The 130,223-nt window shown below is 35.6% G+C and overlaps 10 protein-coding genes and 3 long non-coding RNA genes across 23 annotated transcripts; 11 read left to right on the plus strand and 2 right to left on the minus strand.

Annotated features, from left to right (window-relative positions):
- The first annotated feature begins 3,544 nt into the window (after nt 1–3,544).
- LOC135746685 (von Willebrand factor A domain-containing protein 7-like) lies at nt 3,545–16,576 on the plus strand. Its single transcript, XM_065265340.2, has 16 exons — nt 3,545–3,736; nt 3,839–4,117; nt 4,239–4,332; nt 5,539–5,667; nt 6,319–6,505; nt 6,593–6,762; nt 6,885–6,991; nt 7,176–7,292; nt 7,629–7,808; nt 11,153–11,288; nt 11,610–11,756; nt 12,125–12,217; nt 12,309–12,577; nt 15,112–15,245; nt 15,656–15,815; nt 16,104–16,576. Exons 1-16 carry the CDS (start codon nt 3,545–3,547, stop codon nt 16,497–16,499), a joined length of 2,790 nt encoding a protein of 929 aa, XP_065121412.1. The 3' UTR covers nt 16,500–16,576.
- Nucleotides 16,577–20,387: 3,811 nt separating this feature from the next.
- On the plus strand, nt 20,388–29,688 carry LOC135746798 (von Willebrand factor A domain-containing protein 7-like). Its single transcript, XM_065265495.2, has 16 exons — nt 20,388–20,573; nt 20,704–20,982; nt 21,084–21,177; nt 21,762–21,890; nt 23,660–23,846; nt 24,036–24,205; nt 24,330–24,436; nt 24,553–24,669; nt 25,007–25,186; nt 25,802–25,934; nt 26,258–26,407; nt 26,672–26,764; nt 27,542–27,810; nt 28,127–28,260; nt 28,599–28,761; nt 29,042–29,688. The coding sequence occupies exons 1-16, from the start codon at nt 20,388–20,390 to the stop codon at nt 29,354–29,356; spliced, it is 2,706 nt and encodes a 901-aa protein (XP_065121567.1). The 3' UTR covers nt 29,357–29,688.
- Nucleotides 29,689–32,365: 2,677 nt separating this feature from the next.
- LOC135746760 (uncharacterized) lies at nt 32,366–39,385 on the minus strand. The gene is made up of 4 exons (XM_065265440.2): nt 38,788–39,385; nt 38,241–38,383; nt 36,345–36,456; nt 32,366–36,037 (listed from the first exon to the last, which is right to left on the minus strand). The coding sequence occupies exons 1-4, from the start codon at nt 39,074–39,076 to the stop codon at nt 33,975–33,977; spliced, it is 2,607 nt and encodes an 868-aa protein (XP_065121512.1). The 5' UTR covers nt 39,077–39,385; the 3' UTR covers nt 32,366–33,974.
- Nucleotides 39,386–39,438: 53 nt separating this feature from the next.
- LOC135746653 (uncharacterized) lies at nt 39,439–45,694 on the plus strand. 2 transcript variants are annotated; one of them, XM_065265308.2, is made up of 4 exons: nt 39,439–40,580; nt 41,231–41,358; nt 41,462–41,570; nt 43,785–45,694. In XM_065265308.2, the coding sequence occupies exons 1-4, from the start codon at nt 40,310–40,312 to the stop codon at nt 44,834–44,836; spliced, it is 1,560 nt and encodes a 519-aa protein (XP_065121380.1). In that variant the 5' UTR covers nt 39,439–40,309; the 3' UTR covers nt 44,837–45,694. The 2 variants fall into 2 exon arrangements, with proteins under 2 accessions (XP_065121380.1, XP_065121379.1); XM_065265307.2 differs by having other exon boundaries at nt 39,440–40,580; nt 43,782–45,694.
- A 1,453-nt stretch (nt 45,695–47,147) lies between these two features.
- Nucleotides 47,148–51,139, plus strand: LOC135785924 (uncharacterized). The gene is made up of 3 exons (XM_065295554.2): nt 47,148–47,896; nt 48,223–48,347; nt 49,785–51,139. Exons 1-3 carry the CDS (start codon nt 47,614–47,616, stop codon nt 50,877–50,879), a joined length of 1,503 nt encoding a protein of 500 aa, XP_065151626.2. The 5' UTR covers nt 47,148–47,613; the 3' UTR covers nt 50,880–51,139.
- A 3,447-nt stretch (nt 51,140–54,586) lies between these two features.
- LOC135746672 (uncharacterized) lies at nt 54,587–61,714 on the plus strand. Of its 2 annotated transcripts, XM_065265328.2 has the most exons (7): nt 54,587–54,716; nt 55,317–55,694; nt 55,818–56,335; nt 60,446–60,523; nt 60,614–60,703; nt 60,824–60,928; nt 61,590–61,714. In XM_065265328.2, exons 2-7 carry the CDS (start codon nt 55,400–55,402, stop codon nt 61,671–61,673), a joined length of 1,170 nt encoding a protein of 389 aa, XP_065121400.1. In that variant the 5' UTR covers nt 54,587–54,716; nt 55,317–55,399; the 3' UTR covers nt 61,674–61,714. The 2 variants fall into 2 exon arrangements, with proteins under 2 accessions (XP_065121400.1, XP_065121399.1); XM_065265327.1 differs by lacking the exons at nt 60,446–60,523; nt 60,614–60,703; nt 60,824–60,928; nt 61,590–61,714 and having other exon boundaries at nt 55,818–57,707.
- An 859-nt stretch (nt 61,715–62,573) lies between these two features.
- On the plus strand, nt 62,574–69,046 carry LOC135746723 (uncharacterized). 3 transcript variants are annotated; one of them, XM_065265387.1, is made up of 7 exons: nt 62,574–62,682; nt 63,487–63,918; nt 64,198–64,300; nt 65,970–66,896; nt 67,941–68,008; nt 68,126–68,169; nt 68,316–69,046. In XM_065265387.1, the coding sequence occupies exons 2-7, from the start codon at nt 63,607–63,609 to the stop codon at nt 68,392–68,394; spliced, it is 1,533 nt and encodes a 510-aa protein (XP_065121459.1). In that variant the 5' UTR covers nt 62,574–62,682; nt 63,487–63,606; the 3' UTR covers nt 68,395–69,046. The 3 variants fall into 3 exon arrangements, with proteins under 3 accessions (XP_065121459.1, XP_065121461.1, XP_065121460.1); XM_065265389.1 differs by having other exon boundaries at nt 64,198–64,282; XM_065265388.1 differs by having other exon boundaries at nt 62,584–62,682; nt 63,531–63,918.
- A 4,063-nt stretch (nt 69,047–73,109) lies between these two features.
- LOC135746773 (uncharacterized) lies at nt 73,110–79,332 on the plus strand. Of its 2 annotated transcripts, none has more exons than XM_065265467.2 (6): nt 73,110–73,178; nt 75,298–75,369; nt 75,748–76,053; nt 76,269–76,586; nt 76,664–76,945; nt 77,070–79,332. In XM_065265467.2, exons 2-6 carry the CDS (start codon nt 75,318–75,320, stop codon nt 77,420–77,422), a joined length of 1,311 nt encoding a protein of 436 aa, XP_065121539.1. In that variant the 5' UTR covers nt 73,110–73,178; nt 75,298–75,317; the 3' UTR covers nt 77,423–79,332. The 2 variants fall into 2 exon arrangements, with proteins under 2 accessions (XP_065121539.1, XP_065121541.1); XM_065265469.2 differs by lacking the exon at nt 73,110–73,178 and adding an exon at nt 73,208–73,375.
- Nucleotides 79,333–81,607: 2,275 nt separating this feature from the next.
- Nucleotides 81,608–83,923, plus strand: scpp9 (secretory calcium-binding phosphoprotein 9). The gene is made up of 9 exons (XM_065265341.2): nt 81,608–81,650; nt 82,353–82,408; nt 82,500–82,514; nt 82,592–82,729; nt 83,218–83,325; nt 83,413–83,475; nt 83,568–83,633; nt 83,725–83,775; nt 83,853–83,923. The coding sequence occupies exons 1-9, from the start codon at nt 81,608–81,610 to the stop codon at nt 83,898–83,900; spliced, it is 588 nt and encodes a 195-aa protein (XP_065121413.2). The 3' UTR covers nt 83,901–83,923.
- Nucleotides 83,924–88,065: 4,142 nt separating this feature from the next.
- odam (odontogenic, ameloblast associated) lies at nt 88,066–92,934 on the plus strand. The gene is made up of 7 exons (XM_065295930.2): nt 88,066–88,131; nt 88,228–88,272; nt 88,623–88,685; nt 92,022–92,219; nt 92,310–92,435; nt 92,687–92,767; nt 92,902–92,934. The coding sequence occupies exons 1-7, from the start codon at nt 88,066–88,068 to the stop codon at nt 92,932–92,934; spliced, it is 612 nt and encodes a 203-aa protein (XP_065152002.2).
- Nucleotides 88,813–91,937, plus strand: LOC135760331 (uncharacterized). Of its 6 annotated transcripts, XR_012336610.1 has the most exons (5): nt 88,813–89,895; nt 90,058–90,121; nt 90,524–90,679; nt 90,772–90,864; nt 90,975–91,937. It is a non-coding gene; the product is annotated as an uncharacterized lncRNA (long non-coding RNA). The 6 variants fall into 6 exon arrangements; XR_012336607.1 differs by having other exon boundaries at nt 88,813–90,121; XR_012336606.1 differs by having other exon boundaries at nt 90,058–90,679.
- A 290-nt stretch (nt 92,935–93,224) lies between the features above and the next one.
- Nucleotides 93,225–94,480, minus strand: LOC135746831 (uncharacterized). The gene is made up of 8 exons (XR_010531635.1): nt 94,455–94,480; nt 94,348–94,377; nt 94,205–94,231; nt 94,028–94,063; nt 93,864–93,899; nt 93,699–93,716; nt 93,510–93,575; nt 93,225–93,420 (listed from the first exon to the last, which is right to left on the minus strand). It is a non-coding gene; the product is annotated as an uncharacterized lncRNA (long non-coding RNA).
- A 4,419-nt stretch (nt 94,481–98,899) lies between these two features.
- Nucleotides 98,900–100,915, plus strand: LOC141282063 (uncharacterized). The gene is made up of 2 exons (XR_012336611.1): nt 98,900–99,541; nt 99,643–100,915. It is a non-coding gene; the product is annotated as an uncharacterized lncRNA (long non-coding RNA).
- The last annotated feature ends 29,308 nt before the right edge of the window (nt 100,916–130,223 follow it).

Consider the following 130,223-nt stretch of genomic DNA (forward strand, 5'->3'; position numbering starts at 1 on the left):
ATAAACAGTGTTAAGTGTGTGAACTGAAAGAAAATAAAGAAAATTGTTAAACTGGTATTCAACTTTGCCAACATAGCTTTACAAATAACACAAATTTAAGTCCAACAAATAAGAATCCTATATATATATATATATATATATATATATATATATATATATATATATATATGTATATATTAATATATATATATAATATATAATTAATATATGTATATATATATATATATATATATATATATATATATATATATATGTGTGTGTGTGTGTATATATATTTGTCCAAGAAATAAGCATATATATATATTCGTGATCACTTTGTACAATACGCTTATTTGTGTATATATATATATACATACATATACATACATATATATATATATATATACATATACATACATATATATATATATATATATATATATATATATATATATATATATATATATATATATATATATATATATATATATATATATATATATATATATATATATATATATATATATATACATATACATATATATATATATATATATACACATATACAGTCCAACAAATAAGCGTATTGTACAAAGTGATCACAAAGTAGATGAGGAAAACTAGGATACCATGTGTATTTAATACGCCGCCATTGTTGTTTACAATGCGTGGAATGGTGCGCTATGATTTGTTAACTGGATTTTGCATTCTGCGGAGAAGGAGCCCCTACGAAAATTAACTATGGTTTTACTTTAATAAAACAAAACATGGTTACTGTAGTAAAACCATGGTAACCACAAAAGAACCATGGTTTTGACAACTATTTTTTTTAAAAACCATCGTTAAACCATGGTTAGTGTGGTAAAACCATAGTTAAATAGTAATCGATACACCAAGAAACCATGGTTACTACACTATAACCACAGTAAAACCATGGTTTATTTTCATAAGGGAAGACTGGCGTTTAGCGCGTTTGGGGAAAAAGGAAGAACATATTACAGAATAACACAACAGATATTGGAGTTTGCATAAAATTAAGAATTTACTTTTTAATACTGACCTGATACAATACTGATTTTGGCAATAACAAATTTTTTTAAATGGCGTTTATTGTAAACTAAGCAAACTTTTCATAAACATATACTGACCAAAATTATATACACACAACATTAATTAATAACACAACACTTTTGTTTTTGCCCCCATTTGCCCCAATTTTTCATGAGCAGTAAATTTTCTATGTACACAAAAGGCCTATTTCTTTAAAATATTGTTCATAAATATGTCTAAATGGGGCGTATACACCAAACAAGAGTTCAACAATTTGTGTGAGTAATTAGATTATACATAGTTTTATCACACAGCACAATCCCACAGATATTGCAAGTTTTGAGGGAGTGTTCAATTAAAAAAGACCATACGGTGCTTTTTGGTGGTCTAAAAGGAAGTGCAATATGACGTTTACACTGATCCCCTTTTATAAATTCAGAGATCTGGATTCGGATGGCAATTCAATTACCACATGACCTTGGTGTTAATCAAAAAACAGTAGGTAATTTAGTCAGGATTTTTACGCGTGTGAGCAGAGAAAAACACAGGCATTCTGAATTCAAACAACAATAAAATGACTGACTACCCCATATAAATGACGAAAATACCTTATGTAATCCCAAAAAAACAATTACCATCCGAATAGGGCTTTAGACACATTTGTGAACAATATTTAAAAAATAAAGGCCTTTTGTACAGCGGGGAAAATAAGTATTTGACACATCAGCATTTTTATCAGTAGGGGGATTTCTAAGTGGGCTATTGACACAAAATTTCGACCAGATGTAGCCATCAAGCCAAATATTAAATTCATACAGAGAAATCAGAACATTTAAGTATACAAGTTGAGTCATAATAAATAAAGTGAAATGACACAGAGAATAAGTATTGAACACATGAAAATAACAAGGTGCAAATGGCATACAGTAGCAAGCCAGGTGATCACCTAAAATCTGTCAGTATTAATTATAGTTGAAATACATTTACATTTACATTTAGCGCTTGCAAATGAGTAAACAATAGAGGCAATTAGAGCAACACAAGAACAGCAATACACGTGCATAAAAAAGTGCATGAAATATGTCAACTTCATTTCATAAGTTATAATTTCTAGTCCAGATAAATAATAGTAGGTTGAAATGACTTGTAAATCTGAGTTGATTAAACAACAACAACATAAAAAAATGTAAGGCAGCAAATATTTCTTACAGTGTATTTAAACTATAGTTAGTGAAATAAACCTAAATTAATACACTAGTCAACATTTAAAGTGGATCAAAACCTTTAATAATAGTTTAAATAAAACCGATCTTTTTTTGATCCACTTCAAATGTTGACTAGTATAAATTAAACAGTACTTTCTTACTTTTACTTAGGTAAAAAGTACTATTACGCAAGAAAGCATACAATTTCATATAAATAGGTATTAAATAAAACATTTTATGCCGTATATGCAGGAATAAACAAACAGTATGATTCAATAATGTAGAATGTAATGAAGTAAAGTTTTCCCAAGACAAACACTCTGATAAAGTACAGATACATTGAATATTTAATTAAGTGGAGTAAAAACATTTAAGTATTGTCCACATCTTGTGTATACTGATGTTGTTGTGCCAAATAGACGAAAAGCATAAACCACCACCAGTGTGTTATATATGTAAGGGCCATTGTAAATTGTACAGCAGTAAGCTAACCTCACCTGAACCAATGACTTTAAAATAATATTTTCCTATCTTTCAGAACATCCGGTCTAAGACAGCATCTGCAAAATGACAAATTATTAACTAGATAATATAATAATAAGAGTTCATATAGTAATAAGTTAAGGTATGGAATATTTGTGATCACTTCACTGTTTCATCTGTTAAGATAACTCTCCGCCAATCAGTAGCCTTTAAGTACAGTGTATGTGACTCATTTGCATTCTGTGATTACAATGATATCATAAACTTTGATCTCTGTGGCCTGAACTTGTGGGTAAAGGTGTGGTCTTGTTGTGACAATTTGTTTCCAAAGATCATAATACACCAAAACACCTTGTATATATAATACTGTATTTACTTGACATGGAGCATTTAATGTAACCCAAGGTTGTTTTACCCCCCAAATCTTAGACAACAGAAACTAAAAGCCCATACTTTCAACCCTACTGTTTATCATCTAATTTTTTGTGCATTCTTTGATAATGTTCCTATTATGGTTAATTATTTGCTAAGGTTTGACAACTTATGGACACTTAGATATGACGTGTAGGCCTACTACTATATATATATATATAAGATCAGTGCATCCCAAGCATTCATATTCAGAGGGTTTTGAAGAGCAACACAAGCAAAAGGACAATTAAAAGGTGTGTGGAAAAGCTTTAATACCTCTTTTGTATTTCTATAAACACAGTGTACACTTTTTTGGCTATTTGTCTTTCTCTTACAAAGCTGATTCAGATATTCTGAACACTAGGGCTTTTATTGAATGATTTACTTATGAGAAAATGTTTTTCTATTTAATTCAGATGATCATAAAGTCATCACTGTCCACTGTAGCGGTGGTCGCTCTATTGGTCTCCAGCACACATGCTTTCATGTCATTTTTGGTGGGTAATGAAAACACCCATGTGACCATTACTAGTCGTGCCATTATGGCAAAGCTCTATGAGGTGTGTGAAGCAGTTGCTAAATCCGAGGGAAGATCATTCAATCCAACGGTGAGTAGTGTTTGAATAGATTAAAAATAATTTTGGTATTTTGCCGCTTTTTAAAGATCATCAGTTTATTTTGGGATGTACTGTTCCTTTAACCACACACAGGGGCCATCAGTAGAGGAACTGTTACATGCCTGCCTGGGGATGGAGACAGGTGAGGGTTCAGGTGCCAGATTCCGGGCAGCGTTGAATCAAATCTACATGCAGAATGTTATTGTGGACCGTGACTTCATGACCAGCGCACCGCACCATTTCAACAACGAGGCCTTCAGCGAGGGACACAACCTCATCATTCAGGGAATAAAAGCCATTAAAGATAATGTCCGCAATGACAACATTCATTCTGCCCGAGAAACGCTGGGGCGAGTGTGTCACACACTCCAGGTTGGAAGAAGTAGATTTATTACCTTAATAATATTTATGAAACATAAAAACATTTTATGTGAACAAGATGATGTTCAATGACGTTGTAAACCAATGAAATCGATTAATCTTTTTTTTTAAGGATTTCTACAGCCATAGTAACTGGGTTGAACTGGGTAAAAAAAGTCCATATGCCAATCTCATCAGACCAGATCTCAACATTGAGAACATAGCAGGTAAACAGCCAATGGGTACAATGATCAGAGAAATTAGCTTATGCAATTCTGTGGGTTTTTAGTGTTGATATGGCCGATGTTCACATGTAAAAGCTTATAAAATCAGTATTTAGTATGATAAGTAGAGGTAAGAAGCCGAACTGATAAGATGAATAACAGGGAACGAGTCACGCAAATGAGTAAATATGTGACCCTTGGCTATACAGTCTCACGGAGGTTCGTGATATAGTCACATACAAATTTTCACTTTTTTTGTGAACTATGTGATTATCAAATAATGGTTACTCAACTGCTTTTTCCTATTTTCAGACCATTGTCACTTCGGTTTAGGGTTAAATTTGATGTTTGCATTAGAATGTCACTTTGTGTATTGGTTTATACTAGTTTTTTTCTGATTAATTTTTTTATATGTCGCCTGGCGTGGGGGTTAGAGTTGGGTTTGGGTAAGGATGTCATTTAATGTAAATCTAACCCTAAACAGAAGCAACAATGGTAAGAAAATAGGAAAAAACAGTTGAGATACCAATACCCCTGCTGAAAAAAAACAATAAAACCATTACAGAAAATTCTAATGGTTTCCATTAAAATACCAATAGGAACCATTAGCTTTACCATTAAAACCACAACACTGTAGTGTGTTTTAAGCCATATTCCATTAGAACCAATAAAATTCCAAATAAAACCAATCGAATTTCTGTGAAGGTGTCTATTGTTTGTCTATTGTGAGACTGGGTTGCCTTGGACCACAAAACCAGTCATATTAGAACATGTATATTTAGCAATAGCCGATAATACATTGTATGGGTCAAAATTATACATTTTTATGCCAAATATCATTAGGATATTAAGTGTAGTTCATGTTCCATCATGATATTTTGTAAATATATAAAAAATGTATTTATTATTAGTAATATTTGTTGCTAAGGACGTTGTTTGGACAACTTTAAAGGCGATTTTCTCAATATTTAGATTTTTTGCACTCTCAGATTCCAGATTTTCAAATAGTTGTATCTTGGCCAGATATTTCCCTATCTTAACAAACCATACATCAACGGAAAGCTTGTTTATTCAGATTTTAGATGATGTATAACCCTTTTAAAACAAAAGTCTACTGCTGCATTTTCTATCTGAGTGCATGTGTTTTTTATTGATGTATGCTTCTCTTCAGCTGTGGTTGGATTGAATGTAAACACTGTATATTTTTAGATCGTACAATGCCAACATGCAGTGACTGTGCCAGTGGCAACTGCCCAAACAATCTGCTGCCTGCCATTCTCAATGGGAAGTACCTTACTTCAGGATACATGGGGTTATACTCTCCTGACAAACCTCAAGGTGAGATTAGAAAGACATGACCACACATACTGTAGAAGAATTTAAAAAAAAGTTTAACTTAAAGAGACATTCCACTTTAAAAAAAAAAATGCTCATTTTTCAGCTCCCCTAGAGTTAAACATTTGATTCTCAATGTTCTGGAATACATTCAGCTGATCTCCGGGTCTGGCGCTAGCACTTTTAGCATAGCTTTGCACAATTCATAAAATCTGATTAGTCCATTAGCATTGTGGTTAAAAAATAACAAAAGAGTTTCAATATGTTTCCTATTTAAAACTTGACTCTTCTGTAAGTTACATTGTGTACTAACAGAAGAGTCAAGTTTTAAATTAAAACTCAATTATATATAAAATAAACCTGAATCACGTTTAACCTATTTACTTTATTACATTTTTTATCCCTTTAAGAGATTGTTTTGTTTTTGGGGAAAAATTCACTTAATTTCAATCATTTTGTTCCGAAACAAGAACAAGACATTTTGGTTCTGTGGTAAATGTGTATCTATTAAATACTTTATAAATATTTGTACTGGAACACAAGACAAAAATACTAAGAACTCCTTTATTGCAGTGCTTGTAGTACAATAAATGGCCTGAACATTGTCTGTATCGATTTGCTTCCTTCCATTTGTTTTTCCTGTCTTTGTGAAAGGTAAATGCAGTCATGGTGGGGATGCTGATCTCAGTAGTGCCCAGATTCCTCGTGGTGGGATCAGTAAGGATGAGATGCATTCTTATAATGCTGATCTGCACAATACTGCTGTAAACCTGGCAGCTGAGGCCACCACAGAGCTGTTAGAGGACATTCGTGCTGCTATAGGCAACAATGACTTTCTACGGTATGGGGTACCTTTTGATACCTCTTGACATACATTTGTGTATACAAACATCATATTTATTGCTCTATTTCTTTTTACCTCTGTCAGGTTAATGGGAATCACAAGATCAGTAGTGCTGGCTTTTGTGATTGATACCACAGCCAGTATGGCAGTTCACTTGGACAATATCAAGAAAGTCGCTGGTGATGTCATTGACAAGAAAAAGGGAACTCAAGATGAACCATCTGAATATATTCTGGTGTCGTGTAATGAGCCAGGTGACTTTGAAATCCTTTATTAAAAACTCAACAGTTGGGTTTTCTTCAGTAGTGTCCTAAAAAATGTATTACACACTATGTAATAATATAAATGTATTAATAGATTCTTTATGAATTTGTAGATTTTGGACCGCTGATAAGGACCACAAATCCAGATGTGATGAAGGCAGAGATTTCTAATCTCAAAGCTAGCAGCGGTGGAAAGGGAATGTGCCTGTCATCTCTTCGGGTATTGTACTGTCACATCATCATCATATGTAAATAGCATAAAATTAAATTGTTTACTTGTAGCCTATATCTTTATCTTGAAAACTTATACTTCATGAATATTACAAAAAGTAAAAGTGGTACATCAGTGTAAACTGGAATCACCCAATATCTTCTCTCTCTCTTACCTTCGGTTGGTCCTGCAGTTGGCTTTGACAGGTGCTCCGCCCTCTTTGCATATATATGTGTTTACGGAGGATTCACCTAATGATATAGGACTAGAGAAAAGCATCACCACCCTTATCCGTAGCACCAAATCAACGGTAAATGTATTTTGCTTCAGGAAAAAATGCAGTTCTAGATATAGTTATTGCATTTATTTAAAACTTTATATGGATTAGTTTTAATTTGAGTACGTTTTGCTATCGGAAGTGGCATGTACTTTTAGGAATCTAAATAGTTTTTGTTGATACGTGATCAAACTTAAATCAACCTTTAAACATTCAAAACGACACTGTTTAGTTTTTGTTTATGTCCTAATTTTAAGACGCCTTTAAATAAAATGTGCTTTACAGATTGAGTTGGAAATGTTGTTTAATCACACACGATTCACCATCCAACAGTTTCATAATGTTTTCACCTCACTGCTTTTTGTTTAGGTATCTTTCATTGTTCCTCTATTTGTAAGGAAGACAATGGCTTCGGTGGCAGAGCCACGTTCAGAGTTTCAGGTGTATCATGATCTGGCTTTGGCTTCTGGAGGTCAAGCTATCGAGGTCCGCAGGACCATGCTTACTCAAACCACTGACATCATTGCTGATACCTGTACTTCAAAGCTGGTAAAATGTCTAATACTCAACTGAAAACAAAATGCAACAAAAGTAGAAATTTCACCCATTGACTTCAAAGAGACTAACTAACACTTAAACTAAGGCGTAGCATCTATGTACATATATATCTATGGTCTGAGTTAGTTCAATTGTGCAGAGACGGGTACTAATTCGCATATTCATTATCCGCATATCCTGGCTGGAGGCCTGGATGGACACTTCGGCCGAAGGGAGGGTTAGAAGAGCTCTCAGTATACTACCTTTGTGTATGGTTGTGTGTGGTTAAGACATAAGTCCCTTTCACACATACAGTCTTTACTGGTAATTTACTGGTAAATTGCAGTTAACAGATCATGTGTGAACAGAACCTTTCCGGTAAATCAGTGCTCCCAATTTACCAGTAAGACAGGTTGTAAGATTACCAGTAATTTACCGGTAAGCGCTATGTGTGAACGAAAAATATAGGATTACCGGCATTTAGAACGGACGACGTCAGACCGCGCTGACAGCTTCGGGCCAATCATAATGATTTAAAACAGATGACACGTTTACGCCCAGATTGTTTACGGACCTTTCCACACATGCGGTGCTTGAAAGTCGAGCACACCTGAAGTTTACGTCCACATTTCTTCACCAAAGTTGTTTAAAACATCTTACCACCTACTTGTCGAATTGCCGACGTCCTTAGCACGCCCTATGTGAAGCCTAATGTGCAAAAAGTACTGTTGTTTAAAACGCCATCGGCGTTGCAATGTTGTTTGGTCATGCAATGTTGTTTGGTCATGAGCAACTTCGCGACTGTCAGAGTTTACCACAGACGTGAAAACAACAAAATACGGACCGTGGATATGAACGACGTGGATTGTTTACAAATACAACACTGAGCTCGCCGCGCGCCACAGGTACTTCCGCTTTCTCAACGAATTTACCGGTATTTTGATACTGATGTGTGAATGATGTCTTACTGGTAAAAAGACGGAATGTCACTGCGTGTGTGAACAGCACATTTTTGTATTTACTGGTAAATTCATTCTGGTAAATTCATGGTAATTTACCAGTATTACTGTGTGAAAGAGGCTATAGTGACAGACAGTCCTCTAACTTTTGTTTGGTCTTTAATCGTCAATGATCATTTTTGTTTTTGATTTTGATATTAATTTTGCTAGTAGCTTAAAATCGATATTGGCTTAAAATACCTATATAATGTAGATATTCGTATGAAAAGTACTGGAATATTGATTTAAAACCAGTGGTCTTCACTATTTTTTTCATGAGAGCCACACTGATAGGTCAGGGTCAATAGGAGAGCCGCCTTTACCGCAAAGTATCAGAAGTTACATCCAGTCATAATACAACTCCAAATCAGAAAAAGTTGGGACACTGTAGAAATTGTGAGTTAAAAAGGAATGGAATAATTTACAAATCTCATAAACTTATATTTTATTTACAATATAGTATAAATAACATATCAAATGTTGAAAGTGAGACATTTTGAAATGTCATGCCAAATATCAGCTCATTTTGGATTTCATGAGAGCTACACATTCCAAAAACAGTTGGGACAGGTAGCAATAAGAGGCCGGAAAATTTAAATGTATATATAAGGAACAGCTTAAGGACTAATTTGCAACTTATTAGGTCAATTGGCAACATGATTGGGTATAAAAGAGCCTCTCCGAGTGTCAGTGTCTCTCAGTGGTCAAGATGGGCAGAGAATCACCAATTCCCCCAATGCTGCGACCAAAAATTGTTTTCAGAGTTTCTCAGAGAAAAATTGCAAAGAGTTTAAAGTTATCATCATCTACAGTGCATAATATCATCCAAAGATTCAGAGAATTTGGAACAATCTCTGTGCGTAAGAGTCAAGGCCGGAAAACCATACTGGATGCCCGTGATCTTCAGCCCTTAGACGGCACTGCATCACATACAGGAATGCTACTGAAATGAAAATCATAACATGGGCTCTGGAATACTTCCAGAAAACATTGTCGGTGAACACAATCCACCGTGCCATTCGCTGTTGCCATCTAAACATGACCCAGAAGCGCAGGCCTTTTCTCTGGGCCACGGTTAATTTAAAATGGACTTTGGCAAAGTGGAAAACTGTTCTGTGGTCAGACGAATCAAAATTTGAAGTTCTTTTTGGAAAACTGGGACGCCATTTCATCCGGACTAAAGAGGACAAGGACATCCCAAGTTGTTATTAGCACTCATTTCAGAAACCTGCATCTCTGATGGTTTGGGGTTGCATGAGTGCGTGTGGCATGGGCAGCTTACACATCTGGAAAGGCACCATCAATGCTGAAAGGTTTATCTAAGTTTTAGAGCAACATTTGCTCCCATTCAGATGCCGTCTCTTTCAGGGAAGACCTTGCATTTTTCAACATGACAATGCCAGACCACATACTGCATCAATTACAACATCAAGACTGCATAGAAGAAGGATCTGAGTACTGAAATGGCCAGCCTACAGTCCCGATCTGTCACCAACAGAAAACATTTGGAGCTTCATAAAGAGGAAGATGGACAAAGAAGACCTAAGGGGTTGTGTATACCAAAACTTTTACGCCCGCGGCCGGCGCATGTTTTCAATTGTTTCCAATGGAAGCTCTGCGTTTTTCAAATAAGCCAGCAGCTAGCTGGTTTTTTTCCGCGCTGAAAACCGGCGCTCTGCGTTTTTTCCGCGCTCGGCGCTGAGCGTCGAGAGTTGAAAGAGATTCAACTTTGGGAGAAAAGCTCCGCTCGTCAATGTCAGTTCTCACACGGCCGCCCAATCACAGTGGAGGAGGGGCGGGACATTACCACAGCAACCAACCGCCTCGCAGCTGAAGTATCACAGCTATTTTCAGCCGCGTTTAAAAGTTTTGGTGTGTCCAGCCCCTAAGACAGTTCAGCAAATAGAAGCCTGTTTTAGACAAGAATGGGAAAACATTCCTATTCCTAAACATCAGTCCTCCTCCAGCTGTTCCTTATATGTACATTTAACTTTTCCGGCCTCTTATTGTTACCTGTCCCAACTTTTTTTGGAATGTGTAGCTCTCATGAAATCCAAAATGAGCCAATATTTGGCATGACATTTCAAAATGTCTAACTTTCTACATTTAATATGTTATATATATTCTATTGTAAATTAAAATATAAGTTTTTGAGATTTGTAAATTATTCCATTCCTTTTTTACTCACAATTTCTACAGTGTCCCAACTTTTTCTGATTTGGGGTTGTAGCATGTCTGCTTATCAATACGTCAATCTGTTGCAATGCAATAAATACAAGGGCAAATCATTCTTTATCATTTAACAGTCAAATTTGTAACTGTAAATTATAAGCACAAACACTTTCTTTCTTGTGTCAGGTCACAATTCTGCAGCGCTCCAGGAACCCTGGACGTGTTGAGAGTTTTCCCTTTCTGCTAGATGAGTTTGTATCTAACGTCACCATCTACATCACAGGAAATAACCTCCTGCTATTCACCATACGCAGCCCTTCAGGTAAATTCAGAGGCCATTTTATTACAGTAATGTTCTTTTACTCGGTTCAAAGCAAATCATTCAAATTATGTTTCCATTGTCTAATTCAGTGTTTCCCAATCCTGGTCCTCGAGGCCCCCCTCCCAGAAAGTTTTAGATGTCTTCTTATTTTACACACCCGATTTAACTCATCAGCTTGTTAGGGAGACATGTTTACCATTTTGGAAGGAGGCTGATAAGTTGAATATAAGGAGACATCTAAAACCTTCTGGGAGGGGGGCCTCAAGGACCAGGATTGGGAAACACTGGTCTAATTGATCTTGCGCTTTGTTCTTGCTCTAGGTGTGTCTCAAAGTAATGCAGAATCTGGGAAGTTGGGATCAAATGTTAGAGTGGGAAACCTGGAACGATTTAAGTTGAAAGTAACTGAGATGGGCGTGTGGTACATTGACATGAGGTCAACCCAACCCTACTCAATAAAAGTTACCGGTGAGCCATTTACTGTCTTTGCTATCCTAATAAATGCAGGGTCATCTAATGAAGGCTGACATGTTGAGATTACCTGACCAGCTTCTTTCTTTAACTCTCTACCCCGCACCATTTTTGCTAATTTCTTGCTCAATGTATTAATGTATCACATCACTAGGCGTCCAAGAGGACTTGCATATCAAGAACAACAAAAAAAATTACAGAGTGCACCTTTAAATAGTTTGCCTAAATCTCAGTTTTATGTTGTTTGGGTGACCTGAATAGAATAGTTAAATAATAAAAATAGATACTTAGGTGTTAGATACTTGGTTTAGAGTGTTTTGTGTCTTTACAGTGAAAAATTAAACCAAGAGAGACATTTTTTCCAGGTCAGAGCACAATTACATTCATTTATGACTTTGTGGAAGAATTCAAAGGACCCCATCCTGGTTATGCCGTCATTGATGAACGGCCACTAGCAGGTTAGAATCGTTCTCGTGTGTTTTTATTAAATATTTTTTAAATGAAGATAACTATTATTACTTGGAAGATGATTGTTTGGTTTTAATGTAGGCCTGCCGGCTAAGCTGCTGCTAACGCTGACTGATGAGAAAGGTCCAGAAGTTTTGGAAGTGCAGGAGGTTTCTCTTGTGGAGGTTTCTGGGAACACTGTATCTACTGAAACCGTAGAGAAAATCAATGATGGAGAAGTCCTAGTTACAGTAAAAGAGTTCCCAGAGGGTGAGTTTGCGGTACTGCTAAATGGGATAAACAAAATCTCCAATAGCCCGTTCCAACGACAGACTACCATACAGATGTCTCCATCCAAACTCACCATCAAGGTACAAACGGCATCTTTTATTACGACATACACTTTTGTTTATTTTTCAAAAATTCTTTTATTTCTATAACATTCTTTTTGCACAAACATCCACAAAAGAAAATGTTATAGGTGAAATGTTGCACTTTCATAGCTCAGGAGATTTGGAGTTTTCAGTTCCCTTTTGTTGGGTTCCCTATGGTGCGTCCGACAGCTGATTCTTTGGGAACGCCTACAGTGTGATGGCGTCTGAGTATGTACATCAAATTCTACCAATGGTTGGGCGTGACATCACAGGCAGAAGCCAGAGAGCATAAAAGGTTAAAAAGGAACACCCACTTTAGCTTGTTTTTGCCTCAGCGGCTATATGTGGTATGTGTATCAGAGTGTCTGAATAGTTTAACTGTATGGCTGATTAATGAAAGCCACAAAAAAAAGAAAATGATAACTTTAGGCAGTACATTCCTCCTTACCTTTTTCATTACTGGGGATGATTATGCATAATATATGCTGTGTTTTTAGGAGCTGAGCACACGTCGCCCCCTCAAGAGTGGCGTGTGTTCACTGTGAGAATCTGCCGGTTAAAGTGCTCCGCTCTCGCTGCTCGCTCTTTGAGGAGGGCGGGCGGCTTTGCGTTCCTCAGGGCTCAGCTAATCCACAGACCTTCCATAGGCAGGCTCAAAAAGAGAGTGTTGGCACTAGTGCTCCCCCTCGTAGAGATTTTGGGGCAGGCTGGCACTAGCAAAGGAAAGCCTGAGCTCTAAAAAGAAGTGTGGTTTAGGGTTATTGTGGGCTTCCCCCCCGGGGGGTGTGAGATTTCTCCACAGTTCACGGTTTCTCACACCTCTCAGTGCCCTCACAGGTTGTATCTGTTGACTCCACCTCATGCAGTACGGAGCACAGTGAACTCCCAAGGGACAGCGACCAGCCTTGATTGGTTGGTTTAATTAATGAATGTTATGTTGGCTTGGCAAAGCATACCAAACATATCTCAATGGGTTCTATGCACAATAAGGTGCGGTTACAGGATTCAGTTTGCTCAGCCCCCCCCCCCCCCCCATTTGAAGGGGTGCTGAATACAGTTTTGGGAATACTGAAATTGAAAATACTGACTGGTAGACATATTGTGTCAAGGATTAGATCCGAGGACTGGTTTGTGACGATAGATCTAAAAAGATGTTTATTTCCACATATTGATTCTTTTTATTTCCACCTTCACGCAGGTGATCACATTTTGGGGATAATATAAAACTTGACAATGATGCAGGCCCGGATGTCTCCTTCTTGTCACATCCATTTTCACAGAAGTGGACAAGATGAAGCTAGATCAAAACCAGTTTTTTTTCCTGAGGGGCAACCCTTTTCACATGTTCAGGGTTACACGTGCATGTCTTCATGCCCTAAGAATATGGAAATATGTTGGATTTCTGTCTAAAAGCCCGAAGTTAGGTGCAGTCTGTCACTGCATGACATCTCTTTAAGGCTGAGGATCAGTTATGGAAGGCCAAAAGGGACTAAACTGTCCCATCAGCTAAATGCCAGGGATAGTGTAGTTCTCCAGCATAGAGAACCTCTTTTCTAGGCACAGTATGGATTTCAATGACTGCAGGCTTGGTTGTCTCCTGCACGTATAGAATCCATCCTTTTTCCATGGGGTTCCCTAAGGGGCAACCTGTTTCGCATGATCAACGTCACATGGAAATGCTTTTGTGCCATTGTATTATGGAAGAAATCATGGTTCCTTTCCCAAGAAGGCCAATAGTGGGAACATCCATCGTCACATCAGGCTTACAACGGATGCATCGAGGTTTAATAGAGACATTTGTAAAATCTTTTCCTCAGGAAAAAAATCTGAGACGCAGGACACTTAAGCAAACTTTCTGATTGCTCTCCAATTGTTTTCATTGCTATTAATGAGAAATAAATATTCAAATAGAGTAATTATAGAGATCCATCCAAAATTAAAATTCTGGCTATATCTGAAATAGCTCCATAATAGTGCACTGTTTGAGGGAGCATCAATTTTTACACTGGTAAAAAGTTGGTTCAACTTAATGTAAGTTACTTGGTTGACTTAAAATTTTGAGTTAATTCAACTTAAAAATATTTGTTGACACAAAGCACCTTTGTTGAATGAACTAAACATTTTAAGGCAAGCAGATAACTTGAATTTCTTGAGTTGAACCGACAATTCTTTATTTACAGTGTAGTGGTGTCTGAAATCATAGTGGACATTATTGAGTGCACTCATTCAACACCACTACACAAAACAATTATCAGTGTACAACTGTTGTATAGATTCACCAAGGTTCACACTTAATAAATTATCGCATTTCGATGGAAGATTTAAACACAACCTCTGTCATCATTCACTTACCCTCAAGTTTTGAACAAACCTGTATTCTTGTATTCTGTATTTTGTGTTTCGTTGCTCTGCTAAACACAAAGTAATAGAATAGTCTACTATATGGAAATCAATGGGTTTTCAAAACTGTTTGGTTACTCAAATATATAAATATATAAAATTTCTCTTTTGCTTTATCTTTCCCATGACAGGTAATGGCAGATGGGTCGATGCATCCTGGACAAAAATATGACCTCCCTTATACTTTAACAACCAATGGAGCCAGTGGTGTCTACACAATTCGTGCAATGAATGACAAAGACTACATCATGAAACATACCTCAAAGTAAATTCTACACCTAATTTTAACTCTTAAATTACACTTTATGAATGCACTACATTAACTCTTACACTACACTGGCAGCATAGTGGCTCAGTGGGTAGCACTGTTGCCTTACTGCAAAATGCTCCCTGGTTTGAGTCTTGGCTTGGTCAGGAGGTCTTTCTGTGTGGAGCATGCTCTCCCAGAGTCAGCATGGGTTTATTTCAAGTACTATGGTTTCCTTTCACAGTCTAAAGACATGCAGGTTAGGTACATTGGAGATGGCAAATTGTCCTTCCCCAACCTTTGTATAAATTCACTTGTGTGTAGATTAATGAATATGGCCATAGATGCTGGAATGATGCTACTACACAAATAAACAAACATTTCTTTTACATGACATTTAATATGTTTCTGTTTTGTCACCATCACAGGCTTAATCTTGTGAGTGGAGGGAGTGCTGTAGGGATTGTGTCTCTGAGTCCTCCTGCTGACACTGTTTCAGGAACAGACGTGACTCTCATCATTGAGGCCGAGGGTCCGGGGGGCATCGATTATAATTATGCTGTGCTTCGCCTTTCTGTTGTCTCCGAGGTAACCTGAAATGGTTTCGGATAGGCCGCATTTGCAACTTGTTTTAATATGATCTGATCAATAGTCCATGTTTGCGTGTACCTGGATTAGTTCAATATCATAATTTACTCACCCATAAGTTGTTACAAAACTGCTCAAAATATATTTCTTTGCATTCAGCAGGACAAAGAAATTCATACAGTGTTTGCAACCAAACAGTTTTTGACTTTCACAGTATTATGCAAGTCAGTGGTGCTCCTGCTCCTATTTTTCTCATAGGGTTTAACTTTTCTTTTCTCCTCCATCCAGGTGACCGACTTCACACCTCCACAATGCAAATGGTTTAGTCAACAGGGACATTGCACAGGCTACCCTTGTGACATTTCAAATTGGACCGTGTCTGTTAACATCACAGATGGAAATGGTGTCGAAAGCGTTAGCGTTCTGCAGGGCGGTGGATACTTTAATCAGACACCAGCAGATGATGGTGTTATATCCATGGTGTTGGGTCATTATGAGTCTTCATGTTGTAGACTTTCTGTGGCTTTGCGCACAATAGACAATGCGGGAAATACTGATATATGCACTTATATCTACGAAAATGACCTCAGTGCTGGCTCCGCCCTCAGTGGAATGACCCTCACTCTGTGGGCATGTCTGCTTGCATCAGCCATGATTGTGCTATGTGACACCTTTAATTTGTGATATAACAGGGCCAAACTAATTCACAATGGAGTATACAATGGGATAGTGTTCTGGATAGGGTTTAGATTAATCTTGGACTAGGCCTTAGTAATATTAGGCCATTTAAGAAGTTTTTACAGACAAAACCTACAAAAAATACATTCTTGAGATAAAACATTGACAATGATTTATGTAAAGATTTATCAGTGCCATTTTTTTTAAATCAATTTGGCTCAAACATGCATTTTAGTCTGGGACTAAGATAAGCCCTGTCCAGGATAAATTGAATCACTTTGTTTAAAAGCCAAATAATGTCTAAAATAGTGTAAAAGCAAAGGATCACAACTCAAGCGGTATGGCTTTTTAAAACCCACAAACCTCAAAGATAGACTTTTATGTGGCCACAAGTGACATGCAGAAATAAAGATTGTGAATCACGTAATTATAGCTCAGTAACATAGGTCTGAATTTTTTAATTATTATTTAACATGCTAATAATGTAAGAGTTTTCTAAGATAAACTGTGGTAAGATCTAAATGATTTTATTTATAAGTGTTATTATTTAATAAGAATATATGAGGTTACACCAAGAAAGTATTTTTAAGTAAGCTTAAGGTTATTTTAAAGTCAAGGACCATAGTATAGGGCTGTCAATAGTTTAAAATTTTTCATCTAGATTAATCGCGTGATTGTTATGAGTTAACTCGTTATTAATCGCAAATTCATAATCTCACATTTTTATCTGTTTTAAATTCATTTAATTTAACTTTTTCAAGTTTTTAATACTCTAATCAACATGGTGTGGACAAATATATAGATGCTTCATGCACTAGCCTATTTATATTTTTGACAGAACCATCAGCTATTGTTTTGTATATGAATTTTCCTTTCAGAAGAAACTTTTCTTTCTCTATTTCTGTTTGCTGCTTCAACTTTCATGCCCGGTGCTGGAAAATTTAGTCGGAATGAGCATTTTCAAAAACGTGTTATCTATATTTTGACATTCTCAATTAAAAACTTCAAAACGATTCATTTAGACAGCACCAGTCACATTTACTTTCTAAGGCTGTGTCTCAATTTATCCAACTATGAGCGCTAGACCAAACAGCAATTGCGCGTTGCATTAATAGCACATTAATAAAACTTGTGGCGTTAACATGAATTTGCGTTTATGTACTCCAGTGTATGCCAATCATTTTACTGTTAAACTTACATCTAAATCCCCAGTATGTCCCATGCTATGTGTTGACAACTGTTATTGTGTAGGTTCTAATTGACTGTCATCTATTTTATAAAGGGGGTGGAGTAACAGGTGTGCAATAATAAAAAAAAGCCGCTACTCTCTTGTGCAGGCTAAACGGCAGATAATGTCTGTGTTGTAAGTCTTTTATCCTTCATCATGAATTACCGGTTGGCAGCGCCAACAGGTTATGGGGCCCAGTAAAGAGTTTGGGAACCGATGAATCGTTTATGTTTCGATGGAGAGGAAAATAATTATGAACTGTGGGAAACAAAGTTTCTGGCACATTTGCGTCTTCTTGAAATCCAATATATTGGGTGAAGCCACTGCCATGGATCCCAAGGGTTCATTAGAGTTTCCCAATCCTGGTCCTCGAGGCCCCCCTCCCAGAAAGTTTTAGATGTCTCCTTATTTAAAGGAATAGTCTACCCTTTTGCCATATTAAACTATGTTATTACCTCAACCTAGACAAATGAATACATACCTATCTTTTTCAATGCGTGCACTGTACAGTGTGTTGTGAATGTGTAGCATTTAGCCTAGCCCCATTCATTCCTATGGTACCAAAAAAAGTTTTATTTTGTTGCACCATACTTACTGGTATAACTCCTCATGTAACAATCTTTAAATAGGGAAAACACGGAAGTGTTTTAAAAAAGATCACTATGCTGATAGCCACATATGATAAGTTTGTATATGTAGTCAGGAAGGAGGTAAAACCTCAGTTTCAAACTAGACAGGACTAAAGTAATTCCACAAAAAATGAAAGTTAAGGGTGAAGTCTGTACAAAGAGAGTGATCAAGGTACTAGATATCCAAAAAGAGAAAGAAGATCCCTTAGTACTATGCAGATTATGATTATAAGGTTATAGATGATATTGACTATTGCTAGGAATTGATTATTGCTATCTTATTACACGGCTCTCTGGAATGCTTGATTCTGATTGGTCAGTTGAGACATTTGCAGGTTCGTTCTTTTCAAATAATAACCGCTCCAAAATAATAACGCATAGCCGGACTACTTGCACGAGTAAAATCGCTCCGCGCCAATAAAGATCAATAAAGATTACTGTCTGTTTGGCGCCATCTTGTGACAAACACTGGACAACCACGACAAGACACAGACAGCTTACTGAGACTGAACTTGACAAAATAGAGCATGACAGCTACGAAGCCAACACACAAAAAAATACAGAATTGGCATTAAAACTTCTCAAAGACTGGCTAAAAGAGAAAAAATGGAGACAGACAAGTATGAAGCAGAGGATCTTAATAAGGTATTACGATCATTTTATGCATCTGTGCAAAGTTTCGCGGAAGGATAAAATGTTAATTTAAAAAAAATATGCCAATAAAATGTTTCAAATTCATATTCATGTCCAGTTTTTTTCTTATTTGGCAAGTAGCCGTGTAATAAGCGGGATAATGTAGAGGCAGCCGGTAGTTATTGGGAAATAAGCCCCTTCAGTGTGATACAAGACCCTCCGCTTCGCGTCGGGTCCTGATCACACTGTCGGGGCTTATTTCCCAATAACTACCGGCTGCCTCTACATTATCCCTTACGTGTTGCATGTAATGTTCCCCAAACACTAAATGAACCCTTAGGCTCTTTAAAATCAGAACAGTGGGTTAAAGCTATGGAGGATGAAATGAACTCTCTGAAAGAGAAAAATACCTTTACATTAACAACCCTATCAGAAGGTAAACAGGCAGTGGGGTGCAGATGGATTTATGCTTTAAAGGAAAATTCTGATGGGAGAATATATAGGACCAGGTATGTGGCAAAGGTTGATAGTCAAGTGGCAGATATTGATTATAATTTTCACCTACTGCTGATATACCTTTGGTACGTGTCTTAATGCAGCTTGCATGGCAATATAATTTAAAACTGCATATCTGCATGCTCCTATATATTGTGAAATCTATATGGAGGATCATGAAAGTTTTGAAGTTGAGTCAAAAACAAAGCGTAGGCTAAATAAATCATTGTATGGTCTGAAACAATAAGGACAAAATTGGAACAAGATGTTGCACGATTTCTTGATTGAAAATTATTTTGTAAAAAATTTAGCCGATTATTGGTACTGGGTAAACGAGTGAAAAAGTCAAGACACGACTCATTGTCAAAATTTCAGTGTCCATCACTGTAGTTCATCCAAAACAAACCAGAAATGAGACTCAAAGTGTTAAATAACGGAATTATCCTTTAATAAATGCTGTAGAAGTACTGTTCATTGTTAGTTCATGTTGTCCAGTGTGTTAACTATCTTAACAAATACAACTCTACTGTAAAGTGTTTTTTTTGTGTGTACTTCCTTAATAATGTACCTGATATGGTTAATCATTTGCTGAGGTTTTACAACTTTTGGACACTTAGATATGACGCGTAGGGCTACTACTATACATATATATCATCAGTGCATCACAAGCATTCATATTCTGTTTTATTGAAGACCAACAGAAGCAACAGATGGTTTGAAATTAAAAGGACAATCAAATGGTTTGCAAGAAAAGCTTTAATTCATCTTATGTATTTCTATAAACACAATGTACACTTTTTTTTGTCTATTTATCTTTCTCTGACAAGACTGATTACAGATATTCGAGCACTATGGCTTTTTAACTTATTTACTTTTTATTTTGTCTAAATGTTTTTCTACTTAATTCAGATGAAGTCATCACTGTCCACTGTAGCGGTGGTCGCTCTATTGGTCTCCAGCACACATGCTTTCATGTCTGTTTTGGTGGGTAATGAAAACACCCATGTGACCATTACTAGTCGTACCATTATGGCAAAGCTCTATGAGGTGTGTGAAGCAGTTGCTAAATATGAGGGAAGACCATTTAAACCCACGGTGAGTAGTGTTCGAATAGATTTAAAATAGTTTATTTGATCTGTTTTCTCAATTAAAAAATAATTGTATTATTTTGCTGCTTTTCAAAGATCTTTATTTTGGGATGTACTCTTTCTTTAACCACACACAGGGGCCATCAGCAGAGGAACTGCTATATGCCTGCCTGGGCACTAAGACAGGTGAAGTTTCAGGTGCCAGATTCCGGACAGCGTTGAATCAAATCTACACGCAGAATGTCATTGTGGACCGTGACTTCATGACCAGCGCACCGCATCATTTCAACAACGAGGCCTTCAGCGAGGGACACGACCTCATCATTCATGGAATAAAAGCCATTTTAGATCATGTCCGCACCGACAACCTTCAGTCTGCCCGAGAAACGCTGGGGCGAGTGTGTCACACACTGCAGGTTTGGAAGAAGTATAGACTCTTTAACATTTTAATTGATAAATATGGTAATCAATGTAACAAGTAACCAATGAAATCAATGAATCTTTATATCTTTTTAAGGATTTCTACAGCCATAGTAACTGGGTTGAACTGGGTAACAAAAGTCCATATGCCAATCTCATCAGACCAGATCTAAACATTGAGAACATAGCAGGTAAACAGCCAATGGGTACTATGATCAGAGAAATTAGATTATGCAATTCTGTGGGTTTTAAGTGTTGATATGGCCAATGTTCATGTGTAATAGCTTATAAAGTCAGTCTTTAATATGATAAGTAGAGGTAAAAAGCCGAACTGATAAGATAATATGTCACATGATTAATAAAATAATATGTGACCCAAGTCACAGCAATAGCCAATAATACATTGTATGGGTTAAAATGATAAAAAAATGTATCCCAAAAATCTTTAGGATATTAAGTGAATATCATGTTCCATAAAGATATTTTGTAATTTTCCTACCATAAATGTAGCAAAAATATGTGTTCACTGTATTAAAAAAATGCTGTTAAGCAGCTATTTGCCAGTAACTTACTGTAGGTTTAAATTTATGATATTTACTGGCAACAGTTTGTTCAAAGTTAAATTAATTTCTTCTAGAGTGTTCCAACAGACTTCATTTGGACAACTTTAAAGGCGATTTTCTCAGTATTTTCATTTTCATGTGTTTTTTATTGATGTTTGCTGCTCTTCAGCTGTGGTTGGACTGTATGTAAATGCTATATATTTATGTGTTAGATAGTACAATGCCAACATGCAGTGACTGTGCCAGTGGCAACTGTCCAAACAGTTTGCTGCCTGCCACTCTCAATGGGAAGTACCTTACTTCAGGATACATGGGATTCGACTCTCCTGACAAACCTCCAGGTGAGGTGACAGAATTACCTATCATCGAAGAGTTTGCACATTTATTGTAACTTGTTAACTTTGCAGTTTTAGTTGTGGAAAAGTTTGAATACTTAAACACTAAAAATTGCTGTTTTTTAACCTAGTGCTGAGTCAAAAACGTGTATAAATCAGGGGTGGGGAACCCTGGTCCTGGAGGGCCACTGTCCTGCAGAGTTTAGTTCCAACCCAAATTAAACACACCTGAAAAATCTAATTCAAGTCTTTAGGATTACTTGAAAATGAAATTCAGGTGTGTTTGATGAGGGTTGGAACTAAACTCTGCAGTACAGTGGCCCTCCAGAACCCAGGGTTCCCGACTCCTGGTATAAATAGAGAACACCAATCAAACTTTTAATAAAGAAGTTTGTGTGTAAAATCAGAATATGCTGTTTTAAATAGTAATTAATTTCTTACTGTAATTAATACAAAATACAAACATGTAGCTCAAATAATATTGTAGCCCAGTTTGTGCTGAACTCAGTTTTATGAGACTTTTGCCATTATTATGTTTTAAAGCATCTGAAAAAACCCACAAATATCAGTGCAGGTAAAAACTGCTCAAAGATGCAAAATCAGCCAAGACCCCAGAGGGTTAAAACTAAAAGCTACACATCATGTTGAGAATCAATGAAATTCAGGAACAGAGAAAGAAAGTAATTGAGATCTATCAGTCTGGGAAAAGTCAGAAAGCCATTTCTAAAGCTCTGGACTCCAGCGAACCACAGTGAAATTCACAAATGGCGAAAACAGTGGTGAGTCTTCCCAGGAGTGGCTGGCCAACCAAAATTACCTCAGGAGTGCAGCGACGAGTCATCCAAGAGTTAACAAAAGACCCCACAACAACATCCAAAGAACTACAGGCATCACTTGCCTCAGTTAAGGTTGTAGTTTATTACTTACCATAAGAAATAGACTGGGAAAAAATGGCCTTCACGGAAGAGTTCCAAGACGAAAACCACTGCTGAGCAAAAATAACAAAAATGCTCATCTCAGTTTTGTCAAAAAACATCTTGATGATCCCCAAGACTTTTGGGAAAGTTTAACTTTTTGGAGGGTCTGTGTCCCATTACATCTGGCGTTAAAGTAACAGAGCATTTGAGAAAAAGAACATTATACCAACAGTAAAACATAGTGGTGTTAGTGTGAGGGTCTGGGGCTGTTTTGCTGCTTCAAGACCTAGAAGACTTTCTGTGATAAATGGAAACATGATCAATGTCCAGCCATCTGTTTGTGACCTCAAGCTGAAGTGAACCTGCAGCAAAACAATGATCCAAAACACACCAGCAAGTCCACTTCTGAATGGCTGAAGAAAAACAAAATAAAGACTTTGAAGTGGCCTAGTCAAAGTCCTGACCTCAATCCTATTGCTGTGGCAGTTCATGTTGGAAAACCCTCCAATGTGGCTGAATTACAACAATTCTGCAAAGATGAGTGGAACAAAATTCCTCCACGGACTCACTGCAAATACTTGATAACAGTTGCTGCTGCTAAGGGTGGCCCAACCAGTTACTAGGTTTAGGGTCAAACACTTTTCACACAGGGTCATGCGGGTTTGGATTTTGTTTTCCCTTCATAATAAAAAGGTTCATTTAAAAATTACATGTTGTGTTTACTTTTGTACCGGAAAACAAGACAAAAATACTAATTGGGTATTACAAAAATGCCTAAACATTTGTTCCTACACATTAGGTTACATATATTTTTTGCAACATTTTCATAAATCTAATTTTTTCATGTCTTTGTGAAAGGTAAATGCAGTCATGGTGGGGATGCTGATCTCAGTAGTGCCCAGATTCCTCGTGGTGGGATCAGTAAGGATGAGATGCATTCTTATAATGCTGATCTGCACAATACTGCTGTAAACCTGGCAGCTGAGGCCACCACAGAGCTGTTAGAGGACATTCGTGCTGCTATAGGCAACAATGACTTTCTACGGTATGGGGTACCTTTGTATACCTCTTAGCAAACATTGTGTATACTTATATTGGCCATCACTGTTAAATTCAGAGGCACAAAATCTAGAAAGAGCAAAAGTACGGCAGAGAAAGAGCATTTAGAAACACAGATGATACAAAAGTATCCACATAATATTTTGTGGTTTGTGGTTCTTTTTACCTCTGTCAGGTTAATGGGAATCACAAGATCAGTAGTGCTGGCTTTTGTGATTGATACCACAGCCAGTATGGCAGTTCACTTGGACAATATCAAGAAAGTCGCTGGTGATGTCATTGACAAGAAAAAGGGAACTCAAGATGAACCATCTGAATATATTCTGGTGTCGTGTAATGAGCCAGGTGACTTCGAAAATCCTTCATTAAAAACCCAACAGTTGGGTTTTCTTCAGTAGTGTCCTAAAAAAATGTATTACACACTATGTAATAATATAAATGTATTAATAGATTCTTTATGAATTTGTAGAATTTGGACCACTGATAAGGACCACAAATCCAGATGTGATGAAGGCCGAGATTTTTCATCTCAAAGCTAGCGACGGTGGAAAGGGAATGTGCCTGTCATCTCTTCGGGTACTGTCACATCATCATATGTAAATGGCATTAGAAATAAATTGTTTACTTCATGAATGTTACAAAAAGTAGTACATCAGTAATCACCCAATATCTCCTCTCTCTCTGTCCTGCAGTTGGCTTTGATAGGTGCTCCGCCCTCTTCGCATATATATGTGTTTACAGATGATTCACCTAATGATATAGGACTAGAGAAAAGCATCACCACCCTCATCCGTAGCACCAAATCAACGGTAAATGTGTTTTGCTTCAGAAAAAATGCAGTTAAATTCTAGATATAGTTACTGCATTTATTTACAACTTTATGGTGATTAGTTTTAGTTTGAGTACGTTTTGCTATCGGAAGTGGCATGTACTTTTAGAAATCTATATTGTTTTTGTTGATAGGTGATAACTTAAATCAAACCTTTAAACATTAAAAAGTATAATGTTTAGTTTTTGCTTATGTCCTACTTTTTAAACGACTTTAGATTTCTTGCTTTACAGATTGAGTTTGAAATGTTGCTTAATCACACACGATTCACCATCCAACAGTTTCATAACATTTTCATCTCACTGCTTTTTGTTCAGGTATCTTTCATTGTTCCACTACGGCTAAGGAAGACAATGGCTTTGGTGTCACAGCCACGTTCAGAGTTTCAGGTGTATCATGATCTGGCTTTGGCTTCTGGAGGTCAAGCCATCGAGGTCTCCAGGACCATGCTTACTCAAACCACTGACATCATTGCTGATTCCTGCACTTCAAAGCTGGTACTTCTGTGCTGCTCACACACACAATGTGAAAACTGTAACCTTTTCACATCAGTGCTAAAAATGTGTATGCATTGTGAAACCAGACTAAACAGCTGTGAAACTGCCGAATTGGCATCTATGTACATATATATCTATGATCTGGGTTGGTGCAATTAAGTGGAGGAAGGAATTCATTTGCATATTCATAGATTGGGATATTCTAATCGAGGAAAAGGTGTAGAGATACATTTAAGCTGTTTAAAAACTTTAACATATGCTATGATGCTCAACGATGAGTTATAAGTGGAAAAATGATGCACTACAGGGGGACTTTAAAATGGCTATAAACGTTTAGTACAATACAGTTTGTCAGTGAATATCAGTAATGGTGCTGCTTTGGAATCGTGTATGGTTGTGCTAGATATAGTGACAGTCCTGTATCTATTGTTTTTATTGTCAATGATTATTTTTGCTTTTAAAGTTTATAATATTAATTTGGCTAATGGCTTAAGGTCATTATCGTCTTAAAATCCCCAAATGCGGAATGCATTGGAATAGTGAGTTAAACTAAAGCTTGTCTTACTTATGTAGTTTTTATGATTATAAGCACAAACACTTTCTTTCTTGTGTCAGGTCACAATTCTGCAGCGCTCCAGGAACCCTGGACGTGTTGAGAGTTTTCCCTTTTTGCTAGATAAATCCATATCTAACGCCGCCATCTACATCACAGGAAGTAACCTGCTATTCACTATACGCAGCCCTTCAGGTAAATTCAGAGGCCATTTTACTACAGTAATGCTTTAACTTGGTTCAAATCAAACCATTAATAGCAAACAAAGTAACACTTTATGTGTCTTTGTTACACATGCTACATGTAATTATTATAGTAATAACAGTTAATTATGCATAATTACATGCAACTAACCCTAAACCAAACCCTAATCCCAACCCTATTTTAAGTACATGTTGTTAATGATTATTACTTAGTACTTCATTGTATAATTACACTGTAACAGGTATACCGTAAAATAAAGTGTGACTGCAAAAAATTACTCTTCTATTGCCTAATAGATCTTGTTCTTGCTCTAGGTGTGTCTCAAACTAATACAGAACCCTATGGGAAGTTGGGAACAAATGTAAGAGTGGGAAACCTGGAACGATTTCAGTTAAAAGCAACTGAGATGGGCGTATGGTACATTGACATGATGTCAACCCAACCCTACACAATAAAAGTTACCGGTGAGCCATTTACTGTCTTTGCCAATCTTTCTCGAGCATGAGCGTCCAAGATGAATTGCATATCAAGCACAACAAAAAATTACAGAGTGCACCTTTAAATAGTTTGTCTAAATCTCACTTTTATGTTGTTTGGGCGACCTGAATAGAATAGTATTTTTAAGAATAATAAACTTGAGTTTGGGACACTCTGGAGTGCTAGATATTTTCGTTTACAGTGTTTTGTGTCTTTAGTGAAAAATTAACCAAGAGAGACTTTTTTTTCAGGTCACAGCACAATTACATTCATTTATGACTTTGTGGAGGAATTCAAAGGACCCCATCCTGGTTTTGCCGTCATTAATGAACGGCCACCGGCAGGTTTGAATTGTTCTCATGTGTTATCATTAAAGGAACTGTAAGTAGGATTTTAAGTGTTTTATTAATCAAAATCAATGTCTTTATTCATAACTATGTCCTCGTTGGTGTCAAATAACCTCTGCCACACTGTAAAAAATACTTTGCTGCCTTAAAATTTTTTGTTGAATCAACTCGGATTTATCAGTCATTTCAACTAACTATTATTATTCTTGACTAGAGATGAGTTGTTATAACTACAGGTGAGTTGTTATAACTTATAAAATATAGTTGAGAAAAGTCAACTTAAATTTATAAGTTGTGACAACTAATCTCTGTTGACATGACTTGTAAATCTGAGTTGATTTAACAAAAAATTTTAAGGCAGCAAAGTTTTTTTACAGTGCAGTGATCAGCTTTGTAAGTTTAGAATTTCTTCTCTTTACTTACATTGAACGGGTAAGTCCAAGGAGGCTTCCATGTCGTTGCGCGGTAATGATAAACTATAATAGCAGAAAGGAACAAAAAGCACTAGCCTACCAACACATTTCCACAACGAGTTTTCATTCAGAACACGCAAACTAGTTAAAACGGACAAGGAGATGAGTGATTACATAACGGCTACCGTAGTTGCAACACGCATTTGGAAAAACGAGGCGCTAGAGAGCACTATTCATTTGAATGCAAAATACAATTTCAACACTAGATTTGGGAAAATCCTACTTATTGTCCCTTCAAAGATTTGTCAAATTAAGAAAATTATTATTATCTTAAGAAGTTGATTGTTTGGTCTTAATGTAGGCCTGCCGGCTAAGCTGCTGCTAACGCTGACCGGAGAGAAAGGTCCAGAAGTTTTGGAAGTGCAGGAGGTTTCTCTTGTGGAGGTTTCTGGGAACACTGTATCTACTGGAACCGTGGAGAAAATGAATAATGGAGAAGTCCTAGTTACAGTGAAAGAGTTCCCAGAGGGTGAGTTTGTGGTACTGCTAAAGGGGAAGGATAAAATCTCCAATAGCCCGTTCCAACGACAGACTACCACACAGATGTCTCCATCCAAACTCACCATCAAGGTACAAATGGCATTCTTTATAAGCACATACACTTTTGTCCATTTTTCAACAAAAAATTTAATAACACTCTATTCACAAACATAGTAAGATTCTAAAATTGCTTATAGGATAAATAAAATTAGAAACAAATAAGACAACTGTTTAAATACATAAAGAGTATAAGCCCCCATGTTGATTCCAAACCGAGGCTGTGATGGATGGACATCCAGAGTGTGTGCTTTAAAGGGGACATATCATGAAACTCTGATAAAATGCCAGGTCATATTGTGACCATTTTTATCCAATTTTCCATTTCTCTTTTCCTTTCCCATGACAGGTAATTGCAGATGGGTCCATGCATCCCGGAGAAAAATATGAGCTCCATTATACTTTAACAACCAATGGAGCCAGTGGTGTCTACACAATTCGTGCAATGAACGACAAAGACTATGTCATGGAACATACCTCAAAGTAAACTCTTCACCTAATTTTAACTCTTACATTACACTTACATGGATGGGCAGCACAGTAGGTAGCACTGTTGCCTCAAGAGTCTTGGCTTGGTCAGGGGGTCTTTCTTTGTGGAGTTTGTATGCTCTCCTGTGTCGGCGTGGGTTTACTTTGGTTTTCTTACACAGTCAGGTTCACATGCAGGTTAGATGAATTGGAGATGCCAAATTGTCCTTTCCCAATCTGTGTATAGATTCACTTGTGTGTAGATGAATGAATATAGTCATAGATTGTGCTAATAATAAACAAATAAACATTACTCTTACATGAAATTTAATATGTTTTTTGTTTGATCACAGGCTTAATCTTGTTAGTGGAGGGAGTGCTGTAGGGATTGTGTCTCTGAGTCCTCCTGATGACACTTTCATCATTGGAAAAGACGCGACTCTCGTCATTGAGGCCGAGGGTCCGGGAGGCATCGATTATAATTATGCTGTGCTTCGCCTTCCTATCGTCTCCAAGGTAACCTCAAATGGTTTCGGACAGCCCGCATTTGCAACTTGTTTTAACATGAGTTACGAATGATCTCATCACCAGTCCATCCATGTTTGGGTGTACCTGAGTAAGGTAGCTTCTATTAAGAATAATCATTTACTGACCCTCATGTTGTTACAAAACTGTATGAATTTCTTTGCTCTGCTTAATGCAAAATCACTTTTGACTGTGAATAATATAAATTTGTATTGTGTATAAGGAATATTATTTCTCATAGGCTTTAACTTTTCTTCTCCCTTTCATCCAGGTTGTCGACTTCACACCTCCACAATGCAAATGGTTTAGTCAACAGGGACATTGCATAAGCTACCCTTGCGACTATTCAACTTGGGAAGTGTCCGTCATCATCACTGATGACATCACAGGTGTTGAAAGCGTTACCGCTCTGATGGGCGGTGGATATTTAATTCAGACACCAGCAGAAGATGGTGGTATATCTATGGTGATGGGTTATTATAAGTCTTCATGCTGTAGACTTTCTGCGGCTTTGCGCATAATTGACAAGGCGGGTAATACTGATATATGCACTTATATGTATGAAAGAGACCCCAATGCTGGCTAGGGCTGTGTATTGCCAACAATTTCCCGATATGATACATATACTGCCATGATATGATGCAGATCAAAATACGGGACAATTTTGAATTACATTTTTGTTCAGTATTTAGTAGCATTATTATCTGTTTATTGTACATTAAATAAGCAGTGTTGTAACAGTTGTGTTTTTGCCTTTACTTTTTTAGCTTTTGGGGGGACTCGTAGAAAGATCTAAAATCTCAGAGCTACAACTTAACTTTTGTTGATTCAAAGCATTTTACGAAGATAGTGCCTTACATTGTATTCTTCTCTCATATAATTCGTCTATATCTATGATTATATGCAAAAACATGCATTCAGAATAAATAGGCTATCATTACTCTACAGAAATTATTATTATTAATGTGTATTTTGAAGTAGCTCCAAATCTCTTCTCCTAGAAACATAATTTTCACCTGCAGGTTTTTGTCATCTTTCTTCACAAATGTGTTCCTGTATTATTAAATAGTGGCTTATAAAGTAACGTGCACTTCATTGATTTTTAAGGTAACTTAAGGATATTTTACAGTCAAGGACTGTCTTCAACATTAATAGGCAGCGTCTTCATTTCAGTGAAATATTTGAATTATCAACACCATAATAAATGTTGAAAATTGAATTCAGTAACACAAATTTAGAATATCAATAGGATCTTATAAAAATGGGCAATTACTTTTATATAAACAATAAAAAAGTAATGTACTCCAGTGTATGCCAATTATTCTGCAGTATGGAGACCCATGTATTATAACATTACACTGCCACCTAGTGCTTGAACTGATTTGCAACCTTTTCCCTTTCCCTGTTTGTTTATTTGCTGTAAATTAAACCTTTATAAAAAATTTAAGCCAACAAAATGGTGATTTTTTACAGTGGTTCCCAAACTTTTTCAGTGTGCGGCCCCCCCTTTTGTACAGTGCATTTTTTCGCGGCCCCCCAAAAGAAAATTTATGATAAAAACAGTTTTAAAATGTAATATTTTAATTAAACAAAACATAATAAATAATACCTAGTAGTGCTGTTGGTTAGTTGGCTTATTATTTTTAAGGTTTAATTACACAGAATTCATGATAAATGAATGTATTTTATAAAATGTCATAAAACTGGGGGGTAAACGAAGTTTGCATTTCTTTTCAATTAAATTTACATTATAATATATCATTCCTTTTCCAAAACGACTTACAAGGAAAGAGTAGGAGGAATAGAATAGTGCTTGTATTACTTGAACAGGTGTAGACGAAAGTGTTGTCTATTCTTTAAGATGGTTAATAATAACTTTTTAAACTTTTGCAATTTATTATTAAAACAAATTGACACAGAATCAATGTTTGAACCGATAACTATACGGTATTGCCATTTATTAAACGAAAAGCAGCTAAAGTCGAATTAAAAAGTTGCTAAATGTCCTTGACGCCATATGCTATTTAGCATCAAAGCTGGGTAGTAACGTATGACATGTACTTGTAAATAAATTACTTTACTACATACTTTTTATTGTTACAGATTCCGTTACATGGATTCCATTAAATATTATTTTCTTATTTTTCTCTACTTTTTTAAATCTTTGAATTTTTTCATGAGCTTACATAAACTTTTATAAGCCGACTGATACCCAGGGATGGGCCTAAAGTTTTTGTATTGCTTATTCTATTTTCCAAGAATGGTGTAAATCTTCACAGTATACTATATTCATTATAGCATTAAAGGTCAAACGATTTAGAGTAATAAATATAAGAAGTTTGGATATATTCTCCATTGATTACATCAGATTTTATATCTAATGTGTTAAATATATAATGTGTTAATGATATTACTGTGGTGAAACAGTGTGAAATCTGATCTGAATATTAGGCATACAATAAGCCCACACAGGGTTTCTATTTCACAGGTGATAAGTTTATTCTTTAACAACTTTATGTTGTTATTTTGTGGTTAAGTTCACCACACACATCTGTGATATCCTGTCATCGCCCTTCACATTCAGCAAAACATTATAAATGTGCCTGCAGTATTCACGTATTAATGAACCTGTCTTAGACACAAAATCGTATTGTTTGAGGCAGATCATTGCTTTCTGTATTAACCATGATTTTGTAAATTAAGCGGTTATTTTACACTGGTGTCCGACTACAGAAAACATCTACAGTTTGAATGACTTCTGTAATAATTTCACAACAATTGTCAATAATTTTGTATGGAAAACACTTGGCTTCTATTCTGCTTTTTACAAACTTGGTGTTTTATAAAATTGTAAAATATTACACAACTACACAATGTAAATATATAACAGACACAAGTAAATCTATTCATGATCATTTAAAGAGCACAAATCGTCCGATTCACAATCTAATATTTCCTTTGTGTGTATTAGTATGTTTACGATATGCAAAAGGTACAAACCCCAAAGTAAACGCTGACTCGAGTTAATCTCTTTTCTTGGACTACAACAAAGGAAACAGTTTTTATTTTTTTTACTTCCTGGGCCTGTTGACGTGTACAAGACCGACATTATCATATTTCATCCCGCTTCGGACTTAGCCTGTAAGTAAACTCCTGTTAGCACTGCATTGTGCGTGAATCTTTCATACATGGTAAGGAGCGTCACATTTCCGGCTGACGTCAGAAGTATTCAGGCCAATCACAACCTACAGATTAGCTGGCCAATCAGGGACACAGCGCTTTTCAAATCGATGAGTTTTGTACAAAATCAAAGCTTTTGAGGAAGAGAGGATATTTGGAGCTATAAAAATTTACGGTATTTGGCAATAAATTGTTTTTATCCATAAACCACGCAAACACATTGTATTATACCAAATACACAAAATAATGTTTTTAGCAATTAAATAGGTGCCCTTTAAACATCAAGTGGTTATTTGATCATAGCAATGACCTTTGGAATGTTGCTATTGTTTCATTTACTTATTTCATTTATTTATAAAATATTTGTGTGTGTGTTCTTATGAGCAAACAAAAAGTTATATCAGCAGGATTTTTTTTAAAAGAAAAATGTTTTTGCTGAGGTTTATTCATGATATCAAATGGAATGTCAAATGCACTAACAAACATAATCTTAACATTTAAGATTAAAATATATTTTTTTGTTCTACTGTAAATCAAAACAGTACATATTACAATAGTACTTAAATATGTGACATCAAATAAACACAGGTCAAATGTAATCTAAATGTAATCAAAAAGTACTCCGATTACGTTTCACACAGTGTGTAATCTAAGAGATTAGGTTACTGACTACAAATTTTGCCATGTAGTTTATAATCAGTAACTGATTTAGACACAACCCAGCTCTGTTCAGCATCTTAATGACGTCATCATATTTGCATTATGTAATTCCCCTAGGTAGTTAAAGAGTAACCAAACCCCTGGTCAGACCCTGACTTCACCCACTGGCAATATTTAAAAAATGCAAGAAAAGTGGGGGCGAGCTGAGCTCGTACCAAGGGCGTGGTGAGCTTGAACTTGCTTACGTAGGATCATACCGCTTACATCACGCGGTACCGCAACATTCAACAGGAAAATTAAACTGCAGTAGCCACCGTTCAACCTGAAGAGGGCAGCCTTCAGACGTTTTTACACCATATACTGTAGCATTGAAACACTTTATACCCAAATGTCATAAAAGTTACTCAAGCAGCCCCATTCTTACAGATCATTAACTAAAAAATGTTGGTTAAGGGTTTAGTTACTCTTTAAAGTTATAAAACATAACCTGTCTGACATTGTGATTATTACAGCAGATAATGTAACATTGTAGAGCTGTTTGAAGTTGTACATTTGCAAATATATTGAGTTTTGATAAAACAAACGTGTTTATCCTAATTAGGCATTTGTTAAATTATAATTGAATGCCACATCATCATTTATCCGTCTCTGATAAAAAAAAATTTTTAATACATAAATGACTATAATTGATAGAAATGTAGCATATTTAAAATGGCAAGTATGCAGATTTCTATTCTGCTTGCTAAATCAATAAAAAAACACATTTAACTTCACATTTTTAAACATGGATTGGGGTAAAACATGTTGGTTATGGAACCCCTAAGGGGCAAAAATTTTATAAAGTTTAATTTCGCGTGCACACGTGAAACTATCGCATGCACACGTGAAACTAAACTTTAAAAAAAAATTCTGCACATGAAGGTTTCGCATGACCACGCGAAAGTTTCACGTGAGCATGCGAAAGTTTCACGTGAGCACATGAAACTAAACTTTAGATTTTTTTACTCCAATGTCACCTTAGGGGCTCGGTAGTTGGGCAATAGGCAGCAAGCTTATTTTAAAATAGGCAAAGTCATTGAAAAAGAAGATATTTTGATAAACGATGGTAAGTGGTACCCACTGACATCCATAGTAGGAAAGAAAAATACCATGGAAGTCAGTGGGTACCTACAACTGTGTGCTTACCATAATTTTTCATAATAACTTCTTTTGTGTTCAACAGAATAAAGAAACTCATACAAGCATGATGACATCATTTTCATTTTTGGGTGAACTGTCCCTTTAACTGCCACAAACCTTGAAGTTTTCTGTAAAATAATATTTGGTTAATAAAAATGGTTTAATAAACAATGCATTTATAGATTTTACTTTGCTTCATGTAACACATGTTGCGAGTTAACATGTTTCTTCAGATGGGCCGACTGAGTAAACCGTTTTCCACATTCCTTGCACTCGAAGGGTCTCTCCCCCGTGTGGATAAGCTTGTGTCGTTTAAAATTACCTAGATCCACGAATCCTTTTTCACAATGGGGGCAAACGTAGCGTTTCTCTCCTCTATGGCCTTGCAAATGCATATTCAGAGCAACTCTATGTTTAAACTTCTTCCCGCATTGAGTGCACGCGAACGGCTTCTCGCCCGTGTGCATACGCATGTGAGTCGAGCGGTCCGCTTTAGCCAAGAACCTCTTGCCACAAACTTTACAAGGAAAGGGCCTTTCTCCGGAATGGATGAGCTGATGTTTGGTAAGGGTGAAGTGATAAACAAAACTCTTTCCGCACTGCTCACACTGATAACGTTTCTCCTCCGCATGGACCTTTACGTGCCGGTTAAGTCCTCGAACACTGGGAAAGGCCTTTCCGCACTGGGAGCAGGTAAATGGCCTTTCACCTGTATGTAGTCTCATGTGGTTCTCCAAGGCGGATGCATTGCTGAGGACTCTTCCACACTCGGAGCATGTAGTAGTCCTATGGAATGTTTTGCTTGAATTTGGTAATGATTTACTTGAGATCGAAAGTGTTGCTTTACTAACAAAGTCATTCTGAACCCCGTCCATCCTCATGTCCTTGTTACTAACCTCATCTGACCTATTCATTGGTTGGGATTGTGAAGATGTTTGTGTCCGTAGTTGAAACTGAAGTGTGGACTTATAGTTTTTGTCATCGTCTAAGTGGTCTATATCACTTTTCTCGGTTTTGTTCTCTACAGTACTAAATGAAGCACTACGGCAAGGGGAAAACTGTACATCTGCTGTTTCCAAACAGGTCTCTGAAGGTACAGCGTGATCTCTCCGTAAAACGACATTTGAATTGGTGGAAGCGGCGGCTTGCTGCTCCTTCAGCGTTAGCAAAGGTGCAAATTTCCCAGGTGCATGTGAATGGTGCATAGATGGCTGCTCTGTCTCTAACAAAATGGGTGAATGTAGTTGCAGAGTATCCAAAGAGTCAAGCAAACCCGGAGTATTATCAGGTGAAGGAAAAAACTGATCTAAGGAGGAAGAGAACTGATCAGGTTGAGCTGAATACTGAGATTGCATTGGGTTTAAAGTATCTGTTGATGAAAGTGTTGGGACAGATCCCTGAACGTGGGGAGATGTAAACACGAAAGGCGGCGGAGCTCCTTGAGCCAGATTGGGTTGTTGCACTAATGGAAATTGGAACGGTGGACTCATCTGTGGAGATGAAGCAAACATTTGGCCTTGGGGTGAAACACAAATCTGATCCTGGACATGAATGGGTTCATCTGGTGTCGCAGAGACTGGAGGCTGGCTTGATGGCATGGGCGCATGTACTAGTGGAGCCACCTGCTGGCCTGTCTGTGGTGAAAAGACTGACTGCTGTGTGAGCGGTGAAAACTCTGACTTGTTAAGTGAGGCCCTAGAGAAAGTTTTCTCTGTATGTTTACCATTTAGCTGTTTGGAGGAACGAGCCTCCGATACAAAGACTTGGCTTTGACGTACAGGGAGTTGTACTGGCTGGGTGCGATGGGAGGTGTTGTGAAGTGACCGACAGACTTTTGAAACAGGATCTTTCTGATAGACCGCCCCTTGGTTTAACATTTCAGATTTTTGTTCGGGTTGACGGTAAACTGTTGTTGGCTTGACTTGAGGTTTAGATGTGCAGTCCGGAGCACCAGACAGCTTAGTCACTGGCGCGGATAAGTTAACTGTTGAAACAGGAGTATGCTGTATTGGAGTAATTGATGTTTGGGCTGGTGCAATGGCACTTTTTGTCTGGTTTTGGGAATATGAGACTTTATTGTTTTCTAATGTTCTTTCACCTATATGCCTGGTTGGGTGTACAGGCTGCTTGGAATTTTGAGCATAGAAATTCCCTCTGGGATTACATGAGGACGTCACTGTTGGGGGTGATTTCCCCCTAGAGTTGCCATGTTGTTGGGTTATTGTTTGAAATCCTGGTGGGATCACAACTGTGGATAAAGAAAGAATAAAATAAAAATACTACTACTACTACTACTAATAATAATAATAATAATAATAATATGATAAAGAATGATAGTAAATATCCAGCTCAAGTCATTTTTGTGATTTATTCTATACATTACATAATGTAAAGAACATTCTGTGAAAATATAAACTTCATATCTTTAATATTGTGAAATCAAACTTTGATGCTCTAACTCATGATTAGATCGTGAGGCTTAAGCCTGGATTTTACAGACAGGGTCACAAATTTTGTCAATACACAAACCAGTTTTTTTTTAAATAGAATTGTACCTCTTTCCACGGTTTGCTTATTTGGCTCTCTGCGCACCAGTATTGGCTCAGCACCCTCTTGCTTAAGTAGAAAGTATCCTGGTGCATACTTATCACATTCAGGTTCTTGTGGCTGAAGGCAAAGAATATAAAATCAAACTGTAAAAAGATATATATACATCTACAATCTGTATAAAGTACACTGAACAAAATTATAAACGCAAATATGTACCCCTGCTGTTATTGGGGCAGTGCCTTTTAAAACCACCTAATGGTACATCTATTAGGTACAGATATGTATACATTTGGTACCAATATGTACTTTTGAGATACTAACATGTATCTTTGAGATACTAATATGCACTCTTTAGGTGCAAAGCTGTACTTTTTTAACCCTCATAAGACCCTATTTTCCTTTATAGGTTATAGTCCCTTGGGGGTAAAAATGACCCCAGAGATCAAAAGAGTGATTACAAAAAATATATACATTTTTAATAATACAAATAATATATAATTTTTTTCATTTACTTCCCATCTATACATTAATGCTGTGTTTTGGGAGATATAAAGTACTTTTATACCCGTTTACCACTCAATTCCTCAACTACACCATTAGCGTGCCTGAAAAATATCATTTTTTTAATGAAAAATTCACATAAATTATGATCTAAATTTGATTTTTTAGATACTGATCTAGATGTTATGTGTTGAATTTTTATGGTTACAGTTTAGAAAATAAATCACTTTGAACAGCAGAGGCCCATAGAGACCCATTCATTTCACTGAATGTGGCCAACTGCTCAACATCACTACTTTATTGATACATTTTGTAAATTTATGTTAATATAAACATTAGAAAGGACATTAAAAATAAAAATTATTTCAAATAGTAAAAAATTTTGTCGTTTTTGATGCATTTTGAAATGTCTGTTTTTACAAAATGCCACAGAAATTTGACTGAATGTAAGTGTGTGTGTGTCCGTGTGTGTGTTTGCCTGTGTGTGTGTGTCCATGTGTGTGTTTGTGTGTGTGTTTGTGTGTGACTTTGTCTTTCTGTGTGTGTGTGTGTGTGTGTGTGTGTGTGTGTGTGTGTGTGTGTGTGTGTGTGTGTCTTTATGTGTGTGTAAGTTTTACTGTGTCTTGGTGTGTGAGTCTGTGTTTGTGTGTGCCTGTGTGTGTATATGTGCGCACACCCGTGTGAGTATTTTACATCTTTGTTTTGCATCTGTGGCTGTTTTTTGTCCGATTCCATAAGAAATGCTCTCTGTGGCAGTCATACCTTTGTGTGTTTGTGTGTGTCTGTTTGTGCGTGTGTGTGATTGAGCATGTATTTTCTATGTAACATTTGTGTTCTAGTACCAGGCCTACCTTTTTGTGTTAAAATTTTCAGTTCTATTCAGGATGCATTGATTTTTTTTTTTTTTTGACAAATAAAAAGAAAAAAAATATTATTTTTTTGCATTTCCCATTCATTTCAATTGGGGTCAATTTTACCCCCAAAGGGACTAATAATTAAGTGAATTTTTACGCCTCTTTAGAACAACTGAATCAAGCCTAGGTTTTTTTACATGAATCTTGACAGATAATCTGGAAAGTTACAAAATTTTATTTCACTGAGATGAAGGGAACAATGTTTTTAAACTAAAGAAAAGTGGCTTGAGGGTAGAATTGACCCCAAGGGTCCTATTAGGGTTAAATGGTACAACCCCAGTGACTGATTGGGTACACATATTGAGCATCTCTTAAATGCATAAATGTAAAGATAGATTCATATCTTCATATCTGGACCATCTGTATTAGATCACACAATTAACTTGGAAAGCAGATAATTGAAGGGAAGAGACCTACAGCAACTAAAAACGTTTGCATACACAATGTCTGTTACAGTGCTGAGATATATGTCCTGTTATTTCATACCTCTTGTTTAATGAGAAGCAAAGCAAGCTGTCTTCTGCCATCCTCACTGGCACACAGACTGGCCAGTTTATCACTGGTAATGTCTCCTACATGTCCTAAACACTCATGAGGACTGCAGCCCTGATCAACCAAAACTGGCTTCTCTGTTAAGAAAATAGAAAATTAAAGACTTTTAATTTTTTATACTTGTATGCTGCAGTCATTTATGAATCAAAATTTTATTAAAAATTACATTCTGATAAAGACTAAATTTTAGCAAATTAAAAGTAAAACGTTAGCGAGCAGTAAACCTGAATTTTGAATTGTTGCAAAGCTAAGAAAATAAATATATAAATTAAATAAAAATATAAAAACAGGAAAATTATAATTAGTTAAAAATTATAATTAGTGCGTATAATAAGTTTGTCGTAAGATGTGCATTACTAGGTATGAAAATAGCTATCGTTATAAAAGTCGTTATAATGTTCCAGGAAGTGTGTAATGCACGCCATAACCCAGAAACAAGTAACGATTCTGCGAAAAAAAAAAAACATGCAAATAAACATACCACACTGCACGCCAATCTCTCGATATTTGGAGATGTTATAAATTTTCTTATTCCCAACAGCTGTACTTCTGCTTTTGACTCCCATGGATAATTCATCTGTCGTGAGTTTGCCATTCTCCTTCTCCTGTCTCAGCTGCACCAACTCCGCTTTCAAGTGCTGTAAAGAAAGCTGAAAAAGCTTCGTTGCTTCCCTGACAGCGGTCTGTAAAATTGTTTCCATTATGGATGTGAATTGGGTTTGAAACCCGCCATAATCCTCCACCCTCACACTCGAATTCATTTCACTCATCTACACAGACGAAGTTTTTGTCTTTGACAGCGGCAACAAAGACGAGAAGGGGGACTCGGGGGAGGGCGGTGTTTTAAACTTCCGCACTGAATTTAAATACCTTTATTTAACTCAAATTCATCTCTAAAGCGCTTTTCACAGTTTTGCATGCAAAGCAGCTTTACAGAAAATACATTATCGAACAAACAGTCGAGGAATAAGAAAACAATACTTAAATAGGGGGAAAAAACATATAAGTTAATACATTAAATTTCATTGCAAAATTTTACATGAGACGTAGCGTTACTTACTGTAAAAAAGTATTGATTACATATAATAATAATAATAATAATAATATTCATAAAAATATGTGTCTTTAAATGATTTTTTTTTTTTTCTTTAAATGATCAACATTGTGAATTCAAAAACAGGCACATGTCAAGTGTGAAAAATGCCAGATCCCAGCTGCCTCAGAAGTGGATATCAACGATTTAAATGTATATCACAGTAATTCACGTGGCCACTCCGTGGATGACATAACAAAAGTATTAGACTTATTTATTAAATAGCGTATTAAATTGTATGTTTTATAATTAAGGGTGTATTACATTAAATTAAAAGGCTTTCCTCTGCTCTTCTTTTCTATAATTTCAATATGTATGGTTTTTTAGCAATTATTGAAACTACCTAACTTTATATGGCACTTCTCATATAATTTCCTTTTAATAAATGAATCGGTTGATTTTGTCGTTTTTGTGTCTCTGGATAAAATAGTCTGCTAAATGCCTAAATGTAAATAATGCGTTTTCCTTAAACGTGCGCCTATAACCATGTGGGTTGACGTCACATGTTTGCAAAGTGTCCCTAAATTCCATCCGTATGCTTCAGGAAGTAGTGATTCACTGCAGCAGGACAGAAAAGCTTCTGGATAAACCCCAACATTTTATTTCATGTCGACATAAACTCGCGTTTGCTAATGTTTATGAACTGAGGTAGTGATAAAAAGTCGTTAGTTTCGTAGCTGTTTAAAAAAAGCACAAAAATGCTCGGACGTGTGCTAGCAGCATGTGCTAACAACAAGTCAATGCGCTATAGTGGAGTATGGACCTGAACTTAAAATAACAACATGATTCAGTAACTCAAATGAAATTGAATCGTATCCGCATCTAACCCGCACACACGTTAATGTAACAGCTAACAGTTTAGTTGAGCCAGTCTAAATTGATCCGAGTATTTTCATCCATATACTCAATTATGTCCGATCTTACACATGCGTTTCAGTCACAGTTGTCCGGGGTCATGGAGACTGTGTTTAAAGCAGCCATATTTGAGATCACAAGGCTGGTGGAGGAGAGTTTCATGAAGGAAATGTCCCGAAGTCGGGAACAGGTGGAGACTCTGAAGAAGAGACTGCAATGGAGCGAGTCAAGGTGGAAAGGTCAAGAGTCAACAGGTGCCAGCAGGTGTACAAAGTGTGGTAAAGCTAACGAGGAAGATAAAGAAACATCAACACCACTAACGTTAGGTTTGTTATCAATCTTTGACATATGTAGTCTATGTGATACTGGCAAAATGTATGTTAGAATTTTATGTGTAGGACTATTGTTTTTGAATATTTGTGCACTTTGAATGCTTGGTAATCATTATAAAAGAGCAATAAATCACTTTAAATGTTTTTACTAGGCAAGCATGTTGAAGGGCACTTAAAGGACTAGTTCATCAGATAATGAAACGTCTCTCATAATTTATTCACCCCAGATGTATATAACTCTCTCTATATATATTTTAAAGAAATACCTAACTTTATATACAGTACATAAACTAACAGTGATGTTTATTGCATCCATACATTGCGTACATTAGACTTACTTTAATATTATGAAGATGCCCCCCACCCCCCGCAGCGATAACTTCCACTTTTCTTGGATGGCTTTTATTTCTGTTGGAATTTGTGCCCATTCATTCTGTAGCCCATTATGGTCGGGCATCAGTGTTGGATGCAATCTCCATTCCAGTTTATCCCAAAGGTGTTCGCTGTATTTATATACTTGGGGTGGCATGAGTGTGAGTAAATTATGAGAGAAGTTAAATTTTGGTTAACTATCACTTAAAGCACTATCATAAGACTACTCAATCAGTGCCCTCACAGTTGCATTCACTTTTGACCACATGTAGAAAATGATCGTGGTCTCAAACAGGAGAGTGTTCGAGAAAGGAGCTGGGGAAGCTGTGAGTTGGAGACTGACACACTTTTGGGAAAAGAAAGATCAGAAGACCGAACGAGCCCTAATCCCACAGCAGAGGTGGGTATCCTAATGAGGGAAGCTGTAGGCATGTTCGAATTTCATCTTTGCATATCATCTGTGTTTATTGCGCTTACTATGTACTTCTGTGTTCTTTCTGCAGTCTGCAAATACAGAGGACAGGAAACTGGACTGCATACTAAAAGAGGAGGTGCTGTATAATACCACTGATAAAAAGGAACTTCAGGATGGGTGGACACTGGATACTGAAGGTGTGGGTTAATCTGATTACAGCTTTAAACACAAAACTGAGTAATACTTAAACATGAGACTTTTATTTATATATTTAATGGAATCAGATCAGGTAGGTAATGGTCGAATCAGGAACAGAAGTGGTCGAAAGTGGACAAAAGAGACTCATTTAAATTACAGGGGCCTCATTTATAAAGCTTGCGTACGCACAGATTTGATCTACGCAAAAATCTACGGCAAAGTCCATATTTATAAAAACTCTTTACGTCTTTAACGTGGAAAAGTGCTTAGCAACACGTCAGGGTCTGAGCAGACGTATGCACTTTTGCATGTCTGATTGCTGCAGGTTTTTGGAAATATAAGACATTCTTCCTGCTCAAAATTGGGTTTTAACATAGACATAAAAAAAGAGCGCTTGTCAATGACATTAATTAGTCATCGTTTAAAGGCGGAGATCCGAAACTGCTCAGCTGCGCACACGTTCAAGATCATTTGTGATTTATAAATTTCACATCTGAAAAAAAGGGGTACGCGCGTTTTCTGAGCGTACTTTCGGTTTATGAATCACACGTACGCATTTTTGATAAATGATCTTAAGATCAAATGTAGGATGGTTTCTACAAAGCATTTTATAAATGACGCCCCAGGTGTAAACAGAATGTGTCACTCAACGAAATCTGATCAACGAAAACACATCTTAAAACCAAGTGTAAACAGCCCCTATGTGGCATTCATACATAACATCTATAGACACTTTTATTGGACGCACACGCAGTTACGCGTTTCTGCTTGTTTAATGGTCTGGCTAGTGGCTAAACTGAACTCTGGGATAAAAACCTTGCTGATAATAACACACATTTTGCTTTCCTAAAGATGAGGGAAGACCATGATAGCGGATCACCGCTATGTAAAGAGAGGTTTGGCAGCCGATCCGTAGTTAACGTTGAGCTAACGTTACTTTGTAAAATGAATGTATACACTGCAGTTTTTGATACACTTTAGCTATGTTTTGAACAAAGTAAATCTACTTGGTATTTATCAGAAATAAACTAATCTAAAATGACTCTCTTGTTATTGATTCTTTGCATAAGTTTACCGGACGTTGTGTTTGTTTCACGAAAGCCCTTTTTCATGTTGTTACTGCTGAAATCGTCTATAGCTCGAACTACTGATCTACGCGTTCGACTGTATTGATGTGATTGGTTACATGTTTGTAACGTAGGAAACTGAGGCGATTTCAAAAAGCAGGAATGAAAGTCAAATTTTATGGAGAAAACCCTCAGCAATGGTGTTGAATGATGAATTTGCACATTGTTTATCTTAAAGCATATTAAAAACACCACAAATAAGCAACAATAGAAACTTGTTTTTCACCACAGGGGGACTTTAAGTCTCTTTTATGTTTATCTACTGATCTTTTTTTCCCATTAAATATTGTTTTAAAGTTGCCACCTGTAGATCATTGTTTTATAAAGCATTTCCTTGTTCTTTTTGGTTGACTGCACATCATGTGCAACTTTTTGTTTGTGTTTCTTATGTCAGACTCATAGATATGTACACTAGATGTCGCCTTGGCTATGGCAGTTCATTGGACCGAATGCGTCAAATAGAGCCGCCATCTTGAAACAGGAGAACCCCGCATCAGTGTCATTGTAGGCAATGGTGTAACGGAAATAAAATCACCATAAATCGTCATGAATGCGATTTTCTTGGTTTTCTTTTGGTTCGTTTCAACAGTTAGACATGTATTTAGCATTGAATCCAGAATTTTTTTAAAAGTTTTGACATTTTGAAAATCTACTTATTCTAACTATAGTGCTAGTAGGCCTAACATCAATACGCAGCACAAAAGTCTGGCATCGTCCATGAATTCGAAGTACAGACGGAGATAGCGGCGTTACCTAGCTACTCCCTATGACAAGACCACTGTTCCAAGATGGCGGCGGTTTTGACGCATGCTTAGAACCCCAAGGCGACATCTAGTGTATATATCTATGATGCCAGACTTTGTTGCATCTAGCGTGGTTTCTGTTGTAAGACCACACACTCAAAAAAGATTACAATCTTTTGAAATGTGAACAGTTTACAAACCCTGCTTTTACTAATAAGCTAATTTAATGTTATTTTGAGCTGGTGTTTAAATTCTGGTAGGGGTCAGCCCAACATCGACTTTGTCTAAAGGATTTTTCCATGTCACTGATTGCTTATGTTTTTCTTGCCTGCTTTTTCAGTAGCCGAGACTTCTGACTTCTCAGCTCCCAGTTACAGTGAGCAAGAACTTCAACAGATTCAGGAAGAATGGAGCACTGGACTTGTTAAGTCTACTGATGATGGGCCTTACGCAGATATTACAGACGTTCAGGGGCTGGCATACCGAATGCGGTACAACACGGAGGAGCTGGATGACTATAATAAACTGGACATGGGAGACCTGAATGTTCTTGGAGAAAGAACTGAAGAGACACTGGGTGCTGTTCAAAATGACCTTAATGTGGCTATGGAAGGTGAAAGACACTTTTCCAATAAGAGTAAGAAAAGAAATAGAGGCTCTTTTCCTGCACAGGTTAACCCGGAAACAGAAGGCATTGATAGACACATGCACTGTTTACTTATTAATGAAGAAGGCCACTTACAGGACATGAGTGCCCTCGGCGAAGTTCAGAATGGGGTTGCAGGACATGCTGATCATAGAGGACACTCAACACTTTATGGTGAAAATACAGCAAACGATGGGTCTGGTGGACTATATAAGGAACATGCATTTAACCATTCTCAAGATGAAAGACAAGTTTTTCGAGTCAACGATCCTTCTCTAAAAGACTACCCGCTCTCCCAAAGAGTCAGTTCAACCGATGCATACAACTGTAACCAGTGCGGTAAGAAATTCACTCAGGCCTGCAATTTAAAGGTTCACCAGCGTGTCCACCAGCGGGACGGTCTCCACTTGTGCAGCCACTGTGGGAAAGGTTACTCATCGTTCAGTGACCTGCAAAGGCACCGATGCAATCAGGCTGGAGAGAAGCCGTACATTTGCACGCTTTGTGGAAACCGATTCAGCCGACTGTGGAATCTCAAGCTGCATAGGCGCATTCACACGCAGGAGAAACCACATCAGTGTACTGTGTGCAATAAGAGCTTTACCCGGGCAGATATCTTAAAAGTCCATCAACGCACCCATACAGGAGAAAGACCGTACTGCTGTGGTATTTGCGGACTCAGCTTCAAACGCCTGGACCACCTTAGGTCACATCAGCGTAAACATAGTGCTGACCTAAACAGTCAGTGATTTAAATAACACTGACTGCATTGTAATACGTTTATACTGGCAGATTGGAGATTGGAAACGGGTGTTTCTCGCGAAGCATAACACTGGTTATGTAAAAAAACTCTCTGCAGTATGCAATTGTTCGGTCTGTCTGTTGATCTTTGCTGAAAATGTTGGTAGCCATGTTTTTTTACTGCCATGCATTTGATTGGCTATTTATCTTAAATGTTTTCAAAAGAGTATCTTGTGTCTTACATAATGGCTTGCCTGCCAATTTAACCCGTTAACTGGCGCTGTCCCATGCACGGACACGTTTACTTCGGTATTTTTAATGTAAATGTTAATCTATCACAACAAACTATATATTGTTGGAAAGGTCTAAGAATGTAGTTTTCATATTTCAAAACCTTTAAGCAGTAAGTAATAATAATTTATTCATTTGTGACAAGAGTATGCAAACCTCACAACAAACCAACACAAACCTCAGTTTTTTGACAATTATATGTATTAAAAATAATACTATATTGCATTTTTTTTTATTATAAATAAATGTAAACTGCTATGAAAACAAAATGATGCTTTCATCTCCAAACACTTCTGTAAATAATGTTAAAGTGGCTTCTTTAAAACAAGACCAAAATTAGGCTTCTAGACCAAAAAATGCCAGAGTTATATTAATTTGAAGGTGTACATCACCTTTTCACCCCCCCCCCCCCACTCAAAAAGTGCTGCACCAGTTAAAGGGTTAATATTGCCTATTTTCTGCACTAGATTTGAGCTACATTACCATGCAATGTTCTTTTAAATATTTCTCATCTGTTATGTACCTGTTGACTGTCTTCGCAGGTTGGGTAATGCAAAATAAACATGAAAAATTATTTCCATGTTGCAAATTTTTTATACTTATTTTGCCATTTCAAGGCTCTTTTCTGTCTTACCACTTCATAGGAAAACTTGCTACACATTTGAAGTCTGCATGAAACGGAAGTAGCGATTGTCTTATCCTGTCGTGGCGTATATCTGAGTGAAATGGCTTGTGAAATGAGAAGAAATGTAGGGTGGGAATTGATTTCTTCCATCGTGAACTGATTGGATCGTTTAAAGTTGGGTCATGACGCTATCTGCTGCAATGTTTTCCCAGGCCCCACCCTTACGCCATTTCTCGTGACCGGAAGTAAAGAGAGATCCTTTCAAGGAGGGCGGAGATTAGGATTTTTGATTAAAGATTACGAGGGCATATAAAAAATATGTACGGAATAATTGAAGATGGGAATTATAGGAAAATAATGCACACCCAAGGTGGTAATGCGGCACGGAGTGGAGAAATAATTCAAACACCGGAGTCAATTATTCCGCTCATACCACGGTTACCACAAACATTCCTCTGGAGCCTATTTTTAAAGTGGTCATATCATGAAAATTTGATATTTTTCATGTTTAAGTGCTGTAATTGGGTTCCCAGTGCTTCTGTAAATCTAGATAATGTTTAAAAGAACATCTCAGAAACTAAGTTTTGGTAAACCATTCTCTGCAAGCATGTAAAAAAAGTAGGTCATTGAAATTTGGCTCCTCTTGTGAGATCAGAAGGGGATAAAACCGCCCATTAATCTGCACTATTCAATCACAGCACATTTGCATTTAACAGGACACACCCGAAATGGCACATTTTTGCTCACACCTACAAAGTGACAATTTAGCATGCTATAATAAATTATCTTTATGGTATTTTGAGCTAAAATTTTACATATTTGCTCTGGGGACACCAAAGTTTAATTTGAGATCTTAAAAAAAATATTGTGAAATGTCCCCTTTAAGACATCTGACAGGTTATGTTTGTGGTTTACCGAAAAATAATCAACACCCATGGGACATTTCTCAGCCAATCAGGATAAAGCATTCAACAAACCCTGGTATAAAATAAAAAATTAAATCTCACAGATAAGTCATTCATAAAATCCCCACAATATAAAAAAAGAAGAAGAATAAAATATTAAGTTTTAAATTCAATTTCATTGTGACTATAGTTGTTTGTTTAGATCCTCCAATTGTTTATATTTATTTCACAGTTTTTTATTTACCATATTAGAATTATAAAATATACTACTTGCATTTGACAGATGTTTTTGTGTTCCTAAGAATCGAAACCACAAGCTTTGGGCTGCTAATACTGTGCTACAGAAAATATATTGCCAGACAATTCACACAGGAAAACACGTATTTTGCAGACTTTTTAAGAAGTAAAGAGGAGTGTTGTTTTAGGCAAAAAGAGGAAAACTCGATTCTGGGTTTCCGCGAGGTCCATCAAGGCCACCGTACAACTCCGTGACGTCATCCAAAACAACATTACTGCCCGTCTGCTACGCTCCGTCGTGACATGCTGAATGATGCATAAGTGAAACATCTTGAAAATAAAATCTCGTTTTCTTCAGTCGTCCGTACACAGTTAAACCGCACACTATTAATTATGCGCGTTTAGAAAGCATTTATTTCTGCTCGCGATTCATTCTTTAAACGTATGTAATGAGCTACATGCTAACACTTTATTATCCTGCCGATATTTATGATCAAATTTTGATAACCTGCTCATAAAGTGTGCGTTTGCACTTTTATCAGTGTATACCTGTTGGAACAGATTGCAAATTTGAGTAGCACTCAAACCGAAAACATTTATAAAGATAACGCACGTGACCAACAGTGATCATTCACGCGATGATGGCTGTCAGTTGTTTCTTTATGCAATGAATGAGTTGCAGTAAATTTGCGTTTTGTGAGAAAGCTCGAGCAATTCAGGTACAGAAATGACGGACACGCTCGTCCTCTCCTTCCAGACCCAGCTGTCTGCGGTCATGGAAACCGTTCTCAAGACAACCATGTACGAAATCACGAGGTTAGTGGAGGAGAGCTTTTTGGATCAAATGGATCGAGGAAAACGAGAGGCGGAGGTGTTAAGACGGAGACTGATCTTGTCAGAGACCAGACTGAGGGAGCGGGAGAGGTTTAAAAGGGTGAGGTGTGTGGACTGTGGTAGAGCAGCAATCTCCAAGAGAAGACTGCTGAACCGAGGCCCTGAAACACAGAGCAGTAAGTGTAACGAGATACTATTAGCAGTTCAAATAATTTCAAATGCAAAACTTGATGTGTGCATTATTATTCCATGCATAATATAAAAAAAATGTTGTAAATCGGGGTTGGGTGCAAGCTCAAGAAATTAGACAAAGTGTATGTCAAATAGTTGTAGTGCTGGAGTTGATAGAAAATGTCATTGTATTATTTTCCAATCTTTAATAGAACTAAAGATCATTTTCCCATATGGTATAATATCACTAAATACCACAAAATAATCCAAAGCATTGTATGTTTAGTTGGGTGTTGCTGTGCAGTCTATACTAACTCGTGCTTTTTTTAAGGTTTGGAGCAACCACTTGTTTTAAAGCAGGAGAATTCGTCTGAAAGTGGCTGGAGATGTAATGCCAAAGAAAGCACAGTGCCAAACCAAGACACGTCATCAGCGGTCCTGAAATCTAAACAAAATGTGTGTATAATACACTTTTACAACTTTTAAACGGCCATTAAAAGTATTTTGACGCTTAAAGGATTAATCCACTTTCTTAAAAAAATCTTGATAATTACCCACCCTCATATCATCCCAATATGTTTATGTCTTTTACCAAGACCTTGTTCACGCTGTCAGTCCAAATTCAATTTTGGTGCATATCCGATTTGACAGACTCACTGTCCACATTATGTATGACGACTGTTTAGATCCGATCTGTGTGTCCTGTTGCATTCTGATGTTTTCCAGATTATCTGCACTGTTTTTATGGCAGTGACATTGCGCTGGCATGACAGCTGCCTTGTTGGGTTTACGTGACGCGACAGCATGACATAACCGGAAAGCTACACAAATGCGATCAGAGCGGTCAGACTGAAATGGATTTCTGGAAATGCGATTTGAAAAGGATTTCAAACCACCTCTGGATGTAGCCTGAAACAGATTAGAAAAAAAAACCCGTATTTTATGTGTTTTTTTTGCCGTTAACGCGTTCTAAGTGTGATTAGATTCCATTTGGATATGCACCAAAATCGGATTTGGACTGACAGTGTGAACAAGGTCTAAATGATCCCAACCAATCATCATTTTCGGCAAAAATTTTAATCACAACTTCTCATCTTGCACTAGCCATGTGATGCACCAGCGCAACCTTACGTATTACGTAATCACTTCAAAAGGTTTTGCGTTACATATGTAAAGCGCACGCTTGTGGATCATTTTAAACAATAAAATGACACAAAGATATTAGTTAGTATCATTTCACATACAACAATGTCGAACGGTCCTCTTTCTCCACACTTGTAAACACTGGAGCGGTAGTTTCGCATACTTAATGCTGGTGCATTACACCCCTAGTGCAAGACGAGAAGTTGTGGTTTAAAAGTACATATTTTTTTGATGAAAATGACAATTATTTCATAAGATAAGACCCTTATGCCTCGGTTGGGATCATTTAGAGCCCTTTGAAGCTGTGTTGAAACTGCAATTTTAAACTGCATTGAAAATGTGAACTGTTGAGGTCCAATAAAGATAATTAAATTGAATGTTTTCCTCAAAAAACTTAATTTCTTCTCGACTAAACAAATAAAGACCTAAAACAACTTGGATGAAATTCAATTCATGCATCACACGGGGGTGAGTAAATTATCAGGATTTTTTTTATGAAAGTGGACTAATACTTTAAGTTAAAAAAGAACATTGTGTTAGCAACGCAAAATGTTGTGGGTTTAATTTGACGAAACACCCATACTGACACTGATTAAAATATGCATGTATTTTAATGTATTGCAGCTTTGGATAAAGTCATCTACCTAATGCATACGTTTTTTGGGAGGTCACTGTAGGTTGCTAAAATGTAAAAAAGTTTTTTATTTCAACAAAATACATTTTGTGTGATTCACATTCTGTTTATGACAGGATATGCTAAAAGTTGGAGGAGAAGTAAAGGAAGAGATCACAGAGATTAGAGACGCACAAGTCTGTCTAGTAATACGCTCTCAAATACACAATCAGAAAGATCCTTCAAAAAGCGTGGAAGAGAGCAATGGACTCCACAATACAGATTCGGACCGCAACTCCCTAAATGACAAAACATGCGGGGGTACATTGTCTTGTACTGATAGGCCTGTCGATGAGGAAGAGATGACACACAGAAACCAGCCAAAATGGTTCGATTCCAAACCAGATCCTGAAACACACCATGAATCTGTTTCTCAGCCGGACCCAGTCAGAATTTTACCATCTTCAGAGTGTCAGGGTTCGAGACTGCCCATTAAACAGGAAGTTGTTGTGATGCTTCCACCAGACTGGGAGGAGATGGAGGAGAGGATTACTCCTCAAATGGCTAAAAAAGCACAGTTGAAGGTTCAGCATGGAGCTCAAGCAGAGAAGCAAGTACAGTGTTCCGGACCTCCTGTCAAGGTTCAGTCTCTTGCACCACAACCCATCCGGCTTCCGCATCCATCCAGCCAGCCATGCAGATCCCCACTTAGGAAGAACACAAAAATCGTTCCACATCCTAATGTAGTAGTGCCAGATCAAGGCCCCATTCCTGTAAACACTGTACATGCTATCTCTAAAGACCTTCCTACACCGAAACAGTCTCAAGTCCGTCAATACCCTGAAGGAGCCGGTACAGGTGAAAGAAGTTTCAGCACCATAAACCCAGGAAGAAGTGGCCCACAGATGGTCAGTATAAGAGTTCAAGGGGACACGCGGTACAATTCGGCGAAGATGATGCACAATTGCAGCCAATGTGGAAAAGGCTTCTCTCACCTATGTCACCTCAGAGCTCACCAACAGATCCACACAGGAGAGAGGCAGTTCTGTTGTACAATTTGCGGTAGGAGTTTCACAAAACTGAGCAACTTAAAAGCACACCGCAGGGTTCACACGGGAGAACGACCCTACATCTGCACGGACTGTGGGAAAAGGTTTACCCAGAAATGTAACCTGAAAAGACATCAGAGAATTCACTCTGATTTTCAAACTCCAATATATGATGAGCAGTGAAGCATAATAGAGGTAGAAACAAAGAGGTGTAGAATCATCATCTGTCATCTGCGTTCTTACTATCATGTAACGTTTTTGGAAGTGTGCTAAATTTAAAACAGTTTTTCTTTTGCATTGCTACACAAGTGACTGGATTACTTAGGGGTAAATAGGTACTATCATATATATGAAGCGAAAGTATTTGAGGAACATATAACAGAGAGCGTTCCGTTAATATCATGGTCTTGACGGAGGTGGTGTTTAGCGGCTTGGGGATCTGATACCTGTCGCCGGTTCACCGCTTTTTCTTCCTTTGACCACTTTTGATAGATAGTGCCACTGCAGACCGGGAACACCCCACATAAGCTGGAGTTTTGGAGATGCTCTGACCCAGTCGTCTAGCCATTGCAATCTGGCCCTTGTCAAAGTCCCTCAGATCCTTACACATTTTTCCTGCTTCTAACATATCAACTTTGAGGACAAGTGTAGTTGATGTGTTAAGTCTGGGTCCCTTTTATTTATATAGTACATTTAAACAACATTTCTGCTGACCAAGCCTCGTTGAAATGAAGGCATGAATAACTGTCTTTAGGTCGCCAAAAGATAGAACATTTAATTTCCGTAAACTCCTAAGATGGAAAAAACTAGCTCTAACCCCCCCCCCCGTCACATTAGCTACAAGAGACAGACACAGAGCGACAGGCTACCATTCATTTTCATTGGGAGTGGCCGTTTGCCAATATTTGCTTGTAGAGGACCTAAACTGGGAGTCTGACCATGTATCAAATGGGGGGACCCAAACAAGTTTAGCTGAAGAAAGTTTTTACACATCCAACTTTTGATGTCATTTATGCAGGCTAACAAATAAGATATAGATTTTCATCCAGGTTTTACTGACATGTACAACTGGGTAGGGGTGCACCGAAATTTCGGTCGCCGAAAATGGCATTATCGTTTCGGGCCGAAATAAAAAATCCAGCCAAAAATGTCAACCGAAAATGAATGTCAACCGTGCCCCTCCCATCCGTGCGCTAGCGCTTGGGTTTCACTCACGGTCAAGCTATTATCAGTCGTCACCCACCCTCCCCTCCGTGCTCAAGCAGGTTTCACTCACGGTCGAGCTGTTTGCACACGTCTGCAGCAACATGATCTGAAAAATAATCTGATCTGTGCCTCAAAAACTGTAATGTGATCTGAACTGTGAGATTTGTGATCCGTCACACACCCCTAGTAAATTAAGTACACAGTGATAGCCATAAATGCATTTGTACTAATAATTGTCGTCATCATTTCTTTCGGTGTTTCGGTTTTCGGCCTTGGTTAATTTTTTTTTTCGGTGCATCCGTACAACTGGGTATCATCCGCATAAATATGATGTGTAACCTTCGAAGATGAAACGTAGGGGAAGATATATAAGGAATTAAAATTGGGCCTAAAATGGAGCCCTGCGGCACCCCACATGTAACAGATGCGGGCGATGAATTAAACTGTGTTAGAAGCAGGAAAATGTGCAAGGGTAAGGATCTGAGCGACTTGCTGCTTTTCTTTATTATCAAGTACATATTAAGTATATATTTTTTTGTTTTTTTACTAAGAGAATTTTATATCTATCACCCTTATATTTTTGTCTACAAAATTATTTTAAACATTTAAGTATACACCTTCAGGATAAGTACTTTAAGATCATGAGAAGCGTTTTAGTTAAGTGACCCTAAACAGTTGCCCACTGGTGTATCTATAATTTTCCTTTGTTTTTGTTCCTTTCATAACAATTAAGTTACATTCCTTACAAATTTGTATGACTATACTGCATAAATCACACGTTACAGACCCGTAACCGTTTCATGAGATATGCCCATGTTTCAGAACTTTTAAGAGGACTTGGAAGTTTGTCTGTCTTTATTTATTACTTTTTTAACATTAAACAATAAAACACAACATCTTAATGAAATACCATATAAATTAGATTTTTTGTTTCTTATTTAGATATGTAGTATTCACCCTCTAGATTGGTGCACATATTCAATTGTGACAGCATTACGGGTTTTGAACTTGTTTACATAATGGGCTAAGCTGTATTACAAACAGGACATTTTCATAATCATTTGACATAATGTACTTTTGTTTATATTCTGTTTTGTGTACATCAATGCCTTATGGTTGAATATTGAAATGCTTAAGTATGTGGAAAATGCGTCTAAACAAAGCAGGAGTGACCCATAAAGACATCTGCTAAATGTAATAACATGAAATGGCATGATGACTAAATAACACACATTGTATTACATGCTCAAACATTATGTGTTTCATTAATGCATGCAAATTATTGGTGATTCGGTTAAACCACAACAGTCATAGGCTCTGAGAATGTAATTAAAATATTTTCTTTTTTTTGTGAAAATAATAATTACATTTTAAATGCTCCAAATATTTAAAATGCAGAAAGTCCTCCAAATTAATGTACCGTTGTGTGTTTGGTTTCATATTGTGTCATTGTGTGATGTTGAGGTACAAAATTAAATGTTTCTCAAACTATTTGCTATACCAACTTTTATACTGATGTTATGTGTTCTTATTTGGTCATCAGTTATCATTCCTTTTAATTTAGAATAATATCATTTTTCATTTCTTCATTTTATTATTTTATTGTTGCAAAGCAGCTTTACAGGAAATACTTTATACTTTAAAGCAAACAATAGAAACATAAAAACAGTCTAGGAATGGATGAAAAAAATGTATAAAACTGAAAAATGATAAAATACATAGAATACATACACTGAAAAAAAATATTCATGGAATTTAATAATTTTGTAAGGTAAGTGGTTGCAATCAATTTATTTAAGCTACATTTAAACAAAAGTTTTATATTTTATTTGACTTTACTAATCTTTTTTGTTTAAATGTAGCAAAAATTGATTAAATTCAATGAATCCTTTTTTTAGTGTATTGCTTATTTTTTTATCTGTCTGTGGCCACATATCACAATAAAACTACTGGAGAAAAATTATATTAATATTTAAAAGGCAATCAGTATTGTCTTTTAACATGGCACAGATTTGTAATATCTTTACCCTAAACATGCACATGGATATAGTTTTCTTGTGGAAACGGATATAAAGTGGCCAAAGGTAAAATCTAACTCTGAAAAATGTACATCTTTGCACCTTACAGAAATACAGTAAATTATTAAAGATGTATTGTGTTGTGGTTGGAGTGCAAATTGAATCTCGGTTTTTGGAAATCACATAAATACAAAAAGCTTATTGATTCAAGGCATTTGAAGAAAAAACCTTGCAAAAATTATTTATGCTTTTAACTACAGTTAAAACCTCAAAACATGGCTACTATTAAACCATGATTACTACAAAAGATTACTAAAGTGGTGATTAATATGCAAATAATAATAATAATTTGTTAAGGGAATGGCATTTTGTTCGTCAAAAACAATGGAACAACCAACAAGATAATCATAAAAAATTATTTTAGTCAATGTATGCTTTATTTCATGTGAGCTTTTTCTATTCTAGATTTAAACCCATACAATTGATATGCAGAATTTTCCAAATAAAGACCTTAACCAAGTTTAGTATTTTCTCCATTTTGCACCACACTCCTAATATTTTGACGGTTTAATCTATCTTGAAGGGGAAAAAACAACTATGTACAACCCCAACACTGTACGATTAATTTATCATCAAAATATGTCCGCCAAACCACTGGGGGCGCTACGAGAAGAGATGATCACGATTTCGGGTATCCGATTCACACGACATTGTCAACTATCATAAACAACAACAACATATATATGAAAATAATTCAGCCCTGGGAAATTTTCTCTTTCAGGATCGTTTTCATAAGGTATTTATCGTATGAATGGTCATAGTGTCGTGTCATTGTAATGCTTACTTACTGTAAAAACGAAAGGCCCGGATGCAGAGTCAATAGCCAGCTTGCTGTCTGTCAACCGAGTAAATGATTTCATACGCATATAAACGGACATGTTTTTAATGATGTGCATGTACGCTTGCCATAATATTCACATTGTATGTTGCATCTTGCACGTGGATTAAAAGACAACAAAAACAATACGCCCACTTAGTGAAAGGAGCGTGTGCACTAGTAATAACTGTTACATGGTTATTGTAATATATTACTAATCACATTATTTTGTACCAACACGATCGTATTATTTAAAACACTGTTATATTTATTCATTCGGTTTATTGTAAATAGCACGTTGTTTGTGTTCCTGTAACTATATTGGTAGAGCAACGCAAAAGTTTAGCTTCGATTCCCATTTAACATGCCTAATAAAACAAAATGTATAGATTGAAGTTGCTTCGTTCGAAATGTATATTAGATGTGAAACATTACAGCACGTACATATACCTTTACATTAACATTGCTTTGTTATTGTGTAATAACATCACAATAATGTCTATATATGCTTTTTTGCAGGGTGATTGTTTTCCTTTGACTTATAATTGTTGGTTATCTACACTCTATTCCTCGATCACTGGTGTCCTCAAGGCGACAGGACAATGTCAGAAACCCTGTTCCTCACATTCCAATCCCAACTCTCTGTTGTCATGGAGACCATCCTTAAATCAGCCATGTTCGAAATAACCAGGCTGGTGGAGGACAGCTTCCTGGAGGAAGTGGGTCATCGTAAACAGGAAGTGGAACTTTTGAGACGCAGGCTGCAGTTGTCCGAAAGTAAAGTGAGACAGAAGGAATGGGAACAAGCAAGGAAAGTACAGTGCCCAGACTGTGGATGTGGCCGATTGGGTGACTCGAGTGACAAAGAGGAGAGCCAGACAGTGGAGACGGTTCATGGTAAGTTACAGCACACAGGACTTAAAAAAGGAGAACAGCCCATATAACAAAACACAAGCAGAGAATATTAGCTTGACTTTATAATAATTTTGTTACCGGTCTTTTGGTGCATCTTTTGTTTAGGCCCAAGCCTGAGAGATCAGTCAATCAATGAGCCTTCATTGACCCAAACCATGTGGAGTACAAGGCAACAACTGGAGTCTAACGTGCACACTGCAACACACTTACATTGCAAAGACAAACATGATGTACAAAAGCAGACTGCTAAAGATATCACCGCACCCATTTCTAACACACAAATTCCCCAGGACGCTCTGCAAAGACTTCTGGGTAATGTCGAAGTTCACAGCGAGTCCGTGAGTGACAGGGTGAGAGAGTTAAACCAATCTGAAAAGGACTTTACGCTTGACAAGGAAATAAGCTCAAATCACTCACGACTGTTACAAAGTCCTTTATCTCAGGATGGCCAAGAGAATTTGGAACCATCTTCACCGAACAAAGTCAAATCGGAGACCGAGCCGGATCTTCTCCCTGTCAAGGAAGAAGAAGAGATGGTTCCGGTGTGGGAAAGCGTCAACAGAGATGACGGTTGCCATGGAGAAATGTCTGATCCGAGTCACGGAGATCAGGAGGAGATACAGGTAGAAAGCTTTCCAGATCTAAACTCTCTCGACATGCCTGACGCCACCTCATATTTCACACCTTATTCAGTGAACACATTGGTACATCAAAGTATTAGGGCACAACATAGTAATATATGCACAACAGAGCTGGGGCTGTCCAGGTCAAATTTTTTTGTCCAACAAGAAAACGGACAAATTTATACAGGGCCCGATGGTTCTGAAAGTTCCGCCCTCTATTCTCATGATGTTGTTTGTCCGGGCGAGAAAATAATCAGCCATGCACAGCCCCCCAAGCATTTCTCCCAGGACAAACACAGGATCCATGCAGAAAGATCCCACCATTGCACCCAATGTGGGAGAACTTTTGTGAAAGCATGTGACCTCAGGGCCCATATGCTGATCCACAAAGGCAAGAGACCTTTGAGCTGTCCCCAGTGCAATCAGACATTTGCGTACAACTTTGAGCTGAAAGTTCACCAGCAGCAACACTCGGGCGAGAGACCTCATGTCTGTCCACACTGTGGCAAGGCCTTTGCCCGGCTAAGCAACTTCAAGCAGCACCAGAACATCCACACGCGGGAGAAACTCTTCAGCTGTAATCAATGCGGGATGAGGTTCAATCGGGCCACCAACCTGCGAGTTCACATCAGACGGCACAGCCATGCAGGGAAGACTTACAGTTGCCCTCAGTGTGGAAAGAGCTTTCTGGGTCCCAGGCAAATGAAGACTCATTTACTGAAAAACCACGGAAGAGGAGGGAAATAAATCTATATGTTTTACAACCATTTATATTTTAACTGATCCTTAATTAGTCTGTTCACATTTAAATGATCTGCTTTGTTGGGTATATAAAAAGTTCCCCAGTCAGCATGCTTGGTCTTGGTCTTTGAATGAAAGACACTCCTTTTTGGTATCTGTGCTCAATGCAGTGACATTACTACACGTTCATTCTGAATGATCTCTAGATCAACCAGACTGGAAGCAGACGCTAAAGAGGTCAAAAAAAAGACAAAACGTACTTGCAAGCTAAAATAAAAGACCACTGTCCCAACTTCACAACTCTTTTAAAATCATTTACACATTAAAGACACAAACCATATCTGGACAAATTCGTATGCTGTAAATCTTTGAATTAGGGATGCGTAACGATTAAAGTTTTTGTTTACATCATATAAATGTGTAGTATATATAAATGTATAGGAGAAAAAATATATTTATATATAATATAAATTATACATAAATATACCAATCTATATACACATCATGTAAACATTTCCTAAATATATACATGCATGTGTGTGCATTTATCTATACAAAGTTCACACACACACACACACACACACACACACACACACACACACACACACACACACACACACACACACACACACACATATATGATGTAAACAAAAACTTCTATTCTGCTATAGATTAATCGCGATTAATCGTTATGCATCCCTACTTTGAATAATATTTCTGTAATACAGGAAAATAAGTAAACACTCTATAAGTTACATTGTTGCTGTATATATCATAGACTGCCTTATGAATACATACTGCCCAAGTGAATGGATGACCTGTGGTTTTGCTGGATATAAAGCACAATAACGTTTACATTTCTCAACAGTACAAAACATTTAGGGGCAGTTTCCTGAGGTATAGATTTGTCCAGGACTAGGCCTTAGTAAATAGAACATTTAAGTAGTTTGTACAAACACCCCTTACAAAAAACAATACTGGTGTATGTTAAGATATAGGGATGCACCGATACCAATACTGGTATCGGGTATCGGCCTCGATACCACATTTTCTAAAGTACTCGTACTTTTTAAAAGTCCCCCGATACCTGGAATCGATACCACGGTCTGAGAAATGTCTATGTTTGAGCGGGTGTTGTCCAAAGAGGCAGAGTTTACAACAAACTGGAAAACTAGTCCTTTGTTTTTTTTGTTAAATTATATGACTAAAGCTGTTACCTGTAAATTTAAATCATGTTTTTTTATTAAGTACTCGGTATTGGTATTGGCAAGTACTGAAATGCAAGTAATCGTACTCGTATTCCAAAAAAGTGGTATCGGTGTATCCCTATTAAGATATGTCAGTGCATGATGTTTTTAAATTAGGCAGCTCAAATGCATTTTAGTCTGGGACTAGGATAAGCCCTGTCCAGGAAACTGCCCCTTAGTCTTTTTAGTCACAATAACATTTTTTTGGAATAATGTTTTTTTTTAAAAAAATGATTTATCTATGAGGTGAATTATTTTGTAAAAATTCATTTGACCTCATAATCAAAAAATGCAAATCTCCTCCACGAATTCATCTCTCTGTACCTCCGGTCACAAGCTATGGCACGAGGGCCGAGCCCCAGAGAAAGATCGAAGCAGTTGGCAACATGACCCAACTTTAAACAATCCAATCAGTTCTCGATGGACGAATTCAAGTCTCGCGCGACCATTTCTGAAGCTGTTTCACTCTGCTATACACCATGACGATGAAAATAAGACCATCGCTTCTTCCGTTAAATCGTGACTTTAAGCGTGAGCTTTTGATAGTCAGATTAAGATGAAAACAGCAAAATTTCACAAAGTTTTGGAGTTTGCTTTATCCCTTCTCGCCACAACCCTTGTGAAATGAGAAAAAATATAGGGGAGTTGATGTTTTTGATTAAAGATTAATAGGGCACGTGATTTAAAAAAGCATAGGTCATTTATAAAAAAAAAACACTATATTTTATTTAAAAAAAAATTTATTTCAATTTCATGGTGACTTTTATGGGCTTTAAATCCAGAAAATAAAAGGTCACCCATTTTTATTTTATGTGTTTTTAAAGCAGAATTGGCCTCAATATGGCAGAAATGATAGCTCATGATTCAGTGGCCAGTGCAGCATCTATGTACAGTATGTCTATGGTTTAAATTTGCAAAGACTTCCAACAGTTCCATGATATTTCAATACACTTAGCTTGGATTTATTAGTTATCAAGAATTATCTTGTTTTTGTATCAATGTAAAATAGTGTAATATTGTTGATATATATTTTCTAAAGTAAAGACAGTCTTTTCTGTCTATACGGTATATGTTTGTGAATTAATGTTTCATAAGGAAATTGTCTTTAACCCATTTCAATTATTATTTATTTATTTTTTAATATAGAGTTTTACCAAAGGCTACTCTGACCATTACCTAAATTGACATTTGGCTCTTTTCACAAAGTTAATTTTGTGAATTGTTGAAAAAAAGTAAATGAACCATCAGTTTAATAAGTAGTACCATATGGCATAAGACTGCAGCCAGACACAATACACTCTTAAGAAATTATATGTTCAATTTTTACACATTGTTTTGTGTTATGCTATTTAACACACTATGTGTTTTTGTAACACATTATTTGTCATTTAATGTTGATTTTGTGTTTAAATAAATAAAAGGGACAATATAATATGTGTTAAAACAACACTAAATGTGTGTTGTTCCAATTATAACACATTTTGTGTCTAGTTAAGGACAACATATTTAATGTGTTGTCCTTAACTGGACACAATTTTAACAGACTAAGTCAGCGTCTCACATTAACAAGGTGTCATTGAAATCAATTTTCATTATGAAACTGCTTCACGTCATTCCTAATGCGTTATCCAACAAAAAGCACCATTCCAAATGGCTTTTTTTCAACTTCAGTAAATGTCCGACAGTGCAAGATGACTCTAAAGCCATTTCCTGAAGTTTCTTATGTTCTTTACTTAACTGACTTAAATTATCATCTAAATAAAGATCATTATTAGATGGATTTGTTTGCTTTGTTTTCTGAAAGACTATAACTTTAATGTTTTAGTTAGATCATAAACTGTATTTTAGACTGTAAATGACATTTAAGGTTAAACACATGCAAGAACACATATATAAACGCTAATCAGAATTTAAATATATTTAAAGTGCAGATATTAATATTGCATATGATTCATAAGTTGAGCATTGCATTCGTTCAGTTAAAATGTATTTATATTATACTAGGTCAATTCTCAGCGTGCATCTTTCAAAATGCATCTTTTATTCATGTGCATAATATAATAAAAGTTAATAAATTCTTATGAAATATTTATTTAAACCTGTTTTATTGTGTTTGTTGTAGATTGGCCAGAGGGTTACAGAATACTCCTCCCAAGAACAAGGAAATTTGCATTCGATAAACAAACAGAGAACATTCAGTGTAAGCAATTATGCAAAGTGAATGTGCATTCACTTGAGGCTTTTTAACAATCAGTTTCCCAGTTTTACTGGTTTCTTGTTTCTCCAACAGGTAGTGGCCAGGGAGATCCTGATGCAGTTTCAAGTGTGGCAGAGGGCGTGCTATAGCAGGAACATTGAGTGGGCTCCAATTACTGCAAAGGTTTAATCCACTTAATTCTTTTATTTGATGAGCTATATTGTTTTATTAACATGAGTTTATATAGTGTGCTTGAAGATAAAGAAATGTTTTTGTTTGAGTAAAGTGCCCTGTCCTTTCCAGATCATTTCGGCACTGCCACAGTTGTATGGAAGAGAGACAGAGGTGATCGTACGATGTACAAAAATGCTACACAACCGAAGGGATTACCTTCGAAGAAGAGCAAAGGTTCGAGTTCATAATGCTTCATTTAACAGGCGTATTACTTCTTCATTCATAAATTCAGCATATTTATGACCCATAGTAATTGTATTTGCATGGATGGCAGTTCAGTGCTTCACGATTAGTTGTGAGGTCATGTAGCTATTATACCGGCACATGGTACTAGCAACTCAAAACAACCCAGAGATCTACTTTTCGTATGCACCTATTAAAGGAGGAGTGATGCAACAACTGTTTGTAACATATGGGCTGTGCGGGCAAACTCAGCAGGGAGTTGAGTCCCTGAGGTTGTTAGCACCCAACTGCTAGACTGATACTTATCTGTTCATTGTCTTGTAAATATGTAAATTAAAGGATGTTTCGTAACTCTAATGCCTGGTTTCACAGACAGGACTAGGACTTAAGTTGTTTAAGCATATTTTATCAACATGCCTTAGAAAAAGACTTTACTGGTGTGTATCTTAAAACATATCAATGGCACTGGCATATTTTAAGATCAGTCAGTGCAAGTTATCTTCAGTTGAGACAGCTCAAACATGTGTTTTAGTCTAGGACTAGCTTTAATCCTTGTCTGTGAAACCAGAGGTGGGTGAGATATATTGAATTTGAAAATATAGATAATGCAAATCAATGTTTTCAAATGTTTTTTTTTATTTTTTTGCTTTAGGAAACTGCTGCAGAGAAACATCTTTTACCTGTGGGCCAGAGATATCTTGTACAAAGAGGTGATGTTCAAAATGTAAACTTGTAAATAAAATGTAATTATCTGTGACATCATGTTTTTGGTGTGGCTGTTTGTTTTTATTTTTATTCCTGTAATGTATAAACTAAATTGTATTAATGACAATACTTAAAGGCACTTCAAGGCAGTCTGTAGAGATAAAGGGTTGTGAAGAACAGGGATTGAAATAATGTCAGTTTAGGAATAGGAATTTGGCTTAAGGAACACTGATGTGAAAATAATAAGCAATAAAAAATTTCTGACTTCACAATAAATGCATTAAAATATTTTTATAAACATTACAATTGATAAACATGTAGGGGCATAAATGACATTATACAGATTAGAAAAAGTTGACTTAATGTTTTTCTATTGATATAACAAAAAAAATGTACACCTTCAATTAGGGGATAACAACACTCATATATCAAAATACAAAAAAGTATACATTTTTAATTAAAATAAAAAACAAAAACAGTATATGTGGAAAAAGGCAAGGATACATAATTAGAAGGAAAGGGCTCAAACATAAATGTTTAAATGTCAGAGAGGGATAGAATATTTATGGATAAATATTTTAGGGATAATTAGTATGTTTGCACTCATTTAATATGTATATGGTTTTTACCCAACATAATAAATTGTTTAGTATCAAGCACCTCTTTTTAGAAAAGCCATCCACATAAAAGTTGACCTAATGCGTTATGGGCTACTTGGATACGACACAAAGGATAGGACAAAATGTAAACAATACAGAGGAAACATTTTTCCTACACGACTTTATTTAATTAAACATTATTCTAAAATGTGGTGGGCGATATAAAGAAAAACTGAGTAAATAACGCTAAACTTTAGCGTGAAAACAGTATCTGGTCAACGCGGGCATTGTGTTGTGAAAGCGGTATGGAATTGTGTGACACTGACCCGTGTTTCCAGTCGGTCCGTTATGCGGTTGCGCTGCATTTTCCCAAGCGTCCTGAGAAAAAAAGAGACATCCAGAGTGCCTGCGTCAAACAAACAAATCATTGTTTTTTCAAAGGTAAGATGACCTCGTTTCAAGCATTTCTTTCAGTATATGCAGGGGGTGCCTTTTATTACTTGGTTATTTGCGACTGTTTCCAGACTTTGCTCATAATGCGCCATCAAATAACGTTTCCCGTTCAACACTATTGATAAAGTGAACAACTAAACGCGCAAACTTGCGCGTGCTTGATACCGCGTGATCTTTATGTTACTAAGAAGCAGATCGCTAGAGATATTAAAAACTAGTTTTTTTTTTGTGTCTAGTTAAAGTTATTCAGTTAGCTTAGTTGCTTGAGCAGGCACGCACGTTTAACCCTATGAAATGCCCCTGTCTATAACAATTAAATCCCTAGGCTTTAATATGAACCCTATGGACTGACGTAAAAAGGATCGATTAACTGTTATGTTTTTCTTTTTTTAATGCTGTCCCGGTTTATTTTTTGCTTGTCCTCCAAATATTTTCACTGCCTTTCTTTTATTTCTAACAACATATTTTGTTGTATTTTTTAATTTATTTTTTGCTTATTTTCCTTGAAAAGTTAGCATACGTTTCACAACCATGGAAGGATTTACATTAGATTAGTGTATAGCTCTTCATTTACATTAGATTAGTGTATAGCTCTTCAAAAACTGTTTAGTTTAGTTTAAACCAGCTTCATAACATTTAGTGTCTTTTAAATCAGAATTTACAATAGTAATAAAAAAAACTAAAACATGTGCTGTGTATTATCAACAGACAAGAAAGTTTGGCAATGCACATTTGTCCCTACAGCCTATAACTAATATATATGCAATTGTTTCATATCTCCTTTATTTAAAGGTAAAGAGATGTCATATTTATACCTTCAACTTCGCTCTGTGTAGTTGCACAATAGCAAGGCTGTCGAAGAGGAAGTCTGTTTTGCCTTCTGTGTAAGAAACCAGCCACCAACCAAACACAATGGAAGTGGAGGATCCCCTGTCTGCAAAGTTTAGGACTCTGGTTGAAGGACTCATGATGACAACAACCTCCGAGATAGTCAAAATCTTCAGCAAATTCCTGACAGAGACCAGAATGGAGATCACCCGGAGCTGGAAGGAAATTGACCAGCTCAAGCAGCAGTTAGAAGATTGTGAGCTTCAGAAGACCGAGGCCATCTTAAGGGCTCAGATGTTGGCTGAACTGAAAAGAGAAGATGATGAGGTGGAAGTTTCGCATTGGGTTTCTCAGCCCGGTGGACAAAACGCGAACACAGTTGCGCCACAGACTGAGGTGAGTGATCGTATCTTGTCCTGCTGGTTTTCATAGTTGTAGTGCATCTCACAAGTTACATGTTTTACTAAAACATTCATAAAATACAGATAATGTGATGTGCTGCCACCACCAGGTCTGTAAAATTCGCAACTGAATAGTTTCAAGCTTGGTCATAGTTGAAGACATGCCAAGATTCAACCAAACTTTAACTGCAGGGGATTGCAGTCTTGATGCATCTTTGAATTCATCATTTTGCAGATTCGAATAGTAATAATCTCCATCTTGCGTATGTTTCAGGGATCTGAAGAAAGATCTGGGAGTTCGTCTTTGGAAAACCGACAAGCCAGTCTGGAAAATGCTTGTGCTGGTGGACCAGAGGCAGGCAAGTCAAGCAGCACAGGTAGACATAAACCACAACTAAGGACAATACAGATTTCAAAACTCGTCTGATGCAGAAAGTAATAGGGATGTGCATATATGTCACTTTTTGTTTATTTCCATTAATCCATAGGTCTGAAAAACGAGTACTCGATTAATTGGCAATTAAAGGGGCGCGTCATGCTTAATTATTTTATTTTATTTTATTTTATTAAAAACACTCAAATAAAGCTTATTTTTTAAGAAACTATGACAGAAAAATGAACACATAATCATTTATTAATGAATTAAGGGGTTGTTTCCTGGAACAGTGTTTAGATTATTCCAAGAATATTGATGTTAATGTAATATTAGGACATTTAAGTTGTTTTTACAATGAACAATAGTGGCTGAAGTGCTTTCTATGATGCACTCTTTGTAATATTAAGCCTTTATATAAATGCAGGACTTAAAGGAGTAGTCCACTCTATAGATGGGGCCCATTGACTTACCATAGTATTTTTTATAGTCAATGGACCCCATCTTTAAAGTGGATTACTCCTTTAAACTAAGTTATGTACTGGACAAAAAGTTTAACTCACATTGTGGACGTGCACCATAACCATAACAGCGTGCTTTAAGATACATCCAGTCAAAGCATTCATAACATTAAGCAGCTTTAAGTCTTTTGCTATCATTTTTTGCGATTAACTGTATCGTTTCGTACTCTCACCTGTTCTCGGTTATGTTCGTTAAGTTTTAGTTAAACCAGTTTTATATCATTTTAGGGGCAGTTTCCCGGCCAAGGATTACCTTCAGCCAGGACTAAGCCTTAGTTTAATAAGGAAATATAACTAGTTTTAACAAACATGCCTTACTAAAAGCATTACCTGTCTGCATTTTGAGGCAAAACAAAGGGCACTGATATATTTGAAGATATGTCAGTACAAGTTGTTTTCAGTTTGGACAGCTCTTACATTTATTTTAGTCTAGGACTAGTTTAATCCCTGTCCGAGAAACTGCCCCTTAGTGTCTTTTAAATCAGAATTTACAATAGGAATTTTTAAAACACATGTTTTAAATGCAACACGACTTCAAACACACACTCAGTGTTTACTACCACAAGTCCTTTAAACGCTAGCCAGGCCTCCAAATGCCACCATAACCACAAAAAATAAACAAATAAACCCACACAATCATTGTTTTCGTGAGCACTCAAGGACTCATGCCCATCCCTAGAAATTAATCATGTTGAAATCCATGAAGATTATGGTTATTGACTATATATAAATGGACATATAAATATTATTTAAGAAATATGTCCAGGTCCATTTTTATATATAAGTAAGTCAAGATGCAGAATAACAGCCCAAACATATGAAACATTTTGTAATAGTTGTCTCCTTTGTTTGATCTGGGGCACTAAATTGTCCACTGGTCTTCAGATAAAGCCTCTAGGTCCTGCTTTTTTCCAACATAACTTGACTTCTTTCCAACAGTGACTGTATGAAGTTATAATGTATCCATCTTTTGGCTAGTACACAGCTATTACTAATGGTGCAAATATTCACTGTTTCCAAAGGTCTTTCTTCAAATCCCAATTGCATTGTCTCTTGGTTAGAGAGAAACTTGAAAACAATGTTTGTTTTTGTTGTTTGTATAAAACTAAACCTTTGTTATTCCAGCAATCCTAATTTGTGTTTTTTCTGTAGGTGAGTCAAGCAGTGAGAGAAGGAAAAGCCATGCATCAAAAAACAATCCACGCCACAGCCAGGACACCCACGGCACACAGACTGTGGTAGAGCCATCGAACACGTCGCAGATGAAAGGGGAGACTCTTGCCAACGGACCATCCTCAAGCGCTGGCACGTTAAAGTCAAAAGAGAAAAAATCTGTGGTGACAAAACGAAGATTAAAGAAAAAACATGCTAATGACATTCGCGTTGCTCGTGCTCTTCGTGACAGGCAGCAACTCAGTATGCAGAAGCGTTGCCTGTGTTGTTCTTTTGACGAGTGTTACCTCCAGTCGAGCCCCTCCAGAGCTCATCACCAGGTCCCAACCGTATATGTTTGCAGAAAATGTGAGAAACGCTTTAAAACGCACATCCTGTTCAAGAGTCACAAGTGCTCAATGCCTCAGAGTTGCGACAGGTGCGGGCAAGTATTCGCTACCATGCAGGGGCTGTCGGCGCACAGTCGGGAAGGCAGGCCTCTGTTCAGCTGCAGTCAGTGCGACCAGATGTTTGCCACACAGTGTGCTTGGAATCTGCACAAACGGATCCACGATAATGGCACAAAAGTGCAAAAGGACTTTAAAGCCAAGTTACAGGTTCGTCTTGAGAGAATCCCGGACTCGCAGCTGGAGGCTGCTTTACGCACAAAACGCTTTTCTTTGCAGGACAACCCAAACAGTTCGAAATGCACACAGAACGGTACCGCAGCAGAAAGATTTTTCGATTCAAGTGTTGAAGATGGCGATGTCAGGAAAGTATATGCAGTGATGTCAGCCTCCTCGAGTGAAGATACGATTAGCTATCAGTCACCGTTAGCTCATGGATCTGACCAAATCAAGGATGAAGAAAAACAGTACGATGAAAGTGATCATTCAGGACTGTCTCCAAAAAAGCGGAAAATGTCAGGTAATGTTATAAAATGAGATCCGTTACATCATTATGCTCCGATTTTGGGGAAAGTTACTTTTAAAAGTAATGCATTACAATATTAAGTTACTCCCCAAAAAAAGTAACTAATTGCGTCATGGAAAGTAATGCTTTCGTTACTTTTAAGTTACTTTTTTTGGCTGAGGCTTGATCTCGTTCAGGCCTTGCAGGTGTTTTTATGACTGAAAAGCCCTACATTCAGAAATTGCATATTTCATCACAAAAATGTCGAGCTCTGGCCTGCCATCTCAGTTTCTGACTCAAACTGTTCCCACACAGCCGTGTACACATAAAGTGCATAATGTGACTGTTTAGTTTAATTCAGTACATAATTTTGTTTATCAAATTAGTTAACTCTTTCACCGCCAGCGTTTTTAAAAAAAGTTGCCAGCCAGCGCCAGGGTTTTTCATGATTTTCACAAAAGTTTAATGTCTTCCAGAAAATGTTCTTCTTCAAATATAAACATACAAAATACCAAATGAAAGAACAGACCCTCTGCTTTCAAAAAAAAAAAAAAAAAAACGTTTCATCCTACCTTCAGTAGTTCTTTTGTAATCAGCTTTTGAATATGGGTAGGTTTCTGCAAAAACACCACATTTTGAGAAAAAAGCAGAGATAATTCCATTTTTGTGACGGACTTTTCATAGAGATCCCATTCAGAGCGATCTTTAAAACAGACACGGACATGCAGCCGCTTGCCATAGGGCAATACTTCCGGGTTTAAAAAGTTGCAGAAGTTGCCACCAAGTGGATAATAGCGGTATTGCGGAAAGACGGAAAAACTCGTCATTGGCGGGGAAGTGTTTTCTCTTGATTGACGAGATATCTCGTCAATGGCGGGGAAAGAGTTAAACTAAAAAAAGTAACTTGCATTACTTTTTTGAAAAAGTAACTTAAATATTAATGTGTTACTTTACTCGTTACTTTAGAAAAGTAATATTATTATATTACGTAATGCACGTTTCTTGTAATGCGTTACCCCCAACACTGGTTTAAGCCTTTATTATTTTTATTTTTTTCAGATTGTACTCATGATGCATACAATGGTGTGTTCCCTGTTGAAAAAATCCTGAAATGGAGAAACAATAAGGTAGGACAAAATTAAAATGCACTTTCCCATCAGCTTTAAATCATGGATTGAGCTAAAAATAATAATAAAATGGTGTTGTGCTTTAAACTCATTTTAAATTTAATTTCATTTTAAAAGGGAAATAGTGAAGTTCGGGTGAAGTGGATGCCATGCACACTGTGGTAGGTTCTCTTCCAACTTAAAATGTTATTTTTAGTAATTTGCTTCGGATATGAGAGGAATTTATATAACCACCACCAAAAACTTTCAGAAGTGAAAGCAGATATGTTTGGATGATGCTAAAGTTTCTTATTTTTTCTTTTGTCAGTGGGGCAAAATTTCAAAACACATGGGAGCCAGCAGAGAGCTTTCCAGGCTTTTTGGATGACATGGACGAAGAGCCGTAAACTATGTATATATTATAGATAATTTTTTGAAATCCTTTGTTTACACTACAAGGATGCATGCATTGCAATGCAGTTAATTTAATGAATGTTCCTGCCTTATCTGTTAAAATATATATTTCTTGAAACAGGTATTTGTTTTATCAGCAAATGACAGCTCTGTTATATGGGTCTGTTAGCATAGTGTTACACTACGTAAGCGTTAAGTACCTCAGATTAAAAGCTTTGTTTTGTTCGGCTTTTGTCGCATTGTCAACAGATTTAAGAATTTTAAGAATTTTATGAATTGAAATTTATTGTGTGCACCCATTTATATTTACCTCTTACTTCATTATTTTAAATGTGCTTTAGATGTTTGTGATAAACCATTCATTTTTTTACGGTTTCTTACTATCAGTTTGATTTGACAATGCTATTGGCTAAAACATTTGTGAGATTGTCTTGTGATGTAAATGTTAACTCGCACAACCCAGTTAATGACAATTGTCTCTCTAAACTTTTATTGTTCTGCAAATATGAAACATTTTATTAGTTCAAAGCTCAAATTAATTGTGATTATGACATAATCATTAGTTCACAGTTGTTGCAGATTGCCAAAATAAAGTAGTATGTGTATTGAAGTAAAAACTTGGAATAAACAGTTTTCAAAGCTCAACGGTGCTTAAACTTTTTCATTCATAACAACCGTTACACAAACGCTTATAAACCGGGGACCAGCAATGAATGCTGAGAAATTGACTGAATTGTCTTGCTAATTACATTTGTTATGACTGTTTGTTTCCTCTTGACATGGTGTGTATAAATCTTTTAGACCACTGTGACAGGAGGTGAAGGGATGATGTTGTGGTTTTACACCTATAATGCTCTCTTAGCTGTGTGTTGGTGCATGCGAACTTCCTTTGGTCGGAAAGCTTCCGTTGTACTGAGACTCGACTCTGATCAGCTTTTGATGATCTCTAAAATGTGAGAACTATCTTTTTGTGTGATGTAAAACTGATCCCAGTACAGTAGTCAGTAGTGAAACCTATTTAAGGGAAGAAAAAGGGTTCGACTTCACCTGAACGGAAAGTAAAAGAGAACGTAACATGCATTGCCAAAGGAGGTTTTAAAATAATTTTAGCTCGTAAAATCCTTACTTTAAAGTTTAATTCGTTTTTAATTCATTAATTTAATGCTAAATGTATTTGAACAGGGATTTGAAAATAATGCTGCAAAACAAAATGATGGAAACAATGACTCAGATGGGGAGTTGGCTGTAAATCGAAGTGCTTTTATTTCCTCTTTACTGAAAATCATTTTCATATAGGTCAAGCAAACACTGTCCATACATCCACAATGGTATCATCATGCCTAGCTGCTGTAACAGGTAAGATTTAAAATAAAAGTCGATTACAAAGAGTATGTACAGCAAATGACATTTAATAAGAAAATCTATATTTAATGAAACTATTATTGGCTGTTATATTGATATAAAGTATTTAGCAGATGAATCGAAATTGCCTAACTTAATGGTTTTTTAAAAGAGCTTAAAAAAACTCCCTAAATGTAACATTACATAGTAAGATTTTAATAAAATCTCTTCTCTTTTTATCAGTTATCATCATTTTGCCCTTTAAGTATTTGTGTGCAGTAGAGATGAAAGAGGTTAAACTTGGAGACGTGGTGACAATAATGTGTAACAACTCTTTCTACAATGAAATCCACTGGCTAAAGATAAGTGTTGAAGGGCAGCCAATCCCCCTGATGGTCACAAACTTAAAACATAATGGAGAACTATCTGTTGTCTGGAATTTAGAGCCGACTCATTTTGAAGGTATTAAGGATAGTCGGATTATAGGACTGAGAATTTTTAATGTCTCCACTAATGATCTTGCCACATACTATTGTGTGACTGTAAATGGAAAACAGATGAATTTTGACGAAGGGCTGAAATTATACAGTAAGTGTGGACATTTATTTTCTTAAGAAATATAGAATTATTAGAATGAATTTGAAAATTATTACTTAGTAGTAGTTTAATTTTTATGGTACATTTGTGTTCTTTTCAGCAATACAGGGCAATGAGGAAGAACAGTCATTTAACCTCGTGGAAGGAAAAAGTAAAAATGTTTTTGTGCTCTTCTGTATTTCACACACACAAGCACGAAAACAATGCCTGGTGGGCTTACTAAAGCAGCCTTTAAAAAATGTAGTGCTTGAAACCCTATGAACTATTTTGTAACTAATGCTATTTACATTTATTAAATATAAGCATAAAATGACTTTATGAGTCTGTTGTCAACTTGATTAACTGAAAACCAGGTTTGTCCGCAGGTTTTGTTGGACATTCTCCACATTATCAAGTATTTGCAGCAGTGCTGAGTTTTGGCTTACTGGGAATGTTGGTGGCTGTTTCACTGGTGCATATGAAGGCCAGGACAAAAGACAAAATGAAAAATGATCATATAATAAAATAAATAATAGAGATACCATATCAGTAAACTTTCTACTTTACATTTGAATAATCTCAATCACTGACATTTTAAGTTGTCTTTTATTTTTAGCTGTAACACTGTTGCACTATCATATGATTATGAATTTCATATTTTGAGTTATTTGTGAACTTCAAAGATAAAATGTAAATGTGAAGCTTATAATGTTAGTAGGCTAACAGGTTTCTCACCCCGTCATTTACAGTATTTAAAAAAAAATGAGTATTATCTGACATTCTATAATACCATGTATTCAATATTTAATAATTTTCCTGTTTTCTGTTATTTTTACTTTGTCTTTTTTCTTGTGTCTCGTCTGTTTGTTGATGTGATTGATGTGTGGGGATTTTTATGCACGTAGTACAAGACGGTTTCAGCAGTAACATAAACAATTGCTTTTGTGGAACACTCATAACTTCGGATAAAGTCTGCTAAGAATCAATAACAACAAAGTCCTTTTAGAGTAGTTTATTTGTGATAACAAGCAAAATAAACAACAAGTAGAATAACTTCATATTTCATGGCAAAAGCATATAAAACGACACTGAGCTAACGTTGCTGTGTAAAATGTGTAATATAATGTATACAATGTTAACAACAAACCGGCTGCCAAACCTCCGTTCACTATTATGATTAATGATCACCGTGTCTCCACTGTGGCCTATACCATGAAGCTGGTTTAGTTGTTTAGCCAGGTAAGTTTAGAATTAGTTTGTGCAAATCCTGGGTTTTGGGTACCATGACAAGGCCTGGTCTCGTTGGCTTGTTTTGTCAACTTGAAACTAATCCTGTAACTCTGAGTTTGTTTAACCATTTTCATGGTACAGGCCCCTGTTTTTTTTTTTTTTTTTTTTTTTTTTTGACAAGGTATTTGTTCCAGAATTAATTTTAGTCAGAGCATTAAACAAACAGAAACCGGAAGTCAAGTTCCGACTGGGAGGAACGAAAACAGATGTAAATGGTGAAGTGATTGAAGAAATATTAGAGTAAAGGGACATGATTTGTTTGAATGATGGTAGAGGAACAATGTTCATATAGGACAAAAATGTCGATTTTGGGTTTAACTTTGGTGTCAAATAACTTACTTAACAGGAAAATGTGAGTGGGATGTAGTATATGATATATCTTTGAGTGTTCACTGTATAGTTTTTTTTGTAGAATAGTAAGTAGGCTAATCAACAAAGAGAAACCGGTAGGCTATGTGGATATTTGATAAGGTAAGGTGGGGAGAATTTAGTTGTATATATGCAAAAGAAATTGATAATATAGATTTAAATGAAGATATAAAGGAGATTGAAAATAAATTAAAGCAATATTAATTGAAGCTGCTAATGAAACAATTCCTAAAAGTAAAGGAAAATGAAGGCTTAAGTGGTTCCTTGGTGGACAGATGGATGTAGTAGAGTAATTAAAGAAAGAAATAAAGCTCTGAGAATATTAAGAAGAACTCACAATTTTAAGAACTTAATTAAGTGTAAACAGATGCAAGCAAAAGTTAGAAAAGTTATATGTAATGCAAAAAGCCAAAGCTGGCAGAATTTTAGTAATAATACTGGTAGAACTTCACCTGTGGTGGGGAAAATTTGGGACATGATTAGGAGGGATAGGAAATATCCAAGTCTGAAATTGGGGGGAAAGACAGCAGTGCTTGTTGAAGAAAAGGCAGAAATGATAATAAAAGCACTTTAGGAATTCATAGTTCAAATCATCTAACTGAGGAGGGAAAGAGAGGAAGGGAGTTAACAAAAGAAGCTTTCCCTGGAAGTCTTGAGAGAAAAAAGAGGAAAATAATAGTACAATCGGATGCTAAAAGAAATGGAAATAAAGAAAGCTATGATCAAACTATATAGGAGGAACAGGTTTGGATTTAAAATGGTATTAGATATAGATTTATTCAAGTTAGGATCGGGAAAGCGTTATCTGGGAGCTATGGTGCTACTCCAGTTTCTGCACTTCAGGTTTTTTAAAAGAATAAGATAAAAGAATTTGGTTTGCAGGTCAATTCAACGTACTATTATAAGTTTTGGCTTGTGAAAAGTTGACATAACTTATAAAATCAAGTTAAAACTTCATATTTTAGTTAAGGTAACATAAAATACACAAATGCTGCGTATTTTTACAGTGCAGGATTGATTCAGAGAATCTAGTTTTTTTGTGGGCACACCACTCTGGTTCACATTCCATCACAATAGGTGGCGATAATGCACCTTAGCGTTGGTCCTACCCGCCACAAACAAATACGAAGAAACGTAAACAAAAAGGGCGACACACATCAATCTGCGTAGTTACAATTGAGCGTATTTCGGAAGTAAAGAGGTACGTAATTTAAGTCACAATTAGTGCACAATTAAGCTTTAAGTTTAAGGGTACGTACAAGTAAAATATTAAACTTCCGATCAGGAGTAACGCTTGGAATTAAATAGCAGACTGACTGAACTGAATCAATGAGCTCGACAGACTTCTGCTAACCAACATTAACCGTAAGACACACCTTGTATTTCTCACGCTGAAAGGTAAGAGATAAATTGTCCTGCTATATACAATTAATGAACGAAGTGCAGGCATACGCAGGGCAGTTCTGTAGAGTTCAGCTGCTTTGAGTTTTTTAAGTGTGCTCAACTTTACGCAGCGCTGCAAGAACTGACATCAGAGTACCGCCAAAGAGTATAGAAGCACAAGAGGGGAAACTCAATAGAACGTTCCATTGCAACACCAGCGCCCAGCAGCAGCCCCACGATATGCCATTTTGGAATGAAAGCGACTCGGGAGTCAACTAGAAGTAATGGCAATATCTGCTACTTTGTACATTAAAAGATCAAATTCAAATTGAATGATGATAACACAGAATAACATACAATCAGACCAGTGATCATTAATCCCTTTTTACTGCTTATTTTCAGATATTTAGACAAGTCTTCCACTTTTATATAGGCTAATTTTACATACAAACATACTGACATAAACTCATCCACACATAATATTTTGGCTCCATATACATACACATATACATCTGAATTGCTCGAAATGGATTAAGTAAAAAAAACCACAGCCACTGTCCAAAAGTGGCAATTATAGGATAACAGACAGAACAATGCATCTTGTTCTATAAGATTATAATGTTTGTAGCGGGATCCAGGGGATTCATATGTACAAAATATATTTCATACCTAGTGGAGTTGGTAACTAATAATAGTAGTAAATGTGTAAAGTAGCATAAAATAGAATTACATAATAAAGCAAGAAAAAACTACCTCAAATGTGTATCTATTTTGATTGGGTTCCACAACTGATAACAACAACACAACACATACATACAAGACAATACAGCATTTCATGTAGGTGTAGCAAGTGAACAAAATTTTAATTGAAGAAACTTACTATTGCGCTTCTGATTTGGCTGAGAATGAATTGGCTGTGAGAATTTTCATTCCAAAATGGCGGCCGCACTAATGAAGCGCCACCTAGTGACTGTTGCCAAAAACGAATGAGAGTTTCCCCTCTTGTGCTTCTATACTCTTTGGTACCGCGAGAAATCTTGCGGAGGAGGCTGCTTTCAAATCGCTCTCGCGTTACTCTGATGTCATCCACTTGTCGTTTCTTGCAGCGCCTCATGAAGTCGTACACACCTATTAATGCATACTACCTATCAGAAAGAAACAATAAGTTGTTTCTGGTTAAGTGATATGCTCCCGCTGCAAGCACGTTCATTACTAACATGGATTTAAAGGGATAGTTCAAATTCTTTAAATTCTGTCATCATTTACTCATCCTCATGTTGTTCTAAACCTGTATGATTTTCTTTTTTCTGATGAACACAAAATAAGATGTTTTGAGAAATGATGGTAAACACAGCAGATAGTGATCATTGACTTCCATAGTAGGAATAAAACATATGATGGAATTAAAAGGGTACTGTCAACTGGGTGTTTTCCATCATTTCTCAAAATATATTTTTTTATGTTTCTCCCATCAGTATTTATTTATTGATCCTTAATCATTTAAAATACATGTTTGAACCATCCATCCATTCATATGACAAAGAAGAGTAGCATTAATGTAATAAATATGTATGTAAAGTATATTAGATATAAAAATATTACATAGTTTTATAAAAAAAATCTAGAAACTGTGCTGCCTTATTCTAATGTTTATATGGATATTAAGAATTCAACTCTTGTAGTATTATTAAGATTTTAAAATGATTCATAATTTTTATGTGTTTATTATTTTACATAATAACATATTGTTAAAATGCAGTATTCTGGGTAAAACTGGGTGAAAAACACTGAAATATACAGTCCATCACTTCAATATTTTTCCTATTTGGGAAAAATATCTTTATAAACAATAAAATAAAACATACCAAGTAAATCAATAAACAAACAAACAAAAAGTGCTCTTTTTAATTGTGCTCTAATGAATACTCCAATTTCAGCGACCATTTAACCAACAACGATGTCCTCTGGCACCCTTTGGAGACCATTAGGAGTCTTTTTTATATTACTAGGTGAGATCTGTTTATTTTGAATTTATATGTCTATGATGTGATCAACAAGCCCAGTTTTAAACTCTATGGTGCGGTTTCCCAGACAGGGCTTAAGCCTAGTCCCAGACTAACTTAAATGTTAGTGTTGTCTTAATCGAAAACAACTTGCTCTGACATATCTTAATATATAATGATGCAAGTGTTGTGACTTAAGATGCACACCAGTAGTGTTTATTTATAAATTATGCTTTTAAAAATGACTTAAATATGCTAATTTAACTAAGGCCTAGTCCTGGCTTAAGTTGATCCCTGTACGGTAAACCACACCAGATCATTTGTTTAACAGTGAGTACATTTATCTAAAACTACATTTGAATGCAATGCCTTTTTCCCTGATAGAGCTTATTCGGGCTGGAATTTCAATCCCTGTTGCTGTGAATGTCAGGGACACTGCAGTTCTCAGTTGTAACTCGACATGCAATCAAGAAATCTTATGGAAATTTTTTGAAGCTAACGGTGATAAACTGGAGGTTTTAAAATGTCTCCAGGATAACTGTACAGAAGGAGATGACTTTAAGGGAAGAGCAAGCCTCTCATCTGACAACATGTCTCTCACCATACATCCTGTTCTGTTCAATGATCAAGGCTGGTATGAGGCACGCTGTGGTTCAGGGTTTCTCTGTAGTGTTCACTTGGAAGTTTTTGGTAGGTTCTCACATTATTAGTTCAATATAATGCATCATATACATACACATCAAACACATATCCGTTAATAACTGTGTAGATAACATAATTTAGCCTACTCATATGACCAAACTCATTTTAGTTAATTTTTGTGTGAACATTTGTTTGGCAACATTATGTGCTTACCCTCAATTTGGTGTAACCTGATCCATGTTTTGTGCCTTTCCAATATTTAGTACCCAGTGCTGTGAACGCCTCAGTCCAAGACAATGTGACACTACACTGCTTTGCACGTACAGAGAAGCGGATTGCTGATAAAGCTGTGAACATCATCTGGAAAAGGGATGACCAAATCATTTTAGAAGTCAAAAATGGAATTGTTCACTATGGTCCAGGTTTCCAAGAGAGGTCCTCCGTTTCATTGAATCATTACAAGTCTGGGGATCTTTCTCTTAATATATCCAGGGTCACACCATCAGATAGCGGTTTATACCTGTGCTATCACAAATCAGACGAACAGGGGCATCCAGGAGCTGTCAAACTCACTGTTACAGGTACATGAATGATTATTCTTATTGTGTTATTCTTTCAAAAGAAAGACAAATGTTGATTTCACCTTCAACTTTTTCAGCTCAAAAATGCAGCTATGAGAAAAAGGTGGGTGGTGAGCTGACTCTCAATCTGTTCAGCTTGGATAACGTGCAAGTAACATTCACCGATTTTGAGGGAGTTGAGATCCCAGTCTGCAGGGTGCACGGGGGCACCTCTATGTGTGACCCTAAATACAATCCCAGAGTGTCTGTCATGAATGACTCTCTTGTGCTAAGGGAATTGTCATCCTCTGATAATGGAAAATTTACTGTGAAGGACAACATGGGTGAAATCATGAGTGTCTGCACTGTCACTGTGAAAGGTAATTTTAAACCATCTGATGCTTTATTAATTGTTTATTACAGATCTGTGTACTTCAGTGTAAAAACATTTAGCTTAAGCTTTGACATTCACTACTGTTTTTTTTCTATTTGTGTTGTCTACAGATGTGGAACAGAGGCATCACATTACCTCTGTTGTCATCATATCGGTGTTCGTGATTGTTGTGATTGTCGGCCTCTTTCTTCTGTGTCAATATCTTAGAAAGTCAGATCAACCGCAAATACATTTGTATTTTAACGCTCGCCAGTCGGAGTTGGAGCCGCTGAGAGAACCAGCAAACATTGGATTATCACAGGAAGAGACCAGTCAAGGTATTTTGGAGCAACAGGAAGAGACCAGCCAAGGTATTTCGGAGCAACCTGATGTCTCACACACACCTGTAGAGGAGACCTGTCCTGAGATTGGGATTATTACTGAGAAGCAGGAGGAAGCATTTGACGGACTTGAGAATGAATAGGATTGTTTTGTTTACTTGGAATACTTTAAGGAAGCACTTTTCATAGGACATCAGGGAAATTTAAAAGAGGCATTCCAAGCCCCTGTTTACAAGATGTAAAATAAGTCTCTGGTATCCCCAAAGTGTTTATGTGAAGTTTTAGCTAAAAAAAAAAATCCCATAGTGGTTTATTGTAGAATGTCACCCTGTCTCGTGCAGTGCATTAATCCTCATATTTATTTTAAAATTTAGAGAAACAAATTCTTTCTCTTGCACTAAGATAATCCTCATCTTTAACCTTTACAAAAGACAATTAAAACTAAAAGTTATAAGATTGTACTGTATGTGTTTAAGGGAATACAGATGCGTTGTGATTTCAGTCATTCTTTCTCTCTGTCTCTCGCACTAAATGGCGGCGTCGTGGTTGGTTAGTGCAGGAAGGGGCGGTATTATTATAAAAAGATCCCCATTCTACGTTACGCGGGGAATGAAATGTGAATGTCCTATTTTTTCACATGCTTGCAGAGAGAGGCTTAGTAAAACAATGTTACAGGTTTGCTATTTTTCGTGTTTTCTGGGTTGGTAGAATCACTGTGGTCTCAATTATAGCCAGGGGCACCGTGGGGGGGGGTTAGGACTATTCTAAGGGCCCATCAGGTTTTGGGGGGCCCAGCCAAGGACTGTGGTATCAGTTAAGACACTTACACAAGGCACTGTTGTTGTTTGCCATTTTTAAATGTTACAATTTTATTTCTGTAACAGCTCAAAGTAAACAGTATGTTAATAAGACTGCCTGTGAAAATCAGACTGAAGTCTCAAATCTTTTTGTGAGAAAAAGAGCATGACAGGTTGATTTCAAGCATTAATTTCACCATGATTTCAATCACTGACATGACATTACATTTATATTTTCACAAAATCTTCTTTACATTATTTAGGTAGAAAATGGTAAACCACAAATACATACTTCAGCTGGGTTTTCACAGGCATGCTTAGAATTATCTTTAATCTTAAAGAATGTTGCATTTTCTCCGAATATTTGATTACTCTACTGTATTTTTCAATTAAACTTACATTTGCACGATAAATTATCTTAGCTGCAAGACATTGTAGGTCTCTATACTGATAATAGTGGTCAAAACAATAGCAAAAGAAATAGGTCAGCATTATTAAATTGCAGAAAAGATTTTGAATAGCTAGGTTAGATTGTATGTTTGGTGTGAAATGGTTATGGTAGGGGGCCAACCTCCTACTCTTTGGGTCCAAAATTGCTAGCTGCACCCCTGTTTATAGCACTTAAACATGGAAAAAGTCAGTTTTTCATGGAATGTCCCCTCTAAAACTTTTTTTTTCTTCAAAGTCTTTAGGATCCTATAGGCTTGTGATTTTCTCTAATATGATCCTGTGGTTTTCTTAGTAGGACTGCAGTTGAAAATTTGCCTGCTGGCCAACACTATTTACACTATTGTTGATAAATGTGTGTTGTTCTTATAAAGTAAAGGTTATACAAATACTATATTTTTAGCATTATATTTTTTTATATTTAGATTAAAGTACTACAAGTGTGCCAGTGTGAGAAATCGTATACTACGGTTAAATCCAATGTTACTGTGACAGAACACTTATTATGCTAGCTTATCTAAGGAAGAAATGTTTTTTTTCCATGGTACCTTTTTTATATGGCTGCTTTACATGCTCTGTCTTTTGCAAATGCTTTGCACATTTTTATCTTTTTATTATAGACTGATACTTAGAATGTGAACCGAACACTTAAGTTTTTGTTTTGACATGTTTTAATGTTTGTGTCAAATATTGTATTCAAAAAGAACATACAGCAACAGTGATCAAATATCATTTAATTATGATCTTTTTAAAGCTTATATACTATGTTAAATCAACTATTCCAAAAATAAAGAATAATTTAAACATTTCATGTTGTGTATTACTAAAGTGTCTAACTTCACAAAAGACCCACGCACCACAGCTACTTCAATAAATCAGTTTTAACAGAATATCTTAAAGGGGCAATGAATCTTTTGTTTTCATTTTTTTTACGGAGTTTTACTTATGAAGTCCGCATAGTTTTTACATTCAAAAACATCAAAAGCAATAAGTAATAGGCAATTTTGTTACATGGTTCTGAGGCTCTCTGGAGAAATGCTCCGTTTTGATGGGAGGGCCGCATTGAAGACCTGGACGTAAACGCCCACTGCTATGATTAGCTTAATTCCCTGTCATTACATGGGGGGAATTGTTTTGAAAACCTTAATGTGTAAAAAAAAAATAGCAGCCGAACACATATATGTTCAAGCTAAGATTCTGGGTGCTATCACTCTAAAAAAACAAACGGTGCTATATAGCACCAAAACAATTGCTTTGGATCGTAACGATAGAAGAACCATTTTAGTGCCATATAGCACCGGTGAAGAACCAGTGAAGCACCAGTGAAGCACCAGTGAAGCACCAGTGTAGAACCATATAGGGGCCATATAGCACCACATATGGTTCTACATAGCACTATATGGTTCTACACAGGTGCTTCACTGGTGCTTCACTGGTTCTTCACTGGTGCTATATGGCACTAAAAATGGTTCTTCTATCGTTACGATCCAAAGCAACTGTTTTGGTGCTATATAGCACCGTTTGTTTTTTAGAGTGTAGAGATGATACACATAAGTGACAATACGCATAGTGAAGCAGAAATAAACTTTAAACTTCACGTGACTAAGTTACTGTATACAACACAGTAAGCGCGCATCAGAATCTAAACCGTGGCCTTAGTAACAGGGATGTTTTCAGTTATGAAACTTGCAGGATGTTCATTTAAGTATGATGACCTCTTATATAACAAAATATCAAGTTAAAAAGGATTCATTGATTCACTGCTCCTTAAACTAAGACTAATATAAGTAACCACTTTCCAATTCCAGTATACAGTAAATTTGCTTCAAATTAAAATGTCTGCCAAATATGTAAATGTAATGTTTGTTAATGTTTGTAGGCTGATGACCTCTCTTTTGAGGGGCGCAAATTCAAAATATGTGTCCGGAGTGTTATGCGTGTGGCTCATCATGTCAAAATATGTATTTGGTGCTTCATGTGAACCTATGTGCATCATGTCAAAATATGTGTTTGCTGCGCACGCGTCAAAAGAGTTCATGATAAAAGAGAGGCTCATGTCACAAAATACTCCAAGACACCAATTTAACACTAAACTCTGATTACGCGTGAGATTAAGCGAGTATCTGGCAAACACGAGTGTCTCTTTTATCATATATCCCTTCGAAGTGTCTGCAGCAGACACGTATTTTGACATGATACGTGCTGCACATTAACAAAGTGTGTTGTCCTTAACTAGACACAAGATGTGTTATTTTAACACATTCATTTTAAAGCAACACCAAAGAGTTTTGGCTCTTTGCTCCCCCTACAGGTTAGAAGCGTAATTGTCCATTACCCACTGTCATAAATACTGAGGCATAGCTGGCTCTGATTGGATTGTAGGTCTGCCGTAAAGCAAGTTTTTGTAGTATTCACTCGGACTACAGGACCACTACCCGACGTTTGGAAACTTCTTTAGTGCGGTTTTGGCCAATAGAGGGCTGCAAAGCGAATGTGAAAGTGCTGTTCACCCTGTTTAGAGTGGATGAACGACTGAAACTGTTTTGGAAGCGTTATTTTAAGGTAAAAAAAACTCTTTGGTGTTGCTTTAAGAGTGTAGGTTCACATGACACCCCGAACAACTATTTTGAAATGACAGACTAAATACATGTTTTCACAACCTTTGCACCCTCGAAAAAGAAGTCACAGGTCGCCACTGATGACCACCCTATCCTAGAGCAGACAGTCAGTGTAGTGCTTGGTATCAGAATAGCAAATCTGTCGATTTATCGGCCTTGTAGGTTGTTCATGTGCCACCGTAGAAGCTGTGCCGAGTATGACTCTGCATAGCGACGACCCAATCTGGTCCCCATGCTAACATCACACCATTGCCAACAATGCCTGAAATGGGCCCAGTGTAATTGTGATTGAGCCGTGGATGGTCGGAGGAAAGTGGGATTATCTAACGGCTAATAAATCCTGCGAATCACGTTGATGGTCGAGCGTGGATGAACTGACGGACTGGGACACTTTAAACAACATTATCACAATTGCACCATCATCAACAGGTATCTTAAAATTGTTGTGGATCAAATGCACCTATTCATGGCAACTGTGTTCGCTGCCAGTGATAACCACTACCAACAAGGTAATGCACCATGCCATCATCATCAAGGATTGATTCGAGGAACATGTTTGTGAATTTCTGTTTATGCATTGGCTTCCAAATTCACCTGACGTGAACTTAATTGAATAGTTAGACTTGAAAAAATGGGTTTGCGCTACATTACCTCCACCCTGCAATATACGTGAACTAGAGAACCAGCTGAAGACTTTATGCTACCAGATACCCCAGGAAACCTGTTGCCAACCCTATCAAATCATCGCTTTACCTCATAGCTGCTGTTTGAGGCCCTAAAGGATATCAGGCTGGTGGTCATAATATTATGGCTCATCTGTGTATGTTTAAAATGTACATTTATTTAGTTAAGACATTCAGTGCATTGGTGTGCTGTCATGACATGTGCTAACTGTGAATGTGATGATGTCATAGACCTAAAATTGACAAAGTTATCCATGTGGTACACCTAAAATATTTTAATGACACAAACATAACAATTATCACGACTAATGTTTCCTAATACCCTACTGATAAACAAAGCTGGTTTAGTGCTGACTTGTAATTGGCTGAACTAGATCATCCATCTCAATAAAGGGCTTTGGAGACCCAGAGCAGATCATTACTAGTCTAAAAACTGGAGAAAGAAGCAGGTGGGCTCCAGGTACAAATATGCTTTTTTGCATTTATGCTTAACTGAATATTCTAAATATTGTTAATGCTATTTTTCAGACTGTACAATGAAGCTTTTTGTTATAACCTTTTTGTTTATGATAACAATTGCTCATGTAAGTTATAATTTTATTCTCTGTCACCTGTTACTTTATAATATTTTACCCGTTCATGATCTGCTGCTAACTTTGATTCTTTTTTATTTAGATCACTTTATGCAAGGTAAGATAATTCGTTGTCAATTTATTTTTCATCACAAGTTAATTTATAGTGTTGCTTTAAGCTATATTGGTTTTTAGAAACAACGCCTGATCAATGGTCCGAATGGTGGTCTGGTTACTGGTGTAAATGGTGTTAACCCTCTTCCGGTGGGTGGTCTGAATCCACCTGTGCTTGCTGGTGGTCCTGCAGTAATAGGACAGCCACCATTTACACAGGTAGGAACTGAGAAATTTGTGTTTGGTGCACTGTAAAAAAATTCCGTAGAAATTGCAGCTGGGTTGACGGTAATTTACCGTAGATTTACATTTATGTTATTTACTGGCAAGAGTTTGTTCAAAGTTAAATGAACATTAAACATTTACAAGTCTTTGTCTTTACAAAGTGAAACTAAAAAAAAAAACAGTTTCAAGCAAAACATTCTGGAAAACAAAATCTGAAGCAAAAACAGAAAAAGGTTGATGATGATTTCTGGTTCCCAGAATGCTTTGCATGAGGCTGTTATTGTATAGTTTTATTCTGTAAAGATAATATTTTTATTTTACTTTGAACAAACTCTTGCTAGTAAATAACATAAACGTAAATCTACGGTAAATTTCCGGCAACCCAGCTGCAATAACATTGTAATTTCTACTGATTTTTTTACAGTGTGTTTGTAGCACTTTGCGTATCCACTGAAATAAAGCCTTAATTTTGTACCTGACAGATCTTGCCAGCGGCTGCGCTTCCCCCATATGTGTTTCAGCCATCTCCTGTCGGTGGCCCGCTCAACGGTGGACCTCAGTTTGCTTATCCTTACTTTCCTTCTAATGGGGTAGCAGTTTAAAACATATGTATCACTGAATGTCATTTGAAATGTACTTTTTACTGATCTCTTTACAATCTTTGTTCTGATAATCAGGGGTTTCCGTACTACATTGGAGGACCCCAAAATCAACCAGCCATAATTCCTCCTCAGCAGCAAGTGGGTGTAAAAATAAACTTATATATTTTGCTACATTTGTAAAATTACTTTACTGTAGCATATGTGTGAGACTCATTTCCCAATGTTTTTAGGCTGGGCAGAGTCCTTCTGGAAATACTCAGGCTGCACCACAAGGGCCACTGACTATAAGATTTAAGGTATTTTTTTGTAGATTTTGAATTAAAGAAACTCAAAGTTCTTCCAATATAGTTTAAAATGATCTAATGGTCATTCTTTACTTTTTCTCAGCGTTCATTCTTCAGACGATTCACTACAAGAGCTCCTGTCTTAGACACCCAGGTAAATTTTAATCTTAATGAAATCCATTACATGCACATTTTAGTGTAATTCTGACTCTGTTTTTTTGTATACTGCAGATGGCAGCTCAGGTGAACCCTACTGTGCCTGGAACAACTGTTGGGTAAATCTGAGCGAAGTTCATGTTTAAATAGCTAAGGTGTGTTTTAAACATCATCCATGGTTAGCTCAGTATTATACCATTGCGTTAGGTCATGGGTTTGAAACATACATCCTAATAAAAATTTATACCTTGTAATGCACTGTAGAGACGTCTGCAAAATGCATAAATCTTAATGTAAATCCATACATTTACCAAGATTTATTACAAAATTTTCAATGGTGAAAATGGTCATTTTCCATTGTAATGATTTGGTTGTTTCTGTTGGCAGGTACTTTCAAGACATCTCTGTTCAGCAGAAAAACTGCTAAGATAATAACAACAATTAACCTATTAAACTTAATGCATTCAAGTCAATATTATTGTATAATGTTTTTTTCTAAACATTTCTAACATTTCTAATGAATGTTTATATAGAATACTTGAATAGTAAAATAAATGTCACTTTTTTGTCCACACCTGAATATGTTTTTGAAAGTTATGTGCCACGTTTATATGTAACTCATGAGGTGCTATTAAACATTTTAAATGATAAACTCAAAACAGTCTGTGAAGTATCACTTAAATCACTTTATACTTTAAAATTGATATTTGTTGTATGTAATAAAGATGCAATGGAGAAAACAAAGAAACATTTCAATTAAACTTTCAAAACCATTAAATGTAGATACTGTACCAAATTACGAATCTCTGTCTTAATAAAATGAATTACTGGTTTTGGATTAGTATATACAGACTGAATAATGCATAAACCACAACCTCAAACTTATAATCTGTATATTTCTACACTGTACAAAATGCAGCATGAAGGTTAAACAGCTTGGTCAAGTCAATTCAATCTTTTATTTTAAGTTTTGACTTGTAATAAGTTGACATAACTTATAAAAAGAAGTTGAAATTGTTTAACATAAAATAATCATTTTTACAGTGTACAACAAATAGGCATTACAATTTACAAAGTCTTGGAGATATGTTGAGGTTGGGATCAAATTAAAGGGGTTTAATGATGAATAGGAATCTAAAAACAAAATAATGGCTTGACAAGCACAAAGCAAACTTGGGCTATGCTGAACCAAGAACTGACAATGAACTGAGGAAAAGAAGGCTTGATACATGCAAATATATGAGCAATAACTAAAGAAACAATTTCAATATAACGTAAAATCCGAATTAAAGGCTTCACAAGACTTTTTTAAGATGTAAAATAAATCTTTGGTGTCCACAGAGTACATGTGTGAAGAAATTTATTATAGCATGCATTCCTACTTTGTACGTGTGAGCAAAAATGTGCCATTTTTGGGTGTGTCCTTTAAAATGCAAATGAGCTGATCTCTGCACTAAATGGCAGTGTCGTGGTTGGATAGTGCAGACTAAGGAGTGGTATTATCCCCTTCTGACATCACAAGGGGAGCCAAATTTCAACTTCCTATTTTTTGCATGCAGAATGGCTTACCAAAAGTTACTGGGTTGATCTTTTTCACATTTTCTAGGTTGATAGAAGCACTGGGGAGCCAATATAGCACTTAAACATGGAAAAAGTCAGATTATCATAATATGTCCCCTTTAAAACAAGCCAAGAGTCCATAACATTTCAAAATAAGAGTAACAAAAGAACAGTGTGACAGAAATTATTCAGAAATTATTTTTTATTTATTAAAATATATTTTACTAAACGAAATGACAATGAACAATTGAATTATAACAAATGCATGAAAAGTTTCCAAATTAATTAGTTCGAAATATTCTAGAGTCATAGCAGAGCTAAATGTAAATGCACAACAGGTTTATTTGCTTTTATGCACGGTTAGAAAAAATGGTCAATCTGAACCTCAGCTGTCATGCATCATCAATATGTATATAATATAGACACACATATCATATGTATACATTTGGTACAAAGAATGTCTTTTTAAGATAGTTAAAGTACTAATATGAACTCTTTAGGTGCAAAGTTGTACTTTTTGAAAGTGTATACAGCCCCAGTGACAGCTAGAGTACATACACTCTTAGAACAGATATGTTAATAAAAACAACACATTATTGTTGATTCTGGGACAACACCTTAAATGCATTGTCCCAAAATTATGTCTATGTTATTATTGAAACAACACATTTTGTGTTACTTATAACTCAACTCATGTTTTATTTTAACACAAAATGACACATAATGTGTTAAAATTACACATAATGTGTTAAAAGCTAAACACAAAAAGATGTGTAAAAAATGAACACATCCTTTCTAAGAGTGTATTGTCTGACATTGTGGAAAATGATCCACCTGTACAACATAATTTCATTTTGCCTGAAAAACAAATTTGCTTATTGCATTGCACACCACACACCAGGTAAATACATACAGTTAATTTCAACCTAATTCTTTGTTCTATAATATTCTTTCAAATGTAACCAACACATGTTGGTGGATATATATGATGTAGTTACTTAGGCTACTCAGTCAGACCTTTCTGTGTATCCCATAAAGCAAACAGCTTATGCTGCAAAGCTCCAAAAACTCAAATTTACCGTGGTTTCAGAAGGATTTGTGTCGCCACCAAAGGCATTATGACAGAAAACCTCACAAAAACACCAAATATGTGTCATAATAAAGACTGGCATGCTGTGGGCAATATTTGCCTGGTTTTATAGAAGATTAAAAAGTCTTCTATTGCTCTAATGAGATGTAGATGTAAATTGTGTTATTGTGAGGAAGATGTAATAACATTACAGGCATTCGTCTTTTATTGGCTCTATATTGTAAGATTATATTGCCATCTACTGGCACACATAAAGTCTTCACCCTAAATCCTCTGTCTGGAATTATTGCCCTTTAAAACATGTAATTACTGAATGGTCTTGGCTATGTGTTATCAGTGTTACTTTAAGGAGAATGATTCAATCGGTTTACCTTGTTTTTCCATTCTCATTCAAACCATAATTTGTCTTTTTACATCACAGAACAGATGTTTCTTCACTCAGACAGATCATTAGTCTGTGATCAAGCTCAGCTGTGGCTCAGAAATACAACAAATATAACTCTCTTGTCATTACTGACTTATTTCAAATATAATAACAACATATGCTGGGCAAAGATTAATCGCGATTAATCGCATACAAAATAAAAGTGATTTTTGGCATAATATATGAGTGTGTGCTGTGTGTAATTATTATGTATAAATAAACACACACACATTCATGTATGTATTTAAGAAACATTTACATGTTTATATATATTTATTTATATTTTTATATATTCTATATTAAATATAAATGTAAAAAATCGATATATAAATAAAAAAATTCTGAAATGAATATATGAATGTGTGTGTGGTTAAATATACATAATAATTAGACACAGTACACACACATATATTATGCAAAAATAACTTTTATTTTGTATGCGATTAATTTTTGCCCAGCACTACATATAATGTTTAAATATTATTTGTTTTTATGCATTCAAATAGTTTTATACATTTAATATGAATAGAAAAAATATGATTAAATGAAGATTTTAGCTTTATATACTGTATATTATACTGTGAAATCCAGGCTTAAGTCTGATAATATAATCAATGTCTGTTTCAAGCATTAATTTTACTATGATTTCAATTTTTGACTTGGCATTTCTCAGTCAGTATTAATGATATCAAGGTTATATTTTCACAAAAGGCTTTACATTATTTGACATTGTGTCTTAGGATTTTATGTGCAAAACAGTAAATAAGCAAAAAAAAATGCTAATTCACAGCATATCTTATATGACTTAGTAGTGATGTAAGTTATTGGTGATCTGCCACCAATGACTTTGTTTAAAAACAAAACCTAACTATTATATCTATTAAAATAAAGTCAATGTCGAGACTAGAAAACCACTCCCCAAAATATGTCATCAAATACACACACACAGCAGCTCAGGTTTTAAAATCTTTGACCATAATGACGTACTGTATGTCTAGAGGTAATTTAAAAGACATGACATACAGTAACTACAGTCAACCATACATTATAAATGGGCAAGTCTCATGCCTTTTAAAAGCAAAGAAGATAAGACAATATTAGTTTGCACTTGTGCTCGACCATACTTTCATCTGCTTAGCAATTTGTAAAGATTGTGTTTTTAAAACACATTTTATTTTTTGCTCACCTGATTTTTTTATTCATAGCTTATCAAGATGATTTTCAAGTTTCAGGCCTTCCTTTGCTTTGTGTGTCTCCTCAGCATTTGCTCTTGTGTTCCTGTAAGTGTACATCTGAATAAATCAATAAATCATACTTTGCTGTTTTATGCTTTACGTTTGTACTTGTATTAACAAAATTGTGTTTGCATTTCTCAGATCTACCAGCCACAAATTGGAATTATTGCAAGCAACAGTAATGAGGTATCTTTCTATACTGTGGTAACACTTTAGAATAAAGTTGGATTTTATGAATATTAGTTAATGCACAAACTAACAATAGTTATACAGCATTTATTAATCTTTGTTTGTGTTAATCTCACCTTTAATCCATTATTATAATCATTACTTAATGCACAATGAACTAACATGCACAGTATTGGCATTAACTAACATTAACAGAGATGAATAAAGGTGGAGCAACTATATTGGTCATTGTTAGTTCTTATTGGAAAGTTTGACCTTTATAGTTCTTAAATGAAACTATATAACATTTTCAGTTTTTGATGCTCAAGCTTTTATTAAAGCCACACTTATTCACCTGTTTTTAATAGATTTTGCGTTTCAATGGACTCAATGGTCTCACTTTGGCAGGTATTGGTTTGGGTCAAGGACAGGTAATTCAAGCACAGGTAATTCAAGTAATGACAAAGAAATCTAAGGGATAATGCAAAGCATTGCAATTGTGTCAAGTGCGTACCTTAATGTTGTGATTTTAAGTACACTCAAAAAAATGATTCTTGTCAGTAATTGATATTAAGCAAACAATCCAAATTAAATATATTTGAAAAAATGTAAAATAAATGTTATCTGTCTGAATTACTCGTACACAACATGAATGTGATGTATTTAAGAGCAATCTGATCAAATTACATAAACCATACTTAATTGGATACCATAAGGTGCAATGCCAGGTGTTGCGCATGCGCTTGATTACCTAAACTTCCGGTGGCGCCAAGGAGGCAAATGGACGACGGCGCAATTCTGATTCAGCAGCAAGGAATATATTTGAATTATTCATAGAAGGTAAGATGTTTTTTATATCTATAAATGATTTAAATTCATTATCAACTTGTAATAATTTAATCAAAACTTGTTCTAACTAAAATCTGAACTTGCCCGGAATGCACGAATTAACTTAATATTTCCGGATTTCGTTTTTTTTTTTTAAACGAGGTACTCTCGATTGGCTGTGTTTATTATCTATTTATCTAGGCGGGTAACGTTAAGCATGTATTATTAAAAAAAATACAAAAAAACCTTACTGAAAATTACAGCTTCATCATCTCGATGTTTATTGCCATTATGCCAAAACGTTGCACACACGAAACACACAAAATCGATCGTATATGAGAGTAAAATAAGTTACATTTGAAAGTTTATAGGATATCTCGTTGAAACAAATCTATTCGTTTAACTGATCCTTAATGACATCAAAGTACCGCGAGAGCGATTTGAGAGCTGTGCTCTTACAACTGTCTCGCGGGACTTGATGTCATACTATAATGGTTCTGCGCATCAACGGTTAACGCCGTCATTGAGCTTTGTCTCTCGACGTACTTTTTCAGAAATATCATTTGCACATATTCAGAAATGTTCTACAAGGACATTATTGAGCGCATTCGCGTTATTTGCATGCAAAAGTGTTTAGGATTTTGCGTTTAAACTTGTAAAGTGTCGAATCCACGACTTCATGAAGTGAAACATGCATTCTTTTTAATGGTGAGTACAAGGAATCTAATATGCCGTTTTTACTATTGCAGAGAACCCATTGGTGTCATTATTCCAGCATATTTTGACTACGTTTGGGACAATCACTCACTTAAGGTTTGTGTGTGTTTTTGTTGCTGTTGCTTTTTAAGGATACGAGTTGTTTACATGGACATGTGTATAGGATTTTACGTTTAAACAACTCCATGAAGGGAAACATGCATTATTTTTAATGCTGAGTACAAGAAATCTAACTGTATGTTGTCTTTACTATTGCAGGGACCCCAACAGTGTCATTATTCCAGCATGTTTTGATTACGTTTAGGACAATCACTAAGTTAAGGTTTGTATTTTTTAGTGTTGCTTTTTATTTTAAGGATATGAGTTGTTTACATGCAAACTTGTATAGGATTTTGCATTTAAACAAATCCATGAGGTGAAACATGCATTCTTTCAATGCTGAGTACAAGAAATAGAATATGTCGTCTTTATTGCAGAGACCTCATTTGTATCATTGACCATGTTTACCTGCACTCTCAATGGGATTTTGTCAATTGTGATTATACTTTACTAAACACTAAGCACAATACTTCGATAAAAATAATGCCATTAAGTTATAATCACAGTAAGTAGTTGTATTAAAATGGGTGGCATATGCAGTTTTTAATCGCAGTATGTGGCCATGTAAATACTTTAATTGCATCTGTATATCGCTCTATAACTGAAGTGCCTTTTTTCCTATAAGATAAATGCTGAATTCATGCGGATAACAACAGTGCGACTCCTGACCAAGTTCTTGGGGCATCTGGATGGATACGCGGTAAACCTACATAAGGTTTTCAAAAGCAAAGGAGGTGCTTCTGGACAGAATATATCACGCATAATGGCAATTGCTGACAAGGTGTGGTAAAATGTATTTTGTTTCTATTCAGAACTAATTACAATTATTGCACTATAATCTTTTTTATTTAATATTGTTTTATTATTTTCTAGCGTGATGACATACACCTCGAACGAGACTGTGTCATAAAGAGTCTGTGTGTGTATCTCAATGAGGACATCACAACACTTGTGAAAGAATTCATGGTTTGTATATGTTCTTTATATATAGATATAAACTCATTTCTAAGCTGTATGTGTCTAATATTTCTGTTAAACTGAACCGGGTTAATGTTGTTTTTTTCTTCTGGCTTTAGGACTGCAACCCTGAAGAAGCTGAGAGACGAATTTCTGAGACTATGGGGCTTTGTGATCCGTAGAAGGTGCTGGTGCTGAGGAGAAACTAGGGGATGTTGGAGTAGTGATAGAGGGTGTGATGCTGCTTCAACGCTTGAAAATCTTTCCTTTGGATTAGTGATCTTGTTTGGACTGATCTAGGCTCTCAACTTAAGCTATCCTCAGAGCCTCATTCATATTTGAATTCTTCTAGAAGGTACTGATGAATTTGGATGACAACAAACTGCCCTCAAAAGTTTAAGCTCTTAAAACCAAAATTTTGAGTGAAAATTGCATTTTTGAATTGCTTGGATTTTTCCAACAACTGTAAGTACATTTGAAAACTTGTGAACTTTTGGATTTGTTATACAAACTGATAACAATAATGCACCTTGTAGCTCTGATACTCTTGACACAAAATTTGTTAGCTCTTGTGCTATTGAGCCAGTAGGAAACTCATTTTTTGCCCTAAATGTTTAAACTTGTCTTGCCAAAATTATGGCAAGATATGTTATGTACAGTTATATATAAATGAAAAGGAAAGTAACCTGTCCTAAAGAATGTGTTTTATTTTAAACGGTTGCCTCAATTTGTTAAGTACCTTTATTACTTGCTCAGAGTGGATGTTACCTTTGACTTGTTGAGCAATTGCAACACAATAAATGCATACAGTAATAAGTAAACATGTTTTGCCCATTTATTTAACAGAATTAACAGAAACAAGAGTTATATAAAGCAATAGCAATAAGTTATTTGAAAAGAATAAAGTTTATTTATCACACAGTCTTAAAACCCAGTTCATTCATTTACATAAAATTTATTTAATTCATTCAGATCAACTGAACGTGATGGTGTAGCTTAAACCAAAATGTTAACATTTACATTAGATTTATGTGAATAAATTGGATGGAAAATTGACATGCAATTGAAATACATAAGTTTTAACTTTTGGGGTTAAATATTTTTTTGAGTGTACAACCTACCGAGTTCATTGCTCAATTTGAATCTGTAATTTGCTTTCTCTTTAGGGTACACCATTTCTCCCTCCCTTCCTGTTCCAACAGCAGCCGCCACAAGTGCTGAACTTTAACCCTTTAGTGCCTGGTCCCTTTTTACCTCCTCAAATAAACCAGCTGAATCCAGCTCAGCTGATCCCATTGCAGCAGGATCAGCCGGTATCTCGCCTCGGCCCAAATGGCGCTATACCAGCACAGAACCCCGCCCAGGTCATTGCAATATGATAATTGTAAAATTATGATCTGCTCTTCTGAATAAGAAAAGAATCAGGTGTTCCTAAAGCTCTTTTTTGTTTTAAGGGCTTTCCATACTTCTTGACTAATCTATATCCTTTGAGAAACACTCCAGTATGGCAGCCACCCATCCAGAACACTGGGCCATATATTCAAGACCAGGGTACTAAACAACCAACACAACCAATCCAGGTAGCCTCAGATCTGATTTTCTCATCTTCACAATCTTGGTTAGATTATAATGTGAATCTTATATTGTTATAATAATAAATGTACATGAGTTAAAGTGGTGGTTTAATTAAATGACGCTTTTCAATGAATCAATACAGCATCATGCGGCTACAAAACATGCTAAACTATTCTGCCTGAGATTCAGTTTTCTTAAATGAATGATGTAGTTTATCAGTGGCACGCTTTAAGGCTATTTCTATTCAATATTTAAGAATAAAGAAAAAGCTGTTGACCCAAGTGTAACTGCTGCACCTGATTACCGTGGTGATCGACCTGGTCCTGGTCCTGTAGAGGTAATTCAACTACCTTTTTATTACTTGTATTGTGGTGTATACAAAACTGCTGTGTAGTTGCTTGAATCAATCATATTTGATTAAAAACGAGCAAAAAATATTTTTATTAATCTATTCATCCTGTCTCAATGCAGGTGCATCCTGGCTTTTCAGTGTTTGGGCCATAGTTTCTCAGATGATTGTTAACAAGGTAAAAACATCAGGTGTTTTTAATAAATGTATATTTTGATAATTAGTTTCTCTTATATTTATTATTATTTTTTGTTAGTTTTTGCAGATATCCTGTCAAGGAGACCTTTCCAAGGATATATTTTGTTCACTTGCACAAATAGTTCAATAATATCATCAATGCAAACATTATTCAATAAATAAATATGCTCAATTGCTTTCCATTTGTTATTCTCAGATACTCTTATTTCACTCCAATTTAACCTTAACAAGAGCATTGCTTTACAGATCTGATTAAAATAAATGAAGTGAAATGAAACACATGATAAAAGTCACAGTGTTAATGCTGACATTTTAATGAACAGATTCTTAAGTACATAAAGCGGAGAAGCAGGCACTGTAGGTTACTTTGTTAATAAGAATTAATACATGTATACTTTTATCTAATATCTATACATTTTAGTGCAATACTGATATTCAATCACCTGTGGAAAGAATAAAACAGTAGTATATGCCAAAGTGAAATTACAGTATGACCTAAAAGTTGATAAATCGCATTGGCATTCTGTCTTACCACTTTGTTTCGATTATAGAGTTCACTGCCAGCTTTGTGTGACCCTTAATTATTTTCAGACTCCGCCTGTTGAGACAGAGACAAAAACAAGATTGTAAAAAACAAGGAAAACATGAGTGTAAAGTGTAAAAGTCTTTACCAGATCATTTAAAATCACAGTCAAAATCACAAAAACCCACTAAAACTAACCTTCATGAATGAGGGGAGCTGTAAAGATAAGAGGTACATTGGTAAATAAATAAATATTAATATATAATTTTATAAAGATAAATATGTAAAAAGATATTGAAGTGAAAAAATGACTTCATGTATTCTGGCTGGATCTTTCATAAAGTGTTACTCTAAGTTACTTACAAGCATTGTAATGCCATACTCAAATGAGATTTTTTGCTGTTGGAAAGAAATATGCATTAGGATGGGTTAGCCTATTGCTTAATTTGACTTTAGTATTAGAATATCAAATAAAGTAGTTAAAAACAGTGTGGTTTAGTGTGTAGTGTATAATATATTTAACCTACAGTTGCAGTTGGGTTATAGATGAGCTTCAGATAAGGCTGGCAAATAAAGAAAAGATCATTCGATATAGGGACTTATGCAATCAAATACACTTATAATACTTGTATATGTTTTGAAGTTCTTTAACACATATATTGTAGAGTATAAAACATGACAAATGTTCATAATTGTGCTGTTACCTGAGGGCCAGAGAGGGAGTAACCATACTAAAAATAATCAAATACAAAAATTAATTACACAAGAAAATAAATCATTTGGAACATATATCAATATTGCCTCATAAGGGCTTAGCCCTGTGTAAAATATATCAAAATAAATGTACCCCCATTTCCTGAGGCCTTTTTACGCCACCCTGTAAATTATCATGAATAATGTAAATAAATAGATCATGAAATAAGTGTCAAAGTCATATCTACAATTATTTGCTACCTTTGGGTGCTTCTGCTCTCTGCCCTGAAAAAGACAAATTTTCCATGAATTTCATGCATCTATCGTATTCTTTTTATTTTTAAATATTTAAAATTCGTAAAATTTTTATTTTCATCTTTACTTATTACTTTTAAGGAAATATTTGTACGTTGTTATATGTGGGACATGAATAGCATAAACTACTCCAATCACTTATCTTTGGAAGGAGAAAGATATTCTCTCCCTAAAAGCAAAACCAAAAATGATTATTAACTATTTAAATGCATATTGTATATTTTTGTGATTAATTCAATGAAAAGTTTACTTAATTTAGAGACATTACCTCTTTAAGATGGTAAGCACTAGCATTCTGTAAGAGAGAGAGAAAAGTGATTTGTACTTTTATTTTAACATTATGATTTTTATATACAAAACAACTGCATCAACCGTTTTGCTCACCTGCAAAGTCACATTTTCTGCCTATAGGTTAAATTCAGTGAAATAAAACATTGCACACATGTTAGTTACAAGGCATATCAAATCACATTGTTATTTTAGCATTTTTAGGGTTGTCAACATCTTACCTTGAAGATAGGGAGGAACTGCCTGTTGTCCTAAAACATTATAACCAAGCAAAACGAATAATGAATAAATAATAAAGATAATAATCAAAGTAACAAATAAAACTATAAAATCCCCAAAATAACAATGAATATGTGAGAAGAGCACATTAATTTAAAAAGCAGACCTTACCTTCATGTCAGGACGAAGAGGTTTTCCTAAAAGTTGACCAATTAGATTATCTATGCTGCCACCTACTGGAATCTAAACAACATTAACAATTAGGAGATTTTTTATTTTGGCAAATATTGGGTTGAGAAGGCTGCATGTGCACATCTAAAAGACTAAATATTGCTTTTGGTTTAAAATCCAAAAAGAAATCTCAAGCTCACTCAAGTTTGTTATAACAATTAAATTATGTTAAGTTCTGTAATAATAAAAAATTAAATACATTTAGTTTTCTTCTAAATAATGCACATAAGGCAGTGAGGTTTCAAAGGAAACTATGTTTGTCATGATAAAGTAACTTTGCATTTTAGCTTAGCTCAGATTTTTTTTATGGGATCGTTGCCATGGTAACTGAACTGTAAGGATGCTTAACTCCGTCAGCCTAACTTACTCTGAAAGGTGATCTATCAGGCCTGCCGCTCCACTGAGCTTCTTCAGCTGCTCCCTGTTTATCCATTTGGCCATTTTTCAAAGCACCATGGTTCAAAACTGATCTGGACCTAGTCCACTCATCCTAACAAAAAAGCAGAGAAGTGAGGAGCTCAGATGCAAAAGCAGCTAAACGCAACCTCCATTAAAAATGAGATGTTTTTTGTATTATACGTTCATCAAATACTTTCGTTTCAAATACGCTTAAAGGTGCATTGTGTACCTTTTAGAAGGATCTCTTTACAGAAATGCAATATAATATACATAACTATATTATCAGGGGTGTTGTAAATACCTAACATAACTGTAATAAACTGTATTGTTTTATTACCTTAAAATTAGTCGATTTTATCTAAATACACAGTGGTTCCCGTAACATGGAAATTGGTTGCAATTCGCAATCTCAACACTAGATGTCGCTAAAATTTACACATGGCACCTTTAATCCCGGCCTACCGGTTTGTTGGCAATTTTTACAAGAAAATGTACAAGAAAACATTTCAGACACACTTAGAGGGGTTTGCATTATGAGCTTCAAGTGTCCGCGTGTTTTCCAATTTTGCTGTTTTGTAAAACAAATGCACTTTTTAATAAATTAGAAAATTTTATGTTGCTCTTACCCTGTTTTCTCTTATATCTTGACCAAGGAATGCTGGATCTCGCCCATATGGAGACCCATCAAATGCACCCTGTTCTTTTTCCTCTTGTGATCCATCTGCCTTCCATGGGTTCATCTGTTTCGGCTTCTGTAATTTAATAAGTGAAGGTGCATATTAAAATAAACTATTTTGATCATTAACATTTTTTTGCATACAGTTAAACTAAATCCATTACAAAAACATACAAAAGCTACAGATGCAAATTTGTTCTGCTGCCATCTTGGTCTGACTGGCGTTCCTCTCACTTGTGGAGGGTTTGTGAAATGTTTCTCTTCATTCATTCGGCCAGCTTGGTCCCAGTGGTCTCTGTCACTGGGCTAACACAACACAACATTCAATAATCAATAAAATAATCTCATAAATGTCTCATAAATTTGATTTGCAATGTTTTACTCACTTGAGCTGCCACCAGAGCACACGATAAAATCACCACAAACCACATTGCTTCTGTAAATGAGAAATATTTGAAGTTAAGTTCAGCATGAAATATAATTTTAAAGATAATTACACACTTACTGTACCTGTTCTGTTATCTTCTCAGTGTTTCCACCTGTTTCCACTTCCACCTGTCTTTTGTCTCTCTTTATAAAAGCTGAGGATTGAGTAATCGTCACTGTTTTTTGCAGTAGGGTTTGTTTTGGTCAAGTCAAGTCAATTATGATCACTTACCAGAAAAATTATTGTTAGTCTAACTAAAAAAGCTGATTTTGTATAAGATAACATTGTAGGCCATGCAAGCATATTTCATGACCATCTCAATATTCTTGATTCCATAAGATGTAAGTATATTGACTTATATGATAATTCTCTCTATTGCAATGTTAGTTTGGAGGATTAAATAAAGCCACAGAGGAGTGTCACATGTAGGAGGAAATTACTGATTGCTAAACTAATTTGTGGTCTTAAGCCCACCTAATCTTCAGGGATTCTCATGTCTTGTGTGTTTAGCAACATGGGTGAGGTATTTGATCCGTACAGATGACTTATTTTGAAGATACAGCATGAATTGCATAGTGATCATGTAAGACACAATATACAGTACAGTGTAACACAAACAACACATAAACCCGGTTGTGCGCTGTGGTTATTGAAGAATATCACTGCCAGATGGTGCAACTGACCAGATTCAAGTACTTTAGGTTGCCGTCTTATAATTACCGGTCATTAAACCATAAAACCAGACAATCCAGATAGCGCTTGGAAAGGTTTCATAAGTTTTTTAATAAAAAGCAATTATTCATGCATCTGTTATCCCTTTAATTATGCGCTTCAGCAGTCTAAACTTTTTTTTTAAGTTAGATGGAGACATAGTGCCTTGCTGTATTTAAATCCTCATGCTGTTCAGATTATCCACACAGAATCAGGACAAGAAATATAATCATTTCTGCTCTTTGAAGAATCCTGCTGTTGACAGAAACATGAAGCGATGTTTGATCTTTGCATTTTTTCTTGGCCTGGCTTTGGCTTTTCGGGTAGGTTTGTAAAAATGCGATTCAATGTTGAAAGCAATGATGTATAAATAATGTGACAAGAACAAAAATGATGATTATTGTAACTATAGGCTGAAGTTGATCACCAGCGTGTGGGTCGCTCTGTATCCAACTCTAATTCTGATTCTGATGAGGTTTGCAAAATTGCAACATATACATAATGTATGTAAATATAGATGCAAATGCATGTTGTTTTAATCAACATTTCTTTTTCTTTTTTAAGCAGATTGGATATGTTTTACCCTTTCTGCATCAACTGACCCCAAATCAGATTCTTCAGCTGCTGATGACCCTTTTCTCTGAGACTCTCTCGGCTCCATCTCCAGATGCTACCCCCTTCTCAACTTCTACAGTCCTGACACCAACCCCTGCTCCTACTTTTACACCCCCCAAATAGCCTTAAGGGCTGTGGCTTGTTGAGAGATATCATATGTTTGAGTACTCAGACTACTGAATTTATGATAAGCCTCTCACTGCAACAGCCTATATTAAAACAAAATTGGAATGGAAGAAATACAACAGCAACGGAACAATTCATGCACAATTTAATAATAATTTGATGTCTGTAGTGGTTTGATTTTACAATCAATTTATTTTGTTGTTCTTGGTGTATTTCAGTGGCTTGTTGTTATCATTAAAACATTTGGTTTTATCTCTTTTGCTGAATTTATTGCAGTTATAAACACAAGAATATTTACCCTTACCTGGCTCTCAATAATAAATAACAATACATAAAAAAATATTGAAAGTGCTTCACAATTGTAGCAACATAAAAAAAGTAAAATAACAAATAATTTGGACGAAGAACAAAATTATCATTTCATTCAGTCAAGAAAAATAAAAACAATAAAAAATATTCATTAAATACAGAGCACATATAAAACCATACACACATACAAAAAAGTTTTGAGATGTAAAACATTAAAAAAGTAAAAATATCTGCAGCAAACCATGAAGCTGTGATTGTGTGTCACAAGGTGACGATCTTTCTAAGGGCGGAACCAAAGTTAGGGAAGTTTTGGTTCCGCCCGGAAGTTTTCCCCACCGGGCCGCATATGAAGACGGACCTTTTTACTTCCTGGTTTCCAGGGCGACGCTGTTAGGGCTTTACGAGCTGCAGGTGTGAGGCATCGTTTAGGCAAAGTGTGATTGGAGGCTGGGGGACAATGAAGCACTTAAATAGCTCTGTTGGAACACAGAAAGGGCGCAATTGACACGAGAGCGATGTACACGAGAGGGGACTGACACGGGGAGCTCCTTTGCCGAAGGCAACACAAAGACACGCACCTTCTGAAGAGCCGGAAGGCTCTGTTGATCCGGGGATCGCTAAAGCGAGCGGAGAGAGGACAGAGCCATAGGAGGCGAAAGGAAGGAAAGCTGTGGATCTTTTGAAAGGAGCACCCCGAAGAGTGCATGTGGCTGATGTTATCCACTGTCGTGTTGGTGTGTATTGTAGCGCCGAGTTGGGCTCGCCTGATACGCTATATTTGGATTGTTGTATTGCTCTCTCTCTCCATGTTTGGATCATAGATCGATGTAAATGAGGATATCGAAGACCTTATAGGTGAAGTGCTAGACGGACACTGACATTGGATGAGAGAAACGGAAGGAGAGGAAAAAACTTACCGTTGTGAGTATACATCTGTGGAAAAGTGGTGTTGGTGGCTGGAAAGCGCCCTGTCTAGGTACCTGGAGTTATTATTAGCGTGAAGACAACCTAGGACGAAGAAAGACAGAGATTGTGAGTAACCAAATCCCTTGAAGTAGGTGTATGTACATATTTGACTTATACATCGTTTGAGTGTTCTTAAGAGAGATTGAGTGGCCCTACCCCTGTACCAGCGTGGTGGGTGAGCCGAAGGTTTCGTGTGAAAGCAGCTACAGCGACGACAACAAACAAACGCTAGGCCGTCTGCCATCTCCCTATTCTCGCCCAGAGCGAAGTGGAAGAGGACGGGTGTCTATTGTGTGCACTGAGCGTGGTGGGTGAGTCTTTGGAAATTTTCACTTGAAGTGGTGCTGTGTAATGCCGTGTATTGCAGTGTGAGTGCTGTGTCTTGTTTGACGTAACCCCGCCTTCAGTCACTCGTCCCGGGACGACGAAGAGGAAAGAACGGCGCTAGAGAATACCTGTACAATAATGCTGTAGTGTGTTTTCAGTTTCACAGAATTACAGAGTGGCGGCGAAGAACTGTGCGAGTGGCAGCGTGTGTGAGTATTACACCTACTATTGTTACCTTACCTGTGGCCTTTTCCTCATCACAGAGTAGAGGCGAAAGAGATCCGCTGGCCCGAGGTCTCGACGCAAGGGCGCCCCGGTCCAGTTTTCGATTGACCAACGGGTCTCGAGGAAAGGGTAGCGCTCGACCCGGTGTGCCGGCGTGGATTTCTCGCCCCTCTGTCATTCAACGAGTTCGCCGAGAGGGTCTTGGCCCCCGGCGTCCCATTACAAATCATTGCCAAATCGACGCATTGCAGAACCAGCCAGCGTAAGCCCGCCACCCTGTAAGTTTCTATATAACCTGTTATGTCTGCTGATTGACAGGAAAGTGAGTGAGTCGTGAGAGCTGTGGAGAGAAAGAGAGCCAGCGTGAACACTGAGATATTGAACTGTGGAGAGAGCCATACCTACCTAGAAGCTGTAACCAGCGCAGAGGTGAGCGAACGCCTTGAGATCGATTACTGTGTCCCTGTAACCCAGTAGCCGTCTGTGGAGAGAAAGAGAGCCAGCGTGAACCCTGAGATGTTGAGCTGTGGAGAGAGCCATACCTACCTAGAAGCTGTAACCAGCGCAGAGGTGAGCGAAAGCCTTGAAAACGATTCACTGTGTCCCTGTATCCCAGCAGTCGTCTGTGGAGAGAAAGAGAGCCAACGTGAACACTGAGATATTAAGCTGTGGAGAGAGCCATACCTACCCAGAAGCTGTAGCCAGCAGAGAGTCGTCTGTGGAGAGCGGGAGAGCCCACGTGCACGCTAAGGAAATGAACTGTGTGAAAATCCAGTTGGTGGTGAAGGAGGAGAGCCTAGAGTGGCCGTTATTTTAAGTTCCCCTTTTTCCCTTCCCTATTTATTATTTTTAAGTAAATTAAATAAAGTACATTTTAATTTATGCTTACCTTGTGTGTCTGGTCATTGGGGTGGCTTTGGGAATCTCCTCGAGGTGGAGAAAGGGGCGTGACCTTATTTACATCTGGGTCCACCCCTACCTGTGACATGTGCAAATACTACCCAACATCATATTGGTAACACTTTATTTCAATTTATTATTATCAGAGTTGTATACTTAAGTATTTTTACTTTTAACATGAAAGTAAATTTTCAATTATTTGTATTTAAGTAGTGTTTTTCTTTGGAAAACATGCATTCCAAAACATATTATCATAATTTTTACTCCACTACATTTCATAATTTCAAGTTTTTGGTTTATATTTAAGTACATTAAACATCTAATAATTTTTTGTACTTAAGTAAAAATTATTTTCATACTTTTACTCATTACATTTTTTATGTAATTAGGCATTAAATCAATTTTAATATGCAATATATAATGAATACACAGTATGATATGCTTTAGAATGTAGTGAGCATTTTTTAGTAAAGTAATTTTTTTCCCAAGACAAACACTCTGATAAAGCACAGATGCTTGGAAAATGTAACTAAAATACTTAAGTATTATACACCTCTGATTATTATAAGTAACTTTGCAACTACTTATCAACTACCATAGACCGTCTGCTTAATATCAATTAACAATTTATTGTGATGATCCCTGAACAGACATTCAACTGTCTATAAGCGTCTTTGCACATGCATGTCAACTTATTCTATTAACCCTATCCCTTACAGTCTACTAACCCTACCCTTACAGTCTACATGACAGTGTATAGTTGAAAATAAATAAAAGTTAGTTGACATGTAATTGCAAAGTTTTTTTTATAGTTAGTAGAATGTCTAAAGTGGACCATCAAAATAAAGTGTAACCTCATATTTTATCTGATAAACGAATCATTCTCAATAATGCTTTTTCATCTTTGAAATTATATACATTTCCACAATGCATCATGCCTATATGCCCTGTCCTCAGATGATAACTTTACCTAATGTAAAATATATAAAGTAAGAACAATTAAAAACATGAATGTTTCAAAGAAACACCTCTCATAACATAATGTAAACTGAAATATAAACCCATGTTTAAAGTTTCAGCTGTGCCATACAAAAAAGATAGAAATTCCATTCATGAAAATTATGCTGTACTGTGTGTATTATTTTCTATGTTCTGCCTATAACACCAGAAAACCAGATGGTTTCTTTGTGATATAAAATATGGTTATTTTGTCAACACTGTCAGCTGGTAACACCATCAAATTTTCTTTAATAAAGCTGAATTTCAAGCTTAATAAGACATTTATTAACCGGATGAAAGATGTTGAAAAATGGCAGAACCGTACTACCAGTACAGCAGCAATACAACTACAACATATCTGAACAAGTTAATCTAAAAAACATCCAAATTCATTCTTTTTGAAGTACATGACACTAAATAATGGGAACAAGGAAATAATCCAGGTAACAGAAAGTGGGGCACAACACATTTTGTTTTTGGGTCAATTATTTAAAAAATATTTAGCTAAGAATAATCACATTTTTAAACAAATAAAACACACATCTCTGCTTTAAATGAACACCTAAAGTTTGTTTGTGAAACCAACCATTCTCGTACACCAAATGTGACAGAAGTGCAAACTTACCCCATAGGTGGGCTTCATTGTAACAAATAGAGGGTTTGTTGTAACACTTTTAATAAACACAAATAATTCAATGCTATTTTGTTTATATACTAGAAGTGGATATTGTTTATCCACCCATCCATCTATGATTTTTCATAATCATATACTTCTATTATGCATCAATGTATATGAATACTTTTTTAATGGGAAGCACAATTAAGACAAACAATAGTTTTCAGTTATTACCCGTGATATTGTATTTACAGTTTTCATTTTGATTAATAGTATTTTGTTTTCATTTTATTTTCATTGTAAGGCTTAGTTTTAATGTGTAATTTTTGATCACGTCTAGCTAATAGTGTCTAGGAGTTGTTTCAAAATGGATTTGAAGACTTACACACCCAACTCTTTGTCCAATATCTTATCAAAAACACATCAAAACTTTTCTCAAATTCACATGAGATTGAATTCTGACAGTGAGAGTAAAAAACCAAAAGCTCCCTGTTTAAAAATCTAAAAAACTAATGTATAATGATGAAGTATCAGCTGTGTCAGCTAGTAACAGTAAGAAGTCAGATAAATAAAAAATGCTCACCTTCATAGTAAAAACTATTATTTATTATCATAGACAGCTACATCCACTCATAAGGTGTGCCTTAATCTTTTGTTTTGTTTATGTATTGCAGAAACTCAATTTAAGCCAAGAATGTTTGAATTTATTATACCATAAGAGCAGAGACAACCGTGTGAATCATTTTCCTATTTCTTAATTGTTGCGTAAAGTCCAGCTTGCCAAATACATAATGAGGTTTGTGATACAATCTCAAAAAGATTTCTCAAACATCTCACTTTGTAACATCTTCTGATTGGTTAGTTGTATGTTGATAATGTGTTTATAAAGGACACATCTCACTGCTGTTTGAATATCATACCTGCTTCAGAGGACTCACTGAGGTGATTTACTGCAAAGCCATCCAAGGTAGAATTTACATTTAATTATTTTTGAAGAAACTTTAATTAATGGCTGTTATACTGAAGAAATGCCTCAATACATAATTTAATATTTGATTTATTATATTACAGGTTATCAAGAATCATGAAATCTTTCTTCATTGTTGCCTGTGTCATCGGACTCTGCTGTGTTGCGCTGGTAAGTAACTATTAGTTATGTTGGTGTATGTCATTTAACATGGCAATAATAAATAAATTCTGACTAAATGTTAATGTTAATTATGTAATATTTCCCTAATGTAAACAATAAAAATGAAATTTTTTTTTTAACAGGCAGATGATGAGCAACACAGAGAGAAGCGAAGCAATTCCTTAGAGGTCAGTTTGAATATGATACCGCTCAAGTTCTTTTGAATTTTTATTTAACTTATTTATTCATTTTACCGAAATAATCCAAATGGTAAATATTCAAAGCAGTGCAAAATGTTTGCGCAACATTAATATACAGAGATACATTTTGAATATGTGTGCTAAAGTGAATTAGTTTATCTATGCATGTGTATGCTTTTGTTTTGAATTTATGTGTTATACTTTACTGTTATTCTATTTCTACAGAATTACTACAGACCATACCAATATCCACGCCCCCCTCCATATCCATATCCGTCTCCTTACGCACCAGCACCAGCCCAGAACAATCTTCTCCTCAACATCTTGCAATTACTGCTAGCACAACTGGCAGCCGGCAAGGCCCCAGCACCTGCACCTGCCCCCGCTCCTGCCCCTGCTCCTGCCCCTGCTCCTGCTCCAGCTCCTGCACCTGTCCCGACTCGTGCTCCTGCTCCAGTTCCAACTACCCCTTGAGGGAGATGAGTCACCAGTTAAAGTGGAGGATGTGTCTATGAATCCATATTATAATGTGTGACTTGATACTCCTGTTCCTGGTCTCTAACAAAATAAACCTTGCATCATTTAATAAAATATTTGTGTTCCTGTGATGCTTTCTCTGAGTGTTTAGCAGCAAAATAAAAATGTTTGAGAAGAGTGAATACAGGTTCAGTGAGATACTTTCTGATATTTTATCATTGGTGTTTTATCAAATGCTTCAAAGATGAACATAATGCTTTAATATTTAAAGCAATAGATAATTAATCTTAAGTGATGCACTTTACCAGTTATAAGGTTTTACAGTTTTACTTCTACGTTTTCAAATTTTTAAAAGTAGGCTGTATATTTTCTTTAGTTTTTAACTAAATCGGAAAGCGCCTGTAATGTTTAAAGTTTATGAAAATTATAAAACTCAATCATATTAAAATAAATATTTGTGCAAGTTATAAAACAGCTTTGTTTATTTTGAAAACATATATTAAAATACCCAGATAGCTAAAATATACAATAACTAGACTGACCTCTTTATAGCCAGGCAAAAAATAGACTTCTTTGTGTGCAAAAATGGCAGAAATTAGATATAGTCAGCTGCAGGGTTGTCATGTACCAATTATTTTTAAGGGAGCACACTGAGCACAGTTCACAGAAATTTGTGCATTAACAAAGATTAAAAGAAATATTATAGAGTTTTTTCCTTTGCACTTCCACCTATTTCTAATCTTTTGAGCACAACAACTGCAATATATTATAAAATTAATGTAATTTTAAATGCCATTAACAACAATCATGTGATTGATTTTAACGATGCAAAAGCAATAATGCTGTTATCTACAATTTTTGTTTATTTTCAATATTAATATTAATTGCAATTATTAAAAACTTAATTTTTTAAAAATATTTTATTGATATTGATAATTGAATGAATCATTTTCTACAATGTTTTTTATTAGCGCAGCTTTAGAATTAGATACATTTCCACTTCAAATGTATTAATAAAAATGTTTTTTTTTTTTTAAATCAGATCAAAATCAAATAATTTTTATTCCTAAAAAAATATGTTGTATGTAACAAAAACCAACAACTGGTAATTGTGCTTACACATTGTAAAAAACAATGTCAAATCAACCCTTTTTATGTTCATGAGTTCGCATTAACATGTAATCGATAGAGAATGAGATAAAGCATATTTGGCGTGCTGTCTGAGTTATATATAAGAAATAAACTTCATTTAATTTAACAATTTCAACTTGTTTTTATATGTTATGTCATCTTATCACCAGTCAAATCTTAAAATAGTAGGTTGAATTGACTTGCGAAACCAAGTTGTTTTAACTTTTACAGTGCAGGTAACATATTTTTTTTAAATTTTCATTTTTTTGTGAATTTGAAGTAGCTTCTTAACACGAGAGAACCAAAAAGTTTCTTTGTGATATGAAAATATGGTTATTTTGACAACGCTGTCAGTTGTTAACACCATAAGATTTTCTGTAATAAACAGAGCTGACTTTAATTCAATTCAATTTTATTTATATAGCGCTTGTTAAATTGTTTAACAGCAGCCTTACATAATTACTGAATAAGACATCTTGTAAATTAGCATTTTTTTTATCAGGGTCATGTTTAGGTTTAGTAATTTTACTTAAATGACAATAAGCACTATAACTACCGGTACAACAGCAATACAGCTACAACATATCTGAACAAGTTAATCTAAAACAAATCATCCAAATTCATTCATTTTTAAGTACATTACACTTGAAAGACACAAAATAATGGGAACAAGGAAATAATCCAGGTAGGAGAAAGTGGGGCACAACACATTTTGGTTTTGGGTCATTCATTTAAAAAATATTTTGGTAAGAATATTCACATTTTAAAACAAACAAACAAAACAAACAAAAAACACATCTCTACTTTAAATGAACACCTAAAGTTTGTTTGTGAAACCTACCATTCTCGTACACCAAATGTGTCAGAAGTGCAAACTTACCCCAAAGGTGGGCTTCATTGTAACGAAGAGAGGGTTTGTTTTAACACTTATAATACTTACAATAAACACAAATAATTCACTACTATTTTGTTTATATACTAGGAGTGGATATTGTTTATCTGTCTATAATAGATAGACATCCACACATCTATTCATCCATCCATGATCCTTCATCTAACCATCCTACTATTATGTATGCATTTTTTGCAGCACAATTAAGACAAAAAAAAAAAATCATAGATGTCAGTTATTACCCCTGATATTGTATTTATTAGTTTGATTAAAAGCATTTACATTGTTTTCATTTCATTATCATTGTAATCGGCTTAGTTATAACACGGTGTAATGTCTAGCTTATAGTTGCTAGGAGTTGTTTCAAAATGGTGTTATGTTTTAGGTAACAAGTCAGTGAGATATGATGACTTACAGTACACACCCAACTCAGCAATCAAATAAAACATATGATAAAGAAATGTATTTGCATGCCTCCAAAACACTTATTCTCCATGTCTTAACAAAAACACATCAAAACTTTTCACAAATCCACATGAGATTGAATTCAGACAGTGAGAGTAAAAACCAAAAGCACAGATTACTCACACCTGTGTAACTACAAAATTAATATATAATGATGAGGTATCAGCTAATAATAGTATAAGAAGTCAGAATAAAATAACAAATTGTCCCCTTCATAATAAAGATAATTATTTATTATCATAGACAGTAAATCAAAGCTACATCCATAAGGTGTGCCTTAATCTTTTGTTTTGTTTATGTATTGCAGAAACTCAATTTAAGCCAAGAATGTTTGCATTTAATATACCATAAGAGCGAACAACCGTGTGATTAATTTTTCTATTTCTCAATTGTTGAGTAAAGTCCAACTTGCCAAATATAGAGTGAAAATGAGGTTTGTGATACAATCTGAAAAAAGATTTCTCAAACATCTCACTTTGTAACATCTTCTGATTGGTTAGTTGTATGTTGATAATGTGTTTATAAAGGACACATCTCACTGCTGTTTGAATATCATACCTGCTTCAGAGGACTCACTGAGGTGATTTACTGCAAAACCATCAAAGGTAGAATTTACATTTAATTATTTTAGAGAAACTTTGATTCATTAAATTTTTACTGGAGGAATGCCTCAATACATAATTTAATATTTGATTTATAATATTACAGGTTATCAAGAATCATGAAATCTTTCTTCATTGTTGCCTGTGTCATCGGACTCTGCTGTGTTGCGCTGGTGCTAACCGTCTTTTTTTTTCATTTCTGATATTCAACTATTAGTTATGATGGTGTTTGTCATTTAACATAGGAAAATAATAAATAAATCCTGGCTAAATGTTAATGTTAATTATGTCATATTTCCCTAACACAAATGTAAATAATAAAAATGAAATAATTTTTTTTAACAGGCAGATGATGAGCAACACAGAGAGAAGCGAAGCAATTCCATAGAGGTCAGTTTGAATATAAAACCGCTCAAGTTCTTTTGAGTTTTTATTTAACTTATTTATTCATTTTACCAAAATAATCCAAATGGTAAATATTCAAAGCAGTGCAAAATGTTTGCACAACATTAATATACAGTCATTATAGAGATACATTTTGGATATGTGTGCTAAAGTGAATTAGTTTATCTATACATGTGTATGCTTTTGTTTTGAATTTATGTGTTATATTTGACTGTGATTTTCTTGGTATTTCTACAGAATTACTACAGACCACACCAATATCCGCGTCCCCCTCCATATCCATATCCGTCTCCTTACGCACCAGCACCAGCACCAGCACCAGCACCTGCACCAGCACCAGCACCAGCAACACCCCAGAACAATCTTCTCCTCAACATCTTGCAATTACTGCTAGCACAACTGGCAGCTGGCAAAGCCCCAGCACCTGCCCCCGCTCCTGTCCCCGCTCCTGCCCCAGCACCTGCCCCCGCTCCTGCCCCTGCTCCTGCCCCAGCACCTGCTCCAGTTACCCCTAAAAGGATATGAGTCACCAGTTAAAGTGGAGGATGTGTCTATGAATCCATATTATAATGTGTGACTTGATACTTCTGTTCCTGGTGTCTAACAAAATAAACCTTGCATCATTTAATGAAATGTTTGTGTTCCTGTGATGCTTTCTCTGAGTGTTTAGCAGCAAAATAAAAATGTTTGAGTAGAGTGAATACAGGTTCAGTGAGATACTTTCTGATATTTTATCATTGGTGTTTTATCAAATGCTCCAAAGATGAACATAATGCTTTAATATTTAAAGCAAATGAATAATTAATCTTAAGTGACGCACTTTACCAGTTATAAAGTTTTACAGTTTTACTTCTGATTGTCAAATTTTGAAAAGTAGGCTGTATAATTTCTTTAGTTTTTAACTACAAATCGGAAAGCGCTTATAAGTTTATGAAAATTATAAAACTCAGTCATATTAAAATAAATATTTGTGCAAGTTATAAAACAGCTTTGTTTATTTTGAAAACGAATAATAAAATACCCAAATAGCTAAAAGATACAATAACTAGACTGACCTCTTTTTAGCCAGGCAAAAAATGAATTCAATCAGAGTAATGGCATGCAGAAGTTACATTTAAAATGGAATTTATGTTTATTTTTTGTTCTGTTTAATGACTTGTTTAATGCTTAATTGTGCCATTAATGCATTTGCACAACAACTGCGTTATATTTTAAAATTTATGTAATTTTAAATGCCATAAACAACAATCATGTGATTGATTTGAATGATTTTAACACTGCAAAAGCAATAATGCCTTAATTTACATTTTTTGTTTATTTTCAATATTAATTGCAATTATTAAAATATATATATAACTGCTTACACATTGTTAAAAACAATGTCAAGTTTTTATATGTTATGTCAACTTATCACAAGTCAAATCTTAAAATAGTAGGTTGAATTGACTTGCGAAACCAAGTTTTTTTTTTACTTTTACAGTGCAGGTAACTTATATTTTTTTCTCAATTTTAACATTTTTGTGAATTTGTAGTAGCTTCTTAACACCATAAAACCAAATAGTTTCTTTGTGATATCAAAATATGGTTATTTTGACAATGCTGTAAGCTGTTAACACCATAAGATTTTCTGTAATAAGCAGAGTTGACTTTAATTCAATTAAATTTTATTGGTCATTTAACACATTTGTCTTTTACTGCAAAACCCTCTAAAGCCATTTTCACAAACAGATTACGGAAAACACACAGAAAATGTGTCTGGGATTTGTCCGGGGATCGTTTGATCTTGGTTCATTCACTCTGCCAATGATTTTCCACAATCTGTGCGTGCAAACATCAGCACGGATAATGAGGAGCTTCTTCACAGTGATGCCATAGAACAGGAGTGGGGAACCCTGGGTCCTGGAGGACCATTGTCCTGCAGAGTTTAGTTCCAACCCAAATCAAACACACCTGAATTTAATTTCCATGTAATCCTGAAGACTTCAATTAGATTTTTCAGTTGTGTATAATTAGGGTTGGAACTAAACTCTGCAGGACAGTGGCCCTCAGGAGCAGAGTTCCCCACCCCTGCCATAGAAGAACCTTTTTGGTTCCTCTTTGACCATTTGGTCAAAGGTTCTTTAAAGAACCATTTCTTCTTTACAATTTTATAATCTAAAGAACCTTTTCACCTTAAAGAACCTTTTGTGAAACAGAAAGTTTCTTCAGATGTTAAATGTGCTTTAAAGAATCACTTAGACAAAAAAGTTTCTGCTATTGCAAATCGTGAAGCACCATTATTTTTTAAGTGTACAACATTTTGCTTTAATCTGCCAGTGTTTGGTCTACTACAGTAGGTTCCCTACAGTCCCAAGACATATTAAACAGTTACAAAGATGCAACTAGAAACATTGCAAATGATAAAAGTCAGATTTCAAAAGGTAAAAATGAAGAAACTAAACCACACATTATGGGGGCGTTTTGATGCATATGGCTGCCACGTTCGGGTTGTATTTAGGTCCAAGTACTCACAAGCGACCCAAGTTTAAATGTGATCTATGATGGTTTCACATTCGTCTTCTGTGCACTTTGAGGACTTTGCTGAAAATCAACATGGCATTTAGCAGACTCTGCCAGCAAATGACCTGAGGCTGGGATTAAGCAGTTTTGAAGAAAAGTATTTGATGAATATAATAATACATGCCTAGAAAATTTGGTTTATTATCTCATTTTATCTCACCAAGGTGGCGTACAGTATAGACCATTTGCTTGTTTGCAAACAGAGATGACGTTTTTGTGGGCGGAGCCAAACAGTGGCAGAACGTTAAACTGTGATGGTCGCGGTGTTCTGTTGAAGTCTGTTTCCTCTATGTTTCTCTTTAGTGTATTGTTTCTTATAGTGTTTTCATTACGTTAAGTTTATTTTTAGATAAATTAAAAGTTTAAATGGCTTGGCTACTGATATATGTGCATGTATGTAATGTATATGTATTGTTCTTTATTGGCAAATCAATTATTTTTACAGTATGAATCACTAAAGTACAAATAAAACAATACTATCATGTATTTTATATAAAACCATTTATTAAATATTTCATAATTTTCCTGTTTTCTATTATTTCGTCTTCTGTGCACTTTGAGGACTTTGCTGAAAATCAACGTGGCATTTAGCAGATTTTTTTTTTGCATTTCCCATTCACTCTCAATTGGGGTCATATTGACCCCAAGGGACAGATTGATAAAAAATTTTTTTACATACCTTTAGAACAACCGAATCAAGCCCAGTTTTTTTTGTGTATGTAAAGATAGTTATTTTGGAAAGTCACAAAGTTTTACATCTCGGAGATGAAGGGAACCTTTTTTTAACCAATGAAATGTCGTTTGGGGTCATATAGACCCCAAGGACCAATTGAGGGTTAATAACACTTCACATAATATATGTGTGCGTGTGTGTGTGTGTGTGTTTGCTTTATTTATATATTTATGAAGTATGTAAACATAATAATTTTAAAACAAACAACAAGAAGACATAGGGTAAGATATAAGGTACAAAGAAATCATAGAAAACTGAAAAATTATGAAATATTTAATAAATGCTGATATTATTGCTTTTTCAGTACTGTATTATCCCTTCAAATCTTAAATCCTTCTACATAAATGATAAACGTAACGTGATGAAAACACTATAAGAAACACAGAGGGATCAGACTTGGACAGAACACTGGACATCTTCTCTAATTATTTTCTATTCTAGTTATTTAAAGATTTTCAAATAATTTCATCACTCCAATCTGTCCGTTTAAGGGCTTATTGCAACCATAAACACCTACGTTTATCTTCAAATGATGTCTTTGACAACAGTATACTATTAAAATTAAGGTAATATTTTTTTGGCATTCCTATTCTGACACTCAACAGCACAACAAGACATTTTCTAGTGAGTTATATTGTTTGTTTCACTCGTGTATAATTCATTTCCACTGTTTTTCTGCAACCACATTGCTGCGCGCAGCTTGCAGTGACGTAACTGTGACATCTACTCGCAAAAGGTCTATAGTGGCTCTTTATTTATTAACTATTATAAGATAACAAAGACGAAGCATATTTAATGAAAAAATGGCTGAACATATCTGTAGAGGTTAAAAAAAAATCAAATTAAGCAAATTCATTCCTTTAAAATACAACTATTAGACTTGATAAAAAGAAACTAAAATAATGGGAAAAGGGAACTTAGCAGTTATTTATCTTAGAATATAATAAATGAATAATGAGGAAATGGCTTGAAAAAGAAAACGTATAAGCTGAAACAGCAGAAGTCAGATGAATTAAAAATGTTGAATTTCATAATAAAGATATTTGTTATTGTCATAGACATAAAATCCCAGCTACATCCACTCATAAGGTGTGCCTTAATCTTTTGTTTTGTTTATGTATTGCAGAAACTCAATTTAAGCCAAGAATGTTTGCATTTAATATACCATAAGAGCAGAGACAACCGTGTGATTAATTTTCCTATTTCTCAATTGTTGCGTAAATTCCAACTTGCCAAATACAGAGTGATAATGAGGTTTGTTATACAATCTCAAAAAGATTTCTCAAACATCTCACTTTGTAACATCTTCTGATTGGTTAGTTGTATGTTGATAATGTGTTTATAAAGGACACAACTCACTGCTGTTTGAATATCATACCTGCTTCAGAGGACTCATGAGGTGATTTACTGCAAAACCATCAAAGGTAGAATTTACATTTAATTATTTTAGAGAAACTTTGATTCATTACATTTTTACTGGAGGAATGCCTCAATACATAATTTAATATTTGATTTATAATATTACAGGTTATCAAGAATCATGAAATCTTTCTTCATTGTTGCCTGTGTCATCGGACTCTGCTGTGTTGCGCTGGTGAGTAACCGTCTCTTCATTTCTGATATTCACTATTAGTTATGTTGGTGTTTGTTATTTAACATGACTAAATGTTAATGTTAATTATGTCATATTTCCCTAACACAAATGTAAATAATGAAAATGAAATAATTTTTTTAACAGGCAGAAGATGAGCCAAACAGAGAGAAGCGAAGCAATTCCTTAGAGGTCAGTTTGAATATGATACCGCTCAAGTTCTTTTTATTTTTTTATTTAACTTATTTATTATTTTACCGAAATAATCCAAATGGTAAATATTCAAAGCAGTGCAAAATGTTTGCACAACATTAATATACAGTCATTATAGAGATACATTTGGATATGTGTGCTAAAGTGAATTAGTTTATCTATACTTTTGTTTTGAATTTATGTGTTATACTTGACTGTGATTCTCTTGGTATTTCTACAGAATTTCTACAGACCACCCCAATATCCGCGTCCCCTTCCATTTCCATTTCCATATCCGTCTTCTTACGCACCAGCACCTGCACCAGCACCAGCACCTGCACCAGCAACACCCCAGAACAATCTTCTCCTCAACATCTTGCAATTACTGCTAGCACAACTGGCAGCCGGCACAGCACCTGCCCCGGCTCCTGCCCCTTGAGGGAGATGAGTCACCAGTTAAAGTGGAGGATGTGTCTATGAATCAATATTATAATGTGTGACTTGATACTCCTGTTCCTGGTGTCTAACAAAATAAACCTTGCATCATTAAATGAAATGTTTGTGTTCCTGTGATGCTTTCTCTGAGTGTTTAGCAGCAAAATAAAAATGTTTGAGTAGAGTGAATACAGGTTCAGTGAAATACTTTCTGATATTTTATCATTGGTGTTTTATCAAATGCTCCAAAGATGAACATAATGCTTTAATATTTAAAGCAATAGATAATTAATCTTAAGTGACGCACTTCACCAGTTATAAAGTTTTACAGTTTTCAAATTTTTAAAAGTAGGCTGTATATTTTCTTTAGTTTTTAACTACAAATCGGAAAGTGCTTATACTGTTAAAAGTTTATGAAAATGATAAAACTCAATCTTATTAAAATAAATATTTCTGCAAGTTATAAAACAGCTTCGTTTATTTTGAAAACTTATAATAAAATACCCAAATAGCTACAAGATACGATAACTAGACTGACCTCTTTTAAGCCAGGCAAATAATAGACATCTTTGTGCGCCAAAATGTCAGCTGCAGGGGTGTCATGTACCAATAATGCATTTGCACAACAACTGTGTTATATTATATTGTAAATATTATGTAATTTTAAATGCCATAAACAACAATCATGTGATTGATTTTAATGCTGCAAAAGCAATAATGCTGTAATCTACATTTTTTATTTTCAATATTAATATTAATTGCAGTTATTAAAAACTTATATTTTTTAAAAATATTGTATTGATATTCAGTGCCGGGTTAAGCCTTTGTGAGGCCCTGGGCTAACGCTGGTTTGCCCCCCCCCCCCCAATATACACTGAAAAAAATAAAGGCTGGATTTACTAAGTGCCCCATTGCGTACATTTTTTTTAGTAAAACTTACTAAAAAAAGGGATGCAAAAACGATGCACTGTCTATATTTTTTAGTAAATCCAGTGTTTTTTACAGCGTATGTACAACATAAAATGGCTAAAATTATTTAAATAAATTAAACAATACTATCAAATAATTTTACAATCAGAAATAGCCCAGAAAATAACATTTATTTAATAAAACTTACAACAAAAAGTGCTTCTTTCTGCTCTTCTTTAAAGGGAATTCTTCAATTAAATCATGCAAAGGTAGGCTGAAATTATTTAAATAAATTAAACAATATTATCAAGTAATAATTTTACAATCAGAAACAGCCCAGAAAATAACATTTATTAAATGCAACTCACAACTAAAAGTGCTTCTGTCTGTTCTTCTTTAAATATAATTCCTCATTTAAATTATTAAAATCAAGTTGACGCAAAAGTAGGCTGAAATTATTTAAATAAATTAAACAATATTATCAAGTAATAATTTTACAATCAGAAACAGTCCAGAAAATAACATTTATTAAATGCAACTCACAACTAAAAGTGCTTCTGTCTGTTCTTCTTTAAATATAATTCCTCAATTAAATTATTAAAATCAAGTTGACGCAAAAGTAGAAGAGCCCAGAATTCTCAGCCCGAGTCCGAACTTTTTAATTCTCCCCATTAGGAATCTGTTTCCGCAGATATAGTTACTGCATCGCGTATGTTTGTGAGTAGAAGTCTGTGCTGTCTGCAGTGAGGTTTTTATGAGAGCAGCACAAACTTTTTAATAGTCTATTTAATATGTAAAACTTGAATTTGAAATAAAACTTACTGCGGAGAAGTTAATGAGATCTCTATCGTCTCTCTTGCTACGTGACGCGACAATTATTTATTATTTCAAATCCGTTTACAAGATAAATATATATATACATTGTGTTGTTAAACTGATGAAATTATCTTGCTATATACGCTACATTCATTATGAGAAGCCTTTTCTTTTTACTGTTACACTGTAGACAGTAATATATGTGAATTATGAGACTGGGTAGCAGCTATATAAAACTCTATGGTCGTGAAAGCACATTATCCATTATCTGTTGGTTCATGTTGGTCTAGTTTAATTCAGGGTAATCCTTTAATAAAATGTATAATATAGTTATAAAATATTTTATTTTTGTAATATTCACAGCACACATTCTCTCGGATCGTTTTAAAACGTTTTAAATCATTCTGCAAAATTCCGCATAGATTTTGCAAAAGAAATCCGCAGAAATAGCAAAAAATAACTGCTTACACAGCTTGTACAGCTGTACTCTTGCAGCAATTAAAGCAGTTCAGTTTTGTTTTAAATGGCAAAATAGTTATATTTCTTTTTTATTTACATTTTAGAGCAGTTTTTGTTTGTTAAAGTTTTTATGATAAACAAGTGGTTAGCGGCCGACAGCAAGTTGACGACATGTATGATGAATTGAGCCTCTCAAATCAACACTTCACTTGCCTATAATAACAACTATTTAAAATAAATATTTTCAGCATATCACAATGTTAGTTTAAACGTTTATTATCAACACATACTATTTTTAAAAAGCGAAGGCAGGTTGCTCTGCTGCTTGCAGTTGCAACGGGTGCAGAAATAAAAAAATAAAAAAGGGCTATACAAAACGAAACGAAATAAACATGAATCAGAATAAACATGCATGTTGCCTTATCTTACAACTTCGCTTTTGCATATACATTTTTTTAATCTAAGGATTTACCACAGAAGATGTCTATTCATGTATCCATCCAACAGTTAAACTAAGAAAAAAGTCGATCCATACACAAACAAGAAATAAAGACACAGCCTTCTTACACGAAATTAATACAGGGAGAAGTCTTTAATAGATTATGTCTTGGATGCTGTCTGCATATATTATGTAGGCCTACAGTATCAAGGTTTTAATCTAGTACTCCATTTATAATTTTTCCTGGTGCGCTGAAGGTCCTGCTGTTAAATAAGCACAGCTGCATTGTAAATTTAGCAAGGGCGTAGGTTTGATTCTGGCATTGGTGGGGACATAAATAAAATGGTCGCATTGCAAAAACTGTTTATCACCGTTTACTTGACATAAACAACAGACAACTCAGTATGCACTTTACTCAGTGACATCTGACTCGCCACCCCCGGTGCCATCCCAAATTTAATGTACTATAATAAACAATTCGTTATGTCCTAGAGCCTAATAAACAGTAGCTGTTTAAGTCTTTGTCAAAAAAAGAAAATCACATAGTAACATATATGAATCCATATTAACTTTATAATATTGAAGAATATGCAATTAATATTTAATTCTTAATTTAATTTTGCCAAAAAATCCCAGTGTTGAAGTAGGTATATAATGCTGTTTCCTGAACACAGTTTATTAACGTTTCTGTAGTTTACATTAAATCTTCTTTTCATTAACAGACAGTTAATCAGTGTGAAAAAAATAGTTTGTTTAAAATGCAACATTATGTCTACATCTGTGCAAGTAATGACCACAGTGCAGTAATGAAAGTATTCAGCAATCATGACATGAATTCATGTTTTTACCATGTTGGGGTTATTTTCTTTCATGGATTAGGGACCCTCTAAATAACCTTGCCACCCCATTTATAAAAGGTTGACACAAGTTTGCAACTCCTCAGGGTTAACATGGGATTGTCCTGTATTGGTGAAAACACTGTCCTTGAATCATTATGTGGCACAACTTTTTTTGTGCATGAAACAGTTACAGTGGGTATAATAATACTTTCTTCCTCACTTACCTGTCGCCCGAATAATCACGCACGTCTTGTTGAGTGAACTTTGGCGCGTTGTACAAAGTGAAACCATCCTATCACACGTAGCGAGTAAAGACAAGCCCATCAAAAAGTGATGTGCGTTAGAGAGGCGGGACTCAAGAATGCTAATCCAATCATATTAGCAATGTGCGTTAGAGAGGCGGGACTAAAGAAATGCAAAGCCAATCATATTAGCGATGTGACTTACGGAGGCGGGCATTGCAGAGAACGAAAGCTGTTAACCGTTTGTGTACCACATAGAGCGTTATTTTTACAGAACGGGATTGCAAAAGATTTCTAATCTAATTTAAATGATTTCTGACAAAAATATAATAAGTAAAAAATAGAAAACACAAGAACAAGACGGACATTAGTGGTTATATATGAATACAGATTAAATGTTTGGTCGAAATTATTGCTAGGGACAATTCAGTCTTCTCTGAATATTGGTAGGGACATGTCCCTAGCGTCCCACCCTAAATCTACGCCCATGAAATTTAGTCATAATAATTAACAGTAAACGAACTTGGCTTGCTGTTTTTGAAGGCAGCTCGAGCCTCGACCTTAGGTCGGGTTCGAGCCCCAAGTTTAAGTGAAGGAGGAGATGATGAGGAGAGATGCCAGAAGAATTGCGGCCGGGCGCGGAGGCTCTTAAGGACAAAATATCCCATAAGCTATTACGTATAGCTATTATACATTTTTTTTTTCAGAACATTCTTGCGACCCAGTGGTTGGGGGCATCTGCTCTGGGTAGCACTTACGCAGAATTACGTCAATCAAAATGTTTTTAAAAACTCAAAATAAAAATGGTCTCGGAGGCCCCCTAGTGTTCGGGGCCCTGGGCTGCAGCCCATGTTGCCCATTAGGATAACGCGGCCTTGTTGATATTGTTAATTGAATGAATTATTTTCTACAATGTTTTTAATTAGCACAGCTTTAGAATTAGATACATTTCCACTTAAAGGCAGGAATTATCTAAACAAACTTTTTTACATATTTGTTTAAACTGTCTTTATAAACCAATACATAATTAAAATGTAAGTACTCTGAAAAAGAGAGTATAAAACTCGAGTGTCTGTAGACCTCTCACGACTGTTTTAAACACAGCTCATTATTTCCATTCAGGACGACACAAATGATTGGCTTGCGCGACTATCACTCTCTCTCGCGACCATGGCACCACCCCTGTTGCTACCGGAACGCCCACACATGAACGTGCACGAGGCACTCTAGGAAGAGCAAAAGAACGACAGAGAAAGAACATTCAGAACTCACAGTACCTGCATATGCAGTCATTGAAGGCAAACAACGCAAAAAAAGTAATGAACGAAGAAATCAAGCGAGAGTAAATATCGCGTGGCTTTTCCTCGAGTCGACGATGCGGTAGCGATATTGTCTCCGGAGTGTAGTCCTCATCAGAGTCAACAATGCTTTCATCACGGAAACTCTTCTAAGCAAAACACCTTATATGTTATGAATCTTCCACAAAATTCACCTTCATCACAGTGGCACTGATGGTAATAAAAAATCTTTTATCAATGCAATCTGTTTTTAGCTTTGTCTTATTAATTTAACTAGCTCTTTGTTACCGAATTAAACAAAATATATTTTAAACTTTACCAGTATCGATATGCTAGCTTAATAGTGAGTACTAAAAGCCATCCTATTTGTTTATATTCATAGTGATAAAGTAAGGTGTATTATTACATGTGATTGTGACATGATGTTACTACATGCACCGCGCTCCTTCCTCTCCGCTCGTCTGAGATAAATGTTGCTCCCAGCAGAGCCGGTCTGCGTCGCGCGTTCATGTGTTTTGGGGCGTGGTTTTAGAAGAAACCCAGAAGGGAGGGGGTGGAGTGAATGGAAAAATTAGCTGTGTTTAAAACACAGTCGTGAGAGGTCTATAGACACTCGTTTTTTATACTCTCTATTTCAGAGTACTTACATTTTACTTATGTATTGGTATATAAAGACAGTTTAAACAAATTTGTAAAATTTTTTTTAGAAAATTCCTGCCTATCCTGCCTATAAAATGTGTGTTTTTTTTTTTTTAAATCAGATCAAAATCAAGTGAATTTTCATTCCTGAATCGTTACAACATCCAAGCTACTTTTTTATTTTTAACCAGTTTTATTATGTAATTATTTATTCAGTTTCAATTTATCATTTTGGTAATTATAAGCAATACAAGCATAATGTAGGCCTAGGTAATTCACATTTTGGGGCTGTTTGCTGGACTTATCCTACTCCCAGAATAAAATGCATGTTTGAGCTGCCTTTATTCAAAAACACCTGGCCCTGACATATCTTAACACAAGGGTCTCCAACGTGGGCCCGCAGGCAGCAGGTAGCCTGCACAGAGTCTGTGAGGTGCCCGCCAAAGCACACTATATTAATAGTTTCAATTGTAATATTTATTACATGTTTTTATATGAGCTTGGCTTGATGACATAACCCAGTCAGAGGTAGAGCACGAGTCTTCACAGAATGCGAGTGGGAATGTTTTGTATGAATGAAGGCTTGCACAACTCGAAAATACGGAACAAACGACGTCCTGTGTCGATTCAAATGACGCGCTTATTCTCAAATTCAGGATGACTTCAGAAATGTTTGGAAAATTGTAGCTTGTGTGGAAGCTACCTCACCACTTGGTCAAAAAAAGAGCTTAGCTACTGAAAAGCTATTTGATTTAGAAAGCAGCTAAGCTACCGCCAAGCTACTGAAAAATGTAGTTAAACTACTAGCTTCGCTACTTGTAGTGAAGCTACTGCCCAGCACTGCTCGTGTATAATTAATTTCCACTGTTTTTCTGCCACCACATTGCCGCGCGCAGTTTGCAGTGACGTAACTGTGACATCTACTCGCAAAAGGTCTATAGTGGCTTTTGCATCTGAGCTCTGTATTTATTAACCATATTAAAAGATAACAAAGACGAAGCATATTTAATGAAAAAATGGCTGAACATATCTGTAGAGGTTAAAAAAAATCAAATTAAGCAAATTCATTCCTTTAAAATACAACTATTAGACTTGATAAAAAGAAACTAAAATAATGGGAAAAGGGAACTTAGCAGTTATTTATCTTAAAATATAATTAATAAATAATGAGGAAATGGCTTGAAAAAGAAAACGAATAAGCTGAAACAGCAGAAGTCAGATGAATACAAAATGTTGAATTTCATAATAAAGATATTTATTATTGTCATAGACAGAAAATCCCAGTCACATCCACTCCTAAGGTGTGCCTTAATCTTTTGTTTTGTTTATGTATTGCAGAAACTCAATTTAAGCCAAGAATGTTTGCATTTAATATACCATAAGAGCAGAGACAACCGTGTGAATAAGTTTCCTATTTCTCAATTGTTGCGTAAAGTCCAACTTGCCAAATACAGAGTGATATTGAGGTTTGTTATACAATCTCAAAAAGATTTCTCAAACATCTCACTTTGTAACATCTTCTGATTGGTTAGTTGTATGTTGATAATGTGTTTATAAAGGACACAACTCACTGCTGTTTGAATATCATACCTGCTTCAGAGGACTCACTGAGGTGATTTACTGCAAAACCATCAAAGGTAGAATTTACATTTAATTATTTTAGAGAAACTTTGATTCATTACATTTTTACTGGTGGAATGCCTCAATACATAATTTAATATTTGATTTATTATATTACAGGTTATCAAGAATCATGAAATCTTTCTTCATTGTTGCCTGTGTCATCGGACTCTGCTGTGTTGCGCTGGTGAGTAACTATTAGTTATGTTGGTGTATGTCATTTAACATGGCAATAATAAATAAATCCTGACTAAATGTTAATGTTACTTATGTCATATTTCCCTAACACAAATGTAAATAATGAAAATGAAATAATTTTTTTAACAGGCAGAAGATGAGCCAAACAGAGAGAAGCGAAGCAATTCCTTAGAGGTCAGTTTGAATATGAAACCGCTCAAGTTCTTTTGATTTTTTATTTAACTTATTTATTCATTTTATCGAAATAATCCAAATGGTAAATATTCAAAGCAGTGCAAAATGTTTGCACAACAATATATCTATACATGTGAATGCTTTTGTTTTGAAATTTATGTGCTATATTTGACTGTGATTTTCTTGGTATTTCTACAGAATTTCTACAGACCACACCAATATCCGCGTCCCCCTCCATATCCATATCCATATCCATCTCCTTACGCACCAGCACCTGCACCTGCACCAGCACCTGCACCAGCACCTGCACCTGCACCTGCACCAGGACCTGCACCAGCACCTGCACCAGCACCAGCACCTGCACCAGCACCACCCCAAAACAATCTTCTCCTCAACCTCTTGCAATTACTGCTAGCACAACTGGCAGCCGGCACAGCACCTGCACCTGCCCCCGCTCGTGCCCCTTGAGGGAGATGAGTCACCAGTTAAAGTGGAGGATGTGTCTATGAATCCATATTATAATGTGTGACTTGATACTCCTGTTCTTGGTGTCTAACAAAATAAACCTTGCATCATTTAATGAAATGTTTGTGTTCCTGTGATGCTTTCTCTGAGTGTTTAGCAGCAAAATAAAAATGTTTGAGTAGAGTGAATACAGGTTCAGTGAGATACTTTCTGATATTTTATCATTAGTGTTTTATCAAATGCTCCAAAGATGAACATAATGCTTTAATATTTAAAGCAAATGAATAATTAATCTTAAGTGACGCACTTCACCAGTTATAAAGTTTTACAGTTTTACTTCTACGTTTTCAAATTTTGAAAAGTAGGCTGAATAATTTCTTTAGTTTTTAACTACAAATCGGAAAGCGCTTATACTGTTTAAAGTTTATGAAAATGATAAAACTCAATCAAATTAAAATTAAGTTATAAAACAGCTTTGTTTATTTTGAAAACGTATATTAAAATACCCAAATAAATAAAAGATACAGTAACTAGACTGACCTCTTTTTAGCCAGGCAAAAAATAGACATCTTTGTGTGCTTTTATGTCTAATACGTATATCAATTAATTCAATCAGAGTAATGGCATGCAGAAGTTAAATTTAAAATGGAATTTATGTTTATTTTTTGTTCTGTTTAATGCTGCTTAATTGTGCCATTAATGCTTTTGCTAAACAACTGCGTTTTATTATTGAATTAATGTCATTTTAAATGCCATAAACAACAATCATGTGATTGATTTTAGCGCTGCAAAAGCAACAATGCTGTAATCTACATTCTTGTTTATTTTCAATATTAATTGCAATTATTAAAAACTTTAAAAATATATATATATATTTTATATTTTATTGATATTGATAATTGAATGAATCATTTTCTACAATGTTTTTTTATTAGCACAGCTTAAGAATTAGATACATTTCTACTTAAAATGTATTTATAAAAATGTTTTTTCAAAAATTACATTGTATGTACGTTGCTTCAATGCATTTAGAGGTGTGGTCCTGGTCAAGACAATCTCCTGAACTCCAAACTGAATGTCAGAATGGGAAAGAAAGGTGATTTAAGCAATTTTGAGCGTGGCATGGTTGTTGGTTCATTGGGATGTTTTCTTGGCACACTTTAGGCCCCTTAGTGCCAATTGGGCATCGTTTAAATGCAACGACCTACCCGAGCATTGTTTCTCACCATGTCCATCCCTTTATGACCACCATGGACCCATCCTCTGATGGCTACTTCCAGCAGGATAATGCACCATGTCACAAAGCTCGAATCATTTCAAATTGGTTTCTTGAACATGACAATGAGTTCACTGTACTAAAATGGCCCCCGAAGTCACCAGATCTCAACCCAATAGAATATCTTTGGAATGTGGTGGAACGGGAGCTTCGTGTCCTGGATGTGTATCCCACAAATCTTCATCAACTGCAAGATGCTATCCTATCAATATGGGCCAACATTTCTAAAGAATGCTTCCAGCACCTTGTTGAATCAATGCCACGTAGAATTAAGGCAGTTCTGAAGGCGAAAGGGGGTCAAACACAGTATTAGTATGGTGTTCCTAATAATCCTTTAGGTGAGTGTATGTGCGTGTATTTAATGTATATGTATTGTTCTATTTTGGTAAATCAAATATTTTTTTCAGTATAAATCACTAAAGTACATATAAACGCAATACTATCATGTATTCTATATAATGCCATTTATTAAATATTTCATCATTTTCCTGTTTTCTATGATTTTTTCCTTATGTTTATAGCCTACGTGTTTGTTATAAAACTATTATATTTTCATACAAATTAATATGCATAGGCCTGTTTATATATTAATAACACTTTACATAATGTGTGTGTGTGCTTTATTTATATATTTATTAAGTATTTAAACATAATAATTTTAAAACAAACAGGAAGAAGACATAGGCCAAGATATAAGGTTAAAAGAAATAATATAAAACTGAAAAAATATGAGATATTTAAAAAATGCTGATATTATTGCTTTTTCAGTATAATCCTGTCACAGGTCGGAGCGGACCACCAATACGAAATGTTGAATTTCTTAATAAAGATATTTATTATTGTCATAGACAGAAAATCCCAGTCACATCCACTCATAAGGTGTGCCTTAATCTTTTGTTTTGTTTATGTATTGCAGAAACTTTAAGCCAAGAATGTTTGCATTTAATATACCATAAGAGCAGAGACAACCGTGTGAATCATTTTCCTGTTTCTCAAATGTTGAGTAAAGTCCAACTTGAGGTTTGTGATACAATCTGAAAAAAATTTCTCAAACATCTCACTTTGTAACATCTTCTGATTGGTTAGTTGTATGTTGATAATGTGTTTATAAAGGACACAACTCACTGCTGTTTGAATATCATACCTGCTTCAGAGGACTCACTGAGGTGATTTACTGCAAAACCATCCAAGGTAGAATTTACATTTAATTATTATAGGGAAACTTTGATTAATTCAATTTATATTGGAGGAATGCTTTAACACATTATTTAATATTTGATCTCACAGGTTATCAAGAATCATGAAATCTTTCTTCATTGTTGCCTGTGTCATCGGACTCTGCTGTGTTGCGCTGGTGAGTAACCGTCTCTATATTTCTGATATTCAACTATTAGTTATGTTGGTGTTTGTCATTTGACATGACAATAATAAATAAATCCTGACTAATTGTTAATGTTAATAATGTAATATTTCCCTAACATGAATGTAAATAATGAAATGAAACAATATTTTTTAACAGGCAGATGATGAGCAACACAGAGAGAAGCGAAGCAGTTCCTTCGAAGTCAGTTTGAAGTTTTTTTTTTTTTGATTTTTTTAAATTAATTAATCCAAATGATACATATTTAAAGTAGTGCAAAATATTTGCACAACATTCATACACATTCATTTCATAGTCATTAAAGAGGTATTTTTGAAAATGAACATGTGCATACTTTTGTGTTGAATTTATGTATTATACTTATGTATTACTACAGAACTATGGAGGATACTACAGACCATTCCAATATCAGCGCCCCTATCCTTATCCATATCCATACCAATATCTGTTTCCTTACGCACCAGCACCAGCACCAGCACCAGTGTTCCCGCCACCCCAGAACAACAATCCCCTCCTCAGCATGTTGCCATTACTGCTAGCACAACTGGCAGCCGCAACAGCCCCAGCACCTGCCCCCGCTCCTGCCCCAGCACCTGCCCCCGCTCCTGCCCCAGCACCTGCTCCTGCCCCAGCTCCAGACCCTTGAGGGAGATGAGTCACCAGCTAAAGTGTTTAGTTTTATTGGATTATAATGTGTAACTTGATACTCCTGTTCCTGGCGTCTAACAAAATAAACCTTACATCATTTAATGTGTTGTCTGAGTGGGAAGCAAGCTAAATAAAACATTTTTACAGAAAGATTTGTGAATACAGGTACAGTGGGATACTTTGTGATATTTTATTGTTGTCGTTTTTTTACTAAATATTCCAAAGATAAAAATAATCCTGAGTTTTATTACTGAAAGCAATTGGCAACACATAATAATATATATTTCATTTTAAGTGACCCACTTTATCAGTTTACCTTATGTTTTAACATTTTTGAATGATAAACCTCAATCCCATGGGCCATTAACATAAATATTTGTACAAGTTATATAAGAGTGTTGCTTATTTTGAAAACATTATATATTAAATTACACAACTAGCTGAAAAAAACTGTAAGACTGACCTCAGCCAGGCAAAAAACAAACTTTGTGGGCCAAAATGTCAGAAATTAGTTATAGTCCGCTGTAAGTAATCATATAATTTAATGTTCTACAAAGTGAAATGCAGTGCATACATTTTTCATAATCAAAATCAAAGTGAGGTTCATTGTCATTTTCTTGGTGTAACATTACATTGCTGGATGGTGCACTTGACCAATCAGATTCAAATATCTTAGATCGTCTAGACAAGAAAACCAGACAATCCAGGTGGTGTGTGAAAAATGTAAGGATTACATATTATATAAAAAACAAATGTGTACGGTAAACCAGATACGCAGTGATGAAAAAACATAATATTTATTGATATTGATAACTGATGAATGAATGATTGCCACAATGCTTTTTCATTTACACTGCTTTAAAATTCAAAAGATTTCTACTTAAATGAATCATATATAGTAATATTCTCTTATTTTTATTTATTTTTATCATATCATCATGCCTAGGATAATCAATCTTCAGATGATGACTTTACCATAATAAGAACCATTGAAAATATTCATCTTTAAAAAAAAAACATCTGTCCTAACATACAGTATAAAAGAGGTAAACTAAAATATCTATATTTTTTAAGGTTTCATAGCTTTGCCATACATTTTAATATATTTATAAAAATGTTTTTAAAAATGAGGTCAAAATCAAATCAGGTCATAATCAAGAGAATTTTCATTCTTAAAAAATATGCTGTATACCAGTCTCACAAGGTTTCGTTATATTTTTACGTAATTTCTTGATTCTTTTTTTGTGATATTATCACAAAATTTCCGTGTTTTTTCGTGATCCTTTAACGAATTTTTGTTTTTGTGTGATTATCACGTATTTGTTACTCAACTGCTTTTTCCTATTTTTAAACCATTGTCGCTTCGGTTTAGGGTTAGATTTGGTGCTTGCATTAGAATGTCACTTTGTATATTGGTTTATACTATTGTTTTCTGATTTATTTTGTTATATGTCGGCTGGTGTTAGGGTTAGAGTTGGGTTTGGGTAGGGATGTCATTTTATGTAAATCTAACCCTAAACCGAAGCGACAATGGTAAGAAAACAGGACAAACAGTTGAGTAACCAATACGTGATAATCACAAGAAAACAGGAATTCCTTATACGTTCACAGAAAAATGCGGAAATTAGTGATAATATCACGAAAAAAGAATCAAAAAATTACATGACTGTATAATGAAATTTCGTGAACACAACTAACTCATAATTAAAATTTTCTGAATCTTCTGAAATTGAGGTAGCTTCTTAACACCGGATCATTTGATAGTTTCTTTATGAAATTAAAATAGGGTTATTTTGTCAGGACTGGCAGCTGTCAACACCATCAGATTTTCTGTAATAAAGAGCTGACATTCAGACTGAATAAGACATACGCCTGACATGTTTTGTTGTAAATTAGCATTTTTATCAGGCTCAAGTTTAGGTTCAGTAATTTCACGTTAATGGTCATGCAAAGTTATTAGTCAGTAATTAAAATAATATATTTTAGTGCTTGCAAAACCTCCACCTATAAAAATATCCACATCTCTGCACAAGACATAACAAACAATTACAAAATTACTCAAGATACAACTAGAAACATCGCAAATGATGAAAGTCAGATTTCAAAAAGTTAAAATAAAGAAACTAAACCACACATTTGGGGGAGGGGTATATTTCTGACTGGCCTGAGGCTGGGATTAAGGGAATTTAAGACAAAATCATTTTTATTAACATATAATGCATGACTAGATATAATTTTTGATGGAGGTGGCGTTTAGTGGCTTTTGCATTTGAGGTCTTCATTTATTAATCTTATTAAAAGATACTAAAGAAGAAGCACATTCAACAAAAAAATTGTCACGGTTCGATCCCTGTCATGTTTTGTATTTGTCTCTGATCCTTGTCACCTGGACTTTCATTGACTGACAATAACTCATTACACCTTGTTTTCTGTCATTCACTCACCGGTTCATCGTCGCCTGTTACCTGTTGTGCTCTGTTTTGTTCCAGTTTTACCTGCCTGTTGGTTTGCTCGTGTTTTGTTTGATGTTATTTATTTGAATAAATGTAATTTTGTCCGTAACCTGCATCTGCATTCTCCTTCGTGTTCCTCGCCTTTCGTCCCTAATCCTGACAGATGAACCGGTCATACATGTATGCAGCGGGTTACGCAACGGTGGGGACAAGGTCAGTTCCCGTGACGGTTGAACCTTCTACGTCAGTTCCTGTAGCGGTCGAGCCTTCTGGGTGGATTCCTGTGTTGGTTGAGTCTTCCGAGTCGGCTCCTGTAATGGTCGAATCTTCTACGTCGGTTCCTGTTATGGTCAAACCTTCCAAGTCAGTTCTTCTAATGGTTGAACCTCCTGGGTCGATTCCTGTGATGGTTGAATCTTCGGTTCCCGCAATTGTCGAATCTTCTAGGCCGGTCCCCCTTGGTAGTTGAACTCTCTGCCTGGCCCAAGATGGCCGAAGAAGAGCGCTGTTTGGTCCAGTGATGGTCGGTTGTGGATGGACCCGCCCTGAACTTCCGCTCTGCCGGTTCCGCCTGGGCTTCTGAGTCCTCCGTCCCTCCCCCAGATGCACCCACCTGGACTTGTGTTTTTGTGTCGTGGTGGAGTGTCTGGGAGCCACTCCTTATGGGGGGGCTTATGTCACGGTTCGATCCGTGTCATGTTTTGTGTTTGTCTCTGATCCTTGTCACCTGGACTTTCATTGACTGATTACATTAACTCATTACACCTTCCTTGTTTGATTGTCTGTGTATTTATACCCTTGTTTTCTGTCATTCACTCACCGGTTCATCGACGCCTGTTACCTGTTGTGCTTTGTTTTGTTCCAGTTTTACCTGCCTGTTGGTTTGCTCGTGTTTTGTTTGATGTTATTTATTTGAATAAATGTAATTTTGTCCGTAACCTGCATCTGCATTCTCCTTCGTGTTCCTCGCCTTTCGTCCCGAATCCTGACAAAAATGGCAAAACATTTCTGAAGAAGCTAATCCAAAAAATCATGCTAATTCGTTGATTTAAAGTACCTTTATTAGACTTGATATAAAGACACTCAAATACTGCACTGTAAAAATATCTTTGCATGCATTAAATTTTGTTTAATTAACTCAGATTTACAAGTCATTTCAGCTTACTGTTATTTATCTTGACAAGAGATGAGTTGCTACAACTTATAAAATGAAGTTGACTTATTTCAACCATATTTTATAAGTTATAACAACTCATCTATAGTCAAGATAAATAATAGTAAGTCAAAATGACTTGTAAATCCGAGTTGATTAAACAAAAAAATTAAGGCAGCAAAGAATTTTTTACAATACAGGAAAAATGAAGTAATGCAGGTATTTTTCTTAGAATGTTACAAATCCATAACGAGAAGAGAAATGGCTTGAAAAAGAAACCGTTTTAGCTGAAACAGCAGAAGTCAGAAGATAAAATGCCTTCATAAAAAAGAAATCTTAATAATAAAGATAATTATTTATTATCATAGACAGAAAATCCCAGTCACATCTACTCATAAGGTGTGCCTTAATCTTTTGTTTTGTTTAGGTATTGCAGAAACTCAATTTAAGCAAAAAAAATTGTATTTGATATACTATACGAGTAGAGACAACTATGTGAATCATTTTCCTAATTGTTGAGTAAAGTCCAACTTGCCAAATACAGAGTGAAAATAAGGGTTTGTTATACAATCTCAAAAAGATTTCTCAAACATCTCACTGTATAACATCTTCTGATTGGTTAGTTGTATGTTGATAATGTGTTTATAAAGGACACATCTCACTGCTGTTTGAATATCATACCTGCTTCAGAGGACTCACTGAGGTGATTTACTGCAAAGCCATCCAAGGTAGAATTTACATTTAAGTATTTTTGAAGAAACTGTGATGTATTAAATGTATACTGGAGGAATGCTTTAACACATTATTTAATATTTGATCTCACAGGTTATCAAGAATCATGAAATCTTTCTTCATTGTTGCCTGTGTCATCGGACTCTGCTGTGTTGCGCTGGTGAGTAACCGTCTCTTCATTTCTGATATTCACTATGTTGGTGTTTGTCATTTGACATGACAATAATAAATAAATCCTGACTAAATGTTAATTATGTCATATGTAACCATTTCCCTAACACGAATGTAAATAATGAAATTAAATAATATTTTTTAACAGGCAGATGATGAGCAACACGGAGAGAAGCTGAGCAATTCCTTAGATGTCAGTTTGCAGGTTTGTCCTCCATGTCCAGCTCCATGTCCAGCTCCATGTCCAGCTCCATGTCCAGCTCCATGTCCAGCTCCTGCTCCTGCTCCTGCTCCATGTCCAGCTCCTGCTCCTGCTCCTGCTCCAGCTCCAGCTCCAGCTCCATATACATATCCAAATTATCGAGCCCTTTTAGGGAGATGAGTCACCAATTATAATATTTAGTTGCACCCATTTTTTTGGATTGTAATGTGTGACTTGAAACTTGTACCTGGTGTCTAACAAAATAAACTTACATCATTTAATGAAATATTTGTGTGTGATGCTCTCTCTGAATGTGTAGCAGCAAAATAAATATATTTTTTAAAAAGTGTGAATACAGATACAGTGAGTTGTCGTTTTCGTTATATCAAATGCTCCAAAGATGAACATAATGTTTTAATACTGAAAGCAAACGCTCCACAAAATAATAGATAAAAAAACCTTTAGTGGCACAATTCATTAATTTTTACATTACAATTACAACTTTGAATATTATTTTGTACTTTTATAACTACAAATTGTAAAGCTCATATAACATTGGAATGTTATGAATTTTACAAAATTAAAAACTACAATCATATTAGCATAATTTATTTGTTTAAGCACAACAGTTTTCTTGTTTATTTTTAATACATTATATAGTAAACTACCCAAATAGCTGACAGTATAAACTAGGCAAAAACTAGACAACTTTGTGTGCAAAATGGCTGAAATTAGGCATAGTCAGTTTAGTTATTT

Source organism: Paramisgurnus dabryanus, chromosome 4 (assembly GCF_030506205.2).
Source record: "Paramisgurnus dabryanus chromosome 4, PD_genome_1.1, whole genome shotgun sequence".
NCBI classification, from domain to species: domain Eukaryota; kingdom Metazoa; phylum Chordata; class Actinopteri; order Cypriniformes; family Cobitidae; genus Paramisgurnus; species Paramisgurnus dabryanus.

What these genes read in the sequence shown, in the direction of transcription:
- LOC135746685 (XM_065265340.2), top strand. Translation starts at nt 3,545, where the DNA reads ATGATCATAAAGTCATCACTGTCCACTGTAGCGGTGGTCGCTCTATTG. An exon ending in CTCTCCTGACAAACCTCAAG is followed by an intron (nt 5,668 to 6,318) that starts GTGAGATTAGAA and finishes TCTTTGTGAAAG; the next exon opens with GTAAATGCAGTCATGGTGGG. An exon ending in TCCGTAGCACCAAATCAACG is followed by an intron (nt 7,293 to 7,628) that starts GTAAATGTATTT and finishes CTTTTTGTTTAG; the next exon opens with GTATCTTTCATTGTTCCTCT.
- LOC135746798 (XM_065265495.2), top strand. Translation starts at nt 20,388, where the DNA reads ATGAAGTCATCACTGTCCACTGTAGCGGTGGTCGCTCTATTGGTCTCC. An exon ending in GAGTGTGTCACACACTGCAG is followed by an intron (nt 20,983 to 21,083) that starts GTTTGGAAGAAG and finishes TATCTTTTTAAG; the next exon opens with GATTTCTACAGCCATAGTAA. An exon ending in CTACACAATAAAAGTTACCG is followed by an intron (nt 26,408 to 26,671) that starts GTGAGCCATTTA and finishes CTTTTTTTTCAG; the next exon opens with GTCACAGCACAATTACATTC.
- LOC135746760 (XM_065265440.2), bottom strand. Translation starts at nt 39,076, where the DNA reads ATGAGTGAAATGAATTCGAGTGTGAGGGTGGAGGATTATGGCGGGTTT. An exon ending in AGAGATTGGCGTGCAGTGTG is followed by an intron (nt 38,384 to 38,787) that starts GTATGTTTATTT and finishes TTTTCTTAACAG; the next exon opens with AGAAGCCAGTTTTGGTTGAT. An exon ending in TGCTTCTCATTAAACAAGAG is followed by an intron (nt 36,457 to 38,240) that starts GTATGAAATAAC and finishes CTTTGCCTTCAG; the next exon opens with CCACAAGAACCTGAATGTGA.
- LOC135746653 (XM_065265307.2), top strand. Translation starts at nt 40,310, where the DNA reads ATGTCCGATCTTACACATGCGTTTCAGTCACAGTTGTCCGGGGTCATG. An exon ending in ATCAACACCACTAACGTTAG is followed by an intron (nt 40,581 to 41,230) that starts GTTTGTTATCAA and finishes GACCACATGTAG; the next exon opens with AAAATGATCGTGGTCTCAAA. An exon ending in GTGGACACTGGATACTGAAG is followed by an intron (nt 41,571 to 43,781) that starts GTGTGGGTTAAT and finishes CTGCTTTTTCAG; the next exon opens with TAGCCGAGACTTCTGACTTC.
- LOC135785924 (XM_065295554.2), top strand. Translation starts at nt 47,614, where the DNA reads ATGACGGACACGCTCGTCCTCTCCTTCCAGACCCAGCTGTCTGCGGTC. An exon ending in AGGCCCTGAAACACAGAGCA is followed by an intron (nt 47,897 to 48,222) that starts GTAAGTGTAACG and finishes GCTTTTTTTAAG; the next exon opens with GTTTGGAGCAACCACTTGTT. An exon ending in TCCTGAAATCTAAACAAAAT is followed by an intron (nt 48,348 to 49,784) that starts GTGTGTATAATA and finishes TGTTTATGACAG; the next exon opens with GATATGCTAAAAGTTGGAGG.
- LOC135746672 (XM_065265327.1), top strand. Translation starts at nt 55,400, where the DNA reads ATGTCAGAAACCCTGTTCCTCACATTCCAATCCCAACTCTCTGTTGTC. An exon ending in GACAGTGGAGACGGTTCATG is followed by an intron (nt 55,695 to 55,817) that starts GTAAGTTACAGC and finishes TCTTTTGTTTAG; the next exon opens with GCCCAAGCCTGAGAGATCAG.
- LOC135746723 (XM_065265387.1), top strand. Translation starts at nt 63,607, where the DNA reads ATGGAAGTGGAGGATCCCCTGTCTGCAAAGTTTAGGACTCTGGTTGAA. An exon ending in AGGCAAGTCAAGCAGCACAG is followed by an intron (nt 64,301 to 65,969) that starts GTAGACATAAAC and finishes TTTTTTCTGTAG; the next exon opens with GTGAGTCAAGCAGTGAGAGA. An exon ending in TGAAATGGAGAAACAATAAG is followed by an intron (nt 68,009 to 68,125) that starts GTAGGACAAAAT and finishes TCATTTTAAAAG; the next exon opens with GGAAATAGTGAAGTTCGGGT.
- LOC135746773 (XM_065265467.2), top strand. Translation starts at nt 75,318, where the DNA reads ATGTCCTCTGGCACCCTTTGGAGACCATTAGGAGTCTTTTTTATATTA. An exon ending in AGTCTTTTTTATATTACTAG is followed by an intron (nt 75,370 to 75,747) that starts GTGAGATCTGTT and finishes TTTCCCTGATAG; the next exon opens with AGCTTATTCGGGCTGGAATT. An exon ending in TGTCAAACTCACTGTTACAG is followed by an intron (nt 76,587 to 76,663) that starts GTACATGAATGA and finishes CAACTTTTTCAG; the next exon opens with CTCAAAAATGCAGCTATGAG.
- scpp9 (XM_065265341.2), top strand. Translation starts at nt 81,608, where the DNA reads ATGGCAACTGTGTTCGCTGCCAGTGATAACCACTACCAACAAG. An exon ending in TGATAACCACTACCAACAAG is followed by an intron (nt 81,651 to 82,352) that starts GTAATGCACCAT and finishes GCTATTTTTCAG; the next exon opens with ACTGTACAATGAAGCTTTTT. An exon ending in TAATTCCTCCTCAGCAGCAA is followed by an intron (nt 83,476 to 83,567) that starts GTGGGTGTAAAA and finishes CAATGTTTTTAG; the next exon opens with GCTGGGCAGAGTCCTTCTGG.
- odam (XM_065295930.2), top strand. Translation starts at nt 88,066, where the DNA reads ATGATTTTCAAGTTTCAGGCCTTCCTTTGCTTTGTGTGTCTCCTCAGC. An exon ending in TTGCAAGCAACAGTAATGAG is followed by an intron (nt 88,273 to 88,622) that starts GTATCTTTCTAT and finishes TGTTTTTAATAG; the next exon opens with ATTTTGCGTTTCAATGGACT. An exon ending in CAGCACAGAACCCCGCCCAG is followed by an intron (nt 92,220 to 92,309) that starts GTCATTGCAATA and finishes TTTTGTTTTAAG; the next exon opens with GGCTTTCCATACTTCTTGAC.